General features: G+C 40.5%; 9 protein-coding genes across 11 annotated transcripts; 4 read left to right on the top strand and 5 right to left on the bottom strand.

Moving 5' to 3' along the window:
- Window positions 1-9702: 9702 nt before the first annotated feature.
- si:dkey-178k16.1 (band 4.1-like protein 1) lies at window positions 9703-30951 on the bottom strand. Its single transcript, XM_034537052.1, has 23 exons — window positions 30880-30951; window positions 30445-30594; window positions 24621-24725; window positions 23482-23524; window positions 23315-23390; window positions 22007-22225; window positions 21792-21879; window positions 21559-21711; window positions 20399-20496; window positions 19754-19929; window positions 19305-19540; window positions 18757-18795; window positions 17147-17176; window positions 16224-16379; window positions 14845-15927; window positions 13708-13758; window positions 13091-13492; window positions 12179-12388; window positions 12010-12069; window positions 11731-11820; window positions 10719-10799; window positions 9904-10020; window positions 9703-9789 (listed from the first exon to the last, which is right to left on the bottom strand). Exons 1-23 carry the CDS (start codon window positions 30949-30951, stop codon window positions 9784-9786), a joined length of 3741 nt encoding a protein of 1246 aa, XP_034392943.1. The 3' UTR covers window positions 9703-9783.
- Window positions 30952-54899: 23948 nt separating this feature from the next.
- Window positions 54900-60888, bottom strand: edn3b (endothelin 3b). The gene is made up of 4 exons (XM_034537429.1): window positions 60778-60888; window positions 60459-60672; window positions 56312-56470; window positions 54900-56122 (listed from the first exon to the last, which is right to left on the bottom strand). The coding sequence occupies exons 1-4, from the start codon at window positions 60812-60814 to the stop codon at window positions 56068-56070; spliced, it is 465 nt and encodes a 154-aa protein (XP_034393320.1). The 5' UTR covers window positions 60815-60888; the 3' UTR covers window positions 54900-56067.
- A 6869-nt stretch (window positions 60889-67757) lies between these two features.
- On the top strand, window positions 67758-71832 carry ttll9 (tubulin tyrosine ligase-like family, member 9). Its single transcript, XM_034537261.1, has 14 exons — window positions 67758-67969; window positions 68175-68221; window positions 68303-68392; window positions 68480-68591; window positions 68710-68895; window positions 69041-69109; window positions 69197-69287; window positions 69639-69679; window positions 69767-69854; window positions 69983-70041; window positions 70182-70378; window positions 70691-70804; window positions 71098-71222; window positions 71399-71832. The coding sequence occupies exons 1-14, from the start codon at window positions 67955-67957 to the stop codon at window positions 71467-71469; spliced, it is 1305 nt and encodes a 434-aa protein (XP_034393152.1). The 5' UTR covers window positions 67758-67954; the 3' UTR covers window positions 71470-71832.
- Window positions 71798-75668, bottom strand: fam217b (family with sequence similarity 217 member B). The gene is made up of 4 exons (XM_034537260.1): window positions 75111-75668; window positions 74912-75011; window positions 74687-74751; window positions 71798-74585 (listed from the first exon to the last, which is right to left on the bottom strand). The coding sequence occupies exons 1-4, from the start codon at window positions 75215-75217 to the stop codon at window positions 73148-73150; spliced, it is 1710 nt and encodes a 569-aa protein (XP_034393151.1). The 5' UTR covers window positions 75218-75668; the 3' UTR covers window positions 71798-73147.
- A 6-nt stretch (window positions 75669-75674) lies between these two features.
- ppp1r3da (protein phosphatase 1, regulatory subunit 3Da) lies at window positions 75675-78003 on the top strand. Its single transcript, XM_034537263.1, has 2 exons — window positions 75675-76114; window positions 76438-78003. Exon 2 carries the CDS (start codon window positions 76466-76468, stop codon window positions 77381-77383), a length of 918 nt encoding a protein of 305 aa, XP_034393154.1. The 5' UTR covers window positions 75675-76114; window positions 76438-76465; the 3' UTR covers window positions 77384-78003.
- A 985-nt stretch (window positions 78004-78988) lies between these two features.
- On the top strand, window positions 78989-98532 carry sycp2 (synaptonemal complex protein 2). The gene is made up of 45 exons (XM_034537646.1): window positions 78989-79012; window positions 79148-79288; window positions 79376-79507; window positions 79599-79703; window positions 79801-79825; window positions 80090-80175; window positions 80274-80368; window positions 80464-80498; window positions 80589-80731; window positions 80865-80917; window positions 81689-81734; window positions 81928-82032; window positions 82142-82202; window positions 82644-82792; window positions 82926-83000; window positions 83265-83351; window positions 84165-84273; window positions 84391-84545; window positions 84649-84717; window positions 85020-85083; window positions 85181-85226; window positions 85301-85380; window positions 85516-85955; window positions 86736-86863; window positions 86946-86982; window positions 87073-87143; window positions 87232-87277; window positions 87386-87429; window positions 87558-87618; window positions 87905-88064; window positions 88192-88256; window positions 88338-88523; window positions 88847-89014; window positions 91003-91156; window positions 91703-91992; window positions 92924-93202; window positions 93359-93410; window positions 93634-93762; window positions 94511-94704; window positions 94998-95092; window positions 95871-95970; window positions 96727-96785; window positions 97853-97931; window positions 98249-98305; window positions 98476-98532. Exons 1-45 carry the CDS (start codon window positions 78989-78991, stop codon window positions 98530-98532), a joined length of 4836 nt encoding a protein of 1611 aa, XP_034393537.1.
- Window positions 98533-99606: 1074 nt separating this feature from the next.
- phactr3a (phosphatase and actin regulator 3a) lies at window positions 99607-126956 on the bottom strand. The gene is made up of 12 exons (XM_034537634.1): window positions 126854-126956; window positions 109863-110027; window positions 109139-109312; window positions 108469-108684; window positions 107116-107344; window positions 106704-106957; window positions 105390-105543; window positions 101247-101302; window positions 100935-100996; window positions 100529-100669; window positions 100086-100162; window positions 99607-99622 (listed from the first exon to the last, which is right to left on the bottom strand). Exons 1-12 carry the CDS (start codon window positions 126954-126956, stop codon window positions 99607-99609), a joined length of 1647 nt encoding a protein of 548 aa, XP_034393525.1.
- Window positions 126957-128037: 1081 nt separating this feature from the next.
- On the top strand, window positions 128038-134198 carry pigt (phosphatidylinositol glycan anchor biosynthesis, class T). The gene is made up of 11 exons (XM_034537770.1): window positions 128038-128453; window positions 128860-129037; window positions 129194-129321; window positions 129781-129881; window positions 130083-130257; window positions 130394-130491; window positions 130834-130990; window positions 131287-131487; window positions 132257-132422; window positions 132587-132670; window positions 132795-134198. Exons 1-11 carry the CDS (start codon window positions 128057-128059, stop codon window positions 133042-133044), a joined length of 1935 nt encoding a protein of 644 aa, XP_034393661.1. The 5' UTR covers window positions 128038-128056; the 3' UTR covers window positions 133045-134198.
- Window positions 134199-134883: 685 nt separating this feature from the next.
- wfdc2 (WAP four-disulfide core domain 2) lies at window positions 134884-138288 on the bottom strand. 3 transcript variants are annotated; one of them, XM_034537390.1, is made up of 4 exons: window positions 138188-138282; window positions 137856-137999; window positions 135544-135681; window positions 134895-135463 (listed from the first exon to the last, which is right to left on the bottom strand). In XM_034537390.1, the coding sequence occupies exons 1-4, from the start codon at window positions 138267-138269 to the stop codon at window positions 135330-135332; spliced, it is 498 nt and encodes a 165-aa protein (XP_034393281.1). In that variant the 5' UTR covers window positions 138270-138282; the 3' UTR covers window positions 134895-135329. The 3 variants fall into 3 exon arrangements, 2 of the variants coding, with proteins under 2 accessions (XP_034393280.1, XP_034393281.1); XM_034537389.1 differs by lacking the exons at window positions 137856-137999; window positions 138188-138282 and adding an exon at window positions 136153-136282 and having other exon boundaries at window positions 134884-135463; XR_004609754.1 differs by lacking the exons at window positions 134895-135463; window positions 135544-135681 and adding an exon at window positions 137420-137763 and having other exon boundaries at window positions 138188-138288.
- Window positions 138289-143794: the final 5506 nt, after the last annotated feature.

Below are 143794 nucleotides of genomic sequence, written 5' to 3'. Positions count from 1 at the left end.
AAACTGTGAATGTGTTGCCTTCCTGAGCTTTCTTTCTGCTGCCATAACGCTGAGGGGAGCATCAAGAGTTGTTTTATGCCTCTGAAAACATTGTGTTATACTGAGGAGATTCAGATCCTCTCAATCTCTGACCCCCCATTGAGGAAAGCGTTATTAAGTTGTCCAACTAAACTTTTAAAAATGGACAAATGCTACATTTCATGTTTGACGCCATAATCAATCGTATGAAAGCTTAATTCCAGGTAAAATTATCTAAATGAACATATAGGATTGTGTGATATTCTCTGAATGATGAAAGGATCGTCAAAAAGAGAATTTAGATATTTGCTGTAAACCTCAAAGTCAATATTGTGGAGCTTTGAACGAAGACAATAACCCCTGCAGGAACTCATTTGTAACTCCTCATCCTTAATGTGGTAAACTGGTCTAAAAGAATATTCGTAAACATCCAAATCGTTCTTCTTTGTTGGATGGGATGCCATAATGTGATACTTATTTGGAACATCTGGCCACCAGTGATCTCAGGCCACAAGATCAGTTATTATGTGTACACATGTATTTAACGACATGGGACATATTACATGTGATCTGCCAGACTATATAAGCTCCACAATACTGGAGTAAAGCTTGTAATGAGGTAACTTATTGATATCTAGGTGACTCTCTGCAGTATCTGTTGGATTGATATCTGTTTGGAACTTTATTTATATTCCTTTTCATTTGTCTGTACAATCTTTATTGTCATCAGGTTGGCTAAAGGTAAATTTGTCCTCCAACACAAAGTCATTTAAAACTTCTCATGTCAGGTCGTATTGTGAATTAACTGTAAACATGTGACTTTGTCCTCTGAACATGAATTGACTGCTTCTTTGAAGTGAAGATGTAGAGAACATGGACCAAATATGAAGGAGCCATCTAGGAAGCAGCATATTTCCATTTGACAACCACATAAATGTTTACAATACAAATGCAATACGACAGTTTGATTAATTCCTTGGAATTATTCCATATTCCTATTAATTTAGGTCCAATAACTGTCAGACACTCATTTTACTCTGGATGAAAAAAGTAATGAGCTTCTGTTTTGCAATAGCACAAACAAATGAACATTCAACAAAAAGATATCAATAAAAAATAGAATATGTGAAGGAGGCCAGAAGCCTAAAAGGCTGTTTGTCCACAGAGCATGCTTTCCCTGAATTTAAATAATAAGGGGATTGAACGAGTCCCAATTTACAATACCTGGGTTTTTCCTGGAAGGCCAGCTGTCTTTTACTTATCAAATAATTAAAAGATAGTTTTACTAACCATGATCATACTTTACTTTAATCCTAATCCACCACCTAAACTGCTGCTGTTCACTGTGGACAAAGAAGGTAAGTTAGAGCTTCTGACATGTAAACAGTGACTTAAATAGTCTATAATGTAAAGACACGGTAGGAAATGTGTGTTATTGTATTCTCAATGTGTCCATACGTGCTTATCCTTTATTTAATCAATAAGGTGATTAAATAATCTGACTCCAAAAGAAAATAACTTAGAATAAGATAAAACATTTAAAGAGGAAATAATTAATGTTATTTGGTGAAACTGGTTCTCTGTTTGATAACGTTTAGTCAGTGAATTAAATATTTTCAGTTTCACCATTATTTATACTTTTCTTCTTTTACTCCGGACCCAACCAGGGTTACCTTGGCGACATAGAAGAAAAGCCCACAGGATGAGCTGAAGAGCAGACGAGAGGTAACAATGAATGACTAGCTGTTTCCTGCTACACTTATTATTACTTAATAATAATAATTCAGAGACCACTCATTTTACTAATTTTACTCTTTATGAAATTAATACATATTACTTTAAGTGAGAGGAACTCAACGTACCTCCCAGAGTTTCCTTGACGAAAGAGCAGGAGAGAAGTGCTCTTCTGTGTTTCAGTGGACAAACGTCACGGCCGCGTCCTTCTCTCTCTCTCTCTGTCTGTCTCTGTCTCTGTCTCTCTCTCTCTCTCTCTCTGTGTCTCTGTCTCTGTCTCTCTCTGTCTCTCTTTCTCTCTCTAAGCACACACCACACATCTTTTTCGACTATACCTTGAATAGGGAAGGTAGAGCCGTAGTAGCACTCTAGTAGCACTTAAATGTCCCTTACCGATGTTGTTTAACACTTTAGTAGCACTTAAATGGCACTTACGGATAGTACTCTGTAGTTTAACGTTATTGAAGAAATTGTACTTGCTTGATTCTTGTTGTTCTGAGTTTGGACTCATGGTTTAATGCACTTATTGTAAGTCGCTTTGGATAAAAGCGTCAGCTAAATGACATGTAATGTAATATCACTACAGATTAATTCAAATTAATTTCAGAGACATATTCTGCTACCATGTTCAGCAAACCAGTGAATCAATATCATCAGGTATCATATTTATTAAAACATATTGGAAGAATATGGAATACGAAGCACTTGATGAAAAAGAGAGAGAAACATTGCTATTTAAAAAAATTAAAAAGTTTGGCCTGAAGGTGGCACCAGGTACACAAATGTTACAAAATCCAAAGGTTAACCTTTAAAACGTGCCAAAAATTAAATACAAAGTATATAAATACCAGTGAATCTGTGTTCAGGACTGCGTTCTGTGAGACATGCACATTATTTGGGTCATTTGCTTGTTAAAAATGAACGGTAGAGCACCACCGTCATTATTAAAGGGATGTTTAAACTGAAAACAATGTTCAAAAATGGCAAAAAGCCGATGTCCACACGTTGCTTTCTAAAACTTGGTTCATTTCATGTTGGAAAATCTGGGTAGTTGTCATAACTGACTGGCAACTCCAAGTAACAGCCACACATGTGAGCAACAGGTCTCCTCTGAAATCTCTGAAGTTGTGTGAAGTTCTTTCTTGTGAACAAGTCTGATCCAGTGCAACACCTAAGGAAAAGGGAGCGGTGCTGTGTGTCTGACTCTAAGGTATGCACTTACATACTTGGCAATGAGTTGGTCCTGGGCATTCTGGGTAAGTAATCGATCTCATGATCTTTCGTGATGTTGGCTGTAGCTCTTCATAGATGGCTGCAGTCCCTTTCAGCTCTGATCTAATAGGTGCAAAGCAAAGCAGCATTGAGAAGCTCTCTAAAGATGTGCTCTCTGCTGTCTGCTGTTGGAAGCCCCTCCGCCCTATTCCAGTAATGGGAGAGCCGTTTGAAAGGATTATTGTGGATTGTGTTGGGCTGTTGCCAAAGACAAAAACTGGAAATCAGTGCTTCCACTAGGTTCCCTGAGGCCATCCCCCTACGAAGGATAACTGCTCCAGTCATCACGAAGGCTCTGGTAAAATTATTTTCATTGTTTGGTCCGCATTGACTTCATTAAGACAGACTTCATCTGTTACGTCCCCTTCTCGGTCTAGGGGAGACGGGGTGAGACGAACACATGGCAGTCAAAGAATAAGTGAAAAGAAGCCAAAACGAGGAGTAACGGTTTCAAAATAATATTTATTGTGCCTCGGTTTAAACAACCAACCCAAAAGTTCTACTAAGTGGGAGAGGTTGGGACAGTTGTGGTTGTGCCAAACAAAAGAAATCAAGATAACAAAACTAGGCCTGGCTAACTACCTCTAAGAAAGAAACAAACAAAATGGCTTCACCTGCTTATCTAATAAAAGTCCATCAAAACAATACAGAGGCACCACCAACCAATAGTCTAATGTTTTAGACACAAAGTACCTACGTGAGTGCACAAATGTACAGGGTACCTCAAACTTACCTACTGTCCTCAACCTCCCACCACAAACTTTCACCTCTAGTGTCAGTGTCAGTGGATACATAGAAACAAAAGACACTCCTGAACTCTTCAGGCCTTCTCCCTTTTATAACGGCCCACTCAGCTGATTGGCTAGCTGGCCCTCTGGAACCCAGGTGCAGCCGGATTGGCCTGTACAGGTGGCCACTGATGGGCACCTGAAAAGGAAAACATGGAGGGAGAGGAAAACACAACACTGACACGTAACAGTTGTGAATATCCATAATTTCCAACAATTCTTCGAGGTCAACACCTGAGGTCAAATCTGAACGACAAGATTCAAAGACCACTCGCTCGGACTCTGACACAAACTTGAAAAAGCCATCCACAAGATCACTCAAGCCCATAAGAGCGTTCTCCAGAAGTCCAGGTGCAGGTTTTACAGGGAGGTGCTTCTCTTTTTGCCAGCCAAATGGGATTATTTGTCCTGTATATAATATTAAGTTACTGTAGATTCTTACTTCCCATTTCCCATAGTGCACTGCTCTCAAAAGTCTTTCCAAAATTCTGACGGTACATCCCTCAAAACTCCACCATCATCCACAGCCTTTTCAAGCTTTCCATCAGGAAGAATAACTTGAAAGTAAACATCATCCTCCATGACATTTTCCTCAGAAAACATAAGTTCTCAAAGAATCTGTCCACAATGAAGAACAATACTTTTCTTCACCCTTTCTCTCTGAGTGGTGTGGTGGAATTATTTGTAACTCCTATTCAAAAGCTTCGGATGAGATGCGAACAACCTTTGAGCTTCTGAGTATTTATTCTTGTAAGAAGGAACAAGTCTGATGAACATTCAGCAGAGAAGTACAAATGCACATTGGTAAAGGGCTCGGTTATATACTCTTCCTTTCATTGGGTCAGGTAGCACATGAACAGTTAGTGAGTGTGTAAAGGCGGAGGGCTGACTTCATTGTATTATGACAATTAGGGAGAGAGAGTGCTGTCTTAGGGAGGGTTAGAGTTTACAGGTCTTCAAAGGCTGATTCATGAGTTGAATGTTATAGCAGACAGATAATTGTTGTTATTGTCTATTGTTGCACCACCCGCCATTCTGATTCTGATAAGAAAGAGGTGTAACTTATAGGTAAGGAAGCAGATGGGGGGTTGAGACAAGAATGTGTTAATAGGGGGATACCCACAACTCATGTGATTTCTCAGGAAGTTTAATGAGCGCGCTGAGGAGTTTCACAAAATAGGGGCCCCCCAAAGGTTCTTGCCAGCCAACCACACAACATGATTATATTGAATATAGTATGATATGATATTCAAACCTGCAACAATTATAAGTGCAGTATGTTTTCCATTACATTGGCCTGTTTCTGCAACACATCCATGGAAGGAGGCAAGGCTCCAAAAGATGGTTCCCGAGACGTGCTCCATCCCAGTGAGGCTTTCTGTGTGGAACAATGCAACTATCCTCTCAAGCATCCACATGATGCAATGTGTCAAGTTCTAGCAAACTAGATGCATCCGTTTGTCAACTGTCATGTAAAGAAGGGAAACACTCTCACTCCTCACTCCTTGCAATGTGCTGCTTCCACCATCAATGATATCTGAAGTATTTTTTTCCACAGCACCTGTTGCAGAAGTATCTGGAGATTGGCGATCGATAGCAGGTCTGTCATGTGTCTGTTCACCTTCCTGTGCTGTGGCATCACTTTTCTCCTCAAGATGTGACACTGACAATGTCTTTCTTCTTGGTTGTTGAATAGAAACATAAGAAAGGTAACTGTATCTTTTCATACAGTTGATAGTACTGTCTAATAAATGCTGCTGAAAGTCAGTTAAATCAATGTCAAGATCGGTGAGGCTCCCCTCTGCATTTATTCCACCTTGGGAATAAATGGTATTCTTTTCAATTAATATAAAGCTAGCCTTTTCAATCCAGTTCTGTTTCATACTGTCCTTCTGGACTCTCTTTTCTCAGATTCGTCTGAGCAGTCTTTGGAGGGGTTTGATGCTTTCTCCGAGACACATGCTCATCTTTGTTTCTTGAGAGCTTTCCTCTGTTGCTCAAAGAGCTTTGACTTGCGACTGCTGGGTTCTTTTCCCTTAGGTCTGCAGTATCCAAAACAAGCCGGTCGGTCCCCAGAGGACGGCCGGTCCTCTCTAAGCTGCTCATCTGTCATGAGGTGGATGACACTGGACGCAATCTACAATGAAGGAATACATTTTACGTTGAATTGTTTAATGTTTAGGCCAAAATGAAGCATTTCCTATATTAGCTTCCGTCTCCTGTTCCATTCGCTGCACGTCTCCCTCAGGTACCCTCGGTAGTCACTTCGGTCCTCCATTTTGTGACAGTTAAAAAAACTCTGCACCTCTGTTAAATACAATTATAGCTCAAATGTGGAGAAAGGGAGCATTATTTAATTATATAACTTTTTTTCTTTTGGTTTTCTGATTTTATAATGAAATGCAATACTTTAAAGTGGTTAAGGAGCATAATCACTCTATTTGATTTCATCATGAGGCATCTTATGACAACACAGGACGATCTAGTACCTGTAGTGACGTATAATAACATGTTTAGTTGGATGTTGAAGACAGAAGCCGAGAGCAGCTTCAATGCATGTATGAGCATGTTTATGTACTTAATTATCTGTATATATTTCAGAACTAAGTAGCACAAAGAGATACAAAAGGGTCAAAAAATGACCCAGTTTGATTTGATATTTTATTGCTATTCTAGTGACTAAGACCTGGAATGACATTATTTCATTGTATATTGATTTGTCTCAAAACTAAACAACTTGTTACAAACAACTTGCAGTTGACCTATGACCTATTAACTTTAAACACGCTCATTGAATAAAAAAAGTACAAGTATAATAATTTGTTTTATCACAATAATACCGCAATGATGATAAGAGCAATAAAGCACAAAGTGTCATTTTTTTATTTGAGCCTCTGCAAAATAAATTAGGCTGGCAAATTTAAACTGTAATATTTCAGTCATATTGTATATTTTAATGAGGTACTATAACATATAATGAACCTTAAGATATGATGGTGCATCACAAAGCCTTGATTGGTGATGCACCATCATATCTTAAGGAGCTTGTAGTACCATATTGCCCCACTAGAGAGCTGCGCTCACTAAATGTGAGGCTACTTGTGGTTCCTAGTCTTAAAAAGTAGGATGGGAGCAAGAGCCTTCAGTTATCAAGCTCCTCTTTTATGGAACCAGCTTCCACTTTCAGTCCAGGGGGCAGACACAGTCACCACATGTAATGGTCATGCTTTGTTTACCTTGAGCAGGGCCTTTTGAGGATTTGTTGCTGTACTAATAACTGTGTCGCCCCAACCTTTGAAATTAAAATTCCATTAGAACATGTTGCATCGTAAGTGTATTAAAAAAATATATATTTTCCTAAACAAACCCAGCTGCACTATTTCCTGTTAAAAAATACAGCCGCTGCAGTTCATCATTGGGCAGAGAAGACGCCAGCTGTAATAAAAGAAACACATGTGGAGGAGATCAAACGGAGGGATTCCCTTCATCTTGTTCTGTTCTTTATTCATTTCGAAGGAATGCAAGTACAATGTACGGCAAAGACACGGCACCAAGCAACGAAGAGCAGAGGAGATGAAGCTGCCAGGGGGCGTTTAAGGGTCAGCCAGAGGTCGTCCAATCAGACTTTGGCACTGGGAAGTGTCTGATTAATCACAATCTAGTTCTAACTCGTCAGACTTCCATGGACAGGTCTTTTCTGGACAGAGGGAGATGAGTGTGACCTTACAAGTTGATCCAAGTATGATTTGGATTATTTAGTGAAGAAAGGTTTTCAGATGGATATGCTGTATGTTTTTGAAAAGCTCTCTTTTTTTTGGTAACTGGTGCCCCCTAGTGTAAATCAAGCTTGGCCAGTAACTACTTTACATCTTAACAATCCACCACACAGCACCAACTATACAGTACAAAGTATGCATGGCTGCATTTTTTTTCACCTTCCAGTTTGACACGCACATTCATGATTAATCATCACTATAAAAAGGATTTTGAACCAAAATATGAAATACAATTGGAAGTACACCACCCGTCTGAAAAGCAAAGTAATACCTCTAACACCCTCATAAACAGTTAAACATTGTTTTGCTGAATGACTCGTGATGCTGCCTGCATTGACTTACACATGACACATATGACTCTTGCATGAGAAGATACATTATGCAGGTAATGTAAAAGACACCATAATTAAAGGGAAACCTTGCAATCTCAATTCTATGCATTCGAATCCCTGGCATCTCGGTAATTAAAAGTAGCTTGTTCATACAAATATTTTCATATAAAATCAGAGTTTGTACAATATAACTGCTACCTCAATTGGAACACTGCATGCCTTTGGCATCCCTCTAACATTCATGTACCAAATAACACAAAACTAAAAGTTAAAAGATTCGGCTCCTATTGTATATCTATTCATAACACTACTTCGCTTAAAGGAGTTGATGAATAATACCATTTCTACAGAGTATGTTGAAAGATGAGGAATATGTGTTGTACAATAAATAGCTGTACAAAATATCAGTCAGTCATCACAACTTAATGTAGGCATGAAAGGCCTACTTCATGTTTATTTACGGGGAGATTAAATCAAAAGCAGTCATGTGTAGAATAAAGATACATAACAGCACCAGTGGCTTGAATTAGATGTTAAAGGGTTGTAACTGAAGGAAGAAACTGTCGCCAATGTGCTGCGATTCAATTTTGGGAATAATAAAACTGAATGTATTGTGTGCTTGATATTTCCGACTATTTCTAATTAATACTCTCCATTTTTTTCTCAGGAAGCTTAATTTCCTTTTTCCAATTCAGATTCAAGTTCCAATTGTGATTAATTTGGCCTTGATATCTTAATCATCATGACCCATCCTTCTCGTGAGTTAATATCCATATTACTCAGTTACAATCTCATAATGCAAAAATATTATCATGCAAACATCATCTCAGATACTGGTTTTACGGATGCAGCAACCCGTTCTGTGACTTACTGAACAGAGCGGGTTGCTGCATCCGTAAGACCAGAACAGCCTACTCTATGTATTGATTACACAAAATAGCCAAAGTGGTATTATATCAAGCTGAATTCTGAAAGCATATCTAAAAGCTGGTAACTGGGCTCATTCTGAAACATCAGCATGCTCAGAAACTGCATCGTCATCATCGGAATAAATATAACGGGTGCGTATTAACAGGGGGGGGGGGGGGGGGGGGGGGGTAATTTATTATGACTGGCTACGCAAGAGTGAGAACGCAAAGAAGGGTTTGCTCTGTTTTCACTAAACCCAGCTTCAATGGATGCTTCAGTCCTGGAGCTACATGAAATTGATAGTGTTCTTATTAAGAGCAATTACACTACACACAGAAGGTTTTTTTTCAGCACTCACAACAGGAATCTGATAATATTTTTGTTATTCAGTACAGCAGCACAGACATGTAAAGGACACTCCTAGGTGCACAACTATTTATTTTCTATTTCCAAATAATACTTTCTGCATGGGATGTGTACCAACATTGCACGAGGCCTTCACAGTGTGAATGAGTGCACAGATTCCCTTTGACCTTTGAGAAATACTGAAGCAAGTGGTTTAAATATAAAGGCCCTGAGAAGTTTGCAGGGAATTCAGTTGGATTCAGATCCCATATATGTAATTGTTCCAGATGTTTGGAATTTTGGTGGCATACTGTCGACCAATCAAGGACCATAAGTGATGTTTTTGTTGTTTTTCTTTTTTTTCCCTCGAGCATGACTGCTAAATCACGCTGCTGAAAATGTACGATTTCAATAGTGAAATGCTTGAATAACAATAAAATATAAGGATTTTAAAGGAGTCTTGTTTCAGCTTTGTGTGTTTGTGAATGTTTGCAGGGGTCTCCATTTGAGCGCCACTGGCAGTAGTCTATCAGTAGGGATGGCAGGCGTCAATTTCAGGTCGGGCACTGACACTCTCTGTCCAAACGGGGGCGCTCTCATCTCAAGGAATCAGGACTGCAGGTGAAGAAAGAAGAGTTAGTCAACCTTAAATCCCTTAATCTCAAAGGAGGGGTTGTGAGGCCAAATCCTGGCTAGATGTTATCATTTGGAGTCAAGATGGCACCATACCTCTGATGTGCCGTGTCGATCCTCGCTGGACGATTCGGTTTCCCTGACAACGACTGCCATTGTCACCTGCATGTCCGGATGCTGCTGCTTGGCTTCCTGTATTGCGATAGCCAAAGCCTGCAAGGAAAGAGTGAACTATACAATTAATAATAGGAACAAATGTATAACTTTTGGAAAGATCTTTCACTGATATTATATAATAGAATATAACTGAAATTCAGTTCAAGAAACAGATATACGACAATTTCAGATATGTGTATGCTTACAAATAGAGCTACATTTTTCATTCAAAAATAGTGGACAAATGCCAAACATTGTCTTGTTTTAGGCTCTCAAATGTGAGAATCTGATGTTTTTCTTTTGTCCTGTAGTATTGTAATATTATTGTAATATGAATATCTTTGGTTTGAGATATTGGTTTAAAACGGGCATTTAATTCCTTTACTTTTACATATCGATCATAAAAATAGTGGCAGCCCGACTTGAAAGGAAGGATTGTTTTTGTGTGCCTATCTCATTTATTATTATTGTTTGTATTGTATATTTGTTCAATGTATGAAATCATCGAAATAAGCTTGTTGATCCGATCTGAGATCTGCAAAAATATATAGATGATATACTGTGGGGAAGATTAAATTGAAAGGTTATTAAGTGCTTCCATAAATACAGGTTATAAATAATAAGAATAGACTATTCAAAATGTACAGCATTTGATAACTGGAAATATGCAACATCTACAAACACCCAACGCTAACAACCAGGAACCACAATGCACATGGCGCTTTTGATTTTTTCCGCAGTTAATTTCAGCTCACCTGCTCCTGGTCTACATCATCGTCTCCTGTGATTATGATCCTCTTCTCAATCCTGGTCTCTGAATATCCTCCTTTCACCGTCTACAACACACAAGGGCTTTTCTTTGAATATCCTTCAGAAGTAGAGCTATTTAACTGTATTCAGGCATAAGAGATGAGCCCACGTCATCATAATTGTACTTTTAAATTGTGCACATTGTCAGTTCTTAGTGGGAAACGGCACCTAAATTATTAATTCTATTTTATACATGTTATTTTCATGGCCGAGGAGAGTTATTCAATAGTCAATATTTGTGAACATGAGCTAAGCAAGACACCAGAGAAGTCATCGCTGTCTCATCAAGTATAACATCTGGAGCCGCTTTAGAGACAATGAATAGAAGAGAATAATATATTATAGAATATTTGTTTTCTTCGCTGTACCCAAATGAGCTTGATTCTATTGTAATGTCAGTTCTGAAACCCCATATACTCAGAACATTCCCCTGGGTTCTCTCAACTTACCCGATATATCGTCTTTGAAGCTGTTCAATTTGGGATTTGGGAGATTTGGGAGTGGTTAATGTTTAATAATATTTTTGGAGTGTTGTAGTAGTCCGGATCATTCTTGGTCACATTTTTACCTCGGTCCTGTCTCAGACAAAGAGGACTCACCTCTGCAATGCCTTTTGGTTATTTGATCAAAACAATTCTGACAATAAACTTATACATGCACAGTATATATTGCAATGAAAGATGTGAATGAAGAGGACTCATCGGTCAAGTCTTTTCTGTGGGTGTTTTTATGGGTATGTGGCTCTTTCAGATCAATTTGAAGTGTCCCTTTTCTTTTTTAATGGTAAGTGTGTCATGCAGTGTCAGACTCGCACTGGTCTGGTCTCGGTCTCGACCACTCAAATGCCTGCTCTTGCCTCACTCTCGATACCCTCTGCTCCGGGTTTCGGGGGTCTTGACAACAGCAATCATGTATGCATTTTGAAAATGGGCCTAGTTCCCCTTTAAGCTTCCTCACCTTGGTGACGTGAGTGGTTGCCGAGGTAACATTTTCAGTGACGAGGATGGGCGACCCTGACGCCTCTCTACGTAGACTGCTCATATGCACCTGGGAAGAAGAACAGCCGGCGGCATTCGCAAATACTTGAAAACACACTTGCAATATATACAAATCCTTACAGAAATTGAAGTCAATACGTTTTGATAGGACATCCAGTCAGGTTTGGATTCATAAATGTATTTGTTTTTTTGTCAGACGAGAGTCTGCTTCAGGTCGAGGTAAAAGGTTTGTACTCACAGGGGATACACTCTGTCTCGAAGAATAAGAACCTTCACTCAGGCCCGTGATACAATGATCCTGAAACAGACAAATTCATTGTGTGACTTGTGGTTAGTAACACTTTAGTTCTAGTTGCATCGAATATTCTTTAATCTACAATTCCTCATCGCTAAAATATGAAACTAACCTGATCTGTGAACTCCACGATGGTCGTGGTGATCTCTGACCCATTGGGCTGAGTCTCTGTCCTGACGTCCGTCTTCCTGACCGTCGGTGTGGGCAGGACATCGCTGGCCTCTCTGCTCAGCGGCGTGACGGCAGAGACGCGACTGTGCGACTCTCGGTCCACGGAAGAGGACACCGGCACGGACCTCTTTGGTTTTTTGGGTACGACAGGCTGAAAGACATACATCGGTGACTGTAATGTAAAACAGGATGAGCAATATATTTTGAGCTTAGTGCTTTAAGAGATATATTATAAATGAAAATAAAGATAAAAGAAAGAAAAACAGGGAGGATAAAATGAAGGGTCTTTCTTCATTACCCGTCATGAAGAGCATTCAACTCACTGCAGCTAATCCCCGGGTCCTTCATCTGCTCTCGATTTCAGTGCATTATAAGCGTTAATGTATATTCAAAGTACATTTCTACGCTTTAGACCTTTATGTTACAGCTTTTTGACAAAACATAAAAACACAGCCAGACAGACTTCAGGTGTGGTAACACACAGCAGGCTTGTGCACAGAACTAGCACCCACTCGACAGCCCACTTTGGTGGCCTGCCATCACACTTTGTTGGAAACTTGGGTGGCACGAAGAGCAGGATATGATGTTTTAAAGGAGGGCGGTTGGGAAAGATGGAAATCCAGTCCAACTTCATGTTGTTTTGGCAAAATCTATGCCGGATTATTTTTTTATCAGTTCTCTGCTTCTTGTTAAAAAAAAAAAAAACACATGGAGATATAGTTATAAAACACTTTAATCATTTGTGGACATTTTTGGATCATTCATGTGGGCACCCATAGCATGGTTCTTCTTACCAAATCAAACTAAAGTAGGAGGAGCAACAAACATACTTGATGTGAACACTTTGGCCTACCTGCACATCGGACCGTTTGACCTCTGGCCGGACTTCTTCAGCCTGGATGTGTTTGGCTGGAGGGCTGCTGCTGGCTGCTCTGGACAGAGTGGCTGACACCAATGGAGGAGGTGGTTCAGAGGGGCCCTGCTGCTGGAGCAAGTCCATGCTAAAGCACAGACCCACATCGGGTGACACACTCCTCTCCCCAAGCTCTGTCATGCCCCTGGAGAACTCCTCCATGCCCGTGTTTAGGTCCGTGAGGACGGTGAAATCTACTTCGGCCTCCAAGCTGGACGTAGAGCTGACCGTGATGCTGGAACATTTGCGCTCAATGCCCAGGTGGGTCTCCTTCAGGTACAGGATCTCTTGGTCCTGTTCATCCTCTGAGACGGAGCCCAGACGTCTCTCCCACGGTTCCCTCTGCGGAGAAGACTTCAGGACATTAGAGCAAGTCAACTACATATATATATATATATATATATATATATATAACGAAAGAATACACACAAAAAAGTATATATATACACACATACATACATATATACACATATACTGTACATACATACACACATACAAACACACACACACAGTTTGGAGAGGAGGAAAGATCAATATGAGACTGAGCAACGACTCACTGAAGCTTCGTTGAAAGGTTCTTCATAAATAGCAGGTGTGGGAGGTGTATCCTATAGAAGAAAAACAAACAGGAAGAAAACATTAGTATGAAACTAATAAAACAGTCAAACCATGATACCGATACGAGTGTTATTGCATCAAAAGAGGAGAGAGCTGAAACAAAGCCTTTGTTTTTCACTGCATTGACATAATGTTTTGTTTGTAGGCATTATTTATAGAGAAATCATGTTTACAATGTTCTCTATTTACAGCTTTTGTACCAGGCATGTTCTCTGCATTATAAAAAGAAAATGGAAACACTAAATTAATTCACCAACTTCAGGGGTTATGTTGAACTTAGACAATAAACACCCAAACGAGAGCTCTAAGAGAATGTAAAGCTTAGTGCTAAGGTCAGAAGCATGCACACAGGGTATATTTCACAGGTTGACATCATCAGAAATGATCGCAAGTGCAAAGGTAATGCCATGCACTGAAAGGTTAGATTTTTGAAAAAAATCCCTTTCAGGAACGAGGTATTCATAATCGTAAATATGAATGCCTTAGCCCTGAAGAGGTTTGGCAGCTCTGCAGCTTGATCGAACATCTAAATCGCCCTATTCATTTTCTGCTGTTGCCACAGGTGCCAAGGCCAAACATTTGTTTTAAATGTCTTTCACAGCCATTTACAAAAATAATTTAAAATATGTGAAAAAGAGGTTTTCAAAGAAAAATGGTGGAAAGGTCTTTCCAGCAGCCACCTTTATTCTGTGAGGGTGTTGGAAGGAAAGACCAGGTGTGAACGAGACAAGTTAAGGTGGGATAAAATTGACGGCTGAAGCTTAATTATAGGGAACTTTGCTTAAAAGGCCCGCGGCATTCTGCAATGGCCAAGCAGATGGATTGCTTTGCAAAGGGGAACAAGGGAAAGCAATATGCTTTCTGGGCCATGGACTTGAACCGAGTCGGTCAATGATGCGATGCCAAGGAACGTGAACGTTTGCCTTCTCATACACAGCCACATGAGTTCTGAAGTATGTGTGATTTTGTTTTGTTTTTAGATGGTAAAAACAAGATTTGCACGACATCGCCTGAAGCTCATGCAATGCGTTACTTTCCCATGATTGACAAACAGTTTAGGGGGCAGATGGGTTTACCACTTGCTTCCACTTGGCTGTTTCTTGGCCGGGCGTCCTGTAGTGGATGTGGCTGCTGTCCACGTTGCTCGGCCTGTCTCGGGACCATTGCATTTTCAGTGGGAGAGTTCGAGGGGGAGCTGTTGGAAATGTGGTGCCCGAGAGGAAATTCTCTTTTAACTCCGAGTTGTTTTGAAAATGTTCCTCCTGTCCTCCTCTTGTCCACAGACGTTGTCCTGTAGTGCCTCTGCAGTCTCTGAGCTCCTTAAGGAGTAGAGTTTGCTGTTGATATGACATCGCAGCGTCGCTGTGGTATTTGGTATTTTCCTTGACAACATCTGCAGCAGACTGCAGAACAGCATCGTCATCCACTCTCCTTTCTGCGTCACAGGAACCGTCTTTGGATTTCGTCATCGGTACATCACCAGTGGCACCAAAGATGCCTCTATCAGACCGACTTTGAGCGTTTACAGCACCTGTGTTCTCCTTATTCAAAGACTTCTTTGATCTTTGTGGCTTGAGAGGAACTATTTTGGGGACTTCTGAGTGTGCGTTCCCGGTTTTATTGCGATCTTGCTCTCCCATGGGGCTTGGGGCTTTCCCCCCCCAAGTCTCACAATGTCTTGCGTCACTCTCAACATCGCCTCCTTGGCCTTTTGGGAGAGAATCCACAGCCACCGGAGTTTTGAAGCTCTTTGGTCTCTCTTGATAAATGTTGTGCTCATATTGGCAATGCTTCATATTTATGCTGATCATTCCACTCCTCTGTTTGTCATGTGGAGATCCATATCCATTTTCTTGAATGGCATTCCTCCCTAATATAGAATCGTGATGTCCATTTGTTGCCAGTGTATCTTCCCTGGTGTTCAAGTCCAGTAGTCCTGTTGCCCTAAAGTCGGTTTCTTCTTTTGGAGATGTTCCAGGACAGCTTTTTAATGAATCCATAGTTGTTTGACAGTTGTTTATCTTTGATTCAGTCCAAAGTTTCACAGACAACACGTCTCTACCCAAAGAAGAGGGCTTAATCTGTTCCACTTTAGTGTAAGTATTCAGTTCTCCTTCATAAGCATCCTGCTTGTCAATCAATTTGCCATCACCGGTCGCCTATGTTGACAGAGTAGACAGTTGCATTAGCCTAGCTCGATACACTGCTCTTGCACTTGTGATATCATTGTTACCCCACATAATTACTGGAAGTGATTAGGGAAGAAAAACAGGGATTAATTGCGGGGAGACCTCAAACTCTGATGCATTTCAAGATGCTTTCTTTTTGGCTCAATGTTTTTGACAGAGAATGGAAAGAGCTGAAAAACTTAAAAACATTTAGAAAATCTAAATACGTTGGAAACTAATTGTAAAATAGTGAGAATTATAATTTGGGAATAGGATCCCCTTCTTACTGGTTTCCGCTCGGGGGTTCCTCCAGGAGGAGTAGCTGAGGAGAGGCGTTTCTCCCTCTGGGCCATCTTGCTGTTAGGCTGCCTCAAAGCCCTCTTTAGCTCATTGATGCTGGCCTGGTGCTTCTGAAGAACATCTTCTGGCTTATCCAAGAATTGCTGCTTACACGGTGAAGGGCACACCAGGAACACAAATTAACAGAAATGAAAATCCTACATCTGAAGCTAGGATTTTCTGAAATGGTAACAATCATTTCTACAGCTGGTCTAAATGTAGATTTAAGTTGATAATGGACCTGGAGGTTTGTAATTTCTGAATTTTTACTCAGAGTGTGGCGCATGACTGTTTTCTATTGTGTAACTGTGCTGTAGGATGAATTACAGACTGTCACAGATGGCTGGATAAAAGAGGTCTTCCTCTAATGACAACATAGACCTTATTATTGTGCACACAGATCAAGATGAGTGTCAACACTTATCTCCTACCTTGCAGCATTGTAGTCAAAAAGAGATTTAATTAAAGATCTGGAGGTTTAAAAATATCATAATTACAGGGTCAGACTCTATTTAACAGTATGTTATCCAAAAGTATGTTGCTGTTGCTGCACTTTACAAAATACCCTGGTATAATGCCTGGCAATCTTTGGAAGATTGAGCACAAAGCCCCGCACATGAGATTTGTAATTATTCACAGATCAAAGGTTGGACAGATAACAACAAATAGTTGAACTGGAAATAGTGTTTAGAAAATATGAAACTGACAAGCAAAACCATCTTATTGCATTTCAGACAGTGCTGCGTCAAACGACTATGCGCTCCATTGCTGTTGGCTGTGTTCTAACAGTAAGTGAGAGGCACAGTTATGGAGAAGAAAACACCTGATGAGGGTCACACAGCACATGCCAAAAAGAGGGGACAAGCAGTACCTCCTGTTTGGGCCGATGGGTGGCCACATCCTTGTGGCCAAATCCGAGGTGGGGCAAGTGAGATGGAGGGGGGGGGGGGGGGGGGGGGGGGGGGGGGAACAGATGCGTGCAGAGACAAAGAGGTAAAGTGCTGCTGGTGAGTCAAAAAGGCAGGCGGACAGACAGCCAGACAAACAGTTGACACCACCAGACTGTTAAGCTATTTAATGTTATGCCAAGAAGACAGGGACAATCCATTCCAGTGTCAGCCAATTGATAATTAATGCAGTCACATATTGACAGAGCATAAGTGTTTGAGAGAGGGGGATTATTCCCATACTTCTTCATCCAAAGATTTGGTGCATGGCTTTACAGACCCTTTAGTGACAAATGCAATGCCAATATTTCCTGCAGTACTTAACACTAATAAATGTATTCCTGCAGGAAAAACACCAACCGTTATATCAATAAGTAATATACATTAAAAAGCCAGTTTTGCATAAAAATAACGTATTTAATTCATTATTAATTAAATTAAATAATGCATGGGGGCTTGTGATTTAATTTGTTTTTTTTTTTTTTTACTTGTGTTCAGGTTGTGCATTGAAAAAAGCCAAACATTTTACCTTCAAAAAGTATGATATTTCTCTCCTTACTGAACACACACTAGAACAGAAATAATTAACTTAAAAATAATCAACTTTAAAGACAACCAGAATCTACATGTTCATTTTAACATGTGACTGCACACCGTCTCTTATTACGACATATATATATATATATCATTATATGTCATTATGTGCGGACGGTCACTGTGTTTGATGCATTTCCAGTCACCCTGCGATGGAGGAGCAACGCTGACACACCGTCGGTGAACTCTCTCTTTACTGTTGCTCTTCTAGCTGACCGGGAACCCGTAGAGGGTCTTCCCGCTCCACCGTTACATTTGCCGTCGCCATAATGTGACTAACTCGCAGGCCCAAACCTCACAAGCTGTCGCTAATGGTGTACAGATAAACGTTTCCGAGTGGAACGATCGCTTGTGGTTCTGCATTACCTGTACGATCTTTATTGCTCTAGCGATAAAAAAAATAAAAAGAACACATTATTACATTTAGAGCTCTGCCACCCATAATGAGGAGACTTTACACATCTCAGCTGAAGTACCAGGAGAACCACTGATTCACTAAAACAAAAACAAAACAGTGCTGGAGGGCAATCTGTTTGCGAATAACAATCCATCTCTTTGATTTCACACAGGGATACTGCTTAACAGGGATACTGTTAAAGGTGTGTTAACAAATGTTTCAGTCACTCTGGATAGGAGCTTAATGCCTATGAAGAACATCTAATATACTTTTTCCAGTAGGAAGAGAAGCAAAAAAGGAAATAAAGAGCCTGAATGAAACCATATTAAACATTTCATGTTGATTTATCTGAAGGTTGATTCATGCAGTTGTCATGGATTATACTCAGCGGTATCCTTGAAATCATGACATGAAAATAAATAACATTTCCTCCAGAGACAAACAAACAAGAAAAATGACAGGTTGTGTTTAACAAACACAAAGTACACATGCATGACCTACAACAACCAAAACTACAGACACTAAGGTCCAAGGCCAAAATACCTCTGGTTTTGAGTCTATAGGCGAGCCTTCCTCTTCCTCCTCACCCTGCGGGAGAGGAAGAGGTGGACGGCAGGGAGCAGAGCAGAGGATAGCAGTGTGTTAACATTACAGCAGGGGAAAGAGACGATATGTTGGAAGCAGGATTCTGGGTTAAAAAAACACATCAACTTCAGCAAAGAGGTCATGTTAGGTGTTGAAGGGGCAGCTGAGGAAATGGAGAGGAGAACAAACTCATACTAAGAAGTCTTATAGGTCTGCAGAGGAGCAGAAAATTGAGGAAATTGGGCCACGGAGAGAAAAAGTAGGGATGGTGATTACACTCTTAAATGAAAAGGAATGTGAGATCGCAGTGTTAGTCAGAAGTTGAATGAGGGATTTTTCCGAGTTGGTGCAAAGCCGTGTAGTTTTTCATTGGATAAAATATGTATGTATTTTTATTTTATTTACTTTGGTGATTAACATTACTAACTTTTACCATACCTATTTTAACAGCTATACTTTGTTGCGATAGGTGTCTGTGTATTTTAATGTATCCTCTCATCTTGTACCTTGAACTCCAAAGTCTTGGTGGTCGTAGAGATGTGGGAACCCCAGGTTTGCCTCTGAAACTGATCTTGGTCCTGACCATCATGCAGCTCCAGCTGGTCCTGGTCCTGATAATGGTACTGATCGTGGTCCAGGTCAAGGCTGCCCTCTTGGTCCAGGTCTTCTCTGGACATGAACTGTGTGCGTTCACTGGAGCTTCGCTGGGAAAGCTGATCCATACTGTAGTTGAGAGCTGAGGCTGGTGAAGTGCAATGGGAGGAAAACATAAATCACCTCAAGTGATAAAGCTTTTACATGACATAATGTGTCGGGCCATGTATACATCAATAGGCTGCGGTCTAACATGATACACAAGTTGAAAGATGCTTTGATTTCAGTTTTTGCCTCACAACATATTCCAGGACATACAGGTGACCCTCCGTGTGGAAGATGAACTCATCTGTGTTCTTACCTCCATCAATGCTTCGGGGCAGCAGGTACCTCTTGCTCACAGACCGGTCAAACTGTGGGGCAGGCCGGTCAATCAGAGCACTGGCCTGTCTGGTCTGGGCCTGGGTTCTCCCGCTGTAGCGGAACTTGGAGCCAATCACCAGAAAGCCCTTGGGAGGCGGCTCTGGGGAAACCAACCTGCAGGAAGGTATAGAGTTTACACTTTAAAAAAAATGTACACTAAGTGCTGAATTGTGTGCTTGCCTAGAGACACATTTCACATGTTTACAAGTGCAGCTGACCTGCTGCGCACGGACTAAGATCCTCTCTAGCTTACAATAGGAATTAATCAATTAGAAGTGTTCCATCTGATCTCTGTCCCCATTTAACCCATTATTAGAAGCAAATTACCCAGAATCAGCAACCTTCCTATGAATTTACAGTAACATAAACATGTCTGTTTTATGCAAGAAAATTATACAGAACTGTAAGACCTGTAAAAAAATTAAAGACCATTTACTGTAAAAAGAACTCAACACATTTATGGAATGAGTTGCACTTGAATGATATCTCTATTCTGCCAAGTCTTAACAGTTCATGCCGGGTGCAACGACTACGGTGCAGGAAAAGTGTGTCTGTCTGAGTATCTGTGACTATCAGGTCCTACCTGAAGAAGGTGTGGTGCTCAATGCAGACCTTCCACAATCGCTTCGACGCCCGATGGTTTGGCAGTTTGAAGCCTATGGTGCTCTCAAACTGTTCATACTGAGCAGTGAGGGAAAGGAGTGATGTCGGGGTGGATGAGTAGGAGAAAAGGAGAGTGAAGGGAGCAAGTGCGGGGAAAGATGGAGGGATGGCAGCAGGGTGAATTGTGTTTACTCCGCAGCAATGGACAAATCAATGAGGTTTTTCTGTTAACTCTTAGAAACCTATTCTCGCACTGCTATGTCAGGTAGATTCTCCTTCTCTAACCAACCTACAAATTAGTTGTTCATGCACTCACTCAATCAGATGTTCAGTGGTGTGAGCAGATGAAGACACGTTCAAATCAATAGGTTATTAGCAATATAACAGGTCTTTAAACATAAGGACTAGTCCATTCACACAAAAAGTAATCTGTGGGGACAGTTTAGGGTTTTCTAACACAATGACAACCCTCCAGGCAAATCTGAATTGACCGCTGAGGATAGATCTGCAGAACAAAGCATGTGCACAGAATGGCCTTGGTATTCGCTAAAGACGTCAATGTCAGTTTAACAGTGAATGTAAAACACATTGCAGATACCCTGAAGGCCAAAGAATGAAGGACAAAAACAGCAAATTATAATAATTTAAGGAATTGAAAACCAGAGGGAGCATAATGTGGCTCCAATATTTGCGAGTGAAATCCATGATGAAAGTGCAAATCCTCTTGACTGGTTAATCGCACTTTAAAGTCACCATAGCGGAAGAGAGAAGGAGGAGAGGAACAAAAACATGACCCATCAGCCTAATCTTTAAGAACAGTATCTGTGAGGGCTATAAATAATGTCCTTGACAGTTGTCACATGGTTTGCTGCAGATAAATCTCAGAAGTAACACTTTAATCAAACCATGAAATAACTATTTATGCAGTTTGAGTCGAGTCAATGAGGTCATTTTACCAACTGCAAAACCATGAAATAGAAACGTGGAGTTGGCTCTTTACAAAACAAACCCTCATTCCAGTTGCCTCTGCTTTTTCAGAATGACTCTCGTGAGCAATTCTAGTGGGAATATGTTGACAGTTACTGCGCAGTGAACGCCAAGCAAGGTGAAAAAGACAAGATAAGGAGAGATTTAATTTACCTCTCCTGGGCGGATCTTGATGTAGAAATTGCTTCTCTTGTAGGAGATCTTGAGGATTTTTGGCCAGGCGAATCGGTTGATCCTAAGACGGTCTCGGTAGATGAGCAGACCGTTGGCGCTCACACCGAGCATTATGTCAATTCCTTCTGAATCCTGGTTGACAAAAGCATTGAGCATCAACAAACCTCAGACAAAAGTGTGCTGCCAGATGAACAGGAGTGTTAGCTCTGTACCTTAGCATGATGCAGGTCCACTCCATACATTGAGAGCTTCTTGGCATTTTCAAGAAAGTTCACATCTGCCTCGGCTGGACTCATTCCCCTACGAGACCAAATACCATACATAATGTATCCCTTCTTTCATTTGTGTGCAACAAATCAAGAATACCAGCATTTGCCATTATCCGCATGGCCTTCAATTACATTAATGGAGTCATATGTTCTCCGACCTGTAGTTGCGGTGCAACTCCATCACTCTCTCCTCCAGCTCACGTGTCTGGTTGGGTGCAAAGCGAAAGTCGTTGACATAGTCTGGGCCATGGTCCTCAGGCTCATAGTCTCCCAGCTCGGCTTGGACAGTGTAGGATCCCAGAAGGGCGTGGGTTACAAATGAGCAGGGCAGACGACCAGACAGGATGTCGTCCCTCAGCTGCAAGCACAGGTAGTACCTGAGGGACATGAGGGAGTTAATGCTGCGGACATTTCAAGCATCTACATCACCAGGAAACATCCGGAAGAACCATTGCTAGATGTTTCCGTCACAGCCCTGTTTGTCTTTAGCAATGCCAGTGGACTCTTGGATGCCAATGTCTGTGTCTGTCTGAAATTAATTTAGCGTCGGCACAGATCAAGAAATATTATGACATTCCTCTCATCCTCATGATCTATTTATGATTCTATGTTCATCATAAAATGGGCTCGCATACAAACTGCAAAACATCAATTTCATAGAGAGAAATTTAATCAGTGTGGATTATCAAGAGTAACTCTGTACTGTTATGGTAAATGAGCTTCTGTGTTGGACGGCAAGAAGCAACCACCAAGCTGTGTTATCTGACGCATTGGGAATGATAACTCCTTGAAAATAGACGTGAAGCCTATATATATATACACCAGCCTATCGTTTTGCAAAATGATGGCGCCCAATTCTGCGCATGAGCTTCCTATTGACTGACCAATCGGCTATCCTAACCAAGTGGCAACCGCCGAGGCTGAGAAATGGAGCCAACGCGGAAGTGCCAAGAACTGCAGCTCATTGAAGGGCAACTTGAGGCTGGCACCAAAAGCAAATCAATCTCCATAGATGTAATCTCATGTTAAAATACCAAACGCACAAATAAATGACTCGACAAACAAACTAACTTCTGGGTTGGCCTAAAGAAAAACATCCTCTCTCCAGCAACTTTAACGGACAAGCTGCCTCTTGTCACAAATGACACCATGCTCATTTTGCACTGCATCTTTTATCTACAGCCCAAATGCATTATTGAAGAATTGTCTGTAGGCACTCTTTTAATATTATGGATGTTTTGTGATTGTGGTTTTGTAATTTGTTAATTTAGTTGTTTTGCAATTACACAAACGCAGCTTTGCTGTTCGAGGCGAATATGTTGGAAGCACAGTTGCCTCCAAAGAGTATGTTCTTTCTATAAATCTAACCAAAACAAAAATATCATCAAGACAACTCAGTTAATTAGCTTCAGACAAATTGTGAGCTGTGTTGTTGTTGTTGTTGTTATTATAATATTCACACCTACCTGGTGATGTCTTCCATTAGCACAGATGGGTCTGGGGGGTAGAACTTGACAGAAAATCCAAAGATCCACGAACCAACTGTGGACAAATCCCCAGAAAGGTTTTGCGGACTGCTCTATGTTTGTAGATATATGTCTGTCTGTCTGTCTGTCTGTCTGTCTGTACTTACCTCGACTTTGCTTCTTAATCTCTTTTGAGGGATCCAACCAATGCTGATAAAGAAAGAAAGAGACAATCCCCTTAGAGAACTTCAATATCAGCTAAATCATCCATATTCACATTTTAAGTGCCCCTTTAAGAAATATAAAGCACTGTCTGCTCTTCTCTTTTTATATCTATTCCCTAGTTGAAAGCCAAATATATTCATACTACAATAAAATGGATAAAGGCTTCTATAAAACACTGAAAGCATCAATATTGAGGCTATGAATGCCAGTTGAGTCCAGCTCCCTATGCTTAATGTCACCAGAGCTTTCATGGTGCACTGGAGACTCTGTGCACCATTTTTAAAAGGCCATACTGTCTAATCACATTTTAAAAGGTTAAAGGTCATGTATGCCACTCTCAGACTGTAAGTGGTTAAGTACGGTGAAAAGGGCAACTGGGGACTCACTGCTTTATGACACCTGGAAAAACAGTCTGGTTAAAGGGGCTGCTTGGCTGAAAGGCTGGTTGATATTTGCTCTGAAATCAGTGACCAAAAAAAAGTACATAAACTATTAGAAGCAGGTATAAAGAAGCACAGCAAATTGAATGTCAACACATAGATTTGGCCTTGGACTCTACAAAGCTATTCTCCACAGGAGGAGCTAAACTACCCCAAATATCAAGAGTGATGAGCCCAGAACCGAAGATCAAAACTAAAGTCTGAAGTCACTTTATACAATGTTACACAATTAACAAGCATGCCTGCAAACCATCATGGATACAAAAACGCATCATTAAATAATACAAATGCATGCATGACAATACCCTTCTCTGCCAGAGTACTGTCCAATAAACCACAGAGGAGAATTCTTTGGGTTTTATTTTTTATTTCATTACATTTTATGGGTAAGACTCTCATGTCATAAACACCCAGTGCACGCATGCACCCTCTCTGTGTATGTGCGAGGTCTTTTATACACCACATTTGTAACTTCACACAAGCCAATTCAGGATAGTTTCTAATTTGGGACAAAATTGGTGTCTTATGTTTGTTTTATTTGCAGCTGCATTTGCCTCAAGCTACACATTTAGATCTTAGAATGATTATCTTTATCTTCCTCAAGTAAGATATCTTAGTGTGTGTGTGTGTCAGTGTCTGACCTTGGCGTTGTCCGTGTCCTGGAAAGTCAGGCTAAAGTAGTCCCTCTCCAGCAGGTTCAGATGGCCACACACCATGTCCAGCAGGGTCTGGCCCTTGGCAAATTTCTGACACACACACACACACACACACACACACACACACACACACACACACACACACACACACACACACAAACACACAGCAAGTGGGCAGGTGACACATTGCAGGTTTAGGTTGTCTGAACATCATGTACTGTAAAAGACAACAAGTAGAGGATAGAGTGTAATAATGCAAGTCAATAAATATGTATAAGACTGTAGGGCGTCTGCTGCTGGCCTCGTCCTTGAGACCCACACAGTATAACATGTGCACATTCCCTGGTTCACCTCCATTCGATAACCTATGGTGCATGTCATAGCCTTCTTTCTCTCCCCATTTTTCCATGTTTAGATCTTATGTATTATCAAGCTGCAAATCTTGCAAGAAAAGAGTTGTAAAATGGTTTATTCAAATCCGATATAGTATTCATTATATAATGATGTGGTAATTATCCAGTAAAATAAAGCTAGTGATTATTTTAAGTACAGTCTTCAGTATATTTCATAACAAAGCTGTGGGAAAAAAAATAATGTCCACCCCAAATGTGGTCTGAGAGAAGCTTCCAGTCTGTCTCTCCCCTGTCGAGCAGGAGGAGCTACGCTCGTTGCATGCCTATATAAGGGGAGGAAAAGCATCTCGCATCAGTGGCGTTTCAACAGACCACACCCATTTTCTATCCAGCCCTTCAGGGCTGACAACAAGGCCTCTGTGGGATGCACCGACGGCCTTGGCAAAACGCTATCTCCACAGACAGTCACATGCACAGACACACACGTAGAGAAACACACATGCCAGATTCATCTCCTCGGGAAACCTGGCTCCTATGACGACAAAGCAACCAAGCAGCTGTTACCATGGAAACAGAAGTAATAGGTCCCTTCTGTATGTGGGTGCGCCCTCTCACTTTCTCAGTCTCTGATTACCACAAGGCCACCACGGCACTTTGTGCAGCTCTTGTAGGAGTAGCCAGCAGTACAGTCAGCATACCATCTATGAAATATGTAAAATAGACTAATTAATGAACCATTGTAAAGTGATCCGTCTTTCAATAACAATGCACTGCAGGCTGCCACGGGTGAAGCAGTGACAGAATAAGGCTGATTTATTTGGGGGTAGCAGCGCATATATTGGATTTTCTTACATAAATTGAATTGTAACACATCTCAGGTGGTCCCCCAAGCATGGCAACGAGGTCACGCTCGGAGCTGCTGATGAGATTTAGTCGTCACTCCAATTGGCTCCAATCACATTTATTTAGCTAGTTCTGTGGGCTGATTGTGTTAGCAGTCATTTGGTGTAATCTTAGAAATCCATTTTGCTGATCGCCTTGCCCATGCAAACAAGATGAGGAGAGGCCGTGTGTGTGCGTGAATGGGTTAATGGCTGGCCGGGGGGAAAGTAAATCTGTCAAACTAAGGCACTTGAAGTAATGCAAGCAGAAGATTAGGAATCAAAACTGCAAAGATGTTGTGAGGCTGAGTCGGTGTGGCTTCTATGATGCAACGGCTTTGTCCAGAACAATTTCAGCAGTTAGAGGAGTATCATGATTTATAAAAGGCACTTTCACAAAACTGACTTGTCTGACGAAGACTAATTATTAAAGGCCAAGATATCCTGAATTTCCAAAGTCCCCATCATGGGTAAAGCTCACAAAATGCAGGAACCTATATTAGATATTTTTCATTTGACCTCCTGATGAATGCCCATGTCTTTCAAATCCCACACCTTCAGTCTTTATTACAGGTTTTATATCATAGATTTGAAGCCTGATGACATCACAGGGGTTACTTATTTTTAGAATTCAGAAAGCTCCCTCCAGAGCCACAAAATATGTCCAACAACTGTTTTCACAAGACATCTCTCCTTGTGATGAGTAAACTGAGTTGTATGTGTAAAATAGGTGGAAGACCCTTTAATAAAACAGCGTGACAGTGTAAAACCTGACATTTGCAATTCACAAGCACACCATTTCAGTTGAAGTAAGCGAACAGTGTTGCAGACACCACACTGGCTACGTCAAGCAGCATTACATCCAAGGCTACCGTGGTGGAAAAACATGTGAACGCAATAAACATTTAAATTGTATTGAAGTCGGAGGGACAAAATATATTCTGGTTCCAGAGTCATTTTATTAAAAGCTTTAATGACTCAAGATTGGCTCATGAGCACTTTGGAGAAAAAAAAGCCTACAAAATATATTAGATTTGGTTTGAAGTTCCCAAACAATAAAAAGTCCTGTTCGCTCGAGGCATTTCCTAAACAAGTTGTGTGCTGTGTGTAAGAAGAGCCGTCCTTCAACCACTCAGGTTGTGTATACAGGGAAGCTCTCTGGAGCGAGAGACTGCACTCACCTTCAGAGACCTAAACGCTTCGGGGGAACACGTTAGATGGGTGCTAATAAATGGAGAGATATCATGCAGAATATATTGGAGATATCATTCTTTAAAAAGGAAGCCAAGCTTAGTCCCAGTGTCAAGAATCTTTTATTTGGTATTAACTCGTGATCCACAAGAACTTCACATTTATGGAGCTGGTGGTTTCCTTCCAGGAGACAGTTTGAATGTAAGAATGATGACTCTGGACTGTATTATGTTTATATTCTGTGCGTACATACAGTAGATGTATATCTGTGGTCCCACATTCCGAAGGGAAAAGCAACTTATCACAGAAAAGGAATCACATTCTACCAGTGCCATAACAATATATATTACCATCAGTGTGTGAAAAAGGCACTTCTTAAATAGCCAAGCATCAGCAGCTGAGCTCTGAAGAACCATCGGCACAGAATGCTTTGCAGACGGCAAACAGCCATGCGTATCCAGTCATTTAGTTAATCAGCAAAAATGAATAAAGACTGGAGATGCATAAAACGCTGATGCTCATGAGCATTAGCGTTTTATGGACCTGCAAAGAAAATTACGTTCAGCCAAAGTTTAAATAGTTAAAATATTTTATTAGGACGCCGAATGTTTCATTCAAGATGTCTTTTGGGGAAAGTAATAGCTAGAGGTTGTAAGCACGGTGCTTATCTTTCTTTAAAGTATGGCATTGGGTTAAGGACTGGACAAATGCACTGAGCTCGATCAATATCTCTAATGTTGTGAGCCAAACATCAATAGGAGGCTCCGGCTGCTCCTCTGTTTTTATCATCAGTGCACGCTCGCTCGGTGGACATCATGACCGTCATTAAAGCAATGATTCCACTGCATTCATCAATGTGTCCCCGCTCGCTCTTTCTACATTGCACACCCAGTGATATACACAGTCGCATACGTACTACAAGCAAGCACTCCATCTTTCTCTCCTCCTTCTCTTATTCCTCACTTTCTTCATCTTTTTTCTTCTCCCATTCTATTTTCTCCCCGGTCAAACATAAGAGCCATCTGTCAACCGTATAGATTTCCTGTCAAAGCTTAATACCGCAAGTGTCACTGCCCAGGTGACATGAAGATGTGTGTGTGTGTGTGTGTGTGTGTGTGTGTGTGTGTGTGTGTGTGTGTGTGTGTGTGTGTGTGTGTGTATGCACACATATAATTAAGGCAGAGGGAGAGATGGGGGGTTGAGTTGAAGGAGAATGTGTGTTGTGTGTGATGCCTCAGTCACTACTCAGGACATATTTCTCCACTCGGAAGTAAAATATGTGAGGTCACGTGAGAGGCAGTAAGCCATAAAAGGAATAGTGACATGAATGAGGTTGAGCCAACAAGATCATTCCCGTCACACATCACACTCCATCATCAGCAGCAGCCAGTGGGGTTTTTCGTGCTGGCTTTAATGGGATTCACCGCTGCTCTGTAAATCCTGGCCAGGATATCCCTCTGGTGTGAAACAGCCCCTTTGACACCCCTCGCTCTACTAGTCATTCCACCCCAGATTAATTCTCTGCAGTGTACGATCATGATGAGCGTTTGTGCTGCTGTGAAATTCAAATAAACCGGGAACTACGCCCGTCTATGTTTACAAACACAAAAGGCTACAGAGTCACGACTCATGGAAGCCGGGGATTGCTCATCTGAGCCTTCCATCCCCCACAATGCAGAGCTTGTCTTACCTCCATCCGTCACTCGCCCTCTCTGTGAGAATAGCAACAGGGCTGCATTTCTAGTAGCAGGTATTACAGAGGGAGACACAATCCCACTGATGTGCACCATGGTGTGCTGAGTCAAGGGCTCTGTTTGAACGGGGGAGATGTACACCAGCTTCTTAAAATTATATATTCCCGGTCATCCTGCACAGCGAGATATGAAATTTATATATGTGCATTTTAGTGTGGAGAAACCGCCAAACTGTGTTTTAATAGCACTCTAAGACAACATTATCACATTATTATTTGTAATTATTTCTGCAGAATTCAATCTGGATGTTTTCCCCCAGTTTATAGGTTGCTACGAAAGATTTCCCAACATCCTGTATTTTTAACATTATTCCCAGAGCAACAAAGCTGATCTTTGTCTGTCAGAGTTTCTGGAGAAGGCCATGCAGGTCCGTGAAGTATGCTGGTCTACAATCCCGAGTCAGGGTTACCGATAAGCAGTTCAGCAAGATCATCTAAACCATTTTATCTGGTGGTAAAAGTTTAAGTTGTAAACTTTCCATCCATACGTGGAGCAAATATTTTCTTAGAGAAAAAGAAAGCTAATTAAAGCATTTCCATCCTTCTACTTAATGATAATATTAGCAGCTGTATCAAGATAAACAATTGGTTGCACTAATTTTCCATTTGTGTAACATTAAAAATGTTAAATGGACTGTAATTGTATAGCGCTTTTCTAGTTTCCGACCACAGAAAGCTTTTCATTACAACATGTTCACACCCATTCAGACACGGATGGCAGGGACTACCATGCAAGGTGCCACCTACCCGCCAGGACGATGTAATCATTCACACCCATTCATACACAGCAGGCACGGCCTGAGCCATTTGCTTCTTGCCCAAGGACACATCAACATGGACTAGTGGAGACGGGGATCAAACCGCCAATCCTCTGATTGAAGGACGACCTTGCTCTACCAATGAACCACAGTCGCCCCTATTATAGAAGACGAGGGCGCAACAAAACCACACAATTAAAGAGCGCCAGTTAAACCAGCAACAAGTGAGGACAATGTAGAATACATAATGGAAATATGGTGTTTTCAGTTTGTTTCAATCTTTTCATCCATTGCTATTTTCCGTCTCTTCAATAAAAAAGGAGGCTTCAGTGACGCAGGCTTTATTAACGTCATGATATATTCACAAAGTCTCTTTCCATCTTTAAGTCTGTATTTTCTGCAATCAACTATTCCACCTGATGCAAGTGCAAAAATTGTTTGCAATATTTTGATGTCTTTTTTTAATTTTGGGAGTTTCTACTCAGGTTTTTTAGTGCAACAATTAAAATTGTGCATAAGGTTAGAGGTTAGAAATCCACTTATGAGGATCTAAAATATTGATATATTTCCTCATTGCTCATGAATACTGTGTGCGAGCACAACTACGGCAAGTACAGAAAGTCAAAGTTGGACAAGGAAGTCAGTCTGTAAAACATTTGGGTACCATTTCTATTAGTTATCTGTTGTTTTGGTACAAACCTCTATGATTGTCTGACTACTCATGCCTCGCCTGTCTGTTATTACTATTACTTATAGAAATTGTATAAATTAATGTAAGGCCTATGTTGTCTTAAAACACATAATCAGCATTTTTTCACATGCATTGATCGGCCATGTTCTCCATCCGTTGCTGATGAAAAGCGAGAAGCGTACCTCAACTCCAGCCTCGTAGTCTGATCCGTCAAGCAGAGTGACTTTGATTGGGACGGTCTTGGGCCGTTTGGTGGTTTTCTGGGGGGATCTGGAGGCTTTGCTGGGGGTCTTCTCTGAGCTATCATCCATGTCCCCCTGGTCCTCTGGAACCTTGGAGAGAGAAAATCTTTCCTCTAAGTGTGTACATTTCAAATCACCGTGCTTTTACAGGCATTATGTACTTATTTTCAACAGTGATTTAAATCCTAAATATTTGATAATGTGAGGCAATCATCAAATACATGATGTAGTATGAGCAGCTGATATGTTAAGATGTTGAGATGTTAAATGTTGAGCTGGCGGCGTTGCATATCAAACATGCTGGAAGGCCCCTGAGTGATTGAAAGGCATGAGTGAAATGATCTACAGCTGCTGTGAGTTTAACAGCACTCCCACCTGATTGGTTCTCATGGCGTCCCCTTCCATTGCGCTCTTCAGTTCCCCAGCCAAAGCCGTCTCTGTTGTCATAGAAATTGATTGCTGTCCTGCAACCACACATAAGCATATTCAGTCAACATCAACTATTTTGCTGCTACAAAAACACACGATTGAGTGTTTACTTCTGCCATAAGTCCAGTCTAACTATGGATTCTCGATAGACTCATGAAACATAAGCAAAACACTTTCCCATCTGTACACAGAATGCAACAAATGTGTTCATCAATTACCCAACCTGTTACTTTGAATTATTGAAGAAAATGATGAACAGCATAACCACATCAAAATGTCCATTTGCAAATTCTCACACAACTCTTGGAATATAAGAAAGTGTCATTTATTGGTATCCGCTCAATACTTATGATACACATGCTTCTTTGCTGAAACCACACTACTTAAACCACTTTGAACCCACAAGGAAGGAAAATAGTGTGCCTGTACAAGGGGGAGACTGTTTATAGAAGTGTTCTAAATAGTGAGGGCTTGGCGATATGACCTAACATTTATATCACAGTATTTTGGGGGGCGTTTGCAGTATTACAAAATAAAAAGGGATATCCACTCAAAACATTATTCTACCAATTTCCACTCTATTGATAATGTATGGGAACGTATCTTAAGAAAAAATTTGTGTTTTTTGGGCTCTAAATAAGAATAAAATGTGTTTCGGGAGCAGTACTGCCCCAAAATGTCAATGTCATGTGATTCATTCAGGGTTAGTAACCTGTGTTGGGAGTGAACTGTATTGATGAGCAAACTGGATCTTAGCCATACGTTTTTTCCATCTTAACCCACATGACATGAAGAAAGAGTTTGATAAGCTGTTGGACATTTAGCATTATTGTACAAAAGACACAAGAACCGTGAGCAGTGAGGCTCAGTTGCAAGCTGCTCATCTAGAAATGTGGCAGCAGTTTAACAGCTGCAGCAGCGCTGTTAAGAGCTAAGTCGCTGCGTTAGCCTGTTAGCATACCGCAATGTAAAGCAAGAGGTTCTGTGACAAAATAGAAAGGCGGTGACCTGTACCTTTACATTATAGTGTATACAGAGTGTGTACTTTAATGTATACAGAGTGTGTACTGTACTGTATAGGCTACAGAGCGTGGTACAAGTTTATCACGGTGAAGATGGTATTGGATGGTAATCCAGGACGTGGCCGAACGTGACCATGGCGACGGTGATAAAACCGGTGTAGGCCTACCGCCCACTCGTAGTTCAGGAAATTAGACTTTATTTTTCCATACGAGTTGTGAAAGTTTGCAAATGGATGTTTCGATATAGTTTTGCTCTTGTTAAATGTATGCAAAACCAAAGTTTTGTTCAAGAATTCGAAGTAACACGGGGTGAGTAATTTATTAAAGAATTTATTGTTTTTCTGTGAAGTATTGACCACGGAACAGATACCTGCGTTGTGTTATTACATGAAATATATCTTTGCAGCTGACAGCTGGTATGTGTTATCTGTAATTATCCTGTACTGCAATACAGATTGAGTGTCCTCTTCACACGCATGGTAATTGCACTGTGCATGGAGAGATGGTGAAAGAGAAAAAGAGGGTAGCTCAGTAGGGGCTGGCTCACAGACTCCCACAGGAGCACTCTGCATGAAGATTGCTGGCTTCATGATGTTCTCCTCTCACACTAGCAAAGTAGATAGCATACATTACACCAGTCAGAAAGCCCTGCAGCATGACACATGAGCATGACAGAGAGGAGGGGTTTGGAGGTATGCGTTGGCACCAGCCAAATTATGAAGGTGTTCCTTTCCTCAAGTATATTGACCTACATTTTTCAGCCTTAAGAGAAATGTTGCATGCAAACTCTACATGTACAATGTAAAAATGTATTTTAAAGTAACTCCATGAAATGTGTCTGCCTAAGGCATGTGTAATATTGTTTAAAGCCTATTTCATTAATGACTAATTATATGTAAAATGGCTTAAAAGCCATAAAGAGCTTTTCACTTCCAAGTAAACTGTCACATAACTTACTATATAAAATTGTTGATTTAAACATGAGAAAATATCAACTGCTCTAAATATGTACCGTATATCACACTTTCTGTGACTGTTTGTATTATAAACCTTAAACCTGATTATAAGAAATGTGAAACTAGCATATTATATAGGAGAAGTTAATGAGAGGAAGAGATTAGTAAGGATGGAACATGAGAAGCTCTAATAAAAAAACAAAAACACACACAGCTTCATGGGAAAACTGTCATTAGGGAGGAGCAAAACAGAAAGAAAGAGATATGATGGTATTTTTCCATTTCCCAAAAGAAGAGGTCCTAGTTATCCTCTTTCTTTCTCAACCAGCTGTTTGACTACATATCTGTATTTACAAGTTGTGAGGCTGGAACGCAGTACGTCTCAGCTGCATACAGGTCAGCCTCCCTTTGCATAAGGAAGCTGGATCAAAGAGGCGAGCTGTCTGGCACCAGTGAGGCTGCAGATGTCACACTCACACCATGCAGTGTTCCTCCACAACTTTGAAGGGCCTGGGGTTTGTTTGATTAATCTAATTAAGGAATAATTATGTAATTGATTTTCAAAAATTCATTTTGTAACATTTTCTAGTGTTTTAGGTTTAAGTGGGAAAAATAAAATTACGGTTTATACATTTTACAAAGTGATTTCTATGTGTAAAATTGTCTCACACAACTCATGTTTATGCAATGAGACAATGTCAAAGTCAGAAAAGGGACCCAGCCAATTTACTTAATGCATATATACGCTACATAAGAGGCAGAAAATATGTGAAACTAAACTTTCAAGCTTTATGGCGCTTCCCGATGAGTGAACCTGTTTAGGTATTTCATTAACAATATTCGCAATATATCTCAAAGTCATGGTGTCAATTCACAAGCTCAATACAAACATGCAATATTATCATATTTAGACGTTTTGTGGAATAGTTTAGTATTGCTATGATAATGCGATGGTATTGTTTTATAAAATTCTGTTTTCCAAATACATTTTTCAAAAGAAATCACAATTAGAAACTGATCAAAGTAGTATAGCTCTGTATTGGCAAAGTCAGGTGGCCAAAACTTAAAGGTATTTAATAATTACATTGATATAATTAGCCATATTCGCAAATACACAGACATGTTTATCCTTTGCCCAATACTAATTCCTAATGAGTATAGCTTTATTTAGCCAAGCAGCAGGCTATTTCACACAAATAAAACAGATAAAGCTGTTATTAGATGTGCTTAAATATGTACATTGCGTTATTTTTATTAACCAGCATTAAAAAACACAGGTACATATCTGTGATTAACTTTGTGATCTGAAAGCTGTGAACGTGCACGTATCTGAATTACTTACATCTGGCTTAACCTAACCTGGCTGTACCAACGTGAAATGTATGAAACAAGGATGCACTTTTCTAGACAAAGTCAAGCCTAGCTTGTTCTGTTATCATGGATTTCTTCATTGCTAGTGGACTGTACTGTGTTCACACGTTGGTTTTAGTAGCGTGCCACGAGCCCGAGGGACCACATGTGCAGTTGGAGGCAGTAGTGATCTAAGCATCATCATAACAACCTCACAAGGCATGGCTGACTCTTGTTTAAATGTTAAGTGTTGATAACATACTGCCCTTGAGCTCTACATGTCATACAAAAGCTCATCTCATACACTCTGTTACATATCGAGGAACACAATAAAGATGATTCAAATTCCGAGTCCCTTATTTTACCTTGACATCCATCTCTCAGTTCTCCGAAACACTTGCCTGAGCCAATCAGATCTGCCCACTGTAATATCAGTGCAAATGTCAACCGACCCTACACACACACACACACACACACACACACACACACACAGACACACTCACACACTTGGGCGCTCTTTTTAAACACATCATAGTGAGGCCGATCAATTCTTTCATTTGGGTCAATTTGTGATTCAATCACTCCTGTTTCACATCAGTTCTGGTCTCCACACACCTAATCATCTGTGTGAGGGAGATGATGGAGACTAAGAAGTATGAGGAGCTGCTTACACTCAACATTCAGTCACTGTCTTCAAACAGACTACCATTAATGGTCTTTCTCCACAAATTCATGTGGAGCCCTTTGGTTCTTGAACTTCAAAGAGCAAACGTTAAAGAAAGTCTTTGTGAAGTATGACAGCATCAGGGTTTGGTGATGCTCTGAGCAGGGTTGAAGGCCTCCGAAAATAGTTGCATGAGCTGGCTTATCTTTACTCAAATGAGACAGAAATACATTTGTATTCATATTTTTTTATTTATACTTCAGAAGTGTATGGCCCAAATAGGAAAGATCAGACTAAATTTGAGAAAGTGCTGAAATAGTGGATGGTTATCTATTTGATATATATCATGACACTGGACACAACTGATACTGTACAACATGTTTGAACATTTGCTTGAGTCATAAATAACCAAAATAATCTCACAGCTTCCTCTCTACTTTTGTCTGTGTGTGTGTGTGTGTGTGTGTGTGTGTGTGTGTGTCTGGTGAGCTTTAAAAGGTGTTTCCATTGTGATGAAAGCAGATTGCATTTACAACTGCTCAAAGGTCGCATCAGGCCCAAACTACCAATGATGGTAATTGCATCAGACGTGAAGACACAGAAGTCGATGTGATGTTGATAGAAAAACAGGAGAAGCTTTGCAGCCAATTCTCACTGTTTGAATGACCACAAATCCCTACAGTAAAGGCCCTGAGAACCTATTTAACTAAAGTTACAAGAATTGTAACCATTTCACATCACGTATTTGCTGTCAGATCAACCCACACAGTTCTAGTCCAAGAAGGTTCAGACAGGAAAACGGACAATGAGCTGAAAGAAGCTCTGAAGAGATGAGGTGAGTTGTAGAATGAAAATTCTCTATGCGTTTGTCACTATGAGCCATCCCTATCACCTTATACATTTGTCATTTGACTCATTGTAAAATATTATTTATAATCGCTTCAAGATTTGAAACCAAGAATTCAGGTGCTTTGATGCCGGCCCTCCTCAAAACAACTTCTTAATTAACTTACATTCTTTAATGTTAAATCCCAATAAATTAAATTGTGCCGGGGTAGGAGACATTGACATGGATATCTGCAATATATTTTGTCTCTTAGGTTGAAGACCTCACCTTTTGATTTGAATTTTGGAGGTCACAAATCTCCATTTACCAATAAGAGTGACCAGACATAACACAAAAAAAGTCATTAATTCATTCAACTGTTCTGACTTTAAGTCTCACCATGTGTATCTTTGACTTGCAGAATGAAACCCAAGCACCCACCGGTCGCCCTGAAGTAGAGAGGAAACAACCTGATCATTTTCGCTGCATCTTAACATTCAGCAAATTCACCTGCATAAACCCTGCAATTCATTCTTTAAGCGAGCCATGAGTCATTTGCTCCTCTTTGGCTGACTGTCAAAGCACAAAAGAGTGTGCAGATGGTCCAACACTTTAAAAGTGTGAGTGAGACATCTACAAACTTGCATTTTTCCACGACAACGCCTTTGCCTCCATATTTCAAACATGTTTCATCACATTGCACTTTGTTTCAAATATTTACTGTCAAATATGATAAATCTAATGTCTATCTGTATCTCCGACTGTCAAAAAAGAACAGATTGTATCTTCAAATCAAATGAATGTGCTTTGTTTCCATAAGAAGTTTTCATTTCAAGTGTTACAAAACACTGCAAGCGTCAAAAAGATAAGCTGATCTGCTAGTGAACATCTTTTAAGATAAGACACAGATGTATGGAAGATTCAGCCTAGTTCCTTTCTTGTATCAAACACAAATACAGGTACACATAGACTTCCCTGAGTCGGCTGATTCGGGACTCTATCTCTGGAGAGAATTTTCTCTGCTCTCTACATTCAGAGTCCGCCCAGATACACAGTAATGATTACTGAGCATCGCTGCTGTCCTGATGTAAGCATGGATCAACTGCAAGATTTTGAAACCGCAGTCACTGAAGAGGAAAGAGGTATCAAACTGCAGAACGTCAACGCCTCTTCAACGAAAAGAAGCAAAATGCAGACAATGTGACCTCTGAAAACACTGAGATAAATTGCCAGATAGTAACAGACATGATGGTTTATCATCTCGAGCAGACTGATGCACATGATGCACCGTTCATCGTGAAGTTCTGCCTATATATCTTCATGCTGTCTCTAAATCTAAGAGTCTGTCAATTTATAGGCCCCCAAAGTTAATGCACCTTCAGGCTGGTGCCAACACAGTATGCTGTCAAGCAATTGGGCATGTGCTAACAATGTACACTACGTATGTGTGTGTGTCTGTGTGTGTGTGAGTGTGTGTTTGAGTGTGTGTGCGTGTGTGTGTGCGTGTGAGTGTGTGCGTGTGTGTGCGCATATGCATATGTATGTTTGTATATATGTATGTATGTATGTATATATGTATGTATATATGTATGTATGTATTATGTATGTATGTATGTATGTATGTGTGTATGTATGTATATATGTATATATGTATGCATGTGTGTGTATGTATGTATGTATGTATGTATGTATGTATGTATGTGTGTGTGTACGTATGTATGTATGTATGTAAGTATATATGTATGTATATATGTATGTATGTATGTATGTATGTGTGTGTGTGTGTGTGTATGTACTAAGTATGTATGTATGTACTGTATGTAAGTATGTATGTGTATGTATATGTATATGTATGTATGTATGTCTGTCCCAAGATTTTCTCAACAACAGTTGATTGACTGCACACTTGCTCGGTGTACTGCTCCAGATCAAAGGAAGCTCAGTGTTGAGTGTGAAGTTGTTTGGATGAGAACTCCTCCACAAAGCTGCAAGCAGCAACACAGGAAGCCAAGCAATCCGCCTGTTCAGTATGTATTCATGTATTGAACTGGCATTGCAGTAGACGACTGGAGAAACTGTGTGAGAGCAAAACGATGATGAAAGCAGTAATCACAGTGTCATCAGCACGTCCTCTGGTCAAAATAGCAAAGCTTTGTAAAGTTTGTAAAAGTGGTTTAGAATTTCACAAAATTGAAGTAACGATGTTTAGTGGTTTTAAACAAAACAATATATCACAAGAAATCCCCCTTCTATACCAGCCTATATTCAGTTAGAACACCTGTGTTATCTCTAAATACTGAGATTTTAAAAACATCTCTCAAACATTTTGTGTCGGATTTTAGAGCTCTCATTAGCCCAACAAGGAAGCTACCCCTCTGTCGCTATGGTAGCCACTGATTGCTATATTTGACGTCCTTTAGATCAAAGTGCAGCTTTTAACTCCATAGATGAGACCTGCTGGCTTCAGCGAGGCCTGTTTGTATTCTTTTCTTGACAGCTATGTGCTGTTGTTGTAAGAAAAGCATTATCCTCTCAAGCATTTCTCACAACATCCCCCAAGAGTTTTAGTTCCCATACTGCACTGCATTACTTCTATTTCCACTTGATAATCTTATTTGCAAATGCAATAAGCATTTTCATATAAATCAGTGATTCCAGCTGCTTCCCCATTGTCAAAATGCATTTATTATGTGAAAGAAAAAAAACAATGAAGCTTAAAGGGCCAATTCACCTTACATGACAGAAATAAATCCCCATTTAGAGGCCACTGGTACAAAATCTGGCTACAGAGAAGCTGGATGGCATGAGGGTGTGTTGTTGTGATGTTGTTATAATGTTTCATTGTTTTTGTAATTATAGTTAACTGACCCTGTAATGAAAACACTGATTTTGTTGAGCTTGTTAGATTTCAAGTGCACTACATTTCTGGGAGTTTTCACATAAAGGTGCATCAGTGTATGGACAGATTCACTTCGGAAGTGGGTTATAATAACACATGTAATGCTCACTTTTACAGAAAAGCTTTTATCAAAGATATTTGTTTTCATCAATATTTGCTCATTCAAGCTTTTTCCTTCTTCAAAATCACTAATCTTGTAACAAAAGTGTTACAAAAGCAAAGTACTAGTAGTAATAGCAGCAGTAGTAATATGAGTTATGTGTAATCTGCTGCAGACAGGGACACATAGATCATGTGCATCCTGTGATCTCCAGGTAGTGTTCTTCCTTTACCAGAACATCTTTTGAGACTACATCATTCACAACAATGAACTGAGCATGCTCCAAACCATAGTCCTGTTAATTAGGATGTTCATTAATTTGGAGATTTAAAGGGATATTACTTTCCCCTAGAAACAAAGAGGGTTTGCTCCTACCAAACCATCTGTCTGTTTTCAGAACGTTTGATAAGGTTTTTTTCTCTTCAACGATAAATATGGATTGAGGCCTCCTCATTTTGTGCCAAGTGTAAAAGTATCCTTGATGTGTTGCAGGGTGTTAACTCGACAGGTTGTGGGCACTACTTGATTCATACCACTTTTTTTAGGTTAATCCCTCTCAATGGTGCCCTTTGACAAGCACAAATTGATAAATTGATTTTAATGTCTTAGAATCCCACTAATGGGGGATTGTTTGGTTTGTTCTATCTGAACCCTCATTTTTTAAGTGTTGTAATCTAAGGATTAAATACTGGATATCTGGTTGGTCCACTATTTTAGTCCAGACAGAAATATCTCTTGGACTTCTGGAGTGATTGTCTTAAAGCAGAAGATGAATCCTATTGATTGTGGCGATCCCCTGACATTTTCTCTAGCATCACTATACAACAGAATGGATTATCATGAATTTAGGTACAAACATCCACAGTGCCCACAGCCCAGAGGACATCAGCATGCTGAAATTAGCACGAAACATCCTACAGCCACACATAGCTGCTAGTATGGCTGTAGACTCCTGTTAATACAATAGTGTCTGCTGTTTTGACTGATAAGATTAGTCACATTTGTAATTCAACACTATACATGTACAATATAATGAGGGCAGTGTACCAAAACTGTAATGATTATCAATGCTACTAGCTTGTACAGCTATACATGTTATTATTAATGTCTAGCAGCTGCTGTTGCTTAAAGGCAATACAATGTCACAAAAATATCATTACATGTTGGCCTCCTATATATAAATTAGAAGAGACGAGTCAGATGAAGAAAAGATAATTGTTTATAATTAACAGATGATGTGTGATGATAAAGTCTTGATAGAGTCTTTGGCGCTTGGACTTCGTAATCAAGGGGCGTCTGATGAAGATGACTCCCCTCGTGGAGTCCAGACACTGGTGGTGGTGGCTGATGTTGAGGCTGATAGAATGATGAGGTGGCGAAGCTGATGAAGCTGACGAAGCTTATGAAGCTGATGAAGCTGCGAAGATGCGAAGATGGGGAGGTGGAGGGGCGTGTAACAGCAGCTTTAACGTACTGAAGGTAGAGAGACAATCCTATTTAAAAAGAGAAGGGCAGCAAGACAATAGGCTAACGCTGTAATTGTGTCATTGTGCTATTGGATAGAAGAAACTCGCTGATCAGAACAGCTGATATGATTGACAGCCCTGAACAATGACAAGAAGGAAATTATGAGTGAGCATGCATGAGCAGTGAATGGCAGATGTATGAGAAATAAACCCTAGGCCTAGGTGTGAAAGAGTAAAGTATTCCTGTTTGAACTTACACTAGAGCTTCATTACGCTAAATGACAGTTTGTCCACTGACATACGCAGAAGTCACCCACCGCATTAGCCAATCACTGAACATTTCTCAATGAGCCTTGCCAATGTATCATGCAGCACTCGCCATATCTCAGCTTTATAATCAGTGCTCCCTTCTAATGGAGTACACAGCCAGTCCATCAATCCTTGGTGGGCAGAGGCTGGCTCTTGGAAACCAGGTACAGGACTGTGGGGGTTGGGGAAGTAGGAGTGGCAAGATGTCCTTGTTTCAGGGAAACCACATACTCACATGCTCCAAACCTTTGGCACTCAGCAGTCTGGGAAGCAGATTGCGTAGCACGACTGTTCAGTCTGCTGCAAATCATGTCGTCCCACAACAGAGATAAATGATACAACCTGGGAACCAATGAGGCTGCAAGTTCATCCTCCCCAAGAGAAAGCAAGCCCAGAGGAAGTTGCACTACCTGCGTCGACATAGTACAAGCACTGTCTTGCGGGAAGGGTCTGCACGACAGCAAGGGATACAGCTGCAGTACTAAGTTCCCCTTCTTGAGCTGATATGAAAAGACAGATTGTGCGATTGCAAACTGTGTCTGCTCCATTATAGCTTAGAGTCATAGAAGGTGAAGAAATGTGCATATCAAAATTATTAGAGCAGGAGGTGGGGGTCGTTGTAGAGTTTATCCTCAGTGATTAAAACAAATCAGGCAGTGAAATCTCTCAAAATGAGCTGTCAGAATGCATCGTTTCATGACATGAATATCTTAAATATGCATTGGTTTACACAAGCGGAAAAGCGAACCTCCTCCATTCTACACCACAAAGTAATCTTACATCCATTTACTGAAGGGGTCATGTCAGGATATGTAACAAGGCATTGGAACATTGCATTAAAGGTCAAAAGCAATTTGATTTTCTCCACATGATTGGTATGCTCAGATTGTATTTTTTCTTTTCTTTTTTGATCAAAAATGTGATTATTCTAACAACCATCAGTGTACAGACACAACTGTGGATGACACTGATTCTGAGAAGTGTTGACATGTTGATACCCTTAGTGACAAACAATGTCCAGGCCTCACATATACAATATGACAAAGCAAGGCAGACTGTAGCGTGTATAGTGTGTGCAGTGTGTAAAGTAGTGCAATATAATACAACTTTTCAACCTTAACACTGAACCATAGAGTTGAATCAGCACCTCGTTTGCACAACAGAATCTGAGTTACTTCACTTTCAGTGTTATTTCCTTTATTGTGTTACATCATATAGGTGCAGCTGATATTGTTTATTTAGCAGCCAAGTAATCATCATGTTTTCAGGTGGCCGGAAGAAGAAGAAATGTACCCAAATGTACATTATGAGGAACACAATACAATACATTGCATTAATTAGGATTGTTAATGAGAAAAATAAATCTATCAAGCTGAATTCATTCATGAACATGTAGCCCGACAACTCCCAGATTATTATACTTTATCACAAGAGTCAAGCTCAATTAAATTGAGTGCAACCACTTTCTCCAATTGCGACAGTAAAAGCATCTTCTGCATGCTCACAGTGTACACACTGAAGATTCCTCTACTTTGCGTCAAATAGAAGAAAAACTAAACATAGCTTCTGTCTTCACTACAATGACAGGAAAATGACAGGCACCACATTGTGCCTGCAGCACAGTTAAAACATTTTTTTTTTTTAAATAAATTTCCCCAGAGAGAGGAGTGTCACCACTAACAATGGTTAACAAAGAGACATCAGGCGTGCCTGTTTAAAATGCAGTTACCATGGGAACCCTCGCCTAACATCATCTGCCACGCATATCAAAATAATTGATAAAGAATAAGACAACCGCATGTAGGAATGATTTTGCTCGTTGACATATCACATGCGTAAGATTAAAGAAGAGGAGAACAATCACATGGTGTCGCTGTACCGAAGAATGTGACAGTTCGCATAGAGGTGGGCGTAGTGAAGTGACCTGGTGGAGACGGGTGAGTGGAAGGGGATGACCAACCGTATATAATATCAGGTAGGACGTCTGCTCTAAAAGGGTTTGCCATGAACACAAAGGGTCGGTGAAAACAGAGCTGCAGATGTTATGTGTGTCACAGTAGAGTATTTTATGTACGATTATTATTGAAGCATGTTAGTTTTGTAGAGGATTGGGCTGTTCAAATCAATATGCAATATGTGATGTACCACATAGCTGTCAAAGTAAAAATGGTGGGGTGGATTCTCTTTTATGAAAGAGATTGTATGGTCTTAACGATGCTATTCAGGATATGTAAAGTGATATTATGCCATAAGTATTCAAATCTGAGGCGTGTAAATTAAGACAAATCCAGCCATCACATCTGTTCATAAATTAAAGAAATACTTCACTCAACTAATAATCATTTGCATATCAATTACCTTCTGTGACCTTGAATTTGTAGGCATGCGGGAAAAGTTAAAAAAAAAAAAATCAAGGTAACAGGATTATAAATTGATACACATGGTCATTTTGGGGTTGAAGTATTCCTTTAATAAGAGTCGTTGCTGGTATTATGAAAATCAAGCAGGAGGATCCAAAGTGTTACAACATCAACCTTGAGTGCTGAACACAGAACCAAGTAATTGGTAAGTATTGACATATTTAAGATTGTATTGTTACAAGAGTTCAAATCTCATCTAATCACATTCATTTATTTCATTCAAACTAAGCATTCAAACTGTTCAGTTTCTTTTTGCAGTTGAAGCCAAAATTAAGGTATTCATATGTTATATCAGCAATCACACTATTTCTTGTTTTAAAACCGTCTCAATTTATGATTGCAATTGATTTGTGGTTTAGGATTTCATGAGGTCAATAGAATATACCTTTGTCCAACCGCGTTGCAGTCATAACGTAAATATGATGTTAAATCACCAGAATATGGGATGTCTAGTCGATTTAGGCATTGCATCCCACAACCCATCATTTGTAATGATAATGCAAGTGACAGCGTATTCAATGCTATTATCTTTAATACGCCTTTTAAAGCTGCTCTAACTTCTAAGCGGCGTAAGTTTATCTTGTGGAGAATTCCAATCTGGCTGTGAACAGACCACAGGCCCCGCTTCAATGAGCTATTACAAATCGATCACGGGATGACTTGAAATAGGACTCCAGGGAGAATTGTAGCAAAGTGTGCTCCCTTAAACAAGCAAGCGCGGTGAATTTACGTGCACAGAAACGTGCACAGAAACGCACACAAAAGTGCATCCTGCAGCAGTACAACATGTGACCTGACCTTTACCCTTATGGCACATGCATCGGTGTACAGAGGTAACACATTGACCTGGAATGTAATGGAGTCAAACACTGTGTGTATCCACCATACAACCTTGCTCGTCCCTTCTTGTTTTAACTGAAGAGTTTGCTTGTCTGTCTGTTACATCATACCTGTCATGGTTAAGAGCAAATTGCTCTTTTGGAAATGTATGATGTAATTCCATTGTTGTATTATCTGAGACTCCTTGAACCACCTTGACCGCAGGCTAGAAAACAGGCATTAAAATATTATTCCTCAAGGTGTTTAAGACAACATGCATCGGCAGACAGAGGCTTTGCTCTTTGATGTGAGCGAGCAAACAGGCGTAACGGAGGAGCACACACTGCTTATGGTTGCACCATTGTAACACACACCAGGGAGGCTGGAAGTGGAGCAGGTGAAATAAAGGAAAATGAAATAAAGGAAAATGAGACTGAAAGATGCATGGAGGGCACGGATGGACAGATGGATGCATTTTAGATCTAATTTGCCCCCTCCCTGACTCTGCCTCCACATATTCAGAGTCTTGGAGTTACTGTAGCCTGTGGCGTGGCTGCAAAGGAGCCAGAAACATGAGTACTGACAGTCTGTGTGAGTAGGATGAGGGTGCACAGAAGGATGCATTACTTATAATTGCAGCTTTTACAGTCAGACTTGTCTGGAGGTGATGAAATAAAACTTGCTGAGTGGTGTGGTTATTAACTCTTTTGGTTGTTACTGTAGTGGGTGAATTATTTGTTTCCATCCCCAAAATGTGGGAGCAGACTACTGTATCTGCTATAACTGCAAGATCGAGTATGAAATATTTAACTCAAAATATATATAACTCAATATGTTGGACAGAAGGCATGTGGCACTTAGAGAAAATAATTATACGTCCTGAAATGAACCCAAAGTGACTGGAAGTTTTGAGTTACATATTTTAATGTTGAGGATATATCAAACCCATTGCAGAAATGTGAATGTGATTTTTTTTTCATTAACAGACAGCATTTACCTGCACCTTATGATAACATGTATTATACCAGTGGAAAAGCCATCTCATATGCTAGATAGGTTAGTTTGTCCCCCTTTCTTTCAATAATTCAGATAAATGGGAATTTTCTTTTCTAAATGCACTCCTCTGATTCTAGTTTCAGAGCTATTCCAGATCAATAGCACACTTTCTCACACTGCAATGCAAACGCTCAGCAGACCTTCGGTGCGCCCACGTCTGCCCCCTGTGCCACACCCGCGACAACACACTCCACTCCGTCTTCAATTAGCTCATTATCTTGAGCATCAGCTGTTAGCCTATAGCTCCACATAGAGAAATCACGATCCTTACACACACTGGCATGTCCAAGAATAGCGCTTAATAATACGTATGTGGGCTCGATGTGGAAAGAACCAGGGCTGAGCGGGCGCTCTGTGATAAGAAAGGTGCACCTGCTGACTCTTTCTACTGGGCCTTGATATGCATGGACAAAAAAAAGGGATGCCCTGATTCTATGTAGCCTTTAAAACCAGCCCGTCGACCATATTGCTCAGATTAAAGCTCTGTGGCTGCACTCCCCATCCGTCCGAGCCACAAAGCGCTGTCTTTGCAGAGCATGCGGAGCACGGTTTTGTGTCAAATCTTGTCACCGGCACGGAGATGCCCGCAATGTCATTTCCTAACAACCGGCAAAATGCAGCATCCACCTGTTCCGCTGTCACAAGTATGAGACGAGCGCATAGAAGGCGTTATGTTACCTGTCCTGTCAGGTCCGGCTGTCAAGCTTCAGTCCACAATCTGGACATTGAGATCGCAGGAAAACTGTGAGACGGACGCCGCCACCGCCCCGGAGCGCCTTTTCCTCTGCCACGGGAGGTGCACCTTTGCAAAGGCTGGGATAGCAGACGGGCTCCAGCCGGCAGGGATGCTTACGGTCGGGAAGGGCGAGCAGGAGAATAGATAGAGGGGCGTTTTCACCGTGAAGCGAGGGAACTCCTAACGTCGTGCGTGAGATGCGAGGACCGCTCCGCTGATGCCACGCAGCGCCTCTTGCCACTTCCTTACTGGTATTCGGGTCATCTTTTCCCACCGTGAAGCACAATGTGCAAGAAAAAGAAGAACAAAGATGCTCTGATGCACATAGAGAGGTATAGCCGTGTTTCACTGTCAGTTCAATGAGGTATTGCGATGAATTTCAAGCAGAATTTTAGAACTTGAATATAAATATACGTATATATATATATATATATATATATATATATATATATATATATATATGAGTATACATATGATCCCTCGAATCACTTTTCTGCATCAGTAGGAGCATTCTTCGCATGTCAATTTAATGTCTAATAGTATATATTCTAATGTAAGTAGGCCTACCCCATCTCTTTAAAATGAAGGGGGGAGAACACCTGCTGAGTTCCTGCTCCAGAGCTTTTAGCAAAGTAGAATCGACTGCTGCTGCCTATCTGTGTTAGAGCGCCCTCGGATGCCATTTATGCTCCTGTCGGTTTCTAAAAGTCCACATTTTATGTGCATTACGCATCATTAATTGCAAATCAATGCTCGTGGCTATCCGTAACATTAATGGAAAGTATTGATATTGACATGATATTGAAGATGTCAAATCAAACTTTCGTCTTGCTTTGATCATAACTGAGAAGACATAATGTTCAAGGAATGTACTTTAGTCTATAATATGTTAGATCAGTATTATTCTTTTATTGATAAATGTCTTCTAACCGGTTCCTTTGTGCACAAAAAGCTAGAAAACTGCATAGAAAGTTTCAGAATTATCACACATCCAGCTTTAACCCCATTACCTATTTTCCATTCAGAAGCATGTACATTAAGTAAAAAACAGTCATACTTTTAACTGCATAGTGAGCAGCCTGTTGGATCAAGGTTAAGGGTTGCATTGTTGACTAGAATCTTTCCGTGCTGAACGCCTTCTGTGGTTTACACGCTCAAGTACTCTGTTCAAATGCAAATATGCATACAGGAAAATCCATTCCAGTCACGCTTCAGTGAGTCTCCTTCCTGCTCACAGGATGCAAAAATCAGCAGCCAAATTACTTCCTTTCCATGTGGGGAAGATGTTTTAAACTTAAACTAAACTAATGCTATATACATCTCAAACTGTCCCTGTAATGAATGAGGTTACTATTGACTACAATGAATATATAACCACACACTGTTATAAATCAATTAGGATATACATATTCCATTTTCTTGTTAACATAAGAAGCCAACGTCTAGTCGCTGTAAAGGGTTTTCTCCACATGGTGGCGGTCAGACACTACCATCACAGCCATGAGGACACGTCCAATGTGCCATGTAGCCTTACATTGGTTCAACAGGTCAAGAGATTTCAGAACATTTACTGTACCATCACCAGACATATGGGTCACGTTGCGATATCATCACGTATGCAGTATTTCTGCTCACTGAGACAGAGCAATGCCATGAATCTCTTGCTTACATTATTTACACTGTAACACTGTTTGGTTACACTTCCTTGAGGCGGACACAGAGATGAAATATATATGAAAGATACGAGTGGGACGAAGGGTGACATCATGTCTCAGCCACCAGATGATTTATGTTTGCATTTGACACCGCTTATTTGTTGCCGCAAGGCAAAGAACAATACATAACCTATAACCTCCAACAAAATGACATGTCAGACTTTTTGAAAGAATTAGAACATTTGTAAATCATCGTACTGGAATTCAGTGGAATCTTCTCTCATTAAATTCATTTAAATATATTAGTTTAAATCATTTTAGGTTCAATGAACTTTAATATATCATTTTCATTTTCAGCCAACTTATAAACATGAGTTCATCTGACTTGAAGTCTTTTGACATGCATGTGCTAGAGTTTATATAGACCAATGAATTTATTATAAATATACTTTCTTGACTTCCCAACATGCACTATTTGAGAGAACACACTAATAGTGCACTAATATATGTAGTGTATAATTATGTAGGTGTTTGTCTTATATTGTTTATCAACTAAAGGAATTCAAATAACTGACAAAAGTTGTGTCCCTTATAATACGATTGGTTCCAAGTCTTGTAATCAATATAACAGTTCCTACAACTAACACTCATCTAGGATAAGGCTAAGACCTTAGATTCTACCATTTGAAATGAATTGGTGTGTACTGTGAAGCTTCATGTGAAGTGGGTTTTTGCCGGAGGACAATGGAGCCAAGAAGTGTGAATTCCACATTTCAAAGGTGTCAAGCCTGGGGCTCAGGTAATGACGCATTTATTTATATTGCTCAATTTAAAAAGTGACACATTTGCCTCAAGGGGCTTTACACTCCGTGCAGTTTATCACACCCTCTGTCCTAAGACCCCTAATTCAGATAAGAAAAACTTTAACAGGGAAGAGTGGAAGATTACCCAGGAAGAGCAACTGAGAAGGGTGCATTAGGATTTTACTACTCCTGTTAGTGGTACTCCTTATCGGTTCAGTTCTTTATCAATACGGTACTCTTACTAAATAATAGTTTTAAAAAAACACATTGGATTAATATATATATAAAAGATGAGAATATATTTATATTTTTTATATAACTAAATATAGTTTCCAGAGCAGCAAAAGTAATGTTTAAAATAGCAAAGTCACTATATCAACTAAATAATATCTCACTGGAACCAAATGTAAAATGTCATTAAAATATAACATATTTCTGAATGAAGTCTAGAAAAAATGAAGAACAGACATATGAGTCATATCACTCCTGTCATCCTCCCTCTGCTTGATATGGATCACTGCTTTGTTTCAGCCAACAGAAAGGTAACAAGAATTTGCCAAATTTGAAGATACTGTTCATCTTTTGAGCTAGCATTATATTGAGTTTGTACTTAAATTATGTAAACAGTTGTGTATTTGTTTGCCTGCCTAATGGAATCAAAGTAGTTCATTAAAGCTTTTCTTTTCTATCAACAGATTCATCAAGAGCAACGTTGGATTGGCTGGCAGTGTGCACAATGCAAAGAAAATATACACTGTTTGATCTATAGCTAAGAGTGACAACCTGGTTTACCTGTGAGGCATAACCTTGTGATGTTCTACAGATGGCCTGCTCATTTGTTGGTACTTGCATTAACAGCAGGATTAATCCCAAGAGGGACTGTTTTTTGCTTTTTCCATTTTGAAATTCCAATATTTGTTTATTTAAGAAGATGGATGTCACCATCTCAAGGGTCCCACCCATAGGCATACAGACAGACATTGCATTCAGTGCAGATGCACTGAGGCCCATGTGTTGGAGGGGCCCCTAGAGAGAGCAGGCCCTCCCATATCTTATTGGATGGGACATGGATCTTACGCCTCTAAACGCTGTGTTAAAAGGAAATCTCACATCAAATTAAAACTGTTGCCATTTGCTGTATAATCCCCTAAAATGGCAAAACCTCACTCATGGAGTTCTTTGTTTGTGAGTAAAATATTCAGAAACAAATGGATATATATATATATTCTAGAAAAACTATAAAAACACTATAAAAAAGCTATACAAATTATATTTGTATTTATGGCATATACGGATATGCAGTAAGGATTGCTGGGTACTATGTATGTTCATGTTTGATGATAATTGGTGGTGTATGTGTGTGTGTGTGTGTGTGTGTGTGTGTGTGTGTGTGTGTATGTGGGTGGGTGGGTGAGTGTGCTTTATATGTAATAACTAGCGTGCACTAGGGCCCGTTGCAGCACTGCTCCCACCATTGTCAGCAGCTCATGGAAGATGAGTTTTGGGGGCACTGGAGGGAGAAAGTGGATGAGTCTTCAGAATTGAGGGAACCATTCCTCATGTTAGAACATCAGATCATTTTGGACAGGGACTCAAGCAGTTTAGTCTTCTCTTCAGTATGAAGAGAAGACTAAACAAAGTCCAGGCATTCCCTTTCTCTCAATGTTTCTCACCCAGAGTTGTCTCTTTTGTTATTAGGTTGGAACCAGAGCTTGATTAGACGTGCCAATTGAAATATGAATACCTATTGTTTTATGGTTGCTATTGCGTAATATTAATATACTCCCTGATTAAACACCAGAAATATTTGTTGTTTGTCACCAAAAGTAATGTTATGCAGTTATTGATTAATAAATGTGTCAAGAAGAAAGCAGAATGCCAGTAAACTGTAAATTATCAGCATGACATAAAGTATACCAGGAATTATTTAACAGTTGCAATACTTATACAGTAACTTTACAGTATTTCAATTTCTATTTTATAGTTAAAACACTATTTTTCGTAACTAAAAACACAGTACTTGGAAATTATTGTGGTTTATTTGACCGTTAGAATGCTTTTGTTGTAAATAAATGGTCAATTGTTTGAGTTTTTTACTCTCAAGTTTGTTTGAATGCCTCCGACCACTTGTTTTTTATTTTACGTTGGCATTGTTGCTATGATTGACCAGAACTCATTTCTTTAGGAAATCACCCAGTTGCGATATATATATATATATATATATATATATATATATATATATATATATATATATATATATATATATATCGGTTTTCTGTTGTGCTGACTCTTCGGCACAAATGAAAATCAGACACCATGTGTGTGCTCTCCATCTATGAGAATCCCCTTGTGCGTGTTGTTCTTATTCTTGTCGTTCTTCTTGTCGCTTGTTGTATCACTGTTATATGAAGCCGGTGCCATGCATAAGAGTATATACTTCCACTTACGCAGAGGATGCCAGTTGAGTAACAATATGACCCAGGACACATTTGAAAAACGAATGTGGTCACATGTGGTCCAGACCACCTCCAAGTGGGGTCTGAGCGATCCGATCAGATGTGACCTCAATGCCTTTATGCCTCTACAGAGCTGTCCACTTGTGAACTCATCATCCAAGACACATGGTAATGCCAGGTATAAACAGTTATAATCTGCCTGCCTAACCTACTGCCCGGCCCACGGTTTGATGATCCTCTGCCTCGTTCTTCATTGGATTTATTTGCCTGATGTGACTGTCTACCTGGTTTTGTCCCTTGCCTGCCTTTTTTAACTGACTAAAGTTGGACTTTTATCGTATCTGCCTGTCTGTGATACATGCTTTTGTGTTTAAGATGATCTATTTTCTGAGCTGTTGGAGTAGTCATAAAGTGCTAAAGTGAAGTGGAATAAAACAAAAGACATGTGTTGTAGAAATTGAGCTGTTAAGGGCAAACATGAATCAATCTCGATAGCCAACAAATCAGTAATGTGTGGTATTAAATTCTTTTATGAATCTTCAAATCATCAGGTGTGATGCTACAACATGCACTGATACACTTCTCAATTCCCTGTGGGCATCAATAAAGACGTTGACAGACAAGCCTATTCAGATAAATAAGAATGTAATCATCATGCAGAACAGTCTTCTTTTTACAAGTACAAACCTATTTACTGCAGCTAATAAGCATGTTTTCTCGTCTGTCATGTTAAATTCCACACTTTAACAAACTCAAGTCTTCCACATACCAGACATTATATTTTCCTCATTAACTTATATGGAAACCAACATTCAACATCCATATATATTCATGGTTTAACACAAAAGAAACACAGCTAATCTGCTTTGTCAGCACTGATTGGTTGTGATTTGATCAGTATTTGACAGTGACAGGGACTACCCTCCTCCTGCCATCAGCTTCATATTCAAATTGAGCTATATCCTGATCCTGTCTGGAAGCATATGATATCACCAAACCATCAGACCCCACCAGTAAGAAAACAAAACCAAAAACATAAATCTTTCACGTGAAATAACCTAAGACGGTTCAAACTGTTGCAGAACATTGGGATAATGTCGGATCCTATTGTTCATGGTGAGAAGATGAGTGAGAAAATAAGCGTGAGGTCACTGAGTGTGAACAACAACTCAAACATGAACACTCCTCACATTCCACACTTGAATGAACCAGTGTTTGCATGTTACTGAGATTGTCAGCTGCTTAACATCTCAAATGTTTTTGAAGACGGTTGCACAGTATGATTAACCTTCGTGGCTGAGTCCTATACAGCATCATGCCTTGGGCCAGCAATCTCAAATATTCTGAAACAAACCTTATCCTTAATGTAACCATGAAGTTTGTGCTTGAGCATGTACCCTGTACTAAAGATACTAAATTGCAAATGCCAGGTGCAGTGTGTGGTCAATTTACGTCCAATCACAGGCCTTTACTCGAAAGGTGCACTCAGCTCTGCAACGACTACTGCTGCACAGTGTGATTGAAGGAATACAACCCCCAATGTCAACAACACCCTGTCGAGACCGAAGTGTTTCAGGCGTCTTTTTCATCTCACAGATACGCTTTCATCTGCTCTAAGCTGTGCTATCACTTGACCTACAGGCCAATGGCCGGTTAAGAGTAGTAAGTGAGGAGTCAGCAAGCAGTTAATCTGAGAATAAAACAGACAATAAAGGGTGTTTTGAGAAAGAGTGAGTCTCCACACCATGAGAGGTCCTTTAGTGTGCTGTGTCAGTGTGCTGCAGGAGAATGCAAGTTTAGCCGCGGACAACTCAGAGGTGAACACTCACTCCCTCCCTCACACATGGACGGACAAACGGACAGACGGACAGACGGACAGACGGACAGACGGACAGACGGACAGACGGACAGATGCAGGCGAGCGAGCAACTGAGTGATTGCGTGAGCGACGGCGTGATTCTTAATAACCTCTCCTCAATCATGCCTCTAATCTGCACCAGAGCACTAACCTTCATGGTGAGATGAAAAGGAGTTGAGGTAGACGCAGTACCCGGGGAGCCACGAGGAGAAAATAACATCTGTGCGTCGTCGTTTGTGTAGTCTTCAAAACGAGCCTGCATTTCAGTCTCCAGAAGGTCTAGGGGTTCTTCAAATGCTGCATTATATCACCTTTAGAGTTATTACAAACGAGGCGATGCTGTGATAGCTCTGCAATAATATTAATCACAACTAAATATATATAAATATGATATTTAATTTCATTACATTTAATTAACATGAACAATCTTAAATTGAATATTTAAGCAGGAGGGGTGTGCTATACATATTTCATTGTCGTTAGAACATCTTCACATCCTAACAATACAGGTGTCAGTGTGTAGCCCATGATGGCAGGAACATTCTAAATGTCATGCACAAAAATGACCTGGATGGTCCATGAGGCCCCAACAATTACTATGTTAGCTACTAAGCTTGAAACATTTCGTTGCTTCTTGGTTTCTGATTGGCCAGACTGCATTCAAGTTTGGTGCGTAGCGAGGGGTCCTTAAATGGTCGAATTTGTCCACGGGTTCAGGGACTACCAGGTTACAGTTACAGAAGCTGATTGGATGAAAGGTGTGACTGTTTAAGTAATGGTTTATGTTTCATAGTAATAGTTTAGTTTAAGTCCCACAATGAACAATGTCCTCTGTGGAGCTTCAGTGGTACCCACACCAGAACGTGTTGATAGTTGAAAAGCAGAGCTATATTTTGTTCAATGTACTAGATTCAACCTTGCAGTATTGCGATTGCCATACAAAAAGATTGTCAATCAGTTGGTCTACTCCCTGAAGAGTGATACAATACAAGGAATCTTCATTTTTTAATCATTCATATTGGCCACAATCCAGTGGTCCAGCTAATCTTAAATCACAAGGTGTGGGCTATGACAAATGCTACATATTTAAACACCAACTAAAAAACAGAATATACACTATATCAAATATCAACACGATATTATTTCGTCTGGAAATGCTTATGTGACCGGAGCAGGGGTTGTCTTTTTATTGTCGGAAGGTACTTTCTCTGCCTTCTCATTTAATGAACCAGAATACAAAAAACAAACTATAAGCCATGGTAGGGGCCCTGGACTATTGGAAATACTGAAACATTTCCCAGGGTGAGCTGTGGGAATGAGGGCTTCCTGTCTGAGCGATATTATTGGTGCCCACTGCAGAAGGTTCATACTGAGGCTCCAGGGTAAGCTTATTTAGGCCAGACTCAGCGTGACATTCCAGGATGATAGGTGGTATTAGGGCCTCAAAGAGTCTGGTTGGTCTCACGTTCTGTCTTCTCAGGGAAAGAGTGTCTGTATGGTTGAAATGCAGCTCTGTGATGTGAAATATATTCTCTCACTTGCAGTAAAATAATGAATGTATAGAAAACAACATCAACGACAAAACAGTTAATTAGCACTGCAATTCTTTTGCAAATCCTGCTGTATCAAGTTAATTTATCAGTAATAACAAGATCATTTTTCTAATTGTCTTGGGAAAACAAAATGAAAGTTTCTTAATAACTGCACAAGAATTCTTTTTTTTTCTTTTCCAGATAACAAGAAAATAATTAGTTACCTCTCGTTTCAGACTTAACTTTCTGCCTTTGTTAAGTCAATCGGATCAGGTTGATCCGATTGAATCAACCTGTGTCTATTCATCCACACCTACCCAGTGTATTTAAACCCTGCGTTCCCTTGTCTCTGTGCCAGTTGTTTTTAGTCCTCTGTGTCAAGCGTTCCAGACATTTCCTGATGTTCATGTTCCTGGTTTTTAATATCTCTGCCTGTTTTTCCTCAACCATGTTTTTATCCTGATCCCTGCCTGAATTGTTTGCCTGTTCAGACTGTCTACCTGTGTACTGAACCCGATCTGATAAGTAAAGACTGTTTTACCGACACATAGCTTGCTTTCTGGGTTGTGCGTTTGTCCTGTTCTTCTTCTTTTTCCTGTTCTTCGTGCTTTTGCTGGTCACGCAATTCTTTAGTCTCGGTTGCTTTTCACACTTTCAATAAAGTATCTACTGATATGAGCATGCAAAGCAACTAGCAACTGACACTGAGTCTGTTTCAATTCATCATCCCTCACCCTTCTATGGCACTCAGATCCAGCCCATTTCTAATGAGATGTCCATGGTGGATCCTCTGGCGGTAACTTCTGAGTAAATTGTACCTTCAGTGAGGTGTGTGTGGACTTTGTTTGTGTCAATAATAACTGATGTGACTGCAGAGCTTGATAAAGAAAACAAATCTGAGGAGCGCAGCAGGACAGAGAGACTAAGTGAGCTGGCAATGCTTTAGGAATGAACAAGCATTCAGGTTAATTCTAGTGCAACCACAGCAACAAAGGAAGGTGATTGAATATTGACAATTGATTATCAATCAGTGGTATCCTGAGGCTGCAAAGTGCCGTCAATAGAAATTCAATTTATTTATTTGTTGGTTTATTTATTGCTATTACTGAACACATTTTTCCAGTAATGTATATTTTGGCATTACATTGCAATATATTTTGTAGCTGGAAGATGATATTTAATTAAACAGTAGTATCATATATAATCATAACCCCAATTTTGCATACAAAATATATCAAGAGAAATATGTCAAATTTAATGTTTTGTTATAAATTAAACCACCCAACAGTATACACAAGTACATTTTAAACAATTAGTCGATAATCCAAAAAATAATAAGCAGATTAGTCCATAATGAAAATAATAGTTAGTTGCAGTCCAAGAAATAGTTAAAAAGTATAGCTCAACCAACTACAACATTAAATGTAGGCTTTTACATTAATGCATGAGTATAATAATACAATTATTTAATATATAACAGCATGGACACTGAGACATTTTTCTGCATTGAGTACTTTTACGTTTTAATACTTAAAGTATATTTTCCTGATTATACTTACATACTTTTACTTATGCAATTGCATTTTCAATATAGGACGTTTACTTGTAACAGATACTTTTTTAGGGCTCGGCACAGCAGAATCAGATACACAACTCTTTGACTGCACAGGCAATACTTGCTAATAGAAACAATTATTTCCATATTCCTATGGCAAGATATCGCAATATCATTCCTTGCTCCTACTTTACATGCCTCGTGTGGCACTTTTTGTTTTCCAACATTGTCATAGAAATGCCTTTCGTTGTCCCTTATAGGTGCAAGCTTACAACCAGCGTAGTTCTCAACAATACCAGGCATGAATACACAGGATTTGTCTGATTGAGTTTGACAAAAGAGAGATCGTGTCATTGGCTATTAGTTCAGGATGCAAGTAATCCTCTTGCTGCTTTCGGAACGGAACAAAAAGGGATAGCCTCCAGGGATCTGTATTGAATTTGCTTAGGAGTCCTTGAAACCGCACAGCTAGATGAAACTTGCTCCAAGAGTTGTGATGCTGATGAATGTCTACAGTGCAAACTCCAAAGTGTTTTCCACGAATGTGTACATGTGTTGGCAAGAGTTGCAATAGGAGAGGGAAGAGGGTGAAGAGGAGGGCACGGTCCATTCCCCAGAGAAGAAGAGCAGACGATGGAGAGGTGTCAAACTGTCATCCAGGACCAGGGACTCTGTGGAGACTCCTGATCGGTACTGCCTGCAGGGGGCTTTAAAGAGAATATTTCACATTAAATCTGTAATATCCTAATACATGGCTAATTCAGTCCATCCTTTTTTCATCAGGGTTAATTCATTTCACTCTCCATGTATAATTAGCATAATGTGATGATCTAAAAATAATGAGACTGAGAAGAATCCGATGAGTGTCATCTTTCACCCGAAAGAATCAGACTGACCTTAACAGGCAAAAATGATGGCACTCAGGGTCTGCATCCTGCACGGCACAAATGCAGCGCTGAGTCTTTGCCTCTTTGCGGTCACTTGCTTGTCCACCGACAGCACGTCTGATCCGCTGAGGCCCTCTGTAGCTTGACATTCCATAGGGCACCGTGTGTCTGAGAAGGTCAAACAAACAGAAGCATTTTTTTAAGAAAAAGTTAAATGTGAGATAAATCCCATTCTTCGGGACAAAGAAAAACAACCAATACAAAACATGCTTCCCAATCTAGGCAGAACATCTCTTTTTTTTATATAACATTAGCAGTAGATGTTTAACTGAACACTTTGCGCTTTGCATTCATTTATTGATTAAACCTTTTGCCAGTGAACCTTTTTTGTGTTATATGGATCAAAATAAACATTAAATAAATCCATGACTGTGTGCTGTTAATTGTCAGGTGGCATTGCTTATCTTCTCTCCAATCTCTCCTATTCCAACTCATCTGTTTTTTACAATCTGTGATGGATTTTGTGAACAACAAACTACAAAAGGCCACAGAGGGTGGAGAGTCTGTCACAGCACCTCAGCTACATTTGAACATAGCTGAGAAAAGTATGTCCCTGATCCATCAAGTCTATTTTCAAGACATTTGAAATGAATGGCTTTCCCCCGTAGATATGCCAGATTAAATCAGACTGCCTGCTGCCTGTATCTAATAAATAGATGATGCAAGTTGAGGGAAAACACTTTAAATATAATTGTAGTGTATGGGTTAGGGTCACAAGAGACGAGGGAGTCCTCTGGAACATTTGGGATGCTTCCCTATTGGATAAATGTGATACATACTCTTTTACTTTCCATGCTGAGATTTTATGAAAGTGTATCTTCTATTCCAGTTTAGCCCTGAGCAAAATGTAATTAGACATATTGGAAAACACACCTACCGCTTTTACTTTTCTGTCAGTGTTTAAACTATGTCAATTTGTCCAAACTTGCTGAGCAGTAATAAAGTGTGCAGCCAACACCAGAATTGGCACAAGAAGAAAGAGGAAACGAGAATGCTTTCTCACTGTCTTGCCAAGGATTCTAATATGTGGTTAGGAGGTTGTTGCAAAACAAATTCCTTGAAACGAGAAGGCGTTGAAAATAATATTTGAATGTATTGATAATAAATAATCTGTGGTGCGCTAGGCCACATGTTGAACACACGTTATGTAAGCACATTATGTAATCTTTTCATGGTTACTCATCACATCACATGGTGGGGCGGGGGGCAATATTTAGTAGCATTTAGTGGTGAGGTTGTTGATTACAAACTAAATACCCCTCCCTTTCCCGTTCCTCCCTCCGGTGGCCTTCAGGTATAGGGATAGGTATTTTTAGGATTTTAATAATACTCTGAGCTACTCTTATTGATACTTGGCCCTTTTTATAACTAAATTATTACTTTGGTATAGTTATAATATATAATTAGAAACAATTTAAAAAGCAAATCAATTTAGAACATGATTAGAATGTATACATAACTTAATATTGGTTCTAGAGCAGCAACAGTAATGTTTACTATAAAGTAATTCATACCTGTCTAAAAACAAATCTTAAATATCAATAAGATAAATAACATTACTGAGTGAAGTTGATAAAGAATGAAAAACATAGACGTCAGTCATTCCTCCCGTCTCTGTCCTCCTCCCTCTGATGTAAATCACTGTCTGCATGCCGCTCACAGAGAGAGGAGGGGCCGCATTGTCGCAGCCAGCAGAGAAGTGGACAAGACTAAACAGAGACATCACAGACAAACAGCTTTCGTTTTAACTTGTGTAAACATAACGGTGGTGGATGAGAGATTACAGACAGAGCAGATTAAAATAGGATTTGCTTCTGCGGATGTTCATGCTCAACAGACATATTGCTAAAGTATTGGCTTTTCAATCTCAAATGTATTAATCACTTTAAGTGATGAGCGTAGTTGTCGTCAACTCATAGTAATCTTCACCCGGTTCACTTTAGTGTTTTTCCCCTACACCTCTCTGCTTTCTGACTTTGCAGTGAGTGAGTGTGTGTGTGTGTATGTGTGTGTGTGTATGCGTCTGTGTGCACATGATGCACCATTCATTGTAAAGTTCTGCCCATATGTCTTCATGCTGTCTCTAAAAGAGTCTGTCAATTTAGAGGCCCCCAAAATTAAAGCGCCTTCAGGCTCCCGTCAGTGGCCTACAGGTCAACACAGTATGTTGTTGGGCATGTTATCGGCTTACGGTTGAAGTTTTGATGTTTAAATTCTTCACAGAGCTAATAGCCTTGGGGAGGGAACTACAGAGTTCTGGAGGATGATTAAAAAAAGGCTGAGGTGTCTTCTTTCTTATTTTTTCATTGAAGAAGAAAGGTGAGAGCCATTATGGTTTGGGGGAGATAATCACATTTAAAATGCTTGTGATAAAATAATCCACAAAGGGGATGTCCCGGCTGCTACAGTATCTTTCTGCCAGATGTGTAGCAAGCAAACACGGCTGAATTTGACATCTCCAAAACAAGTGGCCGATTAAGGGTCATTTTCACCGAGGCTCACGGTTCATAGTCACCAGGAATGGAACAGGCCTGGGATTTCCACCTTCCACTCAGGGTGGGCGAGTCCTCCTTCTTTCATCCCAAGGAACATATGGATGAAATCCGATCAGCGCCAGTAGGGATGAAACTGGACCACGGGAGAGTAGTGCTGTCCAGAGCTGAGCATTAATGAAGCAAGCTGGAACCATGATGTCCATAAAAAGAAGTTCCCAGGAGGCCGATAGCTGTAGTGCTGTGGCCGCACATTTGAAAACTCCATTATTAACTGCCCACATTTTTGTATGGGCTGTTTCAAGGCTACACTGATATTGGTCTTCAGCTTGGAGTAAACAGGTAGCTTCTGCACATAATGCCCACCATAGATAGCCATCCACCATCAGGCAATCTGCAGATGCACGGCTACAGCTACACTTTTTACATTACATGTCATTTAGCTGACGCTTTTATCCAAAGCAACTTACAATCATGTTACATTCATACACTGTAGACACAGCCACAGGGAACAACTCAGGGTTAAGTGTCTTGCTCAAGGACACATCGACTAGGGCGGGATTGAACCACCAACCCCCTGATTGAAAGACGGACCTGCTAACCACTGACCCACAGTCGCCCCATCTTTTATATAAGTATTAAAGCAAACTTGTAAGAATTATCTTTGGAGTGAAGTCATAGTAGATATTCCAATGTGCCCTCCCAGAGACTTGTTGCCAGACATGGAGGAGGCGAGAACTGATCAGTGTGCTCCATTTATTTTGAATGGTAAAAAGTTTGGACAGACGTGGGGTGTCTTTCCTCTAACTGGTATCTCCATTTCACTGTCTGTGTGTCCCCCATGCTTATGAATGACACCTTTGCTCTGTTCGGGACTGTCTCTCTACTCAAATAGGCTTCCCAGTGAAAAGCTTGAGGAAGTGGCTGTGAGCTACAAGCTGGACTTCATAATAAATGGTGAAGTTACAATTGCGTAGACAATAAGCCACACAATAGTGCGATTTATGCCTGATTAGAAGTTGTTGTTTTTTTCAGTTAGTTTCAGTTTTCCACATCCAATGAAGAACAGCACACAAAAAAGCTAGTCTAACCATTGTCTCACTCGGAGATCTGAGTCCCAAACAGGGATATGTGTGTCTGTCAGGTGGTCTGAATAAGGTAATGCAACAGACTATGGAGCCGGCGCATTAATTGTCTTGAAATATTGTTACTTCATTTAATTAATTAAGGAAAGACCTGGGGACAAAATGGAACTAATAAATACCACCATGAAACTACTCCAGTTATTATTTCCCCTTAAGGCACATATTATGTGTATTAAATGCTTTCTGAAATGTTATGTTTTAAATGTGAAAATATGCACTACCAAATTAAACAAACGTGTTTCCAGAACAGAAATCCAAACAGTGGATAAATAAAGAAATTGGTGCAGATAAATTCCCCAGAATGCAATAAATTAAGCTTTTTGTGTGTCTTTTTGGCAGAAGGACCATAATAATATGTCCAGTGTAGAAACGCAGCCGCCGCCCTATAGGCCTACTTGCACGTCCAGGTGGATTGGTGAAATAAGTAATATAATATATGTTATAAAGCATATGTCTTACTCGGGAGTGTTGATCCAGATGATATCCAAGTGGCAGTAGTACACGCACTCTTTATCCTTGTAGGAATAGCAGGTACAGCGCTTCGGTCTGGACTTCGGCTCCGGTGAGTCAGACAGCTGTGAACCGGACCTCCCGGAGCCAAACGCCGTGCTGGCATGAGGGAGACCGGCGGGGTTGAGCTCGGATGTCACCGAGTTGTCGGACGTCAAAACCCCTTGTTTAAAGAAACACGTTAGAAATAAACTAAGTTATAATCAAGTAAATAAATAGTGCGGTTGGGGGGATAAAGTTGTGTGCACCTTGCCGACATAAAACCTACCTTGTAAGAGAATTAATGCAAGCATTTTGAAGAGCATGTTTCTCGCGAGGATGATGTCAGATATTCCCAAAATTAATCATAGCCCGAAGAGGATGCAGCGCACTTGTCAAATTAATCCCCCCCCCCCCCCCCTCCCCTCCTCCGAGTGAAAGTCCATTTACTTCTGTGTAGATAGATGTCCATGTGCAGCTAATCCCACACGGTCCAGATGTCAAATAAAGGATCAGAGGATGCTGGACGCAGTTCCTTTCATATTCATATAGCGTCGTGTCATAAATCACTCCCGTAGCGTGCACATTGCAGAGTGAGAGCAAACTGCGGTTTCCTAAAAACGTCACGCAGCAAAGTGTGATCTGCGGAGCAAAGAGAGCAACAATGCTCCTCAAAGTCACTTCGCCTTCTAAAGCCCCAAAACAAAGGTAGACGGCTCCGGAGAGGCGTCCACGCCCACGCTGCTGTTATAACACTCTGTCAAAGGAAGCTACCCTGCAGTCTGCGGTGGTGAACCATTCTCCACTTGAGTTTATGTTGATGCATAACATGTAAAATGGTTCACTTGTCTTTTTGACGGATACTGAAGGCAATCATCCAGAAACACTTGAAAGTAATCCAACTGTTCAATATGATGAATTTTCCTTTTTTTCTTTTCTTGTTGAAGTTCATTTATAAAACAGAACCGCCAAAGTAAAAGCAGAGAGTATTGCATGCAGTATACACACCTCAATAAATTGTCACTCTCGACACTTGCAATTACAAGCCTAATATATCAATGATAAAGATGTGTATTCAGTACATGACCCAACAGTGGAGAGTGGAGGGTAAGTGCAAGTATGAGAACGTTTGTAGAACAATGCGGACGTCCCTATTTCGGATCAATGCATGCAACAGTTTCCAGACCGAGAGGACTCGAGCTATAGGCTCATGTCCAGTGTTAGAGTTTGAGGTGATACACGGTAAATACCTTATTTTGAAATCAGTTGACTTTTAGTGTCTACAATGGTCTAAAAGTGGATGATACAATTAGACTGTAGACATCTGTGTTTGCATGTGTGTAACTGGAGTCTGCGCAAATCCACATTTACATTTTGAGGCATTTTGGGCGAGGGGCCAGATAGGGGACAAACTCAGGGGAGGGAATCTCCCTCTCTCTCTCTCTCTCTCTCTCTCTCTCTCTCTCTCTCTCTCTCTCTTTCTCTTCTCATAGGATCCCCAAATGTCGTCTTATGATTGACTGCTAAGGTGCCTCTACGCAGGTGTGTTTCTCTTATTGCATGTGCAAAGGTCACAAAAGTTTCCATTGTGAGGCTGAAAAAAAACAATATATTAGATGTGTTGAAATCAACTCTTTTGTTTAGAGGTGAGAAAGTATACTTGCAAGCTCAGCTGTTGCGAATCACAGACCTGTAGATAACGGTGGGCCGACAAAGTGGATGGCAGAATTGGACCATCTTGAAGAGTATACTTGCATAAAGCAAGTACACTCTTCAAGATGCGTGCTGAGGGATCCCCGTGACATCAGCATGAACCCTCAGAACTGTTTCAGTTCAATAGAAAGTGCAACGTATGGGATGGGGCGGGCAGCTCATAATCCAAGCATATCATCTGTCAGACATGAAGGGGGGACCCTCAACATGCAGCCAAACAGCTATAATGTTGTATAGGTCCAAACACTGGAATGCTGTTGACGTTCAATCAAACTGAACATGTTTCTCTCACAGAAGACCACAGGGAAGGTAAAACGCTACTAAAAAAAAGCAAAAACAAATCTATGTCGCAAGAACATCACCAGAAGAGGTGATGTATGTGCAAAATAGACATCAGGCAGCCAGTTACTGACTTGCAACCTAATATAAAATGGGGTATTTAAAGTGTGATAAAAGCTGAGAGGTCTTTTTTTTTCTTTTTTTTATATGATCAAACCAGTGTGGGTGTGTATGTGTAACATACATTAACTGTCTCAAGTAATCATGGAAGCTAACTGAGAACCTTTGGGAATTTGAAGGAGATATTGTGTGCACATATAGAGTAACTGAAAAAAGGCCAACAGATTGTACGAGGGTGTACCTTAATCTCTCAGATCGCTGTTGTGAAAACAAACGTACCTCTGTGAGCCTCTGAGTCTGATTTCCTCCTGAGGCGATCTTTACCATCAAACACCAAACTGCCATAAGCAACTGGAACAGAGGATAACAGAGGAAGCTTGTTCTCCTCTCATGCAACTGTACCGTACTCCATAACACGTTTAAATAATGATCTAAAGATGAACTAAGAGATGTAGGATCAAATTATATATTATATAATCCTACATTTGATCCTACATTATATGATGTAGGATCAAATTATATATTAGTATTTCAAAGATGAAGTCTTTCCTGTTGAGTTTAAGATTACATACTCACAGATGCACAGACAAATTGGTATATTTAAACATAGAAAACACAAATGCACTAAAACAAATGCGTACACCTTTATGGGAAGATAAGGGCATGCTATGGCATGATGATCTCTGGGTATAAATGTCAAGGATTTGTACAAAGCTTAAACCTCAATCTGTCTGACTCTTGATTCCTCTGGCTCTTTCCAAATTCCCGGAGCCTAGGGTTTGGTGCCATACCTCAATTCTCTGGCACATTCTCCACGCTGGGAAAAAAGAGAGAATTCCAGATAAATGAAGACCACGTTTTGTTTTATTTCCCCCGACCAGAGTTGTGAAAACAGAATGCTATTAGAAATGTGTGTGTGGGCTAGCAGCCATCTGATGCATGCATACGTTTTTTTTGTGACGGGCCTGGTCTGATGACTCTGAATTTGCTGTGTTTCCCACTGTATACGCATTGCATTATGCAACACATTCAACTACTTAAACCGTTTACCTCTTGTTCATCAGTAATGCCATTGCAAAAATACATTCTGGACCCACCAATTTTCCCCAACAGCAAACTTCTGATATTTCCAAGATGGCTGTAATAGTTCTACATCATTTTTCTTTTTGTTTTATCTCAAGACATTGAGACATTGAGACATTATGTTAGTACATCATATGCCAACATATGTATATGTCCACTTAGTGGCTGCCAGCATCTGCTTGTAAAGTGTTGATGAGTGCTGCAGCAGGACACGCATCACTATGGATTCGCTGCTTATTTGGGAGAATGTAATACATCTCGGTAAGATTCTAGCTGCCACTCTGTCCTGTTTTTCTTGGCTTCCTCATATGTTTTCAAAGAAAACATTAACCCACAGAGTGCTGTGGAGCTACTGAAACAATATACAGGTGGCATTAACGTCTCAGAGGCTGCAGATATGTGAAACTGTTCAAATGAACACCAGGATCTGTGATGTAAACCAGTTCTTTACATCTGACAAAGGTATGAAAATCAAGCACAGAAAGGAAGTGGAAGTGGTGATCACTGATATATGGAAACTGTAATATAGACAAAAGCCACACTGCTCTTTTTGTCAGTCCTACCCTCTTAAGGATCAGGCTGACATGTATTACTCTCATCAGAATCTCATCAGAGATGGTAATAAATGAGAGGACACCAGTGCACACAGACATTTAAATAAGCCCACTATTCTAGCAGTCATTTCCTGACAGTTTGTCAATTACATGTGCACTCTAGCAGCATTGGTCAGATATTATTTTAGCAATGATATGCAGGTCAGAGACAATTTTCCATGTCACAACAGTAGGTTTGCCCTTAAATATGCTACTTAACGCCTCTTTACCCTTTCACATTATTCACCCTAAATTGTCTGTGCTTCCTTGAATCTGAATCTATGACATACCAGATGTGTGTCCTCTGCACATGGAGAGGGGCTGCAAAAGGGAAGCGTCATGGGCAAAAACACCTCAGGTCGAGCTGAACTTTCCACCAAACAGAATATCTTAGGATTCTAGCTAGAAAGTTGGCAAGATGCCTCTCTTATGAGAAACAGCTGATGCCCCTGGATACCACAGATTTGCTTTGTGGTCACTGTTGAGGAGCAAATGGTTTACCGGGATGATTATCACCCACTGGGAATCAATATGATGATGATGATGATGATGATGATGATGACGACGACCATAATGATGATGATGGTGATTATTATGATTATGATGAAATTATTATATGATGATTATGATTATTATAATTATGATGATATTATTATATGATGATTATTATTTATATGATGATTATAATTATAGTTATATTATTATATTGTTATATGATGATGATGATGATGATTATTATTATTATGATTATGGCTATATTATTATATAATTATATATATTATTATATTATTATATGATGATGATGCTGATGATTATTATTATTATTATTGATATATATATATATGCTTTTTTTTTTTTAGAGACTAAATTAACACACACATGAATGTAGACCGACATCTCCTCTGCACAAAACACGATCACTGGAAAGATGCCAGGGAATAGTTTTTTTTTAAAGCTTGCTCAAGCAGATGATGTTGATGCAGTTTGAAAGAAACTGATGTCATCTTAGCTTATATTAAACTACCACATTTCACTTTTATTGTCTGTTCTTCATCTTTGCATCATTAGAAATAATACCAAACTTCCCAGCACAAACCAAATCTGTTCTTCAAACCATAAGTTATGTTTTGTAGCAGCTGTAATTTATATGAAATGACATGAATAAAGTATACTTGATTCTATTGATATGCATGGAAGTGTTGAGACTGAGCTTTGACTCGATCCTTTTACAGACTGCAGAGGCCTGGCTTATATGTTCTTACTGTATGGACACCTAGCCAAACCATACATCCAAATACAGTGTAAAGCCCTCTGCTCATGGCTGTCCTGATTATTTATGTCAGAGTTTAAAGTATAGTCGTGTAGTGGTTGATTTGTGATTCGTTGATTATATTACTTACAATTCAAACTCAATACCTAATGGCTGACTCAATGACGTTGAGACACACCAGATAGATGTCTCATTAATGGGGAGACAACCAAGAGATCTCACTGTGATTAACTCAGTAAAAAACACACACTGAACACAAGAGAGATTTAATTGTGTTCACTCCACGGAGGTTTATTTACTTTTAAACCGAGTTGTTCCAGGATCAACTAACTTCACAATAGTAATGTGCATCACTTTATGCCCTGGCTCAGTCCCAGGTCCAGTAACGTATCTGTCCCGAGAGACTCCCGAGCTCCTGTCTCCCTGCTTCTAGACCGCTAAATATACATGCTCATGTTCCTAACTGATCCCTTGGTTGCCATCCATCACAACTCTGTTTAGTTATTTCCTGAATTCCTCTGTACCTGTCATCAGTGGACGCTCTACTAATTGATGTTTGATAGCTCCCTTTCTTTTACCACCTGGCTCGGATATTCTGTTTACTCTGCGCACAGTATGTGTGTGTGTGTGTGTGTGTGTGTGTGTGTGTGTGTGTGCCAGTGCACTCTGTTGAAAGGCCCTCTGGTCTCAGTTGTTGTCTCTCTCGATACTGAGACACCTGTTTGGCTCTTTGCTCTTTGTTTTGATATCTTCACACTATACGACATTACATATATACTTACTGCTGAAAGTACTGATTCCACTAACTACTTGGTTGTGTGTATCCCCCTTTTTTTTGTCATGGCCCGGTTTGTGACAATACATTTTAAGACACACATACATTTTCCTTCCACAGTTGATTGATTGATTAGCAGTGGATTGCTAAGAAAGAAAAAAGGCACAGCAACAGTAAATGAAACAGTATTCTTCCCATTTATTTAGCTTTGCACTGGAATCTGACTCAAAGATAAGATCCTTTTACAGAATGGACATCAAGGTGTTTAAAGCAATACATGTAAATGTTTTTTGAATGGGGTATATATTCAGATGTTGTGCTTTATGACCAAGAAAAAGGGAATAATTCCTTACCCCCTACCCCAACCCTCCATGGCTTTATCCCATAAACAACAACCATAGGATCCATGAGACATGTTTAAGCCAATTTGTTCAATGAAATAATGTGTGCAGAAAAAAAAACAGGAAACATAAATAAATTAGATGCAATCCATTAATCGATGGATGATAAGTGAGGGGCTGAGTATGCAGCACAGTGTACTTTCTCAATGTCCTATGGAGGGTCCTTCTTAACCTTTAGAGGTCAAAGGTCAAAGCTCTCTTTCACTACAGACTGTTTTCTTTCCTAATCATCCTGTCGTGGTAAATTGCTGGATGCAGTGACAGGCCATTTGTCCTTCAGCCGTTTGTTATCTTAAATCATCAATTATTCAATATTTGCAACATGAATCTATAAATGTTGATGTTCTCTCTTTATATTCATTTATTTCATAAAATAAAAAATATGAAATATGAGGAACAAATCCTAAACAATGTAACTATTTGTTTTGATTTGCCATTTAATACTTTTGGCTGGATGGACTTTATCTATGCATTTAAAACATCCACATAACCAAAACAAACAATATGTATATGTATCAATTGCTTTGTTTAAACACAGATTATCTTCTGCAGAAAGTAAAAATGTTGAGAGAAAATAATTGAACGTCGATGGTACTTAGAGGCTCCCAGTTGAGGTTTTGGCACCGCTTAGTGGTGATTTTAGAGTAGGGTCGAGTGATGAAACGGGTTTTCTGTGTTTTAGATGTGTTTCATTAGGACTTTCTGCTTTAAAGGTAGACTTGTGAATAAAATGAAAACATAAATCATATTAACGAGACCCACATCAGAAAAGAAAAAGAAAAATCGACCCTAAAATTGGGTCATGGTTATCATAAATACCTTTGAAGATGTCTTTCGAAAATTAAAAATAGGTCATACATAATCATGACTTCTGCTCTTGAAAGGTGTGTTTTTTTTTCTTTTTCATATCACAGATCAATGTAATACTGTGAACATTACAAATAACCTGACAACGTGGGTCATCTTCAAGGGGGTTTGATAACGGCCGTAACGCGTCAAGGGACATGATTGACAGAATCAACAATTCTACGGAAAGCGCAACAGGACACCCTCTTTGTCGTTTGTCATGACGTGTTACCATAGCATCAGTTGTCAAACACGACAATGACTCGCTATCTAACTAGCTTAGCTTAACTAACTGATAACTAGTTTATATCATAGTACTTACGCATAATGTAATACTCCGTTAGTTCATTATCATAGTTGTCTAACTTTTCTTAGCGTTCGCTTCCATGTCAAAATACAAGGTACGTTATTGTCTTTAACTACCGATAAGTTAACCTAACGTTAGCTAACCAATGAAGAGTAGCTAGTACAGGGCTGTAAGTAAAGTAAGACTATATATATACCCGTTTGAATGAATTTGCAGGTATTGGGTAACGTTATGCTGGTTGGGGTTTGGCCCTAAACCAATTAAATAGGCTAAATCTTGGTTTCCCTTCACCACTGCAGACTTCTGGATACAAAGGTTCCTATGACTGTAGCAAAAGTGAGGAGCGGTGAGTGTTGTTCTCTAGTAGGTTTCAAATGAGCAGCTATTGTCTAATACTAATAACAGTTACTCATTCATGTCTCCTCAGGGAGGGAAGGTGTTGCGTGCGTTACAAATGTGGCCAACTCAACACCATAAACGTCCTACGCCAAAGGCCAGGTTGGGTGGAAGTCAAAGAGTGAGTAGTGCTGTCTGTTCATCATCAAATCAGCTTTTCTAACCCATATTTGTAGCTTGAATCTGGTATTTACTCTTTTGCTCACAGTGAAGGAGAATGGGACTTCAACTGGTGTGATGTGGGCTGGCTCAGGGATAATTTTGATCATTCATATTTGGAGGAACATGTCAGGATAAACCACTTTCGCAACCATTATGAGGTGAGGCAGCATCAATCTAGCATGCTTGCGACTACACACTGGAGATGGAACGCAGAAATCATTCATATCATCGAAAGTCATGTCGTCTTTTTCTGTGTTTCTGTGTTTTATGTTACAGTTGACTCGCAAAAACCTCATGGTGAAAAACCTCAAAAGATACCGGAAAAATCTCGAAAGGGATGTTGGCCGCATGGAGGCCTCCAAATGTGATTTCTTCCCCTGCACCTTCGCATTGCCCAGCGAATATCATCTCTTTGTTGAGGAATTCAAAAGAAGCCCTGGTAGCACCTGGATCATGAAGCCGGTTAGCTGAAGTAGACCATGCATGTGATCCAATGCAATAAAAGGATATTTAATTTCGTGTTTGGATGACGGTAGAAATGAAAATGAAGTTATTACCACATGGCATTTAAATCATACAAATTAACTGTTCCTGTATGTTTATTTAGGTAGCAAAATCTCAAGGGAAAGGCATTTTCCTATTCAGGAAACTGAAGGACATCATGGATTGGAAAAAGGTAATTTCCTTAAGGAATTAGGTGTAAATTAAATGACTGATACATCCACACCCACATATTCAGATTGGTAATATTGTGTTTACACAGGATGGCACCCGCTCAGAGGAACAGAAGGATGCAGCTCAAGTGGAAAGCTATGTGGCTCAACGCTACATCGAGAACCCCTACCTAATTAATGGTTGTCAGAATCTGACATTCAAAATGTACAATGTACACAGGAATTTAATTTAGTGATACAGCATTGTGAAACAAAGAAATGTAAAAGTTAAAAAGGTTTAAATAAAAAAGTTAAAGAAAGATAAATACAAGAATGATATTCTGTTGATAATGATGCACTGCGATGTTATACATTATACTGAATGAAAAACACACTTTGATTGTAAATCCAATTTAATTTAATAACCATCAAATGTTCTTACAGATGAGTAACACATACATCAAATTGACAAATTGGAACATGAGGATGAGTGAGCAAACATAATTAGATTTATATCCCTGCTTACTTTTTAAAAACTTTTTGTCCCCACAGGCAGGAAATTTGATCTGAGGGTCTATGTGCTGGTAACAGCCGTATGTATTAAACCTTGTAAAAAACACAAATTGTAAATATTGCGGCATTTGTGAATCAATGTGTGTGCATGTGTGTTTTTGTTTCAGTATGTTCCCTTGAAGGCCTGGCTGTATCGAGATGGGTTTGGCCGCTTCTCAAGCACCCGCTTCTCCCTGAGCAGTATTGATGACAAGTGTATCCTTTTTTCACCATCATAACTTTTATTTCTCCATTCATTTGAATGTTGAGCCTTTGTCTAATAAAATATTAATTCAAAGTTAGTTTTAGATAGCTGGGTTATACTACTTATTGCATCTCATCAGATATGCACCTCACCAATGTGGCTGTTCAGAAAACTGCACCGGACTATGACCCTGAAAAGGTGTGTAACTCGACAACCACAGAATAAATAAAAGATCATTTTGTGTCATATTTTTGTCAGTATATTTTGCTGACTCTTCTCTCCTTTAACCAGTTATTTCTCCACTTCATTCCTGCATTGTTTTATTAATCTCAAAATAGGGATGTAAGTGGCAGATGCAACAGCTTCGAAGATACCTGACTGCAAAACATGGCAGAGAGACTGTAGAATCTCTGTTTAAGGAGATGGATAACATATTTGTCCGCAGTCTACAGAGTGTACGAAAGGTCATTATCAATGACAAACACTGCTTTGAGCTCTATGGCTATGACATTCTACTGGATCAGAATCTCAAACCGTGAGTCCTCACATGGCAACTAAATGCATCATCAGCGAGACATATCCACTTGCAAACATGCACTAAGACATGCATGCTCACAAAGAGACAGACAAGCAAACATAACACACATAGGACTCTCTTCTCTTGATACACAAACAAACTTTATTAAAAAACTCATAAATCTATCAAAAGAATGTAGTGGTATGCAACAAATGTGACGCACACCAATGATAGTGCCTCTCCCAATGCACATTTTGTTTGCTTGCTTGTAAACTACCTAACAAGTAAGTAAATGTCTGGTGAATGTCACCCCCCTCCGTCTTTTTGCAGGTGGTTAATTGAGGTGAACGCATCCCCGTCACATACACCGAGTAGTCAAGAGGATTACGAGATGAAGTGCCGGCTGCTGGAAGACACTTTGAATGTTGTTGATATGGAGGGAAGGTAAAGATCTCTTTGTCATCGCGTGCTCGCCTTTTTGTCATCAGGAGACCAGAAATGTTATTATAGTCATTATATATTATAGAGTCTTTATTTGATAGTTACCAATCGATACAAATTTGGAATTATAATCTTGGGTTATGGTATATATCAAATTGTTTTAATTAATTGCAACAATAAATAAGTCACTACAAGTTCCCTCACAAGGTGAATGCTGTACAACAGACGATACACTCCTTTAATCTCTTTCCGTCACACCGGTGCTGCGTTTTAATTAACTGTGTTTTTTTCGTCAGGCTGACTGGCAAGGAGAAAAGGGTGGGGGGCTATGACCTCATGTGGAACGACGGGCCTGTCTTCAGAGAGGACGTCAACCTCGAAACATTTGGCAGTTCGTGTTTCACTGCCAACACACACTTGGGTAACCTGACAAACAATAATCAAACTTTTTGGAGATTATGAAAAAGAAATTCTGATAAATGTGCATAAGTATATACAATTAAGAGCATGGCATTTGATTGTGTGGAAAAGCTTTTATCATGCTATTATTCCATACAAATAATGTAGCTGCAAATACATACCTGCTCTTTGTTGCAGGGTGCGTGAATGACAGGGAGAAACAGCTTCGCCGGATTCTAAAACCATTTCCAGGACAGAAGAGGATGTAACATATGCATCATTTTTATGTCCCACCAATAAAGTTTTATTCTGGCAGAAGAGAGGCTCCAGTAAACACACATAACTGAAAAACATAAGTAATATCTCATACAAATGAGCTTTCCGTGATGATCTGATCATATTCTTGGGTTGAAATTTGAACATGCAAATGAATGAAGACTACATTTTCTTAAAACTACGGCCTACTACCAAACCTTGTATTATTTCAGTCGCAGAGTTAGGGCTGGTTAGGTTTGGGATTTTAGCAAAGTCTCAGAAACAAGGTCAGGTCAACTGTTTATCACGTGTTCCAAAGAATGGCCAGTGAATCAATATCCCTCGAGTGCAAAACATTTATTTCTATGCCTTACAAATACTTGCATTCAACATTGAGAAAATACATACCACAATCTTTCTGCGTGCATTGTCAACATAATGTACACATTTATTAATATCGCCCCTTCTGGTCCCTCATGTATGGCTTTAATACTTTACATGAGTTTAAGTACAATCTCAATATATATCACATTTTTTACATTGATGTAGTGTTCCCATGAATCCAGTGCACATGGTAAATCTCAACAAACTGATGCAAACACAGTGTTCTACAGACTTCAAGTATGCAGTGTGATATGGACGTGATATGTATAACATTATCATGTTACAGCACAACAGCGATGATGTGTCGAAATTCTATTGAATCACAGGGATGACCAATGCCGTAGACACTAAGTTACATCCAGCTTTTTTACCAAATATTTTCTTTATATGCATGACAATGTAAACAAAATAATGACAATGATGAATACAAGTCAACTACAACACTTTTCATAAATATAACTATGGTATATAAAATTTGGAAAAATATGCATTTACATTCGTAGCAAACATTACACCATCTTCAATGATATAAAGCGCTCAGCTCTATGCAAAATACAGTATAATATCATAGACTACAATTCAAGCTGTTCAAACATGAAAAGCCCTTATAACCAAAAATGTTAAACCATCGCACAAATAGACAGATTACATCACTGCAGTACACCACCACTCGTTGTGCCTCTTCTTCAGCCAAAAGATGCTTTAATTAAACATATACTTTAACATGAGGCGCCAAATAAAATATAAAATGCAACATCAAGTAAAGAAAAGCATTGAAAAATAAATACATTCCAAAATCACAAACTCCACTAGTAACGGCTATGGTCGTAGTTGATGTCTGAAATGTAATGATCTGTGGTAAACTTTACTATAGAGTACTATGGAGTAGATGCTTATTCTATGTCTATTTTCTACATTAGTAGTATACTGAGAGTTGATGATGTGAAGTTCAGCAGAATTCAATTTAAGCTGTGGTTTTAATATCATAGTGCTTTGGATCACAATCGGCCTTCTGTCAAAACACAATACAACATTATGATTGTGTACTTACTGTGCATTTTGAATGAAATACAGTTTGTATAATTCGGTTTTAAAGCAAGTGTCATATTTACGCTGTTTTATCTCTATTCTAGCTGCACAACTTCTTGATAGTTTTGACCGATAGCAGGCTGTACATCACTGACAGATTCAGACTGTTCAATAGTTACAACATGTTAGTATTACAGATTACACAGAAAGCAGGCATAGCTTCAAATTCCTGTGCCAAGTAACCACTAAGTATAGCACTGTACTGTAGGTTTATAGGCGTTACTTTGCAACAAAGTGCACATTTTTTGTTTTGCCATTCTGCTTACTTACAGGCGGCGCTTTGAAGAGAGACGGTGGCTCTTTAGCAGCTCTTTTCATGGCCGTTTTAGAGGCTTGACCTACGGCTTCTATCCTCTGCCAATCCTTATCTACTCTCTTGGAGGTGACGACCTCTCTTTTACCTGCAGCAAAAACACGTTTCTCTGCACCGGCTGTTTTACTGCCACAAGGCTCTTTTTTAATATCGGTCTCAGAGTTAGCTCGAACGCGGCTTTTCCTGACCTGACCTTGACCGTTTGGGTTAGTTTCAGATTCCTGGGTTATCTTACGGGCATTGCCTGAAGCCTGCATGTGTCTGAGATGACTTTTTCCAGCTGAGGGGCTAACTGGGGTCTGGGCTCCTCCTCCGCCTTGTCCTCCACTTTGTCCTCCGGAGCTCCTATTTTCTGTTGAGGTTGCTCGGGTCTCGCTGCTGCTCCTCTTCGCTGCTGCTCCAGGCCTGGCTCTACGCTCAAGCAGTGGGCTGAGCCTTGAGTGGCGCTGGTAGGCATTGGCGGAGCAGCTTCCATTGCACAATGGGTAGCGAATGTGACAGTGAGGGCAAACTGGAAAGCGGGAATGCGTTTGCTGGACTGAGGCGGGTGATGGTGGGTTATTGACAGGTGAAAATGGGAAGGCTCTCTGGCTGTGCCTCTGCCCTTTAGGGGAGTTGAGTCGGGATGGCGGAGCTGTGTGAGGCCTCGGTTGGTGAACAGTGGTGGCAGAGGGGAAGCTCTGAGGCCTTGTACGGCTCCCGGGCAGGCGCGTGCTATCTGCTTGCACTGTTTGGATCTGAAGCCACTCCAGCTGCAGCAGCCTCTCCAGGTACTTCTCTAAGTGACCTACAGGCTTGGGCCGGGGGGCACCACGGCCCTCCGTATGGAGAAACACTGCCAGCTGTCTCAGGCTCCAAGTGTTAAAGGGAGGAGGCAGAAAATCTGGGTAACCGTAGCTGGGTTTTTCACTCTCATCTTCATCATCCACAGCCCCATGAGGTCCAGGGAAGTCCGGGGGAAAGTCATCAGTGTTGATGACCTCGGCCCGGAGGTTGAGATGGGGAGGGGTGCAAGGGGTACAGGGAGAGGGCAGTACAGGCAGCCTCTCAGAATCTGACAGATCACTGGCACTGTCAGTGTCTTCATCCTTCTGGTTGTAGTGCCGCTGCAGTACCTCTGGGGTGAGGGCTGGAGAGTGTGTTAGGGGGTGTGCTGGCATGTGTCGTAGCCCTGATATTGGGGAGAGAGGCAGGGAGAGAGCTCGCCGATTTTTCCCCATCCCCCCACGATTCTGGTGTAGTGCGTGGCTGCACTGTGATACCTGTTGATTTTCCAGTTGCTCCTCTTTCCTGTGCACAGATAAATGTTTCCGGACTTGAGGTCTCAAATCTCCTTCTTCAGGGCTGTAAAGAGACGTACAAGTGTAAGGAAAAGCTATTTGTGATTTACTGTACTTGAAGCAAAGCATTCAGTAAGAATACAAACCCCCCTCAGCCACACATACCTGGAGAGTTTACTTGTATTGCGCGTTGTGCCAGATTTGATCCTGCCACCTTTTGACTGTGCACCCTGCAAAACAATAATTATTTTTAAATTGTGTGATTATTTCAGTCTTTAATTGTTTGGTATATATAGCCCAATGTGAATGCTGCAGCACTGTCTTATCCTGTAAACCGACAATGATGTTGGTATGATCTATCTTTAATTGACCAGGATGCCATTCACTTACCTTCTGCACTGTTGTCACTGTGTCCTTATCCTGACCTGGTCCTGGGAGGCCATTTCTCATCTGGCCCACTGCTTTCTTCATCTTGTTACTTTTCTTCGAACTGTGGAAACATGGTAGTGGTTGGTCAGACACCCGTCTGAGTCATAACATACCATAATTAATGTAGTCACATTCGCAGCACTGTACACTTAGGGCCCACCTGGTTACAGGTCCGTTGTTTTCAGTATATTTCACCCGAATCTTTTCTTTGGAGACGACGCGTTTCAGTGCCGTGGATGCTGTGCGCTCCTGCATGATGGGCCCCATGATGCAGGTCGCCAGAGGGGATGTTGTTCCGTAATCCAGCACAATCAAATGACACGGCAGCTAAAGGACCCAACCGACATCTCGGATAATGTGCTCTTTTCTGAGAATGAGGCTAAAAACTCCCATTTTCTCAAAAGTGGTGCAATGCATCATGCGCAGATGTCCCAGTAGCGACTGTCGCTGGTGAAACGCGTCCCTCCGTTTGCCGTCGCAATGCCTCGTTTAATTACAAGTCAGCGATTATTTTTTATGAATTGTTGACAGCAGACGTGTCTCTTCTTCATCCTCATCGCCATTAAAAATGCAAGACAGCAAAACAGCGCATACGCTTTGCTTGGCTCCTTCCCAGCGAGACGGGTTTGTTTACCTGCTGCTTACTGGCTCGCCGTTCGTGTCGAAGTGGGCACTGCAGGTGCATCATGGGACTTGGAGTGAAGTCATACAAGCCTCGCTCTGTCAAACGAAACACGCAGTCACTCTTTTGGTGATACTACTCACTATACATATTGGAGACGTTACGTGGATAAACGGCCGACACTGTGTTTGATGAACACGTTTAAAACAATGCACACAGACGCAAACGCTAATCTTAAATTACTCAATCTCCCAGTCGACGTCTGTGACGTTCTGGACTGTTTGAAGCTTCCGGCTAACGGAGCGCAGTTTGGCCGATCTCCACCGAGGGCATGCTACACGCACGTATGTGTGTTCGAGACTTATGAAGATGGTTTAACTTTAGGTAGCCGGTTACAGATCAGGTTATGTGGCGGTGGCCAACAGCGGAGACTGCATGACGCACGGAACGCGCCTCTCGAATAAATACATCCTTAAATGTAGGATTTAGCTTCGGCTACATCCTGCAGCTCAGATGCAACTAACGCCTCATATCTTTATATGGTGAGGTGACATCAACATCTTATATTATGTAAACATATTACACGTAGTTTGAGTAATGCAAAATTGTACGCAGAGAGAAAAAGGGGTCGTATGCATTTAGTCCACGCCTACTCTCTTTCCTGCTGTCTTGTCATTTTTACAACAACAACATTGTTCTTGTTAAATGTGCAGCACAGCATCATAGATTTTAGGTTTTTAAAAAAAGGGTAAATTGATGTTACAACAGTGTCATTATGCTTTAGATAAAAATGACATTGTGTTTTGGGGATGAATGTGACATAAGAGGCCTGATAATTAACAATGCGTCACAACTTTGTTTACAGGTAAGCAGGACACCGGTTCTCACAGAACATGGACAGAGGGTGGTTTATTGGACCTGAGAGGATTCCCCCTCCAGAGGAGGAGACGTCCAGCTCTGACAGCAGTGTCTCGAGGTCTTGCATTACTATCAACCTGACTGAAATGCTTCAAGCTGACAAACCTAGTGCAGTAAAGAAATTAATTCCAATCCGGCCCCCAAGCCCCCGAGTCTCTCTGCAGAGGGAACAAGAGTTTCATTGCACTCTCTCCTGTGAACCTACGCCTAAACCCATCATCCGACAACGATCCCGCTCTCTGCCTCTCGCTACAGAAAAGAAGAAGCAGTGCAGAAATGTTGGCGTACGCTTTATTGATTCTTTGGGCCTTGACCTGGAAGACATCAAGCTTTTCAAATCTGGAGAAGATCCATTTGTACCACATCATGTTGCCTTCAGATTGTCGATGGGTGCAGAGTTGGCAGATGGAAGGCATCTAGAGATATCCTTGCCATACTTGAAGCCGTTTTTTGCCCAACAACCTGGCGACCAGCACGGTTTCCTGCATCGCCTTTATGAGCAGAAAGTGTGTCTTGAGAGAGTCTTGTGTTTTGAACTAGGTGTAATTGGAATCACCCAGGTCCTCAATTTGGATTTTGAGAAAGATGTCATAGCCCGCTATTCATTTACAGAGTGGAAGAGCTGCTCAGAAACTAAGGCCTCTTGGGTGTCCACCATCACCAAGACCTGGGAAGGAGGAGAGGGCCAACTCAATTGTGATACATTTCGTTTCCACATGCCTGTTCCTCCGTTCCTGCAGCCAGGAGCAGTGTTACAGTTTGCCATTCAATACAAAGTTGGTGGGGTTGAATACTGGGACAACAATTATGGAGAGAATTATAAGTTAGTTTGCCATAACTACAAGCTCACTGTGCCCAAAGAATGCGAGGATAGTATGGTGCACTTCATTTAGGATGCTGACTTAAGGTAGATGAAATCTATTTAGAACACTTTATGATGGGTATCAGCAATACATAAATATACATAACTGCATTGTGACATGTAATATTAATTGTGTTAGACAAACATGTCTTTGAATCAAGTTAGATTCAAGATAAACTGTCAACTCTAGACAGACAGAGTGAACAATAACAGAAACATGTGTTTTAACTTTTTTTTAAATATGCACTTTCTAATTATATTTTCCTGCCACTTTAATGTGGCCGTTTTGAATGGATGTGACACCCAGTGAGCATTATATATATATTCAGTCAAATTGAAATTAGTATAGATCAATCCACTCATTTTTCCTGCAGGTTAAAAATAAAATAGTTTTTATACCATGCAGGAATTTTGTCTGCAGAACCATTTGGCTCTTGGCTGTCATCAGACAGAATTGTCAACTCGTCATACTTGGTGGACTGGGCCGATTCAAAGGTCTGGATCTGGGCAAAAGAACCCTAACCCTGTATTCAGAGTTCATTTTTTTGTAAAATGTTGTCAAACTAAATGCCATAACCATGCAATAGATACAATTTTAATGAATCAGAGATGTGTATTTTGTTTAACAATAAAGCACAGTTCCAAATAATGTTACACTTGTTATTATTTGTTGTAGTGTAATTTATATTCCTATTCAGGGCTGAAAAGATCCTCTGCCAGATAGTTTTTATATTAGCCTTTCTGAACAACTGTTCAAAACCCATTGCTATCGGTGACAAGAACAGATCCCAGGAGCATAATGGGAAAGCTCATGGGACATTTAGTACTAACAAAATAATATTATATATGTGTTGGACTTGCTCTAACTATACTATCCAACACGGGAGTAGGTGGAATATACGTAGTAGCGTTGCCCTTTCTTCTGGTCACAAACCCACTTGGTTAGGTTTGTATTCAAATAATTTTAAAAAAGCGCTAGTCGTGCGCATGCGCAATGAAGGAAGATACTTCGCGCGTTTCGCCCTGAGCCGTGTTCAATAGTTATCAAGTCATGTTTCTCTGCGACATTTGACATCGCGGTAAGTTATTTTATAAGCATAAGAAAATCAACGATTTCAGTTATCCAGTGCCTGTTGATGTTAGAAGAAGGACAATTATCGTTACCGTGGAGTGGTGAACCTGTCAGTTAGCCAGAGCTAACGTTAGCTCAGTTTAACGTTAGCTTATTTCAAACTTTGTGTCCAGTGATACCTTAGTTACATATAGCAACGTTAGCTAATGTAGGTTCACCTGACGTAAATAGTTATGACGGATAAATGTTATATGGTTAGCTTGTCAACGATTAGCTAAATGTACAACGTCATCTGTAACTAACTGACTGAGCCGTCTGTTGGGCTGTCTGTCGTACTGTCTGTCGTACATGTCAACCCACCCATGGACTTTGATACACTGCATAAATAACGTTAGCAAACTTTAACCTTACCGTCGCATTAAGTACATTCGCGTGCAAGTAACGTTAGATGGCAGGTTGTTTTTAACATTTAACGTTACACTTCTAGTTTGCAATTTACCTTTCACAGCCTTTTTTCCGGGGAGCCTTTTCGAGCGGCAGTAAAGCTGTTTCTCGAAAGGAAAAATGGCACCGAGGCCCGACACTCAGGTGGGAATGCAAACCCGTAAAAACAAAACAAAGGACAAGTTACCATTCCTGTCCCGTGACGTAGCGTTACTTACATATTTGTTGTTGTAGAAGTGGTAACAAGTTAATTTTGATATGAACCCTTTTCATGTGCAGTTGGAGAAAGTCATCGATGAAGTGCTAAGGAGTGGGGATGTCCAAGCACTGGATGTGTTTGTGCAAAGGAACATCCATGAAGGGCCCCCCATAACATGTTCTGCACAGTTTCTCCCCAAATTGGATACACTTGTTAGCAGGGTGAGATGTATCCCAGTACACTCGATATGCCAGGTTGCTGCTCTGTTGTGTGGGTTTAATTAAACCACATCTTTATTGTTTATTTAGAGTTTGGATAAAAAAGATTCCAAGTCAGCCAGTTTGGGTCTTGCTATCCTTTACAAGTACGGGAAACACCTGAAACTACCTGGTGGCTGCCAAGGGCTGTCAGGATTAATAGCTCAAGGCCTGCTGAACAAGATAAGTATACATGTAATACACATAGTGTGTGAGTACTGCTGCACAGGTCAAAGTACTAAGTCAGTTGTTTATTAAACCTGGTTGTGTGCACATGGTGCAGTGGTTTGGGAAATGCAGGAAACTGTGGATCGAATGTGGCCCGAAATGGGACGAGACCTTGTTCAATCTGTCTGAGGAATTCTTTGATGCCTTAATGGTGAGCTGAACAGTAAAACACACCTTGTATAATTCAACAATGGACCACTCACATTAGTGTTCATAACGTAAACATATTTCTTACCTCTTTGTTACAGGTGGTTCATAAAGCATGCAAAGAGGGTATGCTTGTACATTTTATTTTCCTTATTTGTCCTCAGTATATGTGTTTCATCTTCAGCCCATTTTAGGACCCAAGTGGAGTATATGGAAACTTTGTTTAAGAACTTCATTAGTTATCCAACACAGTTATTGTATGTGTGGAATAGGCATTGATCATATTTAATGAGCTTCTTAGGACCACATCAACTTTCATGATGAATCATGATATATAAGTAAATACTTTCTCTATTCACAGTATTGCCACACATGTTTTTCTTTTTGCAGGAACATGCAAAATCACAGAGTCCTTCCTGTACCCTGTTGGTCAATTGGCAGTAGACCCCAGAATCTACATCCTGATCCAAAAAGAGGTTTGAAATGGTTTTGATAACTCCTTTTTTGGAGTAGCATTACAAACTGTCAATTGTGTTTTTGTTCATAAATTAATTTGCAAACCATGTCCGAACAGGCAATTCGCAAATTTAACTTAATTCTGGACAAGATTCCAGTGGAGCTTAAGAAAGAGAGGAAGATCCTAACATCAAAGGAGGCTTCAGATATCATGTATGACATGGGCGTTTCCTCATAGTAAGGATAATTATTATTCACTTTTGAACCACATACTCTTCAAATGTTGCTTGTTCACTACATTTCTTCAGGATGAAGTTGGCTGGTCAGATATTGAAGGGGGGTGGTAAGTATCTTTTTTTTAAATAGTTCCATCCTACTTCACCCGGAACCATACATGGACACAAACATGTACAACACACTTTGTTTGCGTCAGATTACGACTTGCAGACAGCCCTGATGGAGGCATTGTGCAGAATGGCCACTCCTGACCAGAGGAAGGAACTGGCAGATCAATGGTTCAGCATGGAGCATGTGGCCAATGCCCTAGTCAAGATCAAAGATTCTGAGTTTGAGACGGTAAAAACATTAACCATTAACCTTTGCATTTTATTTGCATTTATAATCTTTTGCACTACAATGGTAATGTATTGTCATAACACCACAGCAGGAGCTTAGCTACATAGAATTTGATATAAGTGTGTGATTTCAGGATTGTCGCACGTTTCTGAACTTGGTCAATGGAATACAGGGAGACAGGAGAAGGTAAACAATAACCACAACGCAGGGCTGAAGTCGAACAATTATGCCCTAATGTCTTTTCCTAACCACTTTTCCTTGACTTTGATGGAACATGCTATGAGGTCAAGGAAAGATGTGTAAGACAATTCATAAGGACTCAGGAAAAAACAACCACAATGCTAACAGAATACAACTGCACTTACATGATGCAATGGCAGATTTTTTTTCTTTTTAAGCAACTTTATAGCAATTAGAAAATGAGTACAGTGACAAGTTCAATGCTATACAATTCAATTAAAGACCCCTGTCAAAAATAGAATCACACACTTGAATTGAGCGACGGCATTATCTTCCTTTTGTAAAGGATGGTGCCATGTTCCTTAGGAGTTAAGAAAGCACCTTTTCTTAGCATTTAGAGAATGAGTCCAGCTCTTATCATGGCTGCCACTTGGATCCTTCCTGGTAATTTCAGTTAGTTAGGAAACTTGCTAAACAAAAAAGATTATTTTGTCGAAATATTTAAATATTCAATTCCTTGCGGTAGCAAAATTTAAATGTGGCTGTCAAAAACATCCGCTGTTGTGAATTGAAAACATCCTTCTTCGGGTGTGTGATTCTATCTAATTGAATTGCTGGGTTAGGAATATTTTAATTTAACTGTTATCTCACATTCTTAAATCTAGCACTGTTTTGGTCATAGTTCTGCCTTTTTACCCGGTGATGTATCATGCTTTCAAAGGAAAAAACTTGTGGTTAATTCTTTGCACATAATTATTTGTCCTCTCTGCACTATAGAGTGTCCTCCTATCCGTGTTTAGAGGTTTTTCTGGACAAGCATGAGGTCAGTATCAACAGGATTTATATGGTTAATAATTAAAAAAGAAACAAAAACAAATGTCTCAGTATGACAGCACATGCAGGGCAATGCTATAGCATTCATCAATAACCCATTGTCTGATTGGTAAAATTAACTGTGTGTTAATAGTTTAAGTGTATTATCAGATGTGTTGGACGGATTATGGTTTTGTTGTTAGCTGCTGATGCCCGCTGATGAGAAGCTGGAAGAATTTTGGATTGACTTCAACTTTGACAGCCACAGCATCTCCTTTTACTTCTCTTTCTTTGATGAAGCAGCACGGGTACCTCACAATCATTTATGAAATGGAAAAGTCAAAGTGCAACATTTACATAATACACATAAGATGTTCTGTCATATTTTTAACATGGAGTCGTTTCCTTTTTGTGTAGGAGGGCCAATGGGAAACAATATGTATCAATGAGAATGAAGTCAAAAGTTACACTGTTACAGGTAATCAAAACAGAGACCACTATATTTGTATTTCTTCCTCTAGCTGCTAATTTCACCCAGTCAACCACCAGTAGTAATAGTAGTAGTCGTAGTCATAATTAGTGTTTGTTTTTTTTGTCCTAACCGACGGAACATTTTTCCTTTTTTAGGAATTCACCTAATAAAGAATAAATAAGTTAAATGGAATATATAAAGTGTGTGTGTGTGTGTGTATGTATGTATGTATGTATGTATGTATGTATGTATGTATGTATGTATATATATATATATATGTATATTTATTATATGTTATTATATGTGTGTGTATATATGTAGTAAGTAAGCATGCATAACAAATTAACCAAGAGCCCTAAACTTCAAGAATATATCATCTTCTTTTTGATTTGTGTCATGTGACTGGCCATGTCTTTTCAATATTTGTGTGTTTTTGTTTTTTTCCAGAGGAGGGCACGAGGAAAGTCTTGCAGTTACTGTTGTCAGAGGTGATCGTTGTGGGTGAGATAGAAGGATTGAGTCTTACCATCCACTTCAGCTCCTCCCTGGACATCCTGCAGGCTGCTCGTACTGTCTATGGACACTGCAAAAACAAAGTACGTCATGGCTTATTTACCCTATCCATAATGACGACAAAATGTAGCACCAAACTATTAAATGTTCTAGATACAATCACGATATTGAAAAGAACTTGGAACTTTTGTTTTAACACGCGTCTCTTCCTGTCAGGGCTTTGTGGGAAAGACGGGCAAATCGGTAGTAAAGACTACAGTTAGAATTATAATGACAGACAACATCTCCCAGGTAATGAATTGTCTGTTCACACACTGTTCTCAATATGCAGCTATGATGTGATCAATGAATGTCATGACAAATGCCAAACTGTCTTAACTGAACTGTTGGGGCGGGTGCCTATTAGATCGGCTTAGATCACATTGTCAGGATACAAGGTGTACGTTATGTTCAGTAAATGGTATATTGCTACAGACAAAATCATTGTATGGCTGGTGGAAACACATCAGCATGACAGCATTTGTGTGTTCATATTGCATCCCGCTCTCTACGCAGGTTGTTCCAGAGAGTCAGATGTCCCTTGGTGAAAGTGAGAAAGATACTGCCCCCTACCTTCTACCTGCCCAGTCTGCAATTGCGCAGGTGAAACAGTTTTGTATTCTATAGTAGATCAAATATGTGGCTATTACACACTTACGAGGCAGAAGTTTGTCAATGACAGTTCAGTTGGCTCATAAACATACATAACCAGTCTCTCCAGGTCTTTAATTAATGCAAATACAATAGTTAAAATATAAAAATGTACAATAAATGGACGATAAGTCAGAACAATAGTTTAGTCCAGGTATTACTCTATTTAGTTTGAAGTGATTTAATGTAACAATACATTACATATCACCGCTATGTTTTATGCCTACAAATGATGGGATTCTTTCAGATAACAAAGACAATTAAGGATTGTAAAGAAGGCTTTCAAATCAAAGTGTAAAATTAAAATTTAGATTGACTTCAGTAGCGTTTGTTAACAAATAGTAGTCATTAGTGGTGAATTGATGAAGGTACTTTGTAACAACTCTAGCATTCTGTGTTATGGCTACATAAAAAACAATGTGACATTTTTGGTTGCAGTTGCAGCCTTTCTGGCAAGGCAACGTCTTAAAAACAAACAGTCAAAGCCACTAGGTGGCGCAAAGGGCAATGGAACCAGCCATATGAGGTTAAGCTTTTTGCTGGCCAATATTTTCCCAACCAAGGAATTGTTGACACTGAAGACATTGGACCCTATTCAATGTAGAATTTCAATATTTCCATTCTGCTGGTGCTCTTGCGCTATTACGTTCATTTGGATTCTCCTAATTAAAAAAAATTGTAGTTTTAGTTTAGGTTATTACATTTAAATTAACCATTCACGGACTACACAAAGAATTCACAGACACATTCTGATTTTCCATCCAGATGAAGACCCCAACCAAGATGAGGTTTTCAGAGTCTACCACCTTCATCAGCAACAGTGCAGGAGGAAGTGTGCATGGTGCCCGTTCCCTCTCCGCTGTTATGTCCTCAAGTGGGTGTAATTGAAATTAGTGAAATAATTTAAAATGCACTCAAAACAATTATAAAAATTAAAGAAAGGTTTGTCAACTCAGATGTTATTATGACCGTTATTTTCTTTCTCTTTTTGACACTTCAGCCAAGGGTAAAGGGAAGCCATCTCTGGAGATGGTTCCTTCATGTGATAGGCAAGGGGAATCTTACCTGGGAGCGCTAAGGACATCTGCTAAGACCTGCAGTAATAGCACATCTAACAGCACAGCAGCAGGTGGCATGACAGAGCAGGTATGAAATATACTGAATACGATATTTAAGCTCAGCAAGTCCAAAATGTGACATTACAGTATTCAAAATGTGATTTTGATTTTTTTCATGGCGTCTGTCTCAGGTTGCTACATCCCTACAGAGCATGGCTCCCAAACAGTCCAATAGGAATAAGGTTGGCAAATACAAAAAGGTATAACTACCAAATTGATATGTTTATGAATAAAGTTGAGCTAGTATCACTTGTCTGCTTTGTCACAATCGCTCTGAATTGTATTCAGTGTACATACATAAAGGTATGATGTGATTGAACTATGAACACAACAATATTGTTTTTAATCTTTTTAGTATTAACTATTAGGATACATCTGATGACTCCAGACCCAGATAATGTTTGAGGCTGTTGGTACCAACCTGCCCTCCAAATGTAATTTCTCTTCTATCCTTTTGGTGCAAAATAAATCGTTGCATTTGTTTTCTCTGCTTTTTCTACAGAACATACCAGTGGCAGAAGCAGTCAATATGGTTCTATCTGGACATGGAGAAGAACAGTCTCTGGGTATTGTTATTGCTGTAGCTCAGCTAGGAAATATAGCTGCATTGTTATTCTTCAGAATATCTTGAACTGATCTTTTCACTGATCTTTTTACTGACAGAGTCTAGTGTTGTGCCTAACACCCAACCCAGAATTGAGAAGAACATGTAAGCAGAGTAGTTGTGTTTATACAGTATGTGTATGAGTGTATATCTTAACAATTCATTTGTTCAAATTGCAGAACTTTGAACTGGAAAAAATGTTCAGTTTCTGAAATGATAATGATGCCGACACAGAAAATCAATTTTCTGCCAAGACCTGGTAGGCAAGGAAGTCATGACATAATTTAACTGTCTCCAAGATGTCACCAAATGTTTTGCTTATTAAAAGCTAGGAACAAAAACTAGTGTCGTCACTACACTTAAATTTGTTTTTTAAACTATTCATTCTCCTTAGAGCCTCGTTCAAGTTTGGCACAACAGCAGGAGTGCCCGTCACCAGCACAGAGATTGTCACTTCCAGGTTCAAGCTCAACCAGCCAAAAGCAACTCCATACTGAACTCACCCAGCGCCTGCAGAAGGTCCTCAGTGAGAGGAACCAAGATCCTGCACCACAGCAGCCATTTGTCCCCCAGAGAAAATTGGCCGATCTCAGAGCGGGTTCTAAAGGCACAAACTCTGCAGTTCAGTCTGCTTTGGTGCTGTGTACTTCCAAAGAGCAGCAGACCCAGAGAAAGGCCCTTTCCAGAGGGAAGAGCCAACGCCTGATGTCACGAGAGGCAGATGCTGCTGTAATCAAAGATCCAGCCAAGACCTCCACAGCCAAGGCTCTGCAGAAGAGAGTTCCACCTAATGTTAAGGTTGAAACTCATAATGGCCCATCAAACAAAGAGACGGTATGAATTCTGTAAGCTTTAAGCATTTTAAGGCCCAAACACACTGAGCAATAACGTACAAGCTTCATTTGACAGGCATCATTTGATGCTCCTATGGTGCACTTCAAGCATCAGATTTACAATGCCAAGACCACAGAAACAGCAGTGTTTAGGAAAAGGTCACTATTGAGGTAACATTTCTGGTTATTACAGATACCGTAATCTTTTAACGTGAGCTAAATAATGACGGTCTTGGTTCAAAACTATGACGTGGATAAGATTGAATTAGTAGTAGTAGAAGTAGTAGTTAAAAGTTAAACTAGTTAATGTGAAATTGACATCACATCCACTAGATGGAAGACGTATCACTGAGTTGTTTGGATGACACTTGCTGTTGTCCAGTGGTGTTACATGTTGAAGCTTCTCTTACCTCATGACTAATCTGGCTGAGCACAGATGAAAAACAAAACAAAAAAAACATTTTTATTTTGGTCTGAAGTCACAACAAGATTGGAATTAATGTAGCTGATGTGACCTCCCATTGGAGTATTATTCTTAATTAATCATTAATTTCTCTAATAAAATGTTGTCCTAGCTTTTTCTTCCTTTTAGCTCTGATGATAGATACTGAGGCTGCTGGGTCCTCATTTGTCGCTCTGAAATGTATAGCCATTTAAAACAATATGTTTACTTCAAAAAACGCACGTCAGACGCTTTCAGTGCTTTTGGGCCTTTTTTCAGTCGATTGTATGGCTTTTAGTTTTGTATATTGTGATTCTCATACCTTCTGTCTCTATTCAGAGAGATGCAGAAGTTGCAGGCAGCCTGGTGAAGCTCATTTCTAGTCATTATGAGATTAACACCCAATCCAAAGCAAAAGATACTGCAGAAAGTATCCCCAAGAGCTGGATTCCTCCTCTTGTCAACAGGTACACATATTGATGTTTGCAGGGCTACATTATGTTGTAGTAAATTTACAAATGTCGCTTATTGACTGTGTTTTTGTAATAGGCCTATCTTCAATATGAGCTGGTTATCAACTGCTAAAGTAAGTGATTGTTACTTTATATATGGAGGAGTAACTTTGAGTTACTTCTCTCCTACTTGATTAACTAAACACAATCTTAATCTGCTATAGAAAGAATCATCAGGAGCTGTAAGCCAAATTAAATCACACAGCAAAACCACAACTAAATCTACACGGCAGAGGTACAACAATTCAGTTAAAACATTGGATATTTCAGTGGCTTTCAGTGTATTTTTGTATGTCATTAATGCTTTGTTTTCTGTTGTGCAGAAAAGATATTTTTGCATTCAACATTGATGCACCATTGAGTGTTACGGTAACTATTTCTAATGTTATTTAGTTGATATTTTGACACCTGGTTATATTATACCCGAGTACTTGATATGCCACTGTAGTGTTTGAAGTCTGTTTTATTGCTCTTTAGGGAAAGAACAAAACATTCTCTTACACTTCTGCCATGACAAGCAGGTAGGTTTGATGTCCTGTAGACTGTCAAGAAATGCAGCCTCTGAAAACGGTAACCTTTTGAAAGAATCTTTAAAACAAAACAAAAAAGTTTACCCGTCCAATTTGATATTCCCTTTATTGTTTGACAGTGGCAGCCATGACTCACCAGCACTGCCCAGCACAATCAAGAAAGGACAACCTGTGGCAAAAGTATACATTCATTGCACTGTAGTGTATTATTATAGGTATTCAAAGTTGGAGCTAGTGGACACTATGCATATCTTTCTCTCGATTTTTGTAGACATGCGTGTGTGCATGCTCATTGCATGTGAGCTTGTGTAGTGTAGAAATACCCACTTTCCAAATGGTATCATAGCTTACAGTCACTTTCGGGGCAATTATTACGCTGCCATTACAACATGTAAATACATAACGTGCTGGCCAATAAACCATCTTCCTCTCTGCGTCTTCAACTACCTTGCCTTCTGTGTTACAGGCGAAGCGCTATGTGAAAAAGCATCTGTTCAGTGACACGGACTACAGCACGACAGATGTCAGCTGGCTGAGGGAATCATCCAGGAAACCCAAACCTAAAGTTAACAAATACTCCAGACAGGCACCTGTCAAGCCGAGAGCAATGTCACCTCATACTTCATGTAGGCCATTAAAGCCACGCATATACTGCTCACAATCTGGAATAATTCTCATTACAAATGAATGGGCATACAATTATTTAAAGACATCAATATTTCCATAACAAATGGGTCCTTTCTTTCAATACAGATGATTTCCCAGATCTTCCCCCATCCTCTCGAAAACCTGAAAAGCGCAATACCAAACTCAACAAGGTATGACAGTATTGTTTTTTTGGATGTTTAAGTCTATGATGCAATATCCCAGTCAGCCACAGTGTGTCATTGTTTAATCAGAAGAGGCCTGCCGTGAAGGGGAGAGTGGAGCAGCAACACAAGCCAGTGAAGCTAGCACCAGCACCCAAAAGACCATATGCAGCAGGCAGGATGTCCCAGAGAACTGCAGCCATCTCTACCAAGAGCTACAAGGAGCCAGACACTGATGACAGCCTATCGGAGTCAGAGAAGCCTGCTGTTCCCAAGGCAACATACTTCACTTTATCTCACGTTACTATTCTATTTTTTAACTATCATAATTGTTTATCCTCCTTTGAAAGACAAATAACAACTCTTTTTCTAATTGGTTTGATCAAACAGACTTACCCTGATCACCTTCTTACACAATGTCAATGTCACTTTTTAATATATTTTCTCCTAAACAAGTGCATGGAAGGTATCACAGATTAATCCTACATTGTAATGTATCAGGACAAATTGAGCACATGTCTTGTGCTCAATTTGTCTATATCTATAGTGCTGTTGCAAATAGACTAAAATCATACTGTCTCTTGTCTGCATAATAATAGTACTCCTCCGCTCATCATTTGGAGAATGCTGAGAGAACTCACGATGCTGCTCAAGTTACAAAGAAAAAGACTGCCAGCAAACGATCAACCAAAAGCTATATGATACCAGAGAGCAACCATCATAGCAGCCAGTCAGAGTCCATGTTTGGGCAGCCACCCCCTTCCAAGGTAGAGGTCATTAAGATTATATCTTGTGTTTTTTTGTGATCAGGTGATTGTATTTTCTGCATGCCACAAAGCATCTGTAAGTCTGAATATATCAGGGAACATATCCTCATAATTTATTTGCTGTGACTTTGGTATTGATATTTATAATGTTACATCATTTTAATGAGAAACAAATCTAGTTTGTGGGCATGTTTAAGGTTGCATCTATCAAAAGATAACAAATACAACTACATCAGAGCTTACTTTAAACTCCCCAGGTGGATGCAGTTGTTCCCCAAACTTCAGAGTTATTAGAGCTTCTGTTTTCTAAATGAAATCCCACTAGCTGGAAAATAACAAGGGGTGGAAATCAAATTGTCTTTTGGCACATAATGACAAAGAAACGTTCAGCTACGGGCAACTTTTCTCAGCTGTAAAGCTTGTTGACAGTCCACACATCGGTCTCCCCTTACTGAGCTCTGTAGAATATGTAACTCATTTTAACGTCATGGCTGTATTGAAAACAATTCAGAGGTTCCAGAGGTAAGGAGGGAAAAAAAACCTCTCAGCAATCCACAGATGCATACAGGAGATCAAACAGCAACCACGAGTCCGATCTTTACCCTCTGGAGTCCATGGACGCGCCGGGGCGTACGGTGTTTACACAGCGGTTATATTCATATCTCCGCGGTAAAACGGCACAGAAATATGGTTTGGATGTTGCCGTAATCTGTGGACGTTCTACTTCAGTGTCCTTCTTCTCACGAGATCGTACGTGATTCACACATCGAGCCAAGAGCTTGGACGTGCCTTGTGACGTTTGTGTTGAGCTCCGCCCTGCAACGTAATTTGTGGAATCGTGTGTCCGTCAATATTTTGTAAGAAACTAACTAATGAACACTTAGGAAATCACTAAGGACCTGCCCACCTTACGCTTCGGAAAAACACTGCCGTTTTCAGTTAGTAAAACGTTTGTTTTTATATATAGGACATATTCTGTTCTTGTTTGGAACAAGACAGACTAAAATATATTGTAAATATTTTGTTTGAAAACAAAAACGGTTGTAATGTTAATTTTTTATTTGCATACATCCCATGATGCTTGATCTGTAGTATGAAGTAATTTCTCAGTCCCATTATGTCTAAAAAACGATATTACAAAATTTGGTTTTAGACATTTATTACATGTATCTATAATCTATTCATATATCCACCACTTTTTTTAACCTAAGGCTTTGGTAAACCAATTTCCAGCACCAAAACAGTTCATCCACATGAGTAAAGGTATGTTTTCACAAGAGATTTGAAAAATGTTCAACTTCAACTTTTCAGCTTCAGGGCCAAATGACCTCTTTACACTGTGCCTAAAGACAATGGTACTTCATTATATATATATTATTGTTCTGCAATTTCTGATGTATAACACATGGGTATGTATCAAATGCAAGTGCTTTTTAAAAAGTGAATTAAAGAAATTATGTAAAATTGAGAAAAAGACCTTGGACCCCAGAGGGTTAAAAAGCCATTGGGTCTAAGGGTGGGAGTCCCTTTATTTAGGTCTTTGCGTCTTACCTTTTCAAAAGTACTACGTTGTGTGAATTAAGGACATTGGATAATACAAGGTTCATTTTAAAAGAAACACAACGAAAATGTTAGTTAAACTCAAAGAGAAATATATCTAAAATAATATACAAATCATCATCATATTGGACAACTGATATACAGTATGTAGTTCTAACATAATGCATAACAAACGTGGTCAGTGCACATGTATTAATGGCTGGTGGAAATATTATAAACAACACCAAAAACTGTTTCAGTAAAAAAAGTATACATATCTAGATACAGAAAACTGAATATCATCAACACCAAAAAATGTAACATTCCAAGGAACTTTTAGCAACTTTTTTGCTATAAAGCTGGGAAGGAGTCATGGTCTTGAACGTGAGCTTTTTAGGTTCCAGATTTGTCCTCATGCTTGTTGATAACAAATACACTTTGCTTTTCAGAAGCAGAGGCCTGAGAATGTTCTTTCAGAAACTAGGAAGTTAAATAAGAAAAATGTCGTCCCTGCCCAAGAACAAGTGAACAGATTGAAGGGTCCCCGGGCTGCCCGCCAGACCTTCTTCTGTCCATCCCCTCCTTTGATCGAGAGGATGAGATGTAAGACTGTGGATAGCAAATCAGCAACAATTACATAACAGTCATTTATTTTGGCATCAGTTAATGTCTAATACATGTGTCATAGTGGTTTAAATTGTTTGAAACTATTGTATAGCGAAATTATGTTTGGTTTTCACTTAGTGTAGTGACACTGCATGTTTATTTAATTAGCTCAAGATTAAATAAAGGAGAATGAAGATTTAAATTGTCAGATAGATACATTAACAAGAAATTCTTCACCGTAAACCTAAATTGTATGCAAAGCATTTACGTGGTCTGTTAACTTTTAGCCTAGAGATATTTTATTTTCCATCTGTAAAAATGTAAAACATTTTGTATTTATCTACATTTCTTTTATTCAATGCATTTTCACTTACTTTAATGCAGAGTTTTTTTTAAACTGTTACGTAAATGACCCTATTGCTCTCCAAACTCTTAACTGTAAATTGATATTTAGAAAAGCATGTATATATTGACCTTGTATTCCCTGTCCCAACCTCTGAGGGCAGCTGCCTGAACATCTGTGCTTATTTTGGACCCTCACAGCTGCTGAGAGGTCAGCCCCAACCTTGGGTTTGACCTGCTCGCCTCTCTTCACCCCGCGGGGATCCCCACTCCCTGCCTCCCCCGACCAACTCTGCGAGGACCCCTCCTCACCTATCCTGCTGCTACCCAAACCTCGCTCTACAGTCAGCAGTAAAGGAGACTTAAGGCCCTCCTCTTTCTACAGTGCAGGAAAAAAGCGGAGCTCATCCAAGACTGGATCCAACCAGTCTGCACCCTCTCTCCCTTCACTGATCCCCATCAGTCAAACCCCTGGACCTAGTGCAGCAGAGGTAAAACAGCACTTCTCTGACACCTTATGTAGGTGTCATTGTCATGTGTGGTGTTAAAGGTTAAAACTACATTTTGTTATGTAGCATAATACCACATGCTACCTTTTACTCCAAAAATATATACATCACATGGGCAGTGTAGTCGAGAATATGTTGTAGTATGCTGTTGTATTCATTGTGGTAGGCAATCGCAGCTGAATGTAATTATTTAAAAGATAGTAATACCTCAGTCTTCATCACTGGTGTGGAGTTCACTGGTATTTCACTTCTTCAAGTGATTCATACACCTTTACACTGCAGTTATCGACAACAATCACATGAGAATCACTAGAGTGATGTGAATGGAGGTGTGAATTATTATGTGACTAGGCCTTCATAAACTGTAACAAAGAATTTAAGGAACTAGGTCCGTAACCGAAGCATTGCTGGCTGTAACTCCCAGGCCAGCTGAGAAAATGTGTGCAGAGAAAGTGAAGGAGTAACACTTCCTTCACGTTTTTTAAGTTTGAGATTCTCTCTTTCAGCAGTTTGTTTACATTGAATCTCAAACTGCCAAACAGTTGTTAAGGGACATACGCGGACTGGAGATATTGTCAGCATGAGTCTGTAGTGGCCATTTGAGAAACTCAAATGTTCCAAGATAAATATGCAACGTAATTAAGTAGTAAACGTTGGAATTGCACATGATGATCAGAATGATTCAGTGGAATGATTGAAATGACCTATTAAACTCAAGGCAGAGCAGATAATAGCACTGCAGCACTTCATCTGTGCCCCTTAACAAATGGTTGACAATGTTCTTCTCATTTAACTGTGCTTAATCTATTACATAGATGGTGATTAGTTAACCATTAAATGAGTGGCCATATTTATGTTGTCCATCATTTCCTCATCACTTTCTGTCCCTCTCCATTCCTTTATTTGTTTCCAGATGAATCCAATCAAGGAGCGTCTACCCTCCGCACCTCAATCTCCCTTTTCTCTGTCTGCTCGGCCCCTGTTGACTTCCACTCTTCTCGAGCTGGACAAGCCGTCCATTCCCTCTCCTTCTCAGTCTCCGCTCCCTGAAGACACTTTCAACCATGGGAGCCATTACAGCTTCAGTAAAGTGTCTTCAGTATCTTGGGTTTCATCCACTCAGTCATCAGTACTCACTAGTAGAGTTAAGGACAGCCCTGTAGCTGCCCTTGCTGTGACTAGTACAAAAGAGGTAGGGCTTTAACACACTTTATGTTTTTATGATTGATTGATTATAATTGGATTGCTAAAGGACGGACGGATGAGAGCATACAGTGAGCTATAGCGATTTAAAAAAAGCTGTAGCCAATCAAACAAACGATTAATACATTACTGTCCATCCTGACAGGAAACACCATCTTCAGACCGAGATCAAAAGTCTGACCGACTTCATTTCTCAGGTAAAAGGCCTTTTGTGTTCAACTTGGGTGTTGACAGCTGTACAATGGATTTCCCTATTTGCTGTGCAGTCTATCCACAAAGCCAGGTTCCTTTTACACCGAAACAATGTTGCAATTCAGTAAAAAAAGTGACTAAATGTAAAAGTGTAATGTAATCTAATGATTGCACCCCTGTGTTAAATGTATCTGGGCAATGTATTATAACTGTTGGTTCGTGTTACAGGACCCAGTCGAAAGCGCCACGTCTCCTTTTCCAGTAAGTCTGAGGAAGATGAAAAGGAAAAGAGGCAGAAAAGCAAGACGAGAGGACAGCGCTCTCCTCGGATGAAACCAAGGAAGTTGTTCAAATCCTGTAAGACATAGTACTTTTCTGCTAATTAGCAGTTAACTGCTAAATAAATTAGCTTTCAATTCAGTTTAGAATAACATTTCCAAATGTCCTGGTAGAATAATATCCATCAAGAAATCAGTGCCTCTCTTGCAAACAAATGATTGATTAGTGAAAAGTTACTTATCAACTCATCATTTACATCTTACATGCTACACAATTAACACAATAGAGTGTTCAGTATTGAAATATGACAATTTTTCATTGATTTGCCTCTAATATTGGCAATGACTGTCTGAGATAATACTAATCTCCTCATTGTTTCAGCAACTGGACCTCATGGTGAAGCCAAGCACTGGGGAGAGCAAAGCAGTCTAGACGAAGAGGAAAGCCAGCCAAAGGATATGACTTTCAAAGTTACAAAGGAAAGAATAAGAGAAGGATATCAGAATATCAAGAAGAAGACTGTCAGAGACGCAACTTATGGCACAGGTATCTGTTTTCCCACGACTATACATCACATTCAGTGTCAGGTGATTTGTCATGGAACAGATCTTGTGATCACCATCCTATTCGTGGGCTGTTGTCTGGCAGTCACAATTAGAAAAGCCCAAAAAGTGGATAAGTTGTCTTAGAATAAAGGTTATTGTAATAATTGCATGTGGGAGATATTACTGTATACCAACAGCAAAATACAATTATACAACTTCAATAAAAACAAATTGGGAAGATTTTTCTCTAACAGATCAGTGGGTCTTTCTGTCATCCTCAGTCGCTGAGGTGTCTGCTGAGGGTGAGGTGAGCTGTGTGATGTCTTCTTCCCACACAATGAGCTCCAGTCATTGGGAGGCTGAGGTGGAAGATGGAGACATGGATGTGGATGAGGATTTCGAGTTGCCAAAAGTTACTGTAAACCCGAGTAACCTGTGCAAACAATTCAGCTCTGAGCTGAAGAAAAAGTTCCAGGTTGGACACACACATACACACACATACAATAATACACATTTAAAAAGAAAAGAGAACAGGAGCAGTAATTGCATTACTGACATTCAGAATTATGTAGTTCCCTTTTTTCTAAAGGAATTTCAAAAGGCTGATTTCTGTCTTATATATTATACATTATTAAATATAAATTAAATGTATTTGTCTTATAGATATTCTATAACCTTTCCTGAGCACTTTGTAATCCTGAGCCACTTAAATGTTGTTTGAATAATGGCCTAGCTGAAACCGTATCTATTAAATGGGTTTGTGTTCAGAGCCGTCATAATATGGTGAAAGTTTACAACAAGCAGTCCTTGAAGACCGTCCAACAACATGTCTCCTGCCTCAACGCGCAAGTTGCCAAATACAGGTCAGTTAGTATGTAGTTAGTGTTGTAAAGCTAACATTTCCATCCACTACTCATGTTGGCTAATAGATTACAAAATGAATATGCACATTTGATGTTTCTTGTCACAAGATTTAGCCTAAAGGGTAACTACGGTATTATTTACCATGTTTGTGTCTTAACTGACCAGTAGGGACAACATTTTCTTAAATTGGTCCAGTGTGGAGCGAGTGCGCTGTAGATAGCAGCCACTTGCTGACTTGCAAGGCACCAGCTAACACCGTCATTTACGTCCATTAAAAGTCCTGGTTTATGCTACTGACAGGCTCTGATTGTTATTAGATGTGTCTGACTACATTATGGGAAAAGTTTCGCTCAAGGAGAAGTCACTTTCTGAAGACAACGGTGGAAACGCGAGTGTTTGTTGTGTTTGAGCACAGAAGCGGAGCTCGGTGTTATCTAAAAGAGTTTGAATGTCATGGCTTAATATTTTGATCACTTCTACAATGTGGATGAGGTCTTTGAATTCGATGGCTGCCCATATTTAATTAAGCCAGAGTATAATAGTTGGTTGCCCACCAATGTGGTCCTTAGAGAAAACAACTATACAATCAGCAGGTATACCGAGTATTTATTTCCCAAAGCAGTTCTAAGTTTACTTTGTTGGTACGTAAGTATGTGTTTGTTTTACAGGCTCCAACTCTACATTGTTGTGCCCCCCTGCAATCTGATACATTATGTTTTTGTTGTCTGCCTTATCTTTTAGATGTCCACTTCACTTAATATGTACTCCTCTATACAGGACTCAGAGGCTTGAACAGGTTCAGAAGGTCCTCATGGAAGAGATCCACAAACTGGAGAAGGATGACACTGTGCTTAAGCGCATGGAGAAAGACCTGACTGTATGCAACTTACTCAAACACACATTCAGTCATGTCACTTTACAGCAGCCCTCACCGGGACTTCACCGCTTCCCGGGCCCATGAACTCGGTACTCTGCGCCTCTGCTGCAGTGTAAAAGTACTGTTACAAGTCCTGCGTTCAAAATGTCACTTAAGTAGAAATACAAAGGTATTTCCATCAAAATATACTAAAATTTGCATAGGTATACTCATTATGCAGTATGAGTATACAATATAATTTAAAATAATATATTTACTGGAGGTCTTTGTCATTGATCAAGGATGCATTACTATTGTAATTGTACAAGTACCTTCAAATTGTACTTAAGGTAATTACTTTTTTTTAGTTCATATATACGATGTGAGCAATGTGTAAGCGGAGTAAAATGCCATGTATGTGTGGCCAATAAAGCTGATTCTGATTACTTGAGCAGCCTAAATGTAATTAGTGACATTCCACCATTGCTAGAACAAGAGCATAACATTATTTACAAGCGCACAAAGTTCTCAATTGATCCGGCCTCCTAATTTTGTTCCCAAAGTACACCAGATTGATGCATTTAATTTTAAAATAAACAGCATTTCCCCTGTAACCACCTAGAGTCAGAGGTCCACCCTCCAGAGTCTCAACAAATCCCATGGGGAACACTGTCCACACACAGGAGTCTGTTAAATATAGATGCCACTAAATATGATGCGTTCTTGATATTGATTTAACCCGTTCTTGATCAGTGTCTGCTCTCTGTTCTCTCACAGATTTATTGGAAAAAGCAGGCCGTGGCTTTCCATTCCTACCAGGAGCAGGGAACAATCAGGTGAAATTCACGCCTCTGTGTTTGTGAGAGCACTGAAAGAGACATGTTGTTATTTTGATGCGGTGATTCCTGCCACACTGCAGTTCCCGCAGGCTTAAACCCAAATACTCTGTAAAAGGTTGAATAACACTTGATTACTCTGTGGAACATGAATTGAAAAGCTTGAAAAATAAGTTCTTCCTCAAGCTTATCATCATAAACTAAATATGCACCCTAATCTATTTTTAAGGGATGTGACCAGTGTTTCTTTATATGACGATGAAGATATACTTTTTTTTTAATCATGCGCTGTGTACGTGTCGCATTTATTTCTGACAATGGATACAACCAACCCTCCAAAATAAATGCAGGAGATGCAAGGCAGTGTCATGCGAATGCAAAATGCTTTTATCTCCAGCATAAACTAAGTTCACTGATATTTAGCTCACTTTCCCCTTCTGTTATCCAGCCAGGCACTGCTGCCCTGACTGCAAAGGGCTCTGTGTTACTTGTCTTGTTGGTCACTGCTGTATTGTATGATTGAATGAATACAACCCACAAGCGGCTAACTGATCCAATCAGTGTCCTGTCAAACATGTTAAAGAGGCTGTTCAGAAAGTTTCAACATCATTTTTTAACTTGACAAGATCAAGACTAATACATTTAAAAAAAGGTTTTGAGTTGAGTTTTGTAATTGTTCCGAATGATTGTCTCAATTAGTGCTGAAAAGCACCACAAAGAAGTGATGGGGTAAAGTGGGTTAGCTGCTTTATCTGTGGCCACTCACACACACATTAATGGGCACGAATGTTGTATTTCTTTTGTTCAGATCAGATTATTTCCTAGACTTATCGTAGGCTTTTTGCTTTCACAGACTAAGTTAGAAATGTGACATCCAATGATAGTGTTGTGTAAACCAGAAATCCTTTTGCAGTCCTTAGAAAATAGTGCATTTAATGTTCATCAGTCTTTCCCATTTAAGCCATATCATATTAACATGTTTGCTTACCTTGAGCTCTTGTGTTTTCTCACCTTTTTTGTGTCCGTCCCTCATTTGGTTGTGTGACTGTCCGTCGCCTTCCCTCCAGAAATGAGGCCTTGAAGAAAGCCCTCCAGACTAACGTGTGTCACAGTGTGGAGTATGAGGAGAGAATATTCACATCCCAGGTGTGATGCTCACACCGAAACTTCACAGCTGACATCTAATAAGTGCTTCCTTGTGTTGCCTAAGTGTTAGCATCTAATTCGCTGGGTAAACCCAAAGCTCAGGTGGCTTCTAACTGAGAATGCTCATCAATTTCTATAAATAGAGCACGTTACCTCTGCCTGTCAGCTTGTCTTGACTAAAGGTGTTTCACTGAGTTGCATTAATAACATTTTGCTTATGTCATTGTCTCATGTGTCAACTCGTCCCGTTTGTCCCGACTGTGTCATCTTCTATGTCGCCACCCCTAAAACCTGCTGCTCTGTCTGCTCTTTCTCAGATGTGCATGATACGAAATGACATGAAGTCAGTTCAGGACAGACTCCTCAGCGAGATGGTGAGTAGACACGACACAGGTGACCCTTCAGCATAGATTAGACAAGAACAATTAGGCTGGCTTTCATTTGGTGTCCTTCACTCATTTGAAAGTCCGTTTAGAACATATGCAGTCTGAGACAAATATTGAATGAAAATGAATATTTCTTTGTGCTTATGTGCATTTTGTAGCAAGAGGGGGAGATCCAGAGTGTGAAGAGAGGCCTGCATGCTCTGTTTTTCCCCTGATGGAGACACGTTTTGAGCTGAAAAAAGTACTGCCAAAGATCACTACACTATAAACAAGGTTGTGTATTTCACTACAGGATGTACATCGTACTTCAGCTGTGCTGGTTTCATTTTAAAATGCTTGCCTTGAGTACTGATTGTTCCGCATCCATTGTACCTGGATATGTTTGGTTTATTCTGACCTGGATGTGTTGTTGCTATATGTTTGTTTTTATTAGAAATGTTATGTTATTCTGATATCTATTATTTGCTCAAATTTATGAATTCAAAAATGTTGTGTGTTCTTCGAAAGTAAGTACAGTAATAAGCTGTTCGGCTCTGTGACATTTTTAATACAAATTCCTGATTTATTCATGTAGATTAGTAAAGTACTGAAAATTGCCAATTAATTAAACAATGAAATTGTTAAATCTATCAATTGTTTTTAAATAGGTCTTCAACCTGATTCTTAATTGAAAATAAAAATGTTTACAAAAGAAATAAGCCACTTAAAAAAGACCTTGTATTTTGAAGACAAGTAGTGCTTACAAAGGTATTTCTCTTTTCAGTGAAGACATTGACGTCCCATTCAGTTTGACATACTGTGTGTACAGTTAATATCAAAATTCATCCCCAACACCACCTCTCAGAGACTGCACAGTCTTTATACAGTCCAAGTGACACATTATTCATCAGTTAAGAAAAGGTGAAGCTGGTCACATGCACAACTTCTTCCAACGACACCGCCTTGTCAAAGTTCATGAAATAGTAAGAAAACAAAAACAACGCTGACTGAATGACATAAATGGTTTTTTTTCCTCCGCTCTCATGCGGAGAGTCAGAGGCGCCATCAGAGTCCTCTTCCACCAGCCAGCTTCCATGTGGCGACATTCAGTAGTCACCAGGACACACTGCCGCAAACATTCCCATCAGCTTCTCTCTCACACCCGTGCCCTCATACAGTCAAGGGTGCTGGAAGAATGTTCAAGACGCGCTGGAGACGAAGAGGCCCCAGGCTCTTTGAACTGTCCGCCGCTGCTCAGCTCAAGAAAATGTCGAAGCTCAGCATTTCTTCACAGAAGAAACTCCTTGCTTTCATGGCCGGTGGAACCTGGAGAGACATATGTGCAGAGAAACCACTTGTAAGGGTAGAATCACACACGTGAGAGCAGAGAGAGCCTTTGTCATCGCACACAGCATCTATTGCAGCTATAATCAGTTTTGTGTTGCTATTTTTAGCACAGTCGTTACATGTGCCGAGGGGCTGTCCACATAACTCGATATATCCAGTCCTCCCGCTGTGTCACTGTTACAATTCACATTAAGGATCCCTGCTTTCCAAACGAGCTTAGCCAAGGACACCGTGGCATTTTATCATTTCTCTGCTTGGCAGTACGAGCTCTCCAGAGGACAACCCCCCCCCCCCCTTCCCGTCTACACGCACCCCCATCCATCTTTAGCTCCTTTGTGCTCTCTGGATGAGCAAGGAGAGCTATTTTTAGACCGTTGCAGCCAAGAATAGAGCGCGCATGCATTACCAAACGCATACTACGAGCAGCGATACACGTACTGACCTCGTGAGGTGTTTGCTTGAGGCATGCACTTCCATCTCGGTGCTTTTAAACTCGTTGAGCTCTTTTCGGATTGCAGCCTGTGGGGAAGAGAAAAAACAACATTAGTGCGTTCCTAAGTACATCCTGAGCCATTGGGGTTCTGTAACCTCTGGATGGCAAAGTGACAGCAGGAGAAGGAAGAGGAAACATAATCAGCCTAAAAAAAAACTAAAGAGATCGGGGGTTTTGTGAGATAAGCTGATAGCAGCTAGAAGCCACGCAAATAGTCCTGATGAGCTTAAAGGTCGAAGAATTTGGGGTCTTTTTTAAATCTGTTTGTCCTGAATGGTGAACTTTCTTTGGTGGTAAGTGCTCAGCGACGGGCATACGGGTTGGCACAGATGGCTGTTATGTCTTTACTGTCAAACACGTGCCGTCTCTCTCTGTTCCACCTAAATACACACCTTGTCTGCTGCTGAGAGCCGAGTCCAGGGCTTGTCTGCTCTCCTGTCATAGTCCTGAGCTTTGGCCACCTCCACATAATCACTGAAGCGGATCAGAATCTTTCTGTCTCGTAGCTCGTCTACTGTGGGCCGCTGGTTGAGCTGGAACGCAAGAGATTGGACAAACACTTATGGTTGAGGTCCTGGGACAGGGATGTCGTATGTGTACGGATTGAAAAGCCCTCAGGCAAATTTGTAATTTGTGATTTTGGGCTATACAAAATAAAGTGAATTTAATTGAATGGTTGACTGCCATGGAAGTCTTCATGTGCTTCATTTAAAACAGTGCTGATTTGGTTGATAATGTTATGGCGTTAGTTATCAAAACAAATGTCTTTAAATACATGTAGAATGCACAATGTTTTACCTTTCTGTTTAGCCGCTGTTTGATCTCCCTCCTCTCCTCTTGCTCTGTCTGGTCATTTCTCTCTGGGAAAAGGGGGGGGGGGGGGGGTATTAATATAAAATATATATATATACTCAGTTCCTACCAACAAGGTTCCCTCACACGTTATTTTGCTCCTGAATAATATACTGCACTGTAATCCGTCTAATGCATCATGTTGCCCTGGTGTGTTTTAAAAAAAAATAATAATAATCATATTTATTTGACATAGTAAACACTACTACTGTGGAGACACTGTAGTTTGGAGACGCCAGTGGAAGATTGTGAACTTACGTTTCAGTATGTTCCGACTCTCCAGCTCCTCCACATTCGGTCTCTGGCTCAGCCTCCTGCGGAGAAACACCAACACCACGTTTTGAACCATTTTGGCTTGAGCCGCCCTGTCCCCGTCCTCCTTAAACCGGCTGTAGTTTCTTCACTGTGCGCGTCCTCGAGAGGAATCCCCTATGTCTCCATCTCGCATCCAAACCGCGGCTGTGATGCTTCGGCAGAGGCGCGCCCCACATCTGGAATAATGGAAGAAGCGCAATCCTCTCGTCTGAGAATCTCCCAACGCTAATTTAGTTTTCGATTTCAAGACGCTGCATCTCAGGTGCAGCGACCGTATTGCGTTTCCAAAACACCGCCGCAGCGCTCCTCTGCTCTCCGACAGCCTACAAGCGCTTTTGAGCTGGGTCGTGATGGGCTGCCGGGGCGCGACTACTCTAGTTTCCCCGGTTACTGCATGCATAATGTTCAGGGGGCGGAGCCTAACGGGCTCCCACTCCCGGCATCCCCAACCTCGTTCTGGTGCTACTGGCACACTCATTTTACTCTTGTTGCACGTAATTGCTTTTTTTAGTCACGTACAAATACTTCTTTTTTTAAATTTTTTTTAAAGGAAGTAAAATGAACCCAGAATGAAATACTTGATAGATTATAATCACTGTCGCCTATTTTATGTTCTGATACGATTCAAATCTGTCCTTTGCTCTCATGTTCCGATCACACCCACAGTCGAGTACATTCATTTCAAGCTGTCACGTTCCTTCGCCATCAAAGCATCCGAAAGGTCTCCAAAATCAAATGTGTCCCCAGAGTCCCCTGTGTGTGTGTGTGTGTGTGAACTATTCATACTTTGCATAAATAATAAATGTGAGCTGCACAACAGGGCTCAGCCCCTGACAGCATGTGGCACACCCCACCCCACACCTCCTAGAGGTGGACAGGACAGCGAGGGCAGAATGCCGCCACGCACCAGGACTCTTTATACTCTGTTCTCTTTTATAGTTCTGTCCTGGAAAGATCAAAGTTAGGTCACATAGACTGAGACCTGGACACCCACGGAGCAAACGTGTGTGTACCTGTCTACATGGGCACGGGATAGTCATGAAAATCATTTTAGTCATCTAATACTATTTAAGTGGGACTTAAGCAGATGCCACCATCAAAACAGAAAAAGGCATCGTGACTAAACTGCAATACGCTATTCGGGTTGTTTTCCACATCACAGAATGGCAGAGGAAAGAAAGCTGGCTGCACAAAGTCACACTTGTAGATCTCTTTACAGTAATGAGTGCAATCGGGCTGGTGTTAATTAACATGCGTGACTAGACATCCTGTAATAGTAACAGGAATAATGCAATAGTTTCACAAATCAGATGAAATATGGAACACAAACACTAAGAAGGTGGTTGAGACCAATTTCAGTGTTTTGCACACAATACTTGTGTGTGGGCGCTTGATCTATTTCTTCCCGTTTGCTTTCGATCCTCCTCGGTGAGGTTCGCCTTTTTATCAAAGTACTTTTTGATCAAATCATTTCTACAATACAATCCTACCATCTTATCAGGTGGGGAGCAGTCCAACACGATGACTCTTTTGTGACTGGTAAACAAACGGAGAGACAAAGTCTTCCCACAGCACTTAACAGTATTACATTTCAAGCAGATGAAACAGAAAATCACTTCCAAAGCCCGAGCGAACACGACCATCCACTGTATTATTGACCTGGCCGCCGAGTTGCTTAGCAACAACACTTGGTATCCTTGAGACAATAGAATCTTCCCGCAGAATATTCTCACTTCTCCCTAGCAACACACTAATGGAGATTTCACTATTGCACACAGAGATGTGCGAGCCTGGCAGAGAGTCTGTGGCTATTTTTAGCAACAGACCATTTTCCTTGCCGGTGAGCTGAATATATCAGAGATCGCTATCAATATCAGACACTATTTTGGTCACAGATTCAGATGTTCTTTCTTTTGAGCCAAATTATTCACACAAGCTTGTTACTCTGTTCCTCTAGAAGAAGATGGTGTCTCTCCCTCAGTATGATCTTGAAAGGTATCCCCGGAATACCACGATGACGCACACACGCCTGTTGGCATGAGGGTTTCCATTTCCCCCTCAGGATGTTCTCCAACAAAATGAGTTTGAATATAAAGTCTAACCATGTCAGCCAAGGGAGGAATGAGACATCTAAACAAAGGAATACAAACACAAGGAGTGGGTGGCAGAGGCTTTCAGTCTGTTCTTATATTTCAGCCGCCAACAGTGCAAGGAGATACAATTGGCCGTTCCCAGCTTTCTTCCTTTTAGTACAGTAGCTAATCCCCACCTGCTCCTCGGCCCTCTTATTATTTCTGCTGATATAATTCCCCAACAACACAGAAGGGAGTGCGTGGGGAGATGCATTATTGAACAGTGTCAGGAGCTAAGATTAGAAACAGCGGAGTGCGGCTGCAGCACAAGTGGAGGAGGGGAGTCTCTAAAGATAGAAAGGTCATCTATCACTGACACAATGGACAGACAAGGTGTCATTATCGACAACACGTCCTGACGGCATTTTCTGCTTGATCGGCAGCAAATGTAACAGTAGGTTTGCCTTGTGAGCTGCAGATGAGATAGGAAGGAGAGACGATTGAATCTGGGTGGGAGTCACCCACAGACATCCACAGTAGTGTGATGGATTGTTTTGTCATTTAGTAAGAATGCCGAGGGGAAATTAGCTTTTTTTCCTCCTCTTTAGCATTTTGAGCTATATTTAGCCAGGATTTCCTTCCAAAATGGTGCATTATGCTCTCAACGTATGCATACTGCAGGGAGAAGAGGCATCTTCTTGCTTATGCTCGGCACTGGAGGGTATTCACATACGTTTTTTAGAGCTTCCAGATTTACAGATACTATCGCTAGACAAAGAAGCAAAAAAAAACAAAGCCAGAAGCCTTTTGCACGTGCGAATATATACATTTTATTACACGTTTCTTTCAGCAATGTCAGCATGAAGCAATCAAAATCTGCTTTGAGAATCCACGTTGATCCTCCTGGGATCCTTCATTTAATTTAGTCTGAATTATTTCTATTCAAACAGCTACAAATTAAAACTATGGGTTTCAGATCAATTGAATCTGACGCTTTATGTAACAGGCAGCTTCTCTCGCTGCTGTGCGACAAGTGGAACCTCCCCGTCTTCAAAACACAGACCCAGCTGGCTCTTATGCTAGCTACAATTGTGCCCCTTCCTCACCTTTTAATATCAGCGTTTTTTTTATCAAACGCCTATACATATCACGCATGACAACACAATATATATATTTTCGCTCAATCTAAGAATAGATCAGGGAGGCGGTATTCTTAGTTGTCACACAGACAGTCGATAGATCTTGGATCTCTACAAAGTGTGGGTGGCACTCCGTGCCTGGCTGCAAGTTATATTGCACAGCAGGTTATGTAACTTTGTGGTTTGATAAGCTGGTGTTAAAGAAGTCGGGCCTTGGGACACGTTCACACACAAGAATGCTGCTGTTAGTCTTTGCACATTATGTTTCCCAGTGTTATTGTAAAAGCCAGTTGTTCTATTAATGTCAGATACAAACACCCGTGGTACGTCTTGTACTGGGAGATTTCCTTGGAGCAGCATCTGTCTGTTCTCGATGCACCGCGGAATCACCTGTTGTTACATCTGAAAGCATCCAGAGGTCGACTTGACACGTGCACATTTGTCTCGCCAAAGGAGTTCCGGGAGTTTGGACGCCTCACTGGTAAATAGACATAACGTTTCCCCACATTGGGAATCTTCTCAGTTTAGTAGCTTTGTGCTATTCTGGAATACAATACAGGGACTGAGTAAACAGTCTCCTCTAAACAGGAGCAGATTACTCGGCATCAATCAAAACAATTGGATAATCCGTTCAGATCACATTTTCTATCTCACTTCATCCTCCTACTGTTGGGTATTATGTAACAAGCAATTAAGCACACAGGTTCACCTTGCAGAAAGCATTGGCCCGATCTGTCATGGGTTTGCATTGTTATAACATGACACTGCAGACTGGTATTCAGGCATATTTAAGCAAGGAGAAGTAAAATTAATGAACACATTTCATATTTACAGGACTAATACTGCAGCAATAGAGGGAAGATTTCATTTCTTACTTGGCAAGTTTCATCTCAATCTGCTGGCGAATTTCCTGGCGCTCCTGGTCACTCCTGACTGGGAAGATATTTCTGTCTTCCAACTCCTGCTTGCTGGGCCTGTTTCGTAGTTTGACAGACAGCAACTCCTTCCTTAGCCTGCGAGGAAGTGTACCTGCAACCATGCATACAAGCATTAACACACAGGGAACTGATTATCTCTCTGTAAGAACCACAGTGTTTATTTACAATGATGTATCTTATGTATCCTAACAATTGCAAAATCATTTTGTAAATTAATCAAATCTACCAATCCCTCACCCCAAAAATGCCAATGACTACTTAATCTCAGCAAATATCCACTCCGAGTGATTGTTATTCATGTAGTTGTGAAACAATGAATAACTCGTAGGCCCTTTAATATGTAACTTTCCTGCCATGCTCCTGTCCCAAACAAGTTGCAAGTACAAATTTGTTTGGGGATATTTAAGCACAATATCAGCTGAAATAATAAGGACATTGCCCCCAATGTCCTTATTATTGTGGGGGGGGTCGTCTTTTATAGAAAAAAATATCACTTCAAACCTATGTTACGCAATGTGATTCTATCAACGTGTGAAACATCTGCATTAATTGAGTCTGTTAGCCACGTTATAACGTTTCTAGGGTGAAATCCTAAGTATTAGTTGCCTATTTACACCCCCAGCAGCCACAGAGCAACATTAGCATTCATTTGGAGTTGTGTATCCGGCCACCTGTGATTTATCAGAACTTTTGTGGGGAAATCGGTGGTTGGAAGCCATGGTAGCGGTGAGAAATTAACCAAAACAACACAGTTGCGGACCGTGAAACCAAAACAATGAGCTAAAGGACGCTAACATATTCTGGAGAGATGAGGGGAACTCAGGTGATAAATCTGCGTGGGTTTTTCACTATGAGCGACCCCTTTCATATTACACATAGTCTAGTATTGCACCCATTGTTGATGTAGAAACATTGATTAGTGCAGCTTTAAATTGTGCAACATTTTTGTTTTCATTGAATTTCACAAAATGATTGACGCGACAGCAAGCCAGGGGCCAGGCATAATCCATATATGAGTACTGTTTGGACTCACAACAAGACAGTCAAATAAGGGCGGGGCTATGTTTCCTTCACTTCTCTCACAGGGCTGTGATCACATTTACATTTTAGTGAGTGTCAACAGTTTAATCACAGTCATTGATTTAATTTTAAATCCAATAGGTACAGTACCAAGACAAAACAAAAAATGTGTAAATATGAAAATGCTTAGAGACCGCATTGTAAATCATACTTTTAAGCTCTTCAACCCACCAGAGATGACGGAATCATTCCATTCTTCTAAGTCGGTGGGGAGGCCTGAGGTGTTGGAGAAGCACTGGTCCAGCCGCATGTTCTCCTTATTCTCCTCCGCCTCCTTCTTGGGCCAGTCGGACCCTCCTCCTCCTCCCACACAGCCGCCCCCAAAAGACGATGTGTGTTGGTTCTGAGAGCTGCAAGAGCGAGAGAGACGTCCGTCTGAACACCACAGCCTTGGGGGTGAGGCCTGCTCACACCCTCTATGGACACTGAGGGTACAAGGGAGGAGGGAAGATGTAGGCTTAATGCTGATGGCAGTGGGAGGATAACATCTGGTAACATCTGATAACATCAATATAGAGTAAAGTTGTCATTCAGGGGGAAAATCTTAATGAATGGTTGTATTTTCCAAAATGTGGGCACTCACCTCTCTTGTCTGTTCTTGGAAGCGAAGGCTCTCTGCAGTTCCTCCATAATGCAGCTAGGGGGCATTGGAGGATGCATCATATTGCCTATATATGGGGACCCTGAGGTGTTGGCTAGGAGCCCTCGTAGCGGCAGGGTCATTGAAGCCATGCTTTCTGTGGCCCTGGGTGGAGGCTCCTTGGGGAGGTAGGAGTTGGGCAGGTGAGTAGGGAGTGACACAGGGCCTGAATCTGAAAGAGAGCATATAAACTGGAGGTAACAGACTCTCCCTTTTCCCATTATCTTATCCTTATATTTGTCTGCAGGCTCATGGGGGATAGAGTTCATCTTAATGATACTTAGTTGAAGTTTGGGAAACACATTTACATCTCTATTTATTCAGAATGTATATACACCATACACTTGACTTGCACATCTGTTTAATATGAGAGGGGTATTGGACATTGGTGGGAAAATATGAACAGGACAGGGAAACAAAATGTTCTTGCAAAGAGAAACGTTGCCAACCTGCCATCTGCAGTATATCTACAGCATGTGTCTTCTCTTAAATGACTCGTCGGTATGTACACAGAAGTCTCCATGAACCTGAGTCACTTCAACTCTGGCTTTCAAACGAGGTATCGATGGGAACTTTAAGACGTGTCAAACTACACAATTAGTAACGTGTCGAGCCACCCTGACCCGAATCCTCAACTGTCAATGTTTCCACAGGAATGTTTGTCTTGCATCCAGGTATGACATCGAGCACAGACAGGAGCAGACACATAGACTCAGGCACAGCGAAAGTCATTAAATACATGAATAGTGACAACATGAAACCTAGAGTATGCTTTACATTTTCTCAACGCGCCTCTGGAACTAGACCTGGCGGGATAGTCCCCAGTCTTCCGAAAGATATTCCCTCATTTAGATTTTCAACAGTGGTGAACATCATCAAATAACATTTATTTAAAGAACTTATTGTACTTTTTACTCCACAACATTAGTTTAACAGCTGCAATTAAGTAAACTATTTATTTTTAAGATGAACCTTATAAAACACACCATATTATGTAAGATTAAACTGTTCTGAACCTTTTCTCTCAGAATTATACAGTGTCTAGTTAGGTCTCCTTGTCATGGTTCAGTTGTTCTCCTCTAAACTACTTTCATGTTAACAACCATTTGAGGCCCAAAGATTATCAGATATTTCACACACAAAAATAAACACACATTTGAGCAAAGTCCCAAGAATTAACACAAATTTGAGAAGCAGGATTTAATTGTATCCTCCTTCCTCACCCATTGATCATCACACAACCTCCCAGATTCATCTTATATACAAATGACCTATTCTTGACCTTATAGCACTCACCATCTCTAGTACTCAGCTGGTGCAAAAGTTTGGGAGGTACTTGTGGTGGGGATGTTCTAGGAGGAATCTCTTCCTCTGGTCTTTCTTCCATCTGCTCGCCCACGTCCTGCAGCCCCTCAGGTAAATCCCCGACAGGGTGAACTTCTTCTCTTCCCTCCTCCTCCGGTATTAGTACATTCTCCTCCACCCGTTCACAGTCCTGAAGAGGGGCAGCTACTGGAGTGTGTTAAGAAAAGCAATTATAATTTAGCTAAAATGGACTTTGCGGTAATATTTTTGCCTAGCTGCATGGGTTTTACTGATGACATATCGTAGAACTCATATGAAGTTGGAGGACAAGAACGACACTGAGTTGTCTTTGCTGCCCTCTAAAGGTACACACACACACAAATGTGTCATCAAGCAATAGCTTTGTGGATTACATCAAAAATGAAAAGCGTACACAATTAATTGAGAACTTAACTTGACGATGCATACACAAAGCTAATAATTCAATTATAGCGTAGCATCAACAACTTTAGTAAAACGGCAGTAATTCAGAAGCGATCTCGTACCCTCATATTGATCTACTGTAACGTTGAGGAAAAGACACCCAGCCAATGTTTGCTTGTTGCAGCTGTATAATGTAAATTGAAGAGTTGGGTCTGAGTACAGTGAGGGGTTGTACTACCTGGAGGGGGAAGCTCCTCCTCAGGACCAAGATACTCCACACTGCTGATTGTGAGGTTTGAGTTCAAGGATCCCCTAAATCCTCCAAGCAGGACTGCACCGTCTGAGCAGCAGCCCCGGGTGGGGGAGCTTGGGTCGTGTAGGTCGCATAGAAGACTGCTGGATAATGCTACATCTATGAGAGGACCAGAGGGGAGAAGTATGTCATGATTTCTGTGTTTACGGTAAACAAAACTATATGAAATTCATATTCATTATTTCCAGTAAAGAAAAGTAATTTCTCGTATTGATGATGTCCCTCCTGCTGCTTAATCTTATTTATTTCTGACAGCTCTATACATAGAATGTATCTATCTATATATACAGACATATATATATATATATATATATATATATATATATATATTTATTTATTTATTTGTTATTAATGTATATAATTTGGACTACATTAGCCCATGAAAAGGCAGGTCCAGCCACTGGGGGGACTGCGATCCACTGCAACAGACCTCTGACTTGACTAACTGTTACCGTTTCCCGAAATGACGTTCACCTTCTTTATGTCACCTTTGCTCCAAAGCTCTCTCCATTACAGCAAGAGCATCACATTAAAACCATGTGTTCAGCAAATGCTAGAATGTCTGTGCATGTGTGTGTGTGGATGTGAACCTGGACCTCTCCAGCCACCATATGCCATCACTTCACCCTTAACCCATCCAGCACTGTACCTGTGGAACTCTGCTTTAGCTTCTCATTTTTCTTTTTCCTCCACTTCCAGGGCTTGAAGATGCGCCCCAGCGTGGCAAGCTTGCTGTTACGTCGGATGGGTGGAGTGTGGACCCCTGTCACCAGGCAACCGGTCCTCAGCACCCTCTGCTGGTCCATCAACTCTACTGCAGTGACAGAGGAGTTGGAAAAGAAGCCCAGAGAAGAGTGATATGAAAGAGGGGCAAGGAGAGAGTGTGAGTGGGTTTGTAGAGGAGGGGGATGAAACGCAGGGAATGAATGCAAAGAGAGGACCAAGGGGGAAGGGAGTATGGAGGTGGGGAGGCAGGGAGGAAAAAACAGAATCCCCAATCGTGCAAAAGTAGGTAAGAAGAGAGAGAGAGAGAGAGAGAGAGAGAGAGAGAGAGAGAGAGAGAGAGAGAGAGAGAGAGAGAGAGAGAGAGAGAGAGAGAGAGAGAGAGAGATGGAGAGAGAGAGGGAGGGGCAAGGGGGGAAGAAACAGAATCCCCAATCGTGCAAAAGTAGGTAAGAAGAGAGAGAGAGAGAGAGAGAGAGAGAGAGAGAGAGAGAGGGAGAGAGAGATGGAGAGAGAGAGGGAGGGGCAGGGGGGAAGAAACCAGAGCACAATTAGTTTGCTCACCTTACTGAATAAACCATGATGGACTCCAAGTGCTGTGAACAGATTGAATTAGAAAGACTAATTTGATCAAGGCACACTCCCTAACAGTTGCTACTTCCCTTCGAAACCCTTCCCCTACATCACATATCAAAATAAATATCTCTCACTTTCCAAATTTGGAGGGAACATGCAGACAGCCTCATTACACTACAAAAGATGCATTTCCCCTGAGACCAACAGGGTTGCCAGCCTCTCTGCTTTCCCAGATACTGCATGAGACTTGGCTGCCTGGTAAAACTGGGCTAATTATGTTATTGTGTCAACTTTATTTTTGTCCAATATAATGCTCCTCTGCTCAATGTATATTGTCTCTGTCCTAGCTCTCACAGAACACATGTTATCAGGAGGTGTAAATGTCTCTAATATGTAGTATATTACTACAAAACAAATCATGAGTTGCATGCAGCGGAATTGGTATGATTTCATCCCTCAAAGCCTTGATGTGTGGGTGTGTTAATGTCTACTATGCTGCTTATGTCTGAGGATGACTGAACCACATGTGGTCATGCATACAATACTTTATATACAGTTTTGGATCAACCTAGCGCCCATAAAGTAATTGATGATCTTCCAGGTCTCCACATAAAATGATACACAGCAACTTAAAAACACACAGGAGGCAATAACCAATCATACTTTAAACATCAGAAAATAAGTGAGTTGATTTAGCAGGTTAACGAGGGTTAACAATTAAAATGATAGAAGATCAGATCTGTGACGAGTGCGCTCCATGACAGGTATCTATAATATAGATGAGTTGTCCCCCTACCAGCACAGAGAACCATTTTCTCTCTATAAAGGAATATCTTTCAATGAATGGTGGCTGTGACTCATATCTTAAAGTGTGGGTCTACTTATACATGTGAGAACATTGCTGCTGGGCCAAAAAGAGAAAATGTACAATACATTCCATGTATTTAAGAGCTGCAGTGTGACACACATTCTGAGACGCCTTCAGGAGGTTGATATCTTTGTTCAAATATTCAGCTGAGGAGGAGGCAAGGATTTGTGATGGGGGAGGTTGGGGGAGGAAAGGATTGGGTAGGGGGTGCAGACTGGCTCAGGGTGTGATGTGGAGTACAGTGATGGAGGAAGGAGGATACAGTTGACTTTTTTCATGTTTTTTTACAGCCCCTTGCTTCTGCCCTGAAGCACATGGGGAGGGTATAGAAAGAGGGTGGTGGTGGTGCTTGGGGGAGGAGAGAAACAAGGAGACAGGAGGATAAGCAATAATGAAAAGGAAAGGAGAGAAGAAACAGGGGATGAAAGAAAAGGAAAGCTGGTGGCTAAAGGGAAACGAAGTGAGATAGGAGATCCAAGAAAGAAGAGCAGAGGAGATGAGAAAAAAGGGAGAGTGGTAAGAGGAAAAACGGAGGGAGAAACAAGCAGAGGAGAGGAAAGGAAAGGGGAAGTATTGGCAGTAAACTGAAGAAGTGAAGGAGAATAGATGAGATGAAAGGAGGTAATTTCCAGTCTAACATTTGACCCTGAAAGTTCCTTGAAACAGGTCAGTTGACTATGCACACCCCTCTCGCCGTGTCATCATCACTGCTGTCACACATGCAGCGTAGCAGACGTGGCGCCACACGCTGAATCCAGGTCAAGCTTGAAGGAAGCGCACCCAGTCGGGCAGAGAGAAAAAAAGCTTAAGAGAAGGAGAGGGGGAGCAGGAGGGGTAGAGGCGTTGTGTCTGTGTGAAAGGGAGAGTGTGTGTGTGGAGAGAGAAAGGAGAAGGGGAGAGGAGGTGGGGTTAGCTGTTGCCATGGCGACCACATCCACATCCAGATGCTGCCGCAGCAGTGCTGGCCAGCGGGAGGAGCAAGTCAGTCTGTAGCTTAGAGGAGAGGAGGAAAGCAGAGGAGCCCCTTACACAAACACTGCCTGCCACATCTAAAGCCAGTGGCAGCACCCAGTGCATTGTGGGTTTAGGGTGAAGCCACATGGAGGACGAGATCTGTCTGCATTTTTGAATAAGGGAAGGAGATGGGAGGGGGGAGGAGGGAGAAAGGAGAAAGGAGAGAAAGGGGATTCCAGGGAGAAGTGGTGATAAGGAGGGATGGGAGGGGGCTGTTGCTATACGGAAGCAATTGCAGGAGAGTCTGAGCTCGTCCAATCAGGGAGCAGCTATTTATAATGCATATCAAGTAACTCTTCATTTTTCATAGAAGGGGTGGTTGCTCAAAGAAAATGACAGGAGCACAGGAATTAGCTGAAAACACACACATGCACATGGAGATTTCTTTTTTTTAATCTGCTGGATGAGGATGTATTGAAATGTGTGTCAGACAAGCATGAATGAACTACATGTACCATGTGGCGATTATATGTTAGTCTAATTAGTATGCTAATGCCGCTAGGATTTAATAAATCCAAGTTTCACGCTTACGCAGTAGACCAATAGCCGCTTGCTGTATGCCCACAGTCGTCTCTCAACACACTGGAACTCCAACCTCATGCCTTTACCCAAGTAAATAGATTACAGTCCTGATAGATAACCTTATAGTTCATGAACGAGCACATGATTGCACAGAAATACTGTATACACTTTGAATGCTGCTCTCTTAGTGCAGTGTGAACAAAATGCAGTGTGAACAAAATGATTTAAGAGTGGAATGAAGTAGGCAATATGATAATGTGACTTGGCAAGAAAACTACATCAGAGTGTGTTAGTGTGGCACCAGGGACCACACCCTACTTAACCAGCTTGTCAGCACATTCAGTCACATAAGATCTCTCCCGTCATCCCAAGTGTTCACCATTCGATTACTATTACATAATATACGATAATATATTACAGCTTCAGACAAGTACAGTCTGGTGCACGGTCTTGCATAGTTAAATTCAACTTTGGTGATTTGTTCACTTCATTTTGGTTTCATTTTGTAGTCATTCCAGTGGCCTCGCTCCAAGGATGGCAATGTCAGTCTGTCAGCCTGTCTGCCTGCCTGCCTGCCTGTCTGTCTGTCTGTCTGTCTGTCTGTCTGTCGGTCGGTCGGTCGGTCTGTCAGTCGCCAGTCCTTTATGGTCACCTCAGAATGAACTCTAATAACTTTGGTGATTCCTTTACTTTTCCTCCAGCACCATCATTACGTCAGTATTGTAATCAGTGCGATACTTTAGTTTTTTTACCAACTACCTGCAAAAGTTATAACATTCCCATCAGCCTCAGCTGCACTTTGTATTTCGTGCTGATTAGCAAATGCCTCATCATGCCTCACACCGCTGCTAGCATGGCTGAAGACTCTTGTTACTATGCTGTACCTGCAGGTGAACCAAACCCGTGGCTAATAGCAACTAATAAATCTCACCGTGCAGCCTTTCTTGCATAACACTGTGCATATGGACTCATAGCTGTGAATAATGGGCCGGCCCTTCATCCCACCGGTTCTGCACAGCCCAAAGTGCCCCGGTTCCTCACTGAAGCCACCCTGCTCCCTCCACCCGGGCAACAGACAGTCTGCCCTTGAACAGACCAAGTCCTTACCCACTGCTGCGCCAGCTAACCTCCTCACTTTACCCCCTGGCTTTACAACTGTGCTGCCATCTGTCTGTGGCCCCTCTGCCGCGGGGGCCCCGGCACAGTTAGGGCACACAGTGAACAACTCGCAGGGAGAGAGTGAAGAGGAGAAGGGCTGAAGCAACGTGGTAAGGGAAAACGATATGAGAGACAAAAGCTGAGATCAAGAATGGTAGTGCTCAAGTGTAGAGTTATTTATTAAAGGAGAAGCAGGGAGAATAATGAACAGCTTCGCAAAGAGACTCTTCCACTCGACATGGACATCAATAATATCTGAAAGTCTTGTCTCATAAAGCTTTCTGCATATTTCAACGATACATAAATAATACATTACTAATGAGTCTTGTTTTCAGTACAGTTTTATTATATAATGGACCATAACCACCACTGATGATGATTGATGAAGGTCATGTTGTGCCTTATGTGCACATACAAATGTAAGTCATTAGAAGGGGAGATAATAAAAACAATCTGTATACCCTTCTAAACCGTCCATTCTAACCCTAATGTATACATTCTGGTATAAACAAACTAGCTACGCTCCTCAGGTACATGTGTTGAAATGACTCCATGTCTTTTGTTTATAAAACTAATTTCTGGGAAAACAAGGTGTCACGGTGTTAGGCTACATGAGTCTGCAAATGTCAAGCCTCCAGATCATCCAAGTGATTACAGCCCAAAACTCCAGCATGTGGGCTACTGGCATCGAGAGAGTGAAATGATGTCAGTGAAGCCAGCAACCAATAGGAAATGCCTGAGGCTCTTGTTTTTTTTTAACCATATGTTGGTGTTAGGAATGAGGACTAGTGGGAGGCTTCGTGTGTAAGCCTTAGCTGCAGCATCAACAAGGAGAACTAAGAATCTAGTTCATTCTCAGTTTCTGATGAAAGGCGTTTTTTTCTGGTTTCATGAAATATGGTGGACGGATGGATGTTGGGACGTGTACAAACTGGTTAGATAATGGTGATTGTTAGAAGGTTTTTATAAACGTGTTGTCCAAACTGAATTAGCCTCATCAGTTATAGGCGAGTGCATATTAGGCATATATTTGAAACTTTATTTAAAGCTTCGCTAGTCTAATTATTTTGGAAGCATTTTTTTTTTATATTTATTTAAATTCTATTTACATCAAGAAAATCTAATGCTCAACATTAGAAAAACAAATCTGCTATCTGGAGCCTTTCCCAGTACTGTTAAATCATTTTTTTAAATGTTCAATTTTACCTTGAAATGACAGCTAACCTGCCTGCCTATGGCCTTCCCTGCACACTGCCCGTTCACTCATCGTGCATGACTGGAGTCTTCCACAAGCCGCAAGCTTGACAGCTGTGAGTACTGTCAAGTAGCCATGTTCTTTGTTTACGTTTATGATCATGTTAGATGTTTTCTTACGTGTGAATGAGACCCTTCCCAACGCTCTCAAGTGGACAGACAGTTTGTGTCCATGTGTTTTGGGGGAGTGGCCACGGAGGGAGGCCAGAAGGGAGATTTATATTGTCAAAATCTACCTTACTCTGGCTTGTTTATCCAAAGGCTGCCGACCCCAGCTTTAAGGGGCACTAATGTTACGCATTAAAATGAGTTTTCTCATCATGGAAGGACAGTAGTACTATTCAGCCTGTGTACTGTTTCATGTTTTATGTGGCTCTGGAGGAGCTTTGTCAAGTCTGGGTTGAGCTTGGAGACTTCAAACTTTTCATCCGCAACATGGCGTTTTGAATGTGCTCATACTACGGACTAATAGCCAGAATGTGTCAAGATGTTCCCTCACTACAACTTGAATGCCATAATGCCTCATTAAAGCAAAAAAGCCCATCTTGATTTAGCTTACAGTAAATTATTACGAAAATGTTCCCGCTAAAAGTGCCTTTACTGTCACCCACACAATAGGACGAGCCTCGGAAAATGTCATTCCAACCTGAGCACCTAACAACAAACCCCAGAAGAAGAGAGAGGCTCTACATGAGTACAGTAAGACTTCCAGTTTTGGCCTTGTTCCCGTTACAAGAAATCTCATCCAAAAGGTCCCTCCAATCAGGTAATGGAAGTCTGGGTTCACCCTTCATATCACATTAATCTAAAAAACTGCAAGATTCCTATTAAATGATTCAGCTCATTTTATATCTTAAAATGTCCTGCTTGCAAAAGAGTAGCCTTGTCACAGAGATGCTTTAATTATAAAGTTACACTTTTACACCCTGATGGCAAAAATGTGGTGGGCAGTCTTGTGTTTTGAAGGACTTAACCAACAACAAAAATACTACACTTTAAACCCAACAAGATATGTAAACTCAGATGAGTTAGCCGTGGGTCTTCAATGGGGCGTGGGCGATCTGTGTGACTACATGAGTGTGTGTAAATGTTTTTTGTGTGTGCACTTGATAGCTCAGTTCCACTGGGCTCCCATCGCTGTGCAGGGAGATGAGCACATCACGGTCTCCAGGCGGGGAACACAATGATTGATGCGCAGAGGAACAGGACAAATCTCTGCTGTTAGCACTGTAATCTCCAACCAAGTTCCCACAACAAGAACGCCACTCACATTTGGATTCCCTCAAGTGTGCGAGCATGGGCTGTTTGTGGGACTACTAAAAATAACTTGATGTATCAGCCCAAGCAGTGGCTGGAGCTAGAAACAGTGAACCACAATGTACAGTGGTGTGTGTGCAAAACTGCTACTCCTCAAGGGGAACACAAAAGTGAATAAGAATATCATTATTCATCATGTTTTTTGTCTGAAAAGCTGTGTTTCAGCCATATGCTGGACCTCAATTGAAACATGAACAGAGGCCAACCGTTAATTTTGTGACGGCAGACCGCTAACTGCCCGCTTACCTCATTTGTCATGGACAAACGGCCAAGCATTACATGCATGATCGTATTTGTCATTATACCATGTAATTACCATGTCAATAGTCATCTCATGCATATCATGGAAGACATGGGGTCAAACAAACACACTGCATGCTGGTTCTATTTAGAGATCAGAGATGGGAAATGTGATGTGTAGTATATTACAACAGTCATGACTGCAGTTACAATTATTAGCTTTCTAATTAAAGACAGGTTTCTGCTCCCACAATGATTTTAGGCTTCATTTCTTTAAGTAAAGTATTGCTTTCATGCATCACACCTGCATGTAGACCGAGTCCAGAATCTCGATCTCTTGCCTGAAATGATGTCAACAGAATTTTTTCTTTTGCTGTTTTGAAAATGTGTTTTGTTTTGGAGCAAAAATGAGCCAATCCCACAGTAGAATCTGTTGTGGGAGATGTCTGGTACTGATGGCAGACAGGAAACTGTCCACAAAGGATTTTGCCCAGTTACACAAAGACATTCACTTGTGTGACCACACACGCTTCCCTGTAATGCAAGAGAGAGGCTGCTGTGGTGAAAGAAAGAACAACGCTATCTGGTAGTCAAACAGGTTTGTGTCATATGATGAATCCGTGTTGATGGAGAAATTGCTAAAAAACACTCACTCATCAATAATGACCAACAACTCTGTACTACAGACTTGGCCACAGTAGTCTACATAGCAATTTTAATGGGATTGGATTTGAGCTTTTGGCTACATGAATGTATGGGATGATTGAATTAAATGGAATTTGTGTCTGCATCTGCACACTGTGCTTTCCTCATTAATGTATCATCGGCAAAAAAATGCCGGGTCTCATTCCCAGCAGATCAAGAGCCGGATGACTTTTCAGCACACAGAACATGGCTCTGCTCGGGTCAGCAGCCTGCTACAATGCAAAGGTGCTGTCCATGGTGCTGAAACTCACTCCGCTATAATGCCAACATCACTCCCTATTAGCAACCTAGAGCAATATATTTCCTTTTCACCAAGTTTCAAATTCTTCAACATTATTGCCCTCAAAAACTGTCATATTTTTGCCGAATAGAAGGCTGTGTCTGCAATTTGCACCTCTCAATAGCCACCATAGTGGAGATGGAGCTTATTTTTATTTGTAATTAATCTGCTGACTATTTTGACGTATCAATTAACTGTGCACTCTATGAATGTCAAAGAAATGATGTGCTTAATGCCAAATGTTAAATTCCCAGAGCCAGAAGGTCAAAAAAAAAAAAAAAAACTCTATCTACAATAATGAAGAAAAGCAGCAAACCTTTCACACTAGAGATGCTAGAACAAGACAATGTTTGACATTTTTGTCTGGGAAATGAAAGAAGTGATAAATCATTTCAGCCCTTTACAATGGAGTACAAGAGTTATGTGGCAATGATGAAGAAAAAACGGTTATGATCCATAAAATGTCATGACGTGTGACTACCCTTAGTGTGAATTAAAATACCTCACCATGGGCTCTGGGAAAAAAGTTTGAAGCCTTTTTTACTTTTCTTTAATATCTTTATTGGAAAATGTATATATAATTATGAACTGTGCAAACAGAAAAAAAGGTATATATGCAAAATGAGAGGAAGCTGACATTAATAGTATACAAAATATTATTTTGTGACTGCCTTCAAAGAATATGTACATATTGTTCCGACAATTCAGTGCTTCACCTTTTGATAAATGTAAAAATTACAGTTATGTGGCAAAACAACAATCAGTGATCGCACAAAATTATGATTCACAGATTCTGAGAATTATGATTCTCCTTTCGACAGATGTCGTGGGGGATCGATATGTGAAACTCAAAATGGCTTCAAATACTTTAAAAATACATTTCAAAATATAGAGTAAACTGAGTGTTGAAGTAGTATGTAGGGAATATTGAATGAGTGAACACCTAATCTCTTTACCTCACACAGTCAGTCCAACAACACAATGAAACGCTTCGATTCATTTCCTTTATATGACTGTATTACTTCAAGTACAGTTATCTGATCTGACTAAGTATTTAATTTAGCATCTCCTGAGAGGCCCTGGAGGAGATGTTCAATAACACTGGAGTCTAAGTGCCTATCAAACAGTCACTCTAGTCTTTCAGTCTTTTAGTCTGCCTCATCATACCTCCCTTGTTTTTATTCTTCCTTTCTCCCTCTGTCCTTGACTTGTGCCTCCTTCCTGCCTGTCCCCTATGTTACTCCATCCCAGACGGTGATGGGGCCCAGGACTCCCCTTTGCCCTCTTCATCTATCTCTGACTGAATCTGGCAGCTTTGTCAGGAGGGAGATAGAGAGAGAGAGACAGACAGAGAGAATATTTTTGTTCAGCCTTACTTGAAGCGGCTTTAATTGTAATTTTTATGTAGATGATAATTCAATACAATACAGAGGAGTTGTATAAAATGATGAACACACAGAAAATTACCACCCGATTCTGCGGTCCCCCTCGGCTGCAGCTTTATAGCATCTTTCAGTTCATCGTTTCTGTTTTATGGCTTGCAATTTTTACTATTTTGGTTCACTCTCACCACTCTCAAAGTATTGTTTTTGGCAGCCCCTTTCAGTAAAATAACTCTTAAAACCCACTGTACGCTACCTGCCCAGCATTAAAAAGTTGGCGACAGGAGGTACAAAATAATCATAATATGTGAAAATAAATTGTATGTAATCATTTATATGAATCATAAATTAGATACATTACAGCATTACATTACAGCCTTTCAGTGGAGAAGACACCTGTTCAATGCAGTAGTAGGAAAGTAGGTAATTCATCAGACTTTTTAGATGTTTAATTGAAAATAATGATGAAGATAATCACTAGTTGCATCCGTACAAGAAAAATACAAGTTATATTATGCTTTTATTTTTCTTTACAATGTCCATGTATGTATATTATTTGTCTTTTAACATGTGTTCTGGCAACATACTTTTGGATATCAGAGCTTTACTGAATGCACTAACAACTAATCCTAATAAATTCAACCAAATGTTCCCCATAATGACTTATCCAAGAAAGCATTTAAAGTCTCTGCAAGTTTATATTTATGTGTATTGCTATTAATAGCTGCCTGAAAAACAAAACAAAAATAAGTATGATATTGTAGAAATGCAAAACAAAAAGTTAAGTCAATGGGAAGAAATTACGGAGGAGAAAATCATACAGATTTAGGTAAAAAGGATTTAGTATTCTTGTTGTAACTATATCAAATAGGATCAATGGGGAACTGTCGAGTACTAGAGCTCATGCCGGGGCTTTCCGAATGAGACCCACACAGCTACTACTGCCTCTTTGTTAATGGTCGCCTGGAGACTATCCGTCATCTCACCCTGGCCAGTTAGCAATGGGAACCATTTCTTGGCTTTCTTTCAACAAGGCCTCTGTTTCTCTCTCTGTGTCCCGCTCCTCCACCTCCTCTCCCTCACTAATTCAGTCCCCTGTCCTTTTCTTCTCCTTTCCTCCAAAGAAAAATGTCTCCACTGTTCTACAAACTCAATACCCAGAGGAGTGTCCTCTCTTTGCTCTTTACCCTTCTCAGCATAGTGCATACAACTTCCTGAACTTAATTTAACCTCAGCATTTAAAGGCTAAATAGCTCCATCTCATACTGCCTTCATGCTGGTTTCTCCGACAGGTGTTGAGGGCTGCTTGGGTCTTCATTCCCTGTTCTCCAAGGGCTGTCTGTTCAACTACCTGACTGTCTCATTCTAGCATATTCCGGCTGTGATTTTGCGATTGTTTTCATTGCACGAGTCTGCACAGACCTGCCAGTTCTCCTGCAGATCAATGCACGCTTGAATGCACACGCCCCAAAAAATCATGCAGACATGCAGGTTCTGTGCACGCAAACAACAGGAGCAGCACATGGCTCCGACGCTGTCAAATGCCTAATCTGCTCCCACATCCACAGGGAGCAGGCATGATGTAGAGCTTTGGTTGTGGTCGTTATTTTTGTGCTCCATTTTCATGGGCGGCTGAAAGACAGTGAAGGCGTCCACAGAGAGCAGAGCTCAACAAAACGTCCAGATGTGGCTTATTACCATTCACTACTCAGCGGTCGTGGATCCACAATGTGACAGTACGGTTGGTACAACGTGCAGATATGTTACAGACGGAGAGGAGAAAGGAAGACGAACACAAAAGAACGTCCCCTGGCTCAAGTGTGTGTTGCTTTTCTGTTATATATCTTTTAAATATGAATAACCTTTGGTTTTGACAGTTGATTTGACAAGACAGTTGAAAGTTACATGAGAGATTTTTCCACAATCCTCCGACATTTTACAGCCGAAAAAAATGCAGCCCTATCTGAAAGACAATGGAGAAGCGATTTGTCATCCAATAGAAATCTTGCAATGTATTTTCTGTTCTGTTACTATCTCTAATGGAATTAGGCCATTGTGGGCAGTGTTGCAAATCTGTATGCCTAATATTTATCAATGTGATGAAGTGCCCCGGTTATCAAGTTCTTAATACACGTGATAGGCCTTCCCAACTTGTTATTTTGACGATTCAAACAATTTGCCAATTGTATTGCCAGAAAACTAACAAATAACGTAACGTATCAATAATCAACCAGCTTCAATTCATCTTGGCATTATTGATTATCCAAGAATTGAACTGAAGTGATGACCATTCCTCCAACAGAAACTTGTAAACGCATCGCTCTAAAAGATTTGTTGACTATGAAGGCCGCAGCATATGATTCATGTTTTAATTAAACACTCCTGCCACATATGGATGGATGGTTTGTTTTAAATGTATTCAGATTAGTATATACATAGGTGACTATTACAGTATAAAATAACTTATGTTATGGAATATTTAATTTATAGCGCCCATTCTTACCAAAAACAGTAAACTTTAACATGACTGAATGAGTCAGTGCTTGTAGTTGTGGACTGATGGATATGTATCACTATCCTAAAGTGCCAACTCTAAAACACTCAGTTATTTGATCCCACAGTCTCAGTCAGCTACATGAATTAATAATACAAAAAAACAGTCAACATTTTATGTTGGTGAAATCAGGAACCAGGAAGCTACTCTCAGGCTCTAGATGGCAGAGTGTTTGTCTCGTCGGCCTCTGAGGACCATTGGAGCATCATGGAGGAGAGAAAGGAGCAGCTCTCCAGAGGTTACCACTAACAGGTGGCCTAGCCTGACTCACAGTCCCTTTAGGCGGACCATGACCAATGAGTCGCGACGCCGGCGTGAGCCCTGCTACTGGAAATAGGAAGTGAGAACTTAATGAGGCTGGGCTTCATGTGGGTGCAGGTGGTTCTTCTGAAGACCACATCTCACTACAGTGCATCCTGATACTGTAAGTTATGTGCACATTGTTTTAATGTGTTCTCCTTGATGGCAGCTAAAGAACCATTCAAAAACAGCTATTTTAACATTATTTTCTTTGTCTATAAAATGTCATGATATAATAAGTAATGCCCATAAACACTTTCCAGAGTCCAAGTGTGTCTTGTTTTGTCCATTCAACAGTCCAGAACCCAAAGTTTACAATTATTTAAGATAGAGAGCAGATCCAAACATTACAGAAGCTGGAACCTGTGTATTGTTGACAATTTTGCTTTAAAAATGACAGCTGTTGATCAACTAATCAACTAATCGATTAATTGTTTCAGCTCTAGTGGTAATATCTTACATTTGCGTTACAACAGTGATAAAGGCTTCAGTCAGTAAAATCTGTATTTGTCCTGCACACAACCAGTTTAAAGCCAAACTCATTCTGCAAACAAATATTACTGCAACTGGACTTCACTGTAGTTGAATGATCACTTTAAATCTCCCTTTAAAAACCTTTTCATCCCGGAAAATACTTGGCATTCCTTGGTTTACTCAATGTGGCGAGGTATGATTTTGCTTAGTAATGCTGATAACCTTGCCAAACATAGACAGCATGATGTTGTACTGAGATATTTACAGACCGTAACTGTTATAGAATAATTATTTACTGGTGTTGGATTCTCACTTCTTCCATCTCTTCTTCGACTGAAACACGTCCCACCTCTTTGTCAATGTTGCTCTCACTGTTGTTTTATCCCCTTAACACATGTGATCCACAGATGAATGCAACAAGTTCCCACCTTGCGTCTAGACTTTAAAGGAGGTTGAAAATCATTCAGAAAAATAGATAGAAGAGGATGATTTCTTTGCGCGACATTTTTTTTTTGTTTTCTTGATGAAAGTTAGCAAAGAAGATTGGCTGTGCGAGTGGTCTTAATCTTTGCAGTATTCTCTGAAGAGTCTTTGAGCCAGACAGAGAGTCATTGCCAGAGATCCACAGGTGGATCAAGTAGATTAATGGATGAATAGATTAAAATATAGATTGATGAAAGAAATTAAATCTGCATTTCTGCTGTACCCTTTTCCTCTAGCATTGGTTGTGGATGTGTCTGGCTCCCTGTGTATCTATAGCTGCCATGTTGTACATAATCTTTCTTGGGGTGACATTCAGACATTCGCAGAGCGGCCTTTATGAACTGAAAATAAAATGGTGATAGGAACGAGAGGTTGCATCTTTAGGATCCAAGGGACCCCTGAGGACCTAAGTGCACAATATTCATTAATATATAATTGTTATAGTAGGTTCAATATGGAGGCTGAGGATTTGTCTGTGTTTTCTGTCCTCGTCTAATTGTTCGTATAATTGGTCGTTATGCTGTTCTGTATTATTATTATTTAATTTTTTTGTCTTGTTTGAGAGAGAGTGTGTAACTTGTATAAACTTAAAATGAAATGATAAAAAGAAAGAAAGAAAGATAGATAAAAAGATAGATGGATAGAAAGATGAAAGAAATAAAAATTCTGGGGGGATATATGTATATTCAGAAAGACTATAAATGATAATAGATTTTTTTTTTTACATTAAAGCATATAGACATGCTCTGGTAGAAACACCAAAAAGGTAAGTAAGAACTTGAAAAAATGAGCATAATACGTTCCCTTTTGTTTTGCGTCCATTATTACTTTACTTTACTTTAGCCATTACTTCATTTAGGCCTTAGATTACTTACTCAAAATGTCTCATATTTACTCCTCAAGGCTTGAGCATAGGGAAGATTGTATGTGCTCTGGTTTGGGGGTGAGTCATCGTCACAGCTCAATAGCAGCTTTCACAACATTTGATGCATCTCCTTGTTCATAGGGGGACTCCACTTATACCTGCAATCCTCAGAGAGCTTTCTGATGTCAGATCTGAGAGGATTATCCAGGTATCAGTCAGACCGGTGAAGGAGGATGAGACCTAAAAGACCTCTGCCACTGACCCAAAGTGGGCCCAACTGTTCACGGGTTTAAGCCGCCATGTGAGCTGAGATCCACTGTTTGAAGTTGCCTTGAGCAAGATGACAACTTCTTCAAACTTCTTCAGTTTGAAATATAGAGACACCCTATTTTAAGTTCCCAGGATATGCTGCTTGTTATCATTGTATTATTTGTAATACCGTCTGATAAAACAAGTAATATGAAGACATCCACTCTGCCTCTGGGAAATTGTGATATGGATTTCTACTCTGTTATGACATTTACTAAATTAAAATATGATTGGTTAATCCAAAAAGCATGAACTGGTGAATTGATGATTACATTAATCATTAGTTGTATCTGTATCTGCACGGTATTTGTGGGTTTTGTTGTACTGCATAACTGATATTTCTATTCTACACTCTCCTGATATGGCTCTTATGTAACTCCTTCCAAACTTCCTGCCTAAATCTTCCTCACCAGAGCTTCTTCTGTGCACAGAATCCCATATTTCTACAGGAGAGAGGATTAGAGGAATGAAGCCACAGCGACAGCCTTGCTTGGACACGCTTCCTGTCCGCAAAGCTTCAAGGTGTCCTCTCCACACCATTAACTTGGTTGTCACTCTGCAATGACTAAGTAGGAGTTTGAGTGAAAGTGACATTTTATTAAGAGTAGAATGTAAAGGGTCCTTGTCTGAACAAACAGACTAAACAAGTTTTATACTGCTGCTCCTGTTACCGGATCTAAATAACTGTGAAATATAAATTGGATGCTCAAAGAGGATTTCCACAAGACAAACCCACAGAATAAAAGGTTATTGGAACAATGAGAGAAAACATTTATCGAGCCTGAACACTTTGAAGTGTAATTCCACACACTTAATAAGAAGCAGATTGTTGGACAGTTTGGAGACATTACTGCACTTTCATTCAAGAGAAAACATAGCTAGGCTTCTCTGTGATGGGCAACTGGAACTGCTGTCTCTATTGACTCGTCTCCCTAGTGTTGAGTAAGTGGATGAATACAGTGTCAGCCTCTGCAGCTGCAAGGGCCACTGTGTTGGGGGGGGGGAAGCAGAATTTGCCAAAGGATTACTTTGGCAAAGACTGCTGTCCCAGCCGCTTGCGCAGTCATGATCCACATAGAGATGGGGTGGGCAATGTTGTGTACTTTGGGTCACCAGACACTAACATTGTCCTTGCACTGCATTGACAACTGTATCCACATCTTTGACAGTGATGCAGTTGTGCATATCCCAGTGCAAGAGGCTGATATTCAATGTTTCCTAGCTCTCATCACTAGCAATGGCTGATCTGCCAGGCTGCTATGTTGTTTATTCAGGTGTCTCAAAGACCCAGTGTGACATTATCACATCCACCATGTGTGAATTAAATCGTCCATAGGGGGGTTGATTTCAGCAAGGGTCCATTAATATGTGCTATGGCCAGTTGATGATTGCAGACAGGTGTGATTTGAGGGATGTGTAAGACATGGGCCTCATTAGTGAACAGTTGAAAGGTGTATGACATTGTTTTTTTTCTGAATCATTCTATCAAGCATTCTCAAAACTCACCATGCGTGGGAGTGAAGGTGAAGACTCTTTCTAAGCCCACACAATATGACCATAAATAGCCTCTCAAAAATCAAACCATGTAGGCCTACCGTACTTGCACTGACGGTATATTCAAGAGTGAGAATAATTTACAGCAAACACAAGAGCCATATGAAGTCTATTTGCAGGAGTTCATCAGAGAAGTGTAGGACATGACTGCTCCCTGGTGTTCTCCTCTTATTAATGAAAGATCAATTCATTATTCCTTATGCAGAGGGATGACTAACAGACCACGGAGAGATAAGCACGGGCTCCATGTTGAAAAGCACACCTGCAGGATGCATGCATTGGTGAACCGATAACTTGTGCGTGCATGGCTGTGCAGAATTAGACATATTTCCAACCGTTGCCTTCATCACGTGGACGACCGGCCATTGATGACAACAGTGATCATTTCAGTGTGGGGAAAGGGGAAAGGGGAAGGGGTGGGGGTGAAAGAGCTGTCAAAACGCAGGGTGAGAGCTATAGGCTTGTATTAAAAAGGCTTTAAAAGGAGACGCCGGTCATGTGCCTTTCGAAAATGCAACACACCAAAACCTAACGCCAAAAAAAAAATACATGTGCCTCCGGAATAACGAGGCTATAATGGTGGCTTACATAGGACAACAAATACGTTCAGCCTAGCATGATGGAAAACACATGCATGCGGATTTTGAGATGAATGAGCGTGCTCTATATGGTGCAGAAGGCAATACACATACTGTAAATGTTGCACGCGTTAATAACATAATAAACGGCCTACATGCTGATTTCTAAATAGGACTTGCAGCCATGACAGCCCAATGGGCTACAGGCGTCTTTGTAACGCGCAAATCTGGAGGGGCATGCAGCCATTCATAGATGCTGATATGGCACATTAATTTTCAATTTGCAGCTCCACGATTCGGTGTTACAGACCGTATTTTACGTCCAAGGTTGGAAGCATATGCGCTAATTATCCCTCGCGATGTCCCACTGGGAAAGCAATGATGTATTTTGGAAAACCGCTGCATCGCCAAAGAAGCGGAAACGTGAAAAAAAAAAACACTTATAAAGCCAATATATATACAGACAATTACGCGTCTATCTTACCTGTGCCATGAGTCAAATCGATGCCCGGTTCGATGAGTAGGTTCGGGTCACTTTGAGATCTGCCTCGTTGCAGACAGCCGTCTAGTCCATCCGATGTAGCCATAGGGAGACAGCGCAGGAATCCTGAATAAAATATTGAAAACCCAAGCAGAGGCAGGCAAGGTCAGGAGGAAAGCAGCGAGCGAGTGCAGATTTAATTCGCTCTGACAACAGCCGCTTTGAGCATCTACCAGGGAGCCATGGCTGAGCAGAAATTCAGTGTGTGTGCGTGTATGTGTGCGCGTGTGTGTGTGTGCGTGCGTGTGTGTGTGTGCGTGTGTGTGTGTGTGTGTGTGTGTGTGTGTGTGTGTGTGTGTGTGTGTGTGTCTGGGCTGTGTGCGCGATGATGTGTATGGATGTGGGAGGGGTGATAAGCCCCTGATGATGCCCGTCCCTGTCCAGCAACACGACAAAATATCCAAAACATCTAGTAGCATGCTGCATACGTTGACACATTTTTTGGAGCTTATAATTAATATGTATATGTATTTTATGATGACAGTCTATGAGCGACAGATCATCCTTTTACCCCAGCCCCAAAACCCAACCAACCCACGTCGTTTGGTTTTTTTTAGGTATTTAAGCAACCGTGGTAACGGTATGCAATACCAGATCATTTAAAGGCCATACTCGTGAATACATTGCCGGCCATTGGTTAGTTAGAATGCCCAAATGGACATACGATATTGGTCGACTGATGATGTATATTTTCTGTACTCTTATGGGCATTATAATTATTTGTATTTGTAATTTTCGTATTGGTTTAAAATGTTCCTCCATGTCTCTACAAAGCATAGGAATAATGCACCAATCGGTGTATTCATGTTTATAATACAACACAATGCAATTTCATAATACACATTTATCACATAAAAAAATGCAGCAAGTACATTCTTCTAGGCCCAATGTATATAAACAACATCTAATTTAAAAAAAAGTTATTTTATTTTCCACCTAAAAAAATACTTAATAATTGTTTGAAATAAAACAGATAAAGCTTCTATATCAGTATTTACTCGTATATTATCATAGAAATAACGCTATCTTTGCCTAAAACAAAGAAGGTTCACATCAGTGCCACAGGAGCACATATAGAAGCAGCCCATTGGCTGGTTCCACGAATGACGCGTTAATGCGGAAGTGAATCCCCACTGTAGGAGAAAGATGGCAGCCCACAGGTGCAGCCTCTCGGCTCTGCTGCTTATTATTTGTAGTTTGTTGGTGTTTATCGTCGCAGACAGTGAAAAAGCGACACTAACTGGTGATCATCATGCCACTGCGGTCGATAATCTACAAACAGTCACAGAAACAGAGGAAGGAGCTGCGGCCGAGGAGCCTGCTGTCGAGGAGGAGAGGCGGTGGGAAGAAACGGTGGTTGAAGAGGCGACAGCCGACAAAGAGGACACTTCTGCCCCCGAAACCGTGGTCCAGTCCTCGGTGCCGCAGCCAAAAGACGATTTTCAGGAGGAACTGGTCATCAGACCGCTTCACTCAGGAGATATTTACGCCAGCTTCCAGTTCCGCACCCTGTGGGAGACTGACTTCATGAGAGGAAACAAAGGTTAGCTGCGTCGTCTGTTCTCGGTTAATAAGCACATTACTCATTTTGGGTCAGAAATGGACTTGTTTTGTTCCCCCTCTTATGGTAAGAAATTACAGTTGGAAATAATCATATCCTCCATTTAAAAGACGGTGGTTAAATCAGTGTAAAGTAAATATGGAGCTTGTGACAGCCGTGAAGCGTTTGGCGTTCAATATCCAGGTTTATAAGTGGTTCTTTAATGCACCTGATGAGGACAGTGAACATATTAGCATACCTTCTAAAACAGCATACTCCTCTTATTGACATTACAATATCTAGTACCCCCGACCCCCGTTTTTGATGATGTGTGATGGTTCATTGATGAGTACTATCCACCCTGCTCACCGTAATCCTAAACTCCATAATGTTATTTAATGTCTCTTAGTGTCCCACTATCGGCTGTTTCCCAAGTCTCTGGGTCAGGTCATCTCCAAGTTCTCAGTGCGAGAGCTGCACATCTCCTTCACGCAGGGCTACTGGAGGACCATGCAGTGGGGGCAGCCCTTTCTTCCGTCCCCTCCTGGGGCTGAACTGTGGGTCTGGTTCCAGGACTCTGTGACAGAGTGAGTGTGGCTGTAGAGCATCAGAGGTGGAATACATATCCTGTATATGTGGATTTATAAGAGAAAAGTTCATCCTACAACAAGCATGTTTTTTTTCTGAAATCCTAGTATGTGCTTTGTCAGTCATTTCAACCTTCCTGTTTTTGTTTTTTTTAGTGTCGATGGCACATGGAAGGAGCTGACTAATGTTTTGTCTGGAATCTTCTGCGCTTCACTCAACTTCATTGACTCCACCAACACGGTTCAGCCCAGTGCGTCTTTCAAACCGCTGGGAATAGGCAACGGTACAGAGAGCCTTCTTTTATCTCCCCTTTGTATTCTGTCAAGCTTTCTAGCGATGAGCCTGAATTTGACCTAATGCTGTGATTAGACACCTTAAATCAGTGGTCGGCAAGCTTTTTTAATACAAAATGCCATTGTTTTATTTTCTTGTCAATCAAGTAAGTGCCACATCAACATTATGGTTAACCTTCATGTGAATTATGACACTACGTCAACATTTTTATATCCAACGGATCTCATTCCATCCATATAGGAAATGGCAACTTAAAAAATAAAAATAAGTCTCTCATATTCAGGTCTTTGTAATTACATTTATGAGGACTGTTCAAGAACACTGCCATTGTTGTAAAAACATTCACATCTGAGTTGAAATCAATGACCCTACCAACCTTCCAGAAATATTATATTAATTCTGATAGAAATTCTGTCCAAAATGCATGTTTTTTGTGTTGATCTTGTAGTGACGGACCACCGCTTCCTTCGCTATGCCACCCTCCCACGAGAGATTGTTTGCACTGAGAATTTGACACCCTGGAAGAAACTCTTGCCATGTGGGTCCAAGGTGAGTGTGAGTGTGAGTGTGTGTTTGTCTTTATTTCTGTCTTTCTAAAGTAAACACCAATACATGTGTGCTCCTATTGTATAATGCACATATGGACATCCAGGACCTTATGTCTGGAACACCTCATATGAGGTCGAAATTCTCAGTATCATACTTTCATTCACTTTCTTCTTCTGCTCCTTTTACGTGGCCATGTTGTAGGCTGGTCTCGCTGTCCTGTTGAAGTCGGAGAAACTCTTCCACAGCAGTTTTCATTCCCAGGCAGTGCACATCAGACCTGTGTGTCAGGACTGGCAGTGCAAAACTACCTCCTGGGAGCTGAGACAGACGCTGAATGTGGTTTTTGACCTGCACACCCCTGGACAGGGCAAACTGGGTGAGCAGAAGCACATTCTTCCTGCACAATCCCACATTTAAGTGTATAGTTCCTGAGGTATGTTTTGTTTGGTGGTAGAACAAAAAAGAAAGATGATACCCTGGCCTAAGTTAACTTCAGCTGTTTGTTCCCTCAGAGTGGTCTCTTTTTAAGATGTTCTCTCGGACCCTGACGGAAGCTTGTCCACTGGCCTCCTCCAGTAAAATCTACATCGACATCACAGACGACCCTCAGGTTTGACTCCCACAGAATATGCTATCATCTACTTTAAATGATAAGTTATTTCCCTAAATATAAACTTTGCAGAAGAGGATTAGTTTTACTGAACTGTCAACGCAGTACAAAGGAAGAGATATTAAAAGGGTCCCTTTTTGGAGTAACGCTATGGAGCTGTTTATTTATGAGCTGGCCAACATATGCTGCAACAAAGCTAGCAACTAAACATGGAAACAGGATTTAAGCTTTACGACTTTGTAAGTGTTTAATGAGGAAGCAAATGCGTTCAAACTATTTGTCAGAGCCCAAGGATATGTATAGAGAAGTACAACACAAGATAAATTTCTGTGATTTTTGCAGGGCGAACAGTTTGAGGTGAGCCCAGCCACTCACTTGCTGAGCCAGGCTATGGTGCTGGGGGACAGGCGAACCTTCTCCGTCTACGATCTGACCCAACAAATCACCTTTGGCACTGTGCGCTCGCTTAACCTGCTGATCCGCTGGAAATCCAGTGAGGGTGAGTGACAGCGCATGACACATAGCTTTGTGTAAGAGGCTGGACATACAGTAGGATAATTATTCACTGCAACAAGAAGTACTATAAAGGAGTTCATAAAATACTCAGAGATTGTTGCGTTTTGTAAAAAACGAGGGAAACTTGTTTATTAGGTTTTTGACAAAGTCAACTAGAGAAACTGACTTGATTTTCCAATGAAATGAAGTCATAAATCATATTTTCTGCTGATTTTCCAATTTAAACAGTAGTACAATGTTTTTATTGCAATCTCCTTGTCTCATAATTCCTGCCTGCAGGAGACATGCTGCGTCCGCTGCTCCACGCTGAGCGCTATGTGGCTGGTTACGGGCTGCAGACGGGAGAGATTCACACGCTGATGTACAACAACCACCCCTACAGGTCTTTCCCTGTGCTGCTGCTGGACTCTGTGCCTTGGTACCTCCGTCTCTACATCCACACCCTCACCGTCACCAGCAAGGGAAAGGACAACAAGCCCAGTGAGTCCCTTTTTAGCAAGCTGAGAAGGATCTGTGTGCACACCAAATTGCTATCAGGATCTTGATTGTAATTAACAATGCCAAATGTGCCAAATGCTGGAACAGTTTGTCTTTAATCGATAAATGAATGAAAGCCACTCACAACTCGTTGCATTATAAGATTATATAAATCAGATCCACCTTTTACGAAGAGCATACATCAGATTAGACAATGTAACATTTTTGTGTACATTAACCACCCAAAAAGTTAGTTTTAGATGCTACCTTTGCTGTACATACACAGTATAGTTAATGCACAAAAACTCTCAATTCCCCTTTAAAATTTCAAGGGGATCAAATGTTTTTTCAAACATCTTACACTCACAACACGTTAGTTGGCGTTACTGTGACAGTAAACAACAGAAGCGTGGCTATTTATTTTAACAATGCCATCAACAATCTCATGATATGTGATAGTCTTGGTTTGCTTACAGGAAACATTGTTTCATGCAAGTGCATCTTTTTACCAGAAGGAGGAGAACTTGAGTCATATTCTTTTGTATATATAATATTATTTAGCTGAGTATATGTGTGTGTATGTGTATGTATATGTATATGTATATGTATATGTGTATATATATATATATATATATATATATATATATATATATATATATATATATATATATATATATATATAATGATAATTGCCAGAGTATGCTACAAAGGGCTATGGATAAACATTAGAATAGTGTGTCAATGGTCCCTCATGTTTTTCTTTCTCCGTCAGGCTACATCCACTACCAGCCGTCTAAGGACCGCGTGAGGCCCCACCTGCTGGAGATGTTGGTCCAGCTTCCTCCCAACTCGGTCACAGAGGTCACAGTGCAGTTTGAGAGGGCTCTGCTTAAGTGGACTGAATACACACCTGATCCCAACCACGGCTTCTATGTCGGGTATGCAGCATTTAGAGTTGTTCTCAAAGCCGGTTTACAGAGGTCGCTGAAAGAAGAAGAAGCAGCACTGATGTTGCTTCTCTTGTCCCCTCACAAATCGTCTGACTTTGAACAGTGTCAGAGGTGATGGTTTGTATTTATTGTTCTGTTTCTGCAACATTCAGGTCTTCAGTAATCAGCTCTTTGGTACCAAGCATTGTCGCAATGGATACAAACAGCACTCGGGAACAGCCTCTTTTCAGCAGCTTGTAAGTATATAGTTGTTTGTTTTTTGAGGAAAATGCCTGTTGTTGCTCCTCATTCATGTGTTGTTTGAGTTCCTATAGAGAAACGCATTAAAATCGAATGATCAAATGTTCTTTCTCCTTCCAGTTTTCCCTGTAAAGAGGAGTCCAGCTACTTTATGCGCGTCTACACAGAGCCTCTGCTGGTCAACCTGCCAACCCCAGACTTCAGCATGCCTTATAATGTCATCTGCCTGACCTGCACTGTGGTGGCTGTGGGCTACGGCTCCCTCTACAACCTACTGACCCGGAGCTTCCAGATAGAAGAGCCCAGTCCAGGATTGGCCAAGCGGATAGCCAACATCATCCGCAAGATGAGGGGCGTGCCGCCACTCTGAAACATAGATGCCAACTGGCTCTACTTTTAGGGAGGAAGTTTTCCTTCTGGTGAAACCACTGGCCAACATGTGATATTCAGGGAAGAACTGAGTCAAGCACTGGTTTGAATGTTTTTTTTAATGGTCAACTCGAAGGTTTGCTTTTCAAATGGAAGAAGACGAATAAGAATTTTGAACATAAATGTATTCAGGGTAATTTCCTGCTTAAAGAGAACAACAGACATTGCTCTGTGGATGGGAAGCAAGAGCTTTGTTATTGTTTTACAAGCAACCAACGCTGTGCGGTGTGCTGCTATGGCAACTGCATCAGTGTTTGTTTTTTTTGTTGGGATGTGTGAAGCCATAACTCCACTATGTCATAATGTAGCAACAATGTCTTAGACATTTTGTTCCTATGTGTGCTAAAATTATGTATCTACAAATACGAGACTAATGGCCTTACACAAAGAAGAAGCCTTTTGTTATCGTACTGCGTTTCTGACCTGTTGATTGCTATCCCCCTTCTAGGAAAGATTCAAATAAAATAACTTTTTAAGTCAGCGTTACTCAGTCCGAATGTCATTTTGGGTATGACCGTCAAACGTTCTTTTGTTGAACTGGAATTGTACACAGCATCAAAGTCTCACTATATGTCCTTTTTATATTTAATAGTTAGCATTAATTTGTCTTATCTGACATGTTTTATAGTATAATATATGAGAAAAGAAGAAATGGCCACAAAAAATACTAAAGGTACCAAATCCATATTTTTGTTTTTGTTTTGAGAAATAGCATTATTTGTCCTATAGGAAATGCACAGCCCTCTTACCAAACATTTATTTAGCACTTGCTGGATGTTGGATGCATGCTTGAATGTTAAATACGATTGTCTGCCGATCTCTTCATAAGTAATTGCCTGTAGTTGGGTGGGTTTTATAACTAATTCACTCATCTGTTCAATGCAGGTTCATAGTGTCTTATAGCGAATAGAAGTCTGTCATTGTGGACATTATTTTACCCTACCATTATATACTACCGTGCATTTGTATGTTAAACTGTTTACTTTTTCTTTTGCATTTGTCTGCTTAGAAGTCCATTGCCCGTCACTTGCTGTGTGTGTGTGTGTGTGTCATAACTAGTGTTCTTTTTAAAATAAACTCTTATCATCTTTCTGTCATTTTATTCAAATCTCTGCTGTGTAAGAAGGTGCATTGCTCTAAACTGCACCAGAGCTGTATTACTTCCCACTGGGTTCCCACATTTTTGTGGAAACAAACTTGGCCCCATTTCTGGCAGACTCACAGAAAACAAACACAGACGTCTCTGTGTTTGGCCGGTCAGCAAATATCAACCCTGCACGTCTGGCAACAGCGTGGAACAAAAAAGAAAAGAAAAAGCAGCTTTCCGCATATTTCTTCATACCTTGTCAGCTGCAAACTGTGGGTTACTCATCGTGCAAGAGATTTAAAAAAAAATGTATATAGATATCTGTTGCACGATGAGTCAACAGTTTATAACAAGGTATAAACAAATATGTTGAATATATACAGGTAACGTGTATATATATATATGTATACACACACAATAATAGGATGCACATCTTCAATGATAAGTGGCCCGTCACAGCTCTCAGTGACACAGTAAAAAATAATTCCCCAAAAATTTATTTGAGCTGCATTTGAAGATTTGTGAGGTTGTGGTGCAACAGGGGTTCTTGTCCACCTCTTGAAATAGTCTGGTTTTCTGCCAGTGAGCATTTTCCTTTCTTGGCACATTTCATCACTGTTTTTTTCAGCCAAGCTCTCACCTAAAAAGCCCATAAAAGCGACCTTATAAACAGCAAGGTGATAAGACATTTCTAGCTTCTGGAAACATGTTTATTAGTTGAAATACAAAATTGCTCCACACCTACAAAAAACTGATATGTAATGTAAAGTACATTTTCATTCATTTAGAATATACTAGAAGATACAATATCAATACTCTTACAGAAATACTGACTAAGTGTCATTGACATCAAAGTAAGATCAATCAAGTTGTAAACTAATCAAGAAAAACACAAACATACTGTCGGCCTTTTTAAAGACGATGTATGAATATTATGGATATTATTTTCCTCTTGCAGGTTATTCTATAGGCTTTTGCTCTTCCGCATTTAGAGCAGAACACTATTTGATTTGTGTACATACTTAAAGTACAGGCACATAAAATGGCATCCAGTGCTCAAATATTCTACCCAAAGTGTTTTACCATGGAGTTGTGAACATGATACATTTCTGTTGCAGCTAAGTCTCTGTGCCGTCCAGTCAGCAGGGCTCACTGCAGGCATGGCCACAGGATGTCTTGCAGCACTTCTGCTCTCCTGGACACTGCCCGTCATGATAGCAGTACTCGGCACAGATGCGGGTTCCCTGGGGAAGGGCGCAGCGGCCCGGCTTCACTGACAAGACAAAGGCACATTATTTGATCAAACAAACACCATACTTGAGCAGTATTTTGCCACTTTTCATCATATCCAACCTGTGTGTGGTGCCATGCACTCATGCCCACATCCATTGTGGCAGCACTTCTCATCTTTGGGGCAGTCAGTGTCATTGGTGCAAAATTCAGCACACTTTCCGAAGCCCCAGAGTCTGCTAGGACACACTCCTGGCTTGGCTGAAGGGGAAATAAAAATGAATACATGCAAAGAGAGCTTTAACAGAAATTTGAAATACTGTAAATGCTTGATTCTTGATGTCAGCTCAGTCACCGAGAAGATTAAAACAAAGATTTAACCGCTGCACACTTGAGCAAAAGTCAAACATTGTGGCTCGTACTAAAAACAGGAGGGACACAGACCGCTCCACAGTCCTTTTTTGGTCAGCAGGACAGTCTTTATCTCTCACACACTCACACACACACACACACACACACAGACACCTCTTATGTGATGGGACAACATTAAGGCTACGTGGGCAGTGGCCTGGTTTTAGAAGAATCACTCAGAGAAAGAGGCAGTGAAGCAGAAGAGAAGATCGCATCACATGAGATCAGCTGGAGAACATGCATGAATGTGTCTTGTTGCCAAACTTGTGAAATAAAACACACAAGCACTTGCAGATTATTCATTAAACAAAACAAACGTACCTGTTGAGTTACCATCAACTTCTGCAGCAAAAGCTACGTCATAGTGCACAAATGCACTGAGTGCTAGAAGCAGTGCACAAACTGTCGACCAGTGTTGCTCCATTTTAACTTCCTTCTCCCAAGAATTTCCCCCCCCTGTTTGGACATTTATCCTTGTACACAACCTGCAGGCTGAGCATCCCAGCCACAGGACGCGGGGTCCTTGTGCCTGTAGAGTTACATTCCTATCTTTGCACTTTAGTTGTCTAGCTTTTTGATGAGATTTGACAGCAGACACCCTTCCCCCAATCAGTTGCTTCAAATCGACTTTGTCTAGGACTTAATGTGTGTTTTACCTTTTTTTAGAACTGATGTTTATGTCATAGTTTGTAGTTTGGAAAGTTGTCTTGTGCCAAATAGACATTTTTTGGCTGAAAATAATTTTGTCATAGAATATTCTCTGGACGCATTAAACGCTGCACACATTCATACCTAAAGTTTGACTATAGCCTCATTTCAAGGGTTGTGGAGACAATTCAGGTTTTATATAACAGGATTACATCATATTCTTGAGCACAATAGTAGATTATGTTGATAATGTAATGAATATATTATTGGCTGTAGTTGTCATGTATCTGAACTTCAATTGAGACTTTCTATTAAAGGTATTTTACAATTAGAACTTTGTGTTGTTACATTTAACTTGGCTGCACTTTACCAGCATTTCATATATTGTTTTTGTCTCTGTCACCTTATTTATTGTGCCGTCAGTTGTCCTTTTTATGCGAGAGGTCACTTGAAATACACGATATAACAATCAAAGATAGTATCCTAATACCGTTATGTATCTGACATGGAGAGATGTCTCACCCTGTGTTGCCATCTATTGGCAGAATCAGGAGTTACATGAAAGTTGTTAAATGGAAGTTTGTTTAGTTATGTTATCACTGACACTTACAAAAGAAACACTGTTAGTGTCTTAATAATGTTCTTTTTACGATCCACCATGAATAGCAAAGACACTCAACTTACATTGTTACTCTATCTGCATCACACTGTGCACTACTCATCGTGAAGGTTAATGTAAAAGTACTTATTTTAGCTCTTTCCACGTGTATTTCAAATATGTTGGCCATTTTGAAGAGAGGAAGTCGAATAAAGAATTATAAGAGATATTTGGCCGAAATGCAAATTAAATGGAACATTCAAAGGCTTACCGTTATTGTTCCTGAGACCTCGACCGTTTATCGCTCTCTTCTCTTCTTATAAACAGCAAGCTGATAACACATTGACAGGTTTTGGAAACATGTTTATTGGTTGAAAAACACATAAGACACAGGCACATAAAATGGCATCTTAACAACAATTTACTTTCTCCCCAAAAGAATCCAACTTTGTGCAAACCAATGCTCAAATATTGTACCAAAGTGTGCTACCATGGAGTTGAAATTTGTAAAAAGTGAACATGATACATTTCTGTTGCAGCTAAGTCTCTGTGTCGTCCATTCACTGGCGCTCATAGCAGCCATGGCCACATGTCTTGCAGCACTTTTGCGTTCCTGGACACTGCCAGTCTTGAGCGCAAGCCTCGTCACATGTGGTGGGCCCATTGATAGGAGGGCAGCGACCCGGCTTCTCTGACCAGACAAAAAAAAAAACGACGATTTGATCAAATAAACCACCTTTACTTTAGGAGTATTTTGCCACTGTTGATCATATCTAACCTTTGTATGGTGCCCTGCACTCATATCCACATCCGTTGTGGCAGCACTTCTCAGTTTCGGGGCAGTCCATATCATTGAAGCAAAAATGATGACACAGTCCGACTCCGAAGCCAGTCGCCGGGACAGGACACACTCCTGACTTCTCTGCAAAGAGAAAGAGGCAGTGCAGCAGAAGAGGAGATCGGATCAGAGGGGACAGATCAGCTGGAGAACATGCATGAAGGTGTCTGGTTGCCAAACATGGTTGTGGAATAAAACACACAAAACATGCACTTTTTTTTCAGAAGTAAACAATGAACTTGCAGATTATATATTCAACAAAACAAACATACGTGCAGCAAAAGCTACGCCATAGTGCACAAATGCACTGAGTGCTAGAAGCAGTGCACAAACTGTCGACCAGTGTTGCTCCATTTTAACTTCCTTCTTACAACAACGTTCTCCTGTTTGGACATTTATCCTTGTACACAACCTGCAGGCTGATCATCCCAGCCACAGGACGCGGGGTCCTCGTGCCTGTAGGGTTACATTCCTATCTCTACACGTTATATGTTTTGTCCATTTGTCCATCCATCATCATCTGTAACTTCTTATCTTGTTCAGAGGGGGGGGCGATCCCAGCTGACATTGGGAGAGGTTAGGGTACACCCTGCACAGGTCGCCAGGCTACCACAAGGCCATTCATGTGTTTTGACTCATGTCTTTCTTTCATTCTTTCTGCAATGGTTGTCTTTTCTTGTTTTATTACCTGCACAACTCCAGAAAACATTCCCTGTATTCTTGCTTGCCTCTGTTGAACCAGCAGCTGTAATTTGAATGTTCTTTACCCTGGCGATGAAATCAGACTTTGTCCTTAAGAGCAGGACAAAAACACACTGCATCCATTGGCCATGATAGTGGTACAATAATGAGATAGTCTGCACAGTTACTTTATGTTTCCTCATGAAACAGTCTGCAGCTTTGCATGTTTTATATTTCAGATGTCTGGCCAAGCTTTTTATGCCGTCAGACTGGACTCTATATACATTAACCAATCTTCTGATTTAGATGTGGTGGTGCACTCAATTTAATGTGCTGTGTCATGGTGTGCCAGCTCAAAGCACAATGTGTCATCATGACATGTGTGGGTCAAGCCCACAGGATAAATTTGGAAAACAAATAAGGTAGTATTAGTGAAGTGTATGCAACAAATGGTTTTGTACGTTTTGTAAGTGATTTGTAAGCTGTTTAGTTGATGTGGGCCTTGTGGAGTAAAAAGTATAATATATTATTAATATATATTAAAGCATTGAAATTAAGGATGGTGTCATTATGGTTTATGATTATAGATAGCATTATTGAACATTCAAATTACCAAAAAGGTTACATACACCTTAATTAATCATTGATTTAACTTACCACCCCAGCCAGCAGACAAAGTGACCCATATACAAACACACCCTCAACATTTCACCCTATTATTGACCTCCCAAAAGGCCATGGTCAAGGTGCAGTATACTCTCTTAAAGTACACCTGTACTTTAGGGATGTGGCTTTCAGTGCTCTGCATTTCTGATTGGTCGATATAGGGTAATCATATAGGTATTTAATGTATGTTGGTCAATAATCAACAACTCAATTGTTGAGTTATGTCCTCTTTACTGGGCAAGTACTTGATAATCAGTTGTTTTCACAGGCTGCAATCTGTCTAAGGAATAGGAATATATAATTGGTTTAAAGTGGACATAATGGGCTGTGTGGTGTGATGTGTTTATGTTGTATTGTACATTTTATTTTGAATGATTATGTTATTCATATTGCATCATATCATGTACATTTGTCTTTATCCATGTTGTCTAATGAAACAAGTGTTCAACAAAGTGCAGTGCCATTTATAACCTCTTGGTGGGTGTCTCTACTTTAAGATCACATCAGCGTTAGAAGGTTTTTTTAATCTTCCACCAATCTCTAGGCTACATTATTACTTAAAGTCAAATATGTTGTTATATAATGAAACATGATTACAGCTGAACAGAATTTACTTAACAATATAAATGGTTCAGTATCACTTTGATTATGTGTATGTTTGAGTTAAAAAAAAGAAAGTCAGTGTCTCTCAGATGTTGCAATGTAGTGTAACTATGTAAATGTATATATATATAAATATATATATATATATATATCAGATTTGTGTATATATATAAATACATTAATATATATATATATATATATATATTCTTCCCTCTTGGCCTTGGCAATTCAATCATGAAATAATGTGGCTGGAAACCTTTCCTCTATTCATGTAACAAGGCTTGGCTAGTTGTTGTTATTGCATGTCCTTGAAATGATGTAGATGCTATCAGTTTCACTGCCAGCTGTGATGCTGAACATGTGAATGAGGTGGAGAAAAACAGATGGTTCTGCATGACTGCAGGTGAATGTTGGAGCAGGTATGGTGATGACTGGAGTTGTGGGAAATCTGCCCTTTTTATGGCCTCCTGGTGCATTTTTCTATTGTCACCAAAGACAGAAGCGGAGACGGAGAATGGCGATGAACAATAGCAAATTGATATGCTTGCATAATGGAAGCAAGGAAAGGGAATATGGCTGACAAGAGGTAAAATGAAGATGTGTCAGCAAGTAAACAGTTTTCCAATATGACGGACTCTTCTTAAATTCAATATCTACCTCTTGTGTGACACATTAAAGATCGAACAGTAAATATTAAAGCAAATTATGAGAAAATGGCTGCACATATTTTAGATATGTTAAATGTATGCAAAACATCAGTAGGTTTCCGTTGCAGTTAGAACTGAAATATTTGTGCCAAAGTCATATGACAAACATGACAAATGGGCATAATTCCCCACCTCGTGCTCATATTGTTTCCAGACTGACCCAAAACAAGTCTTGACGCCACCCATTGACCTCAAGGCACCTCCCCCCTGAGCACCCATAGTCAATCATGTATTGCATTGTGCATTAACCTGCCATTGACCTCTGTATGCTAAACCCAATTGCCATATTATCTCCATCGTAATGTTCTACTCTTAGTTATTTTCCCAGGACTGAATCAGATTTTTACCCTCAGGCATAAAAGATGTCTCAAATGATTGACATAGGTACTAGAGGGATGTGAGGGTGGGGGAGGGTGTGTGTGTGTGTGCCATCTAAATCACCAACATTTTGATCTAAGGTAGAAGCTGCATTAGTAAAGAGGTGAGACGAAATGTTCTTCTGCTGCTGGAGGAGAGAGATTCAGATTTGTGTGTCCTTTTTTTTCTTATTTTTCTCCGAAAGAAATAACTTTATAAAAAAAAAAAAGTAACCTGAAAAGCCCCATCTGACACCTGACACTTGTAATGTCTCTAATTATCACTAACTGGCTTGAGCAATTATTACTTTTGTTATTACGACCAATACCCTTGACTCATGCTGCCACAAATGTGTCTACTTATCCCCCTAATACCCAGAATAATGATAATCCTGTGAAAATGTTTTGAAGTCAAAATAATGCTAATGACTCTAATGATGAAGCATGCTCAGAAATCCCTCCCCGTCATCCCATTGTCTCCTGTGGCGGAGGAGCTGGCCCCCACGGCCCCATGGGAAATCTGTAATGTATTCAGCCAGGCCTTGGGAGTAAAATGAAAACAAATGTGGTGTAATAAAGGAGAGAAGATGAAGCGATTCTGTGATGATGCTCTCGACCAGCCTTATAAATCAAAATAAAAGTGGAGCAGGTCACATGTGCCCCTGCCCTCACTGGAAATACATGCACACACACACATATATATATATATATAAATACAGAAATAAAATGTGTATAATAATGAATGTCTGCTTCATCTCGGCCAGCCATTCCTTTTTGTATATTTGCATGCATATCAGTCATTTCTTTACATTAGGCAGAATGCAAAAAAGTGTGTTTCCTTTTGTCTCTATACAAGAGCAGTTATGATAAGATTTGTAATTGATACCTTTCACTTAAACGTCATACATACTAGTGTGCTGACTGAGCTTTTGTATCTTCCAACTCCTTAAAATTAAGCAATGTCGTGATCCTGTGATCCAAAATCACGGTTGCATGTCTATGGCTTATAACCAGGTAAATCAAGGGCATTTTTTGTGTAAATGTAGATGCCTGAAGAGGTAACATCATCTATCCATTCACAAGCAAAGATCAGAAGAACATCTGAAAAAATTAATGTAACTTTGTGCACTTTAAAGTATTTTCTTTCCTGCCCTTTTAATCCTCTCATGATTTGTCTGGTGAGTCGCTTTGGTGGTCTCCGACCCCAGTTTAGAAATCAACGTTACTGTAATTAAACCCGACTGAAGCTGATGGCAGTGGCAGTACCGTCGTCCAACGGTAGGGGCTGCTGTGGTGTCAGTTTACTTGCTGTATGAAGCCAATGGTCCCAAACAGAGAGACTGGAGGCTTGCTGATGATGCAGTCAGTGGCAGCACTCATTATACAAAAAAAGACCCCAGAAATTAAAATGGAAAGAAATCTCACAAACAGCTGGTTATCTTGGCCCAGTTTTGAAGCAGGCAACTGAAGACTGAGACATTTATTGACGGGGAAATGGGGTTGATTTGAAAATTGTCACTCTCATAGACTCGTGGTGTGTTCGCTTTAAGGTCAATAACAAGAGGTGAGCTTTTTTCCTCCGCCATACTTATGCATTGTGAAGAACACTTGAATCTTCTTCAGTCCCAGCGAACTTTGAAGATGAATTTGAGACTTTCTCTGACAAGGTAGCTGCTTATTACACAGATAAAGAATAGTAAACAGAGAGTACAATAAATAATTGATGCCTAATAAGTTGAGGGAGAGCACGCCAGGGCTCCTTTTTTATTTTCGGGCCAAGAATAGAGAAAGCCTCCTGAGTTGTTTATTTCCTCGCTTTCGTTCTTTCTTTTCATGTCCTTCTCATTTTACGAGCCATGAGTCAACACAGCACACGTAAATGATATTTTGACACAGAGAGCTATGAATAATGCATTCGAATTTACTTTTATGCTGGAGTTAGACCCCTCTCACCACCCTTTCGCTCCCTCCCCATCTCTCCTTACTCTCCTCTTGGTTCCCCCTTTTCTCCTCACCCCTCAATTCCCTACCCCCTATTCCTCTTTACCCCACCCTTCTCCTTTCCTTCTTCTTCCTTATTTCACTATTCATCCTCATCAGAGCTCAACTTCATTTCTTCTTCCTTGCCCCTCCCTCCCTTGTCTTCTCTCCCTCCTGCTCTCTCCTCCTCCTACACCTCCATCAGACTGCAGAGAGGAAGCGGTACATGAGACTCCAGCTTTCAGAACTGAAGATCTACTGTATCCGTTTTTAATACCTGGGTCTCGCTCAGGTGGCTGCACACTGGCCCATTTTTATAATCATATAGGATATAATGGGACAGACACAGACAAGATATTTTTGCAAAAATGGACTTACTTGCTTACCTATTGATTTACTATAAACCAATGTTCTGAAATAGGGTGACAAAAAGGAATGTGAATACAGACTGGTTTTAACTTGACTTAAAGGACAAGATGTTTTATTTTAAAAGTAAATAGACCATTTAAAAAGAAGGGAAGCCTTTTACATATACCACCACGTATTGAAGGCCTCTCAGGTCATCGAGGCCCTGATGAAGCTAACAGCGCGTATTGATTCACTGTCTAATTTAATCATTAATAACGTGATCTGTTCCGATAAAGTCATCAGCAGCCGGCACACTGCATGATCAGCAGCAATCATTCTTGCTTGCCATGTTGCTGATGTTTGGCCCGGGGCCCACAAACCACAAGCCAGACACAGCTGTGTTTCTAAAGTAAATTAAAAACATTTATTCTGCTCCTTAATAGCTCGCTTGTAGTCATGACAAACGGAGGAAGTGAAGACGGAAAACAAAGTTCAGGGTTCTCTGACCATCTGGACATCATCCTATTGATACTGTTTG

This window comes from Cyclopterus lumpus, chromosome 7 (assembly GCF_009769545.1).
Source record: "Cyclopterus lumpus isolate fCycLum1 chromosome 7, fCycLum1.pri, whole genome shotgun sequence".
NCBI lineage: Eukaryota > Metazoa > Chordata > Actinopteri > Perciformes > Cyclopteridae > Cyclopterus > Cyclopterus lumpus.
The sequence above is the reverse complement of the archived record's forward strand: the minus strand, read 5'-3'. Positions and strand labels throughout refer to the sequence as shown.

Coding starts and splice junctions, on each gene's coding strand:
- si:dkey-178k16.1 (XM_034537052.1), bottom strand. CDS start 30,951: ATGACAACAGAGACGGCTTTGGCTGGGGAACTGAAGAGCGCAATGGAA. Junction 23,525..24,620: donor AGGACACGGACAACGCCAAG/GTCAGACACTGA, acceptor TTTCTTTATCAG/CATTGGTTGGATCCCTCAAA. Junction 12,070..12,178: donor TCGTGGAGTTCACAGATCAG/GTTAGTTTCATA, acceptor TGTCTGTTTCAG/GATCATTGTATCACGGGCCT.
- edn3b (XM_034537429.1), bottom strand. CDS start 60,814: ATGCTCTTCAAAATGCTTGCATTAATTCTCTTACAAG. Junction 60,673..60,777: donor TGCATTAATTCTCTTACAAG/GTAGGTTTTATG, acceptor TCTTTAAACAAG/GGGTTTTGACGTCCGACAAC. Junction 56,123..56,311: donor CATCATTTTTGCCTGTTAAG/GTCAGTCTGATT, acceptor TTCTCTTTAAAG/CCCCCTGCAGGCAGTACCGA.
- sycp2 (XM_034537646.1), top strand. CDS start 78,989: ATGGCACCGAGGCCCGACACTCAG. Junction 82,203..82,643: donor CAAAAGTTACACTGTTACAG/GTAATCAAAACA, acceptor GTTTTTTTCCAG/AGGAGGGCACGAGGAAAGTC. Junction 91,993..92,923: donor CTGGACCTAGTGCAGCAGAG/GTAAAACAGCAC, acceptor ATTTGTTTCCAG/ATGAATCCAATCAAGGAGCG.
- wfdc2 (XM_034537390.1), bottom strand. CDS start 138,269: ATGGAGCAACACTGGTCGACAGTTTGTGCACTGCTTCTAGCACTCAGT. Junction 138,000..138,187: donor TGGCGTAGCTTTTGCTGCAC/GTATGTTTGTTT, acceptor TTCTCTTTGCAG/AGAAGTCAGGAGTGTGTCCT. Junction 135,682..137,855: donor GTGCAGGGCACCATACAAAG/GTTAGATATGAT, acceptor TTTCCCCTTCAG/CCAAGCCAGGAGTGTGTCCT.
- pigt (XM_034537770.1), top strand. CDS start 128,057: ATGGCAGCCCACAGGTGCAGCCTCTCGGCTCTGCTGCTTATTATTTGT. Junction 130,258..130,393: donor CCCTGGACAGGGCAAACTGG/GTGAGCAGAAGC, acceptor TTGTTCCCTCAG/AGTGGTCTCTTTTTAAGATG. Junction 131,488..132,256: donor GGGAAAGGACAACAAGCCCA/GTGAGTCCCTTT, acceptor TTTCTCCGTCAG/GCTACATCCACTACCAGCCG.
- ttll9 (XM_034537261.1), top strand. Junction 69,680..69,766: donor TCTATGTGCTGGTAACAGCC/GTATGTATTAAA, acceptor TTTTTGTTTCAG/TATGTTCCCTTGAAGGCCTG. Junction 70,805..71,097: donor GTTGTTGATATGGAGGGAAG/GTAAAGATCTCT, acceptor TTTTTTCGTCAG/GCTGACTGGCAAGGAGAAAA.
- fam217b (XM_034537260.1), bottom strand. CDS start 75,217: ATGGGGCCCATCATGCAGGAGCGCACAGCATCCACGGCACTGAAACGC. Junction 74,752..74,911: donor CAGTGACAACAGTGCAGAAG/GTAAGTGAATGG, acceptor ATTGTTTTGCAG/GGTGCACAGTCAAAAGGTGG. Junction 74,586..74,686: donor AATACAAGTAAACTCTCCAG/GTATGTGTGGCT, acceptor GTCTCTTTACAG/CCCTGAAGAAGGAGATTTGA.
- ppp1r3da (XM_034537263.1), top strand. CDS start 76,466: ATGGACAGAGGGTGGTTTATTGGACCTGAGAGGATTCCCCCTCCAGAG.
- phactr3a (XM_034537634.1), bottom strand. CDS start 126,956: ATGGCTACATCGGATGGACTAGACGGCTGTCTGCAACGAGGCAGATCT. Junction 105,544..106,703: donor GAATGATTCCGTCATCTCTG/GTGGGTTGAAGA, acceptor GCATGGTTGCAG/GTACACTTCCTCGCAGGCTA. Junction 100,163..100,528: donor GGCTCTCAGCAGCAGACAAG/GTGTGTATTTAG, acceptor TCTTCCCCACAG/GCTGCAATCCGAAAAGAGCT.